The sequence below is a fragment of the Thermobia domestica genome, chromosome 11 (assembly GCF_964235325.1).
Source record: "Thermobia domestica chromosome 11, izTheDome1.hap1.1, whole genome shotgun sequence".
Taxonomy (NCBI): domain Eukaryota; kingdom Metazoa; phylum Arthropoda; class Insecta; order Zygentoma; family Lepismatidae; genus Thermobia; species Thermobia domestica.
In genome coordinates, this window is record NC_137464.1 from 1,828,964 (window position 1) to 1,973,142 (window position 144,179).

General features: G+C 36.2%; 1 protein-coding gene across 1 annotated transcript; it reads right to left on the bottom strand.

Annotated features, from left to right (window-relative positions):
* Positions 1 to 5,903: 5,903 nt before the first annotated feature.
* LOC145663817 (DNA mismatch repair protein Mlh3-like) lies at positions 5,904 to 75,708 on the bottom strand. Its single transcript, XM_081729909.1, has 11 exons — positions 75,404 to 75,708; positions 67,093 to 67,212; positions 63,793 to 63,916; positions 60,263 to 60,390; positions 48,091 to 52,709; positions 40,971 to 41,140; positions 40,042 to 40,171; positions 32,896 to 33,104; positions 29,083 to 29,224; positions 16,356 to 16,510; positions 5,904 to 12,654 (listed from the first exon to the last, which is right to left on the bottom strand). Exons 3-11 carry the CDS (start codon positions 63,895 to 63,897, stop codon positions 12,607 to 12,609), a joined length of 5,706 nt encoding a protein of 1,901 aa, XP_081586035.1. The 5' UTR covers positions 63,898 to 63,916; positions 67,093 to 67,212; positions 75,404 to 75,708; the 3' UTR covers positions 5,904 to 12,606.
* Between the last annotated feature and the right edge of the window lie 68,471 nt (positions 75,709 to 144,179).

The window sequence follows — 144,179 nt, forward strand, 5'->3', positions numbered from 1 at the left end:
GTATCTCGGACGATACTAAGACCCTCAAGAGTTGTCTCTGCATTCTTTGTAAACAAATAATAATAATAATAATAATAATAATAATAATAATAATAATAATAATAATAATAATAATAATAATAATAATAATAATAATAATATAGGCCTAGTTCACCAGAATCGTTACAAGCACCCTACCTTTCCCACAAAATCGACTCTTAGTACCTTCAATCGTATTTTATATGCAACGTTAAAAGTCCTTGGTGCATGTTTAGTTAAGAACAGCATAAGAATTAGGACTATGAATACAGGTATTCTGGACAAAGTTCAGCCCAATGTAACTAAAAACAATGTTACCCATCTTATATTAGGATGCTTGCAGGAGATGATTTGTTTCATGATTCAGAAGGAATTGGTACACGTGAGTACTACACAAGGTTAGGTCGTCCAAGGCACTGAGACGGGCGCTGTTTTACACTGAAACTGTATGCATTAATAGTTATCTTTTAAGTGAACATCATTGAGTCTATGTATTTTGTTTTCTGCTAGTAGTTTTTGCTTCAAGATATGAGTTGCGATCTGTTAAAAAAAATGATCACAACTCGAGTATATCTCTTGACGCGGGGAAGTGAATTGCTCATTCTTGAAATACTACCACGGATTTCATGTGTTCCATACGGTTTATGTCAAATTATAAGTAATGGATCTTTCGAAAATCATTTATAATGAGTGACCCAGACCTTGCAGTAAAATTTCTAGGACTAGATAGAGGAACATGACAGCGATATACTGTATATATGAATGCTATTACTTTCATATGCGAACACATTAATCCTACAAAAAACATATGTTCTGACCATTCTAATAACTATGGTATAAATATAACTACTTGCAATTTATATTGTCAGATAAAATCGAAAGAATTACATTGCATCACATATGTCGCATTTTCTTTCACGTCCACATTCAAAATTTTTGATATAATCTTCTATATAGGCTAGATCTACTGCATATATTGTGAAAACAGTTTAGAAATGTTATATGGAACATAAACATGCAAAATGTTACTATTACCTTCCCCACGATAATTCCTTGCTTATACTGAAGCTCGATAACTGTGCAAATGCCATCAAACTACACCACCTAAAGCCATAAACATTAATGAATATTTATTTATTGATTGATGACATCTTTTACATGGCGAAATTACGGCTCTGTAGCCTTCTTCGAGCACTTAACCACGTGCTAGGATTGCCAAACGTCCGGTAACGTTCAGTTTTTGACCTTGTTGTCTGCTATGAACTCAAAACCGGACGATAAATGTCCGGTAAAATACCGGACGTTTGATGATCCTTATACGTTTTCGTCTTACTAGTCCCATTCTCTGTTCTATTCGGATTATTTTGGAATGAAGAATGGAATCGTTTGTCGATGAACATGGTCAAAGCAGAGCTTATAATTCGCTTCGATATCGATCTGTCGTGCACGGAATTTGCTAAAGAGTTGAAGGCAGAAAAATTATTGAACTTATCAAAACTGCTAAAGTTCAACAAAAGAATATTTTCAAGAGCGTGGCTAGCACCGTTTTTATCTTCAGCTACAGCTTCCAATTAAATAATGCATCCAGATCCACTGAAAGTATGTACGCATTATAAGACATGACCAGTCCTAGCGAAACTGGTAAGACTTATTTTTCAAGTATATTTTGTGCATGCCGTAATTATATTGTTAATTATATTTGCTTTTCTGTTTTAAATACAATGCATTATTGATGGTAGACTACAAAAACTACATGTGTCGACTCAACCAAAACTGAAATAAAGATGTTTAATATATGTTTCAAAAGAAACTAAAGTTATTAAATTCAAACTCCGAATCGCCCAATTTTATGTGAGGTAACCACTTTCAGTTTGTTCGTACATTTATGACAAGCGATGATGTCACAATCTTAAGAGTATACGTACTCCAGGAAAGTGTTCGGTATTTCTATTTCTAAAAGTTGGCAATCTTACCACGTGCATATATTTTTTAAAACAAAGTTTTAAAAAAGTAGATAAAAACTACAAAACAAAAATGAAATAAAATGCAAGAGGAGAAACAGAAAAGTACGTTTATAGGGAAGAGTACAATCCAAAATAAAAATAACATGGAGATACATAAATTAAATATTGTATGCAGGGTGGCCCAAAAGTAGCTATATACCCCTGCATTGATCAAGTGCAACATTCTAGCTTATCGGCTGTTCCAAGCTTAAGATTAAGACATTAAGAACAAATAATAAAGTAACTAAGTCTACCTGATGGATAACAATAAAAAATTATTTAAAAAGCAACGAGTTTAGCACTACGGGGCTGTATACCTACTTTTGTGTACTAATAGAGATGCGCACGACACGAGTCGAGACAGGATTTTCCTGACAAAATTCGAGTCGAGACACGGCTCTTCCAATAGAGAAATATACAGTTTTCGAGTCGAGACATCTCTTTTACAGCACATTTTCGAGACGAGACAGCCATAAATCTTGTCTCGTGCGCATCCCTATATACTAACACTACCCTGTATAGCGATACTACAATATAAGGTGTAGAAATTAACAAGGGTTATTAATTGGGTGTGTGTTCATACATACAGTAGGTAATTAATGATATGGAACGACGATGATGCTTCACGTGCTACTCATACCTTTGCTTAAGAGAAGGAAATTCACTTTTTTGTTTGTTTGTTTGTTTAATTTCGCAACTGTTGAAACATTATGGTAAACTGTTCGAGAGGCGTGTAGTACTTATTGTAAAGAATTTGGAGTATAAAACCGAATTATGACTGAGTATGGAGATCAAGAAATTATCTCGTGATCTTATTCTATTGTGAAAGTCTAAAAATATAAAAATCTATGTGCTAGATACGATGATTTTGACGTAATATCTTGTACAAAAGGGTAAGATTATGTGATGAAAAAAGAAAGCAAAACAGAAATCTATCACTTTCAACTTGTGATTCAGCAATTTCTGGTTCTACCTATGATTGTATTAGCTTGGTGCGAATGAAATTTTCGAATTGATGTCTGGTGGGAAACACGCCTCAGCAAAAAACAAAGAATGGACTAAGGGCATGTCTCTAAGATTACAAACTTAGTACATGTTCAGGAAACAGGCTGGAGTACTCAGATAGTCAGGAGGTAGAGTCGTATGAAAGCGAATCATCGAGAACACACAATTGCCAGGGATTTTTCTGCGAGTTCAGACTGAAACATTCTCCATAGGAAGCTGAAAAAAACATCAACAGTGTATTTGGGAAAGGAATGACCAATGAACGCACCATATGCCGTTCATTTGTGAAATTTTGTTCCGGTGAAAAGACATAAATTACCCCGTCGGCACCGACCAACATGTATGAATGAGTTTCTCAGCAACACATTGGAAACAGACCCTTGAAAAAGTGTTCGTGCCATTACAAACAACTTAGGCATACATTATATATTACTGTCGTTCGGCAGCTCCATGTAATTGGTAAGGGAAAAGTTGGACTCATGGGTACCATTATTCGGTTTCGTTCTGTGCAGATGGTAAGGAAAAACGTTAGACTCATGGGTACCATTCGGCGGCTCCGTGCAGTTGGTAAGGGAAAACGTTGGACTCATAGATACCATATGAGATGTCGCCGTCCAAGAATAATCATCGTCTGGAGATGTGCAATTCTCTAAGCTTAAGGAATAACCGGGAAGTCTCCTTCATCAGGTTGTTACTTCAGATGATAAATGGATCTGCTATGACAATGGTTGGATTGTGATTAACATATCCAGGATGGTTTCCTAAACCGCCTCTCCACTCACATAAGATGTTGCTTGGGAGTGATACATCATGTCATTCTCACGCGAGATGAAACCATCAATGCATATTGTTACAATGTTGAACTCCATGAAAGGCACCGCACACTTGTCCGCAAGCATCCACCAATGGCTAGCAGAAATGGTGTTCTTACGTTGGACGACAATTCTCGCCCGCATGTTGCGCAAAGGGCGGTCTAGGTTCTCTGAAACCCTTTCTCACGTACCGTACTTTATTTCATTAAATTTTTTATACAAAATTCCTTCAGTCCCCTTCAAACTACTCTTCATTAGATACAATGCACTTCTCTAGTCTTCTTTTCCACTGTTTGAATCACCTCTGGTACCCTTCAACTTTACTCTCTGCGAAGCCCTTTTTACAGCCTCCACACCATCAAAACGCTTTTCTTTTAAATCTTTTTTACTCTCGGTCACCTGTAATGACTTTGGGCAGAAAATTTGGGTCATTTTCAATCTGATTTTTCCAAGTCCTGGCTCAAATTCAGACGATTTTTTATTCTATGTGAGCAGACGAGAACAAATTTACCGGTAGCACGTTTTGTTCCAAATCCTCAGGCAAAATCCGTTGGAACGAACTCCAACTCACTTTGCTCTGTTCTGAAATTTCATCGATCGCGAAACAACGATCCTTATTGATTTTTGACGGTTTTTTCAATGTTTTCAAGATGATGAAGGACGCCTAGTACGAGTATGATCTTCAAACTCATCTCACCAACTTCGTCTCAAAACGCCCAAACCACTCGAAAACTTCTGTGCTACTCATAACATCCTTCTTGACAGCCTGTTAAACAAGCAGGAAGCAAAATTTCACACTCTGTTCGTTTAAATGTTCCATAATGATTTCGCAGGCGGCAAACGAGAACCGTTGAGAAAAACAACACTACGATCAAACGTTGATCTCCTACGCAGACGTCACTTAGGCAGCTAATTTGACAAGGTTTCTACTAGACCCACCTAGCGGGAAAACTCTCTACTACACCTAAGAACAGTTGCGTGCTTTCAATCCGGTTTCTTTTGCCACCCCTCGTATATTTATCCTGATGCAAGATAAGAGATAATTTTAAGAGTAGTTAGATACATTTGAATATAATATTGTGACAAACATTACCCTTTGTAATCTCTTAGGAATATGTCTTGCATGAAAGGAAAAGAACAAAGACAGAAATCGCTAGTTTTTCGATCTCCTATTTGTTGCTTCTGATACATCCCAGTTCACTCCACAGTAGCTGGTGGTCAATTCTTAATATGTACAAGATTTAGTATCTGGCTTCAAGACTGTTTCAAGGTTGATTGGTGCTTTGTAACTTTTTGAAAAAAAATGTTTATTTGTCAAATGGGACTATCGCTATGACATTTTTGTTTTCCAGGCCACGTAAAGGTTTAGTACAGAGAGCACATGTGCCCTTCTAAACATCGGTAATCGAAGACATCCTGGTTTCCACTATCATATATTCTTACATGGAACAAAGGACGAACATTGTTTTACCGTAAGCTGGGTAAATCAGCAACAGAAACTTACAAATGGTTCAGAGCCTGCAGTCAGACTGTCGCATGATGGAGATTTGTGCCTCATTTTGTCCTTCAAAAATGAATTCATTATTTTTGGAGCGGATGTTAATTACCAGTATACTTATATTTTAAAAATAGTATTTAATTAAAAATATTCTTAATTTTATATTGTTATTAAGAGCCTGACATACTAAAAATAATACAAAATTTATCATTTTTATTTTGCTTGTTTTTCGTAAGTGAAAGGAGATAATGAAATGCAACTTACCACAATCGTAGATAATGTTATAAATCAGAAAATATAAACCTGAATAATTTTCAGTGTTGCCAGCCATAGGAATTACAGTGTTGCCAGAACAACAGTTCCCCAAAATCTAAGTTAAGGCAGCGACTAGATAAACGAATTTAACTGCATTTCATTACGTATCATGTTGTCTTGGAATCCTGTGAACTACTTTTTAACTAATAGTTGTATTTAGTTCGTAATAAACAAAATAGTTTTAAGTTACAGTTATTAAAATTAAATAATAATATTATCAGAAGATCAACTTCACAAATAAAACACATGAAATAACAATGGAACTTTTGTTTATTTATAAAAATAAATTAAAAATTTTATTAATAATAATAATAATGGTCAAATTCTCTCGACTCTTACCCAGGAAGTGAAAAACTTCTTTTCTCGTACAAAAACTAAATAAATTACTTACAGTGTAACAAAATAAATTTATACACAGATCACTTCATAAATATGATTAAATTACATTATGGTTCTTTATTAACCAACAACCATGTCAAAATTCTATTTATTACATTTCGCGCACACTAGCGGGCTTCTTCATACGTTATAGCATAAGGAACGGAATTTACAAAGATAATGAAACGAAAAAGCGTATTAATGCGGATGGCATACATAAAGGAGAACTTTAAAAAAAATCGATTTTCGGAAATAGCGGGATTTCTTCTCTGCAAATATAGATTCCTTCAAATTGAACACTGGTCGGTGTTAAAAAAAAAAAAATGTTATTAAATTTGAGTTTCCCATCTTTCGGGATAAAACTAAAATATCATATATTATAAATAATTTAAGATACACGAGAGAGTGAGTGAGTGGTTGAATCTTAATATGTATGTCAATGTACAGGGTTAGCATAAATGATTCATTCACTTTGAAAAGGGTATATTTTCAAAATTATTATACGTACACACATGAAATATATATATATGAAAAGAACCATAAACTCACCAACTTTGTATTGTGTATTCCAGGTGGCAGCACCAGTTTATTATCTTTCCGATTGAGTGTGGCAGTACGAAATTAGTACCTGTCGAAAATGGCGAGAAAGCAAGAAAAAAGACGTCGTCTGGCCGTATGTTGTGTCACCAAAGGGTGTAAAGTTTATATACCCTTTACAAATGTTCAATATGTGCCCTTTTGGTGACACGACACACATCCAGACGACGTCTTTTCTTGCTTTCCCTCCATTTTCGACAGGTACTAACCTCGTACTGCCACACCCAATCGGAAAGATAATGGAGTCGTGGTGCCACCTGGAATACACAATACAAAGTTGGTGAGTTTGAGATTCTTTTCATATACCTTTCATGTGTGTACATATAATACTTTAGAAAATATAGCCTTTTTAAAACGAATGAATCATTTATAATAACCCTGCATTGATAAAATTGGCTTCTAAGAATTCTGTTTGTGTGTATATATTGCGTATAAGAAACATAATTTTAGTTTCTCAGATTGCAGAAGTTGGCAAATAAACAGACAAAAGGAAAAAGTCCACTTCTTTACCACACACATATACACGTGAAAAATTATTGTCATAAAAAATTTTAAAAAGCTAGACCTTCAAAAAGAATAAACATACCAACGTGACTAAACACCAAAAGAATGCAGCCTATTTAGAGTAAAGTGTTCATCAATGTATCAATCTATTTTGAACTACAACTGATCTCTGAACGTCCTCAACAAGAAAATGGCAAGAGAGTATCAACAAGATATTCACCTCTCAGCATCCACAAGCTGACAAAATCTCACGTCTCAAGTTGCTAAACGAGGCATTTCTCACTCCATATCTATTACAATTAGTTTCTTATGATATAAACTAAAAAGAATTATTCTGATGTTTGCACACATAGTTCACAACTTACAGAGTAACTATTCTTATTACTGCTGTAGGTATTTCATTATATTCATACATCACACGGTTCGAAAGTGAATTATTTCAATTATTTATAACATTTACAGCGGATATTTTCACACTCAATGTACAGTCATAAAAAAAAATTAATACTTTCTTTTAAAAGGTCCCCACTTCCATTCTAAGTGGTATATTTTAATACGAGGAGAAGTCAGAAAGTAAAGGGACTTCTACAACTTCTCGCACTAGATTTGGTAACACTGCTACAACTTCTCGCACTAGGGTTTGGTAACACTGCTAGTATCCAGCGCTGAATTAGTGTCGTCTGCAACACTTCTATGCAACAAGTCATTCTTATTCCCGCGTTAGTCGTTGGAGTGTAGCAGACTGTTAAACATGGCAGCTCCATTGGCGATCTGCACCAATCGCGAAGCAAGATCTACAAATGAATAGAGCGTTTCACGGAGGGAAGAACTTCTTTATGTGACGAGGAAAGATCGGACAGATTATCGACATCCATGACTAAGGACAATTTGAAAGTCGTTGAGGCTATGGTGATGGAAAACAGACGAATCACAATGGATGAAATCGCTGATACTTTACATATAGTCATGGTTCAGCGTATTCCACTGAAGGAAGCGCTTAGCTGAAGATTTGCAACCGATGCAGAAGTCATTGATGCGGTGCAAAATTGGTTACAAGTGCAACCAAAAATCTTTTTTTTTTTTTTTTTTTTTTTTCGACGGAATAAAAAATAATGTGAAACGTTGAGAAAAGTGCGTTGAACTGCAGGGAGATTACGTAGAAAAATAATGTATGTTTCAGTTTTCTATATTTAGAATAAATGTACATTTTCTCTGGTACCTTTACCTTTTGACTTCCCGTCGTATATAGATTTCTAAGGAAGATTTTACAGAGACGAAAAATATTGTTTGTTTCAATCAGAATTAAAAATATGGTCCTTTTGAGAGAGAAATGTTCAAAGCATTTCTGAATACGACTGTACACACAAAACAAACCAATGTGAACACTTTTGAACTCAGCACAGAGTTCATACAAAAGAAAAAAATGACCAAAAAAACTTATCAAATTTAATATATCTAACTTACATGATGTTTACCTCAAAATCTAGATTTGAATTTTTACCTACGATATGTATTCTTTCTATACTTATAAAATTTATATTAATACTTACTAATTCTTATATATTAATACTTATAAAATTTAAATTCTTTTAAAAGATTTCTTGGATTTTATCAAATTACGCACACAAAACAGAAAATTCTGAAATAACCATCGAAACCTTACACATATTTCATAATTTCAGCTACATAAATTATACAGGGCGTTTCTAAACAACACTGACGACGTTTGGGAGGTGATTCCTGACACCAAGATAAGACAAAAAGTATAGACGAATCTGTGTGCACAAATGCTTCCTTTCGGAGTTATAGGCTGCCGAAAACATGAAAAAATGAGCTTTAAAGGTCCGTAGCTCCAAAACTATGGGACCTACCGTAGTCGGGTTAAGACTTCTCTTAGGAATAAGTATGTGCGCTATCCAAATATCCAAGTTTCAGAGTCCTGCGGTAAGTCCGCAACCATTTCTATAGAGAGTTGGGAAGTACTTCAAATTTTATGCCCATAGCCAAACTCCCTCCATAAATATTGTTGCGTGAGTACCGCACGATTCAGAAACATGTATTTTTGGATAGCGCACATATTAGTTCCTAAGTGAAGTCTGGACCCGACTACGGTAGGTCCCATAGTTTTGAAGCTATGGACCTTTAAAGCTCATTTTTCCATGTTTTCGGCAGCCTATAACTCCGAAAGGAAGCATTTGTGCACCCAGGTTGGTCTATACTTTTTGTCTTATCTTAGTGTCAGGAACCATCCCCCAAACGTTGTTGGTGTTGTTTTGAAACACAATGTACTCTCTAAATTTTACACACTCAATTTAATACTTAATATTACAAATTACATAAAATAAATAAACTTTAGATATAAATATTTAATAAAATCTTTCAGTCTTTCAGTACTGGGTATAAACTATATACAATAATAAATCAAATATACATGGAGCATTTGTAACTGTTCGCAAGAAACAGTGTATCATGAAGTCAACACTCACTTTAAGCTTTCTTTGCAACCTAATTTTTAGTCATCAGCGACGACGTTTAACTGGATTACGCTCGTAGAAAGGTTGAAGATGTGGTAGATTAGTTATAAATTAGATAAGATTGGATATCTAATGTTTTTAAATATGAGATCATCTTAATTACGAAGTCATCTGCAAATCTATTTCACACTAGAATTACTATTGTTGATATTAGTGTTGTCAGTTGTAAAATTAAACTCGCACAACTTCAGTGCAAAAGAAACTAAATATGAGAAAGATTTTATTGGTGACTGTAAAATTTTATAATACCATGTTTTGCTTAAGAACCTGTCATACTTAAAATAATACAAAATTTACCATTTTTCTTTTGGTTGTTTTTCATAAATGAAAGGAGATAATGAAATGCAACTTATCACAATCATACATAATGTTATTCTACAACGGGAAGTATGAACCTGAAGAATTTTCAGTGTTGCCATCCATAGAAATTACAGTGTTACCAGAATAACAATTACCCAAAAAATAAGTTAAGGCAGCGGCTAGAGGAACGAACTCAACTGCATTTGATTACGTATTATGTTGTTTTGGTATCCTGTGAACTACTTTTTAAGTAACAATATTATTTAATTATAATAACTGTACGTTAAAATTACTTTGTTTATTACAAACTATATACAACTATTATTTAAAAAGTAGTTCACAGGATTCCAAGACAACATGATATGTAATGAAATGCAGTTGAGTTCGTTCCTCTAGTCGCTGCCTTAATTTAGATTTTGGGGGAAATGTTATTTTGGCAACAATGTAATTTCTATGGGTGACAACACTGAAAATTCTTCAGGTTTATATTTTCTGTTGTAGAATAACATTATCTATGATTGTGATAAGTTGTATTTCATTATCTCCTTTCACTTATGAATGAACAAGCAAAAGAAAAATGGTAAATTTTGTATTATTTTTAATATGACAGGCTCTTAAGTTACCGTGTTTTGCTTGGATTACCGGACTCCAAATGCGATGTAAGATCTTTGGTTAAAACGAAAAATGATTCATAAGTAGTTTCTTTGAATCTAAATTTTGTAATTGCACATTTTTTCCCCCTGTACTGATTTTCTATTTGCTGTTAAATAAAGACTACAACAAAGTGGAAACTGAGTCTTTACCATTTCTGGACTCCATTATATGCTCCTCAATTCTAATTTTACATCCTTTTTCTCATTCCTCGTGTCATAGCACAAAATGAGGCAAAAGACAATCTCAATTATATTCAAACTCCTTCAATTAATATTTAAAGAATATTTAATTCGAAAGTTACTGTACAGGCAAAGAAATAGCAGGAGGAACCAATGAGTTCAGCTGTGAATATCAGAACAAAGATACATAAGAATGACAAAAAAAAAAAAAAAAACTATGAGTTAATATTAATGAGCATATAAAGATACCAAAACATAGCAAAAACACACTTTCGGTTTGACAAAGTACTTATCTGAAAGCAAACACAAAACTAGTACAGCAAGATATCACTGTGTATTGCAAGCGATGATTATATTTCGAAAGAAATATAAGTAAAGAGCTAGTAGGCCTACTCACCGCAGACCAAAGTATTTCTTTGAGTAGTATTTTCAGAAATCCCGGTTTCCCAGCTTAAAGCAATTCGAAGTGAATTTAAAACATTGAAAAGAAATATGAATGGGTAAAAAAGGTTAAAAAGGAATAAAAAAAATATGACGCACACAACTTCTTGTCAAATAAGGGTCAACACATGATCCAAGGAACAGTGATCAGTGAGTGTATAAGTAGCATTCTTGATCTTTATCTTTGCTTCATATTTCTTATTTCTTTCTAACCTTTTTTTTTTAACTATCTATATTTCTTTTCCATGTTTTAAATTTATTTCGAATTGTTTTAAGCTGATAATGGAAACCAGGATTTCCGAAAGCGCTTAAAGGGACTTTGGTCTGCGGTGAGTACTAGTTCTTTACTTATATTTCTTTCTAGTATAGTAAGAATTTTGCAAGACTCTCAGACACAAATTGAACAAAAGAAATGCTTACGAAACCAGAAATCATACATCGAATCCGGACAGCAGTAACTTAAGCAAATCATGGTAGAAATTCCTGATATTTTGCAAAAACCACCAACAGAATCTTTCTCACACTTAGTTTCTCATGCACCAAAATTATATCAATTTACTTTTAGACTTCGCAACATTATCACCGAAATTAAACTAAATTAATGGTAGTAACAAACAAACTGATTTAACGTGAAAGACAGACTTAATAATAATAATAATGTGCACGTATATGGTGCATATATTAAGAGATATCTTATATAACTTGTAACTAATCTACCACTTCCTTACCATTCCTATAAAATTAACCTACTTGAAGGTCATAGCTAAAGACTGAAAATTAGGTCGCAAATTTTTTACAAAAGAAACTTAAAAGTGAGTGCTACTTAATACATCGAGTATTTACAAATAATTTTCTATCAGAATCTCATAATATGTTGGCAATAGAAATAGTTCATTAAATAATTTATAAATTATTGTGTTAGGCTCTTTCAGCTTTAAACATAATATCAGACATACAGACTTCGTGGTCTCCCTCCAGAACCGAAAAGAAACCAATATTTTCGCCGGGCTTATTTCTCAGCGCAGGTCTGCGGGACAATACTTAAATACAATATAAACAACATTATGTATCTTACAAGTATTCAGAATTTGAAAAATAAGGTACGAGTGTATTTCTAACGTATTCCTATGCTAAACACAATAGATTTTGAAACTAAAAAAATTCTCAAAATTTCATGATTACAGCAAAACAACAAAAGAAAACTCATCACCATAGTTAACTAACTTCATTTACATATTTAAAAGTGAATTTAAGCCACACTTTAACTCTCTCCACTTGAAATTTGGAAGAAAAGTATGGGTTATGTACGAGTCAATAGGGTAATATTCTTTTCAAATATATATACAAAATATGTGACAATACATTATATTATTGACGTTCTTTTCTTTTCAGCTTCCAAAGCTTGGGTTTCTCCACCTATGGATAAGAAAACAAAATACATGATTAATTTTCATGTTCAACTAACTCTTAAATAAGGAAATCACAGTTTTGATATGTAGGTTAATGACAGGCTGTAATTTCAATAACAACTTAAGCTTATGTACAGTACACCAAACAGAAACATGTTAAACATTCAAATAGCAATTTTCTTTTTTAAAAAAATCGTGAAAATAATGACTAAATGGAAAAAATAGCACAGGCACATTTAAGAATAGAGCAAGCTGAACAAGCATTCAATAGGGAAAGAGGACTGCTAACATCAAGAAATGTGTCGTTGGACGTTCGAAAACGATTTATTAAGACTCTGGTATGGAGCGTAGCGATTTACGGATCAGAGAGTGAACATTGAGAAAAGCTGAAATATCCAAGCTGGAAGCATTTGAAATGTGTTGTTGGCGCAGAATGCTGTGCATATCATGGACCGAAAGGAAAAGGAATGAAGACGTACTAAAGGAAGGACGACAGGTCATGAAGATAATAGGAAAAAGAAGAAACAGCATGCTTGGCCATCTTATTCGGCAATCCGATTGGATCACCGTGTTGATAGAGGGAAAAACAGAAGGAAAACCAGGAAGAGGAAGACCAAGGATAGAATATCTAGATATAGTTACGAAGAAGAGACCTTATCTAAGTATAAAAAAGCTCTCTCAAGGCACAGAAGAGTTTTAAAATTTCCATGTTGCCCAACAATCTACGGTTGAGGTAAGAAGAAGAAGAAATGAAAAAAAGAAAAAACTTTAAAATCGTTGTTGGCATTTATTGAGACTCAAGACACTTTAATGGCCATAAGAAATTTATCTCTTAAAATATTACGTATTAGGTGGTATATGAATTGATTCGCGTACAATGTAATATGAATAAAAACTGAAAACGAAGTGCTAACGAGTCTGAAGAAGAATGACCAAAAAAAAAAAAAAAAAAAATATGTGAAGTGTCAATGAATGAAATTAATACAGTTTTATAAATACCAAAAGTGGCTGGCACTAAAGACAGATGCAAATACAATTTTCTCTGAATATGGATAAATACTAAATAAGACAAGAAGACTGAGCTTTTAATATAATATTTACAATTATCATTTCGATGACCAATATTGGTGAAAACAGTTGTTGTTTATTGAAAATTATTAGATGTCTAAAGTTGTACCGTTTCAATTTTAACTTTGGACAATGACAGTTTATTTCTTTCTGCATTAGTTTCATTATGTTTTTGTCATATTGTTATACAGGGTGGACATAAAGTCTCTCACTGAAAACAAACATTAAAAACAAGAAAACAAAGATTGATAAGAAGCATGCGGTCTGAAAACATCGCTTGTATGATACTTCAAGATTTTGTCACAGTCTGTGCTGCCATCTATTGCAGCTGACCACAGCGCGACAGTCATTTCTTTAAAAATGGTGTCAGCACAGCAGAAAGCGAAGTGTGTGTTGTGGTATCATGAAACAATATCTCCCGCCACAGTTCAACGAACATTCAGGAGAGTATGGACAGCAGCCACTAGATGTTCAGAGCATAATGGAATGATATAGCAAGTTTAATGCAAGAAGTGTTTTAGATCGTGATAGAAGCGGTAGACCGAGTGTCAGTGAGGAACGTGTGGAAGCTGTTCGAGTTCTTTAATTCGAAACCCACGTAGAGCGAACTTCTTTCTCATGTGGGTCATGTTAAAACAGGGTTTACGTAACACCTGTCCGTGATATCGCAACACTCAAAAACCCGATAATGGTCGCAATAGACACAGTGTCTCCTGAAATGTTGAGTATTACGTGGATATCGCATGGCTGTCTTGAGGGCAAATAATGGAGTACATGTGGAAATTCTCTAAATCGGGTAAAAAACTTTTTGAGTTTTCCTATTATTTGCCGTAAACCGCATGCTTCTATCATTATTATTATTAATGTTTGTTATTAGAGAGAGACATTATGTCTACCCTATAAATATTTTCTATGTCATCAAATTGAAATTTTCAGAGCAAAAGATTTGTTGTACCGCTTGATATAGCGTTCATTCACAGCTCCTAGTCCACCAAATGCACTGGTAATGTTTCTTATAGCTAGGTGTGCAGAATACGCAAGTTTGAACTTGTCAAGGAAAATCACTCATAATTGTGTGTTATTCGAGATGCACTTTCAAAATGACCCTGTTCAACAGCACATTGCGTAATAAATGAATGAGGACCCAAGCCTGTTTTCTGAACATGTGCGATGTTTACGATGTCGCAGGAGGGACCGGGTCATCCATTCGCTGCTTTACAGAGGATGATTTCCCAATATTCGTAAAGTCAGATATTTCAATCGCACAAACCCAATATGAGGTGAAAAATAACAATAACAACGGAACATATTATAAACACACACACTATAGTTCATAGGGAGAGGAAAGTTCTTTTTTGTGTGAATTACATTTACGAAAGTAATCTTCAGGGGCAGCTAATTGAAATAATAGAAGCCAATATTAAATAAAGGAGAATGATGAGAATAAAGGAGAATATGAAAGACATGAACAAAAGCGAGAAAAAATATAAAAGAGTCCACCGTACCTCTACCTACGACTTTGTATTTCTAAAAGGACACCAAATTCAAGGAAAAATTTTGCAATTCCTCTGCGTTATTCTGAAGCACAACAAAATGTTGTTTACCTGGGCGTCTATTAAATGCATATTTTACAATTCCATGTTTTCCTCAGGTTTTTCACGTAACTTTTCGATCTTTTAAAGAAAGTTTATTCAACTCAGCGAGTACAATTACTACATGGTAATGATCGTTTATATCCTTTCATTCAAACAAGATGAGGTGATTTCTCGTAGGACCCATAAGAGATTAAAGGCGACCTGAGTAAGTTAAACCAGAAGTTTGTTTTCGATTTTGTATCATCAGCTTGCAGGTGAAGAACAAGTGACACGATCATGACTACCTATAATCAGTGTTACCAAATGTTCTTTTTTTTTAATTCCTGGAAAATGTGTCCGGGCGGCTTTTTAAAATATAGTATTAAAAAAAATAATCAGAACAAAGTTATTTACTACAAGTAATATTATAAATGACCTTGCAAAAGGTGAAAAAGAGTCAACTGCGTGCATAAACGACTAATGGCCATGTGTTTCGAGGTTAATACCCCACATGACGTCACGCAAATTCACTTCTTTATTTACTCTATCATATTAATGCTTGTAAAGATTTTGAGGTGAATGACGACGGTAATGGTGTCGAAGATGTTATCCCAACTTTTGTGCAGAATGCCAATAGCAAAATTTTATTTTGATTCCTTCGTTCGACTATAAAAGAAGGGCAGGCACACAATACCTTTGACGTTCTGAGAACAAAAACTGTTTGAAATGTAGCCAATAAAATTAAATGAAATGGAATCTTTAAGTTTTACGTCCCACGGTTATGCCGGTTAGGCTAAAGGAGACGGTGATGATGAGAAATGAGTAAAATGGTGGAATGAAGAAAGTGGGAGGAAACGGGAGAACCCCGAGAAAACCCACGAGCACGGTGTTTGTCTACCACAAAGTCCACACGGCGCAAGCTGAGATAGAACCAGGGACCCCAAGCACAGGACATGAACGCTCTACCACTGAGCCACCGCGCCCCCGTGTAGCCAATAAAGTATTATTTGCGAATGAAGACAGGAATGCAAATGAAAACTTCCGTATTATAATCAAAGCAACTTACTTTATTTTCTGTTGATGTCACACGTTTGAGGTCAGCCACCGGTACAAGTGATGGTCTTCCGTGTGCACACTGGAAGGCAGCCGAACAAAACGCCAGATTGTTCAGCAAAAATTGGCAGTCTTCTATAGTTAAAGGGTCTCCAAATTTCACTGCGCCTGAAACAAAATCAGTACTATTGAGAATTAAAAATATATCAAAATTCAGATCTCAATCAAAGTTCGGAACCTAAAAACTATAATTATGAATAAAGTTCCATATATTTATTCAATGTTTCTTCAGTATCTGGTTCTTTGAAAACAAAGGGACTCGATATGTTTTCTCAAAATTTCATCCGATTGTGAACTTCTTCAACTTATCTTTAACTTTTCGTATCAAGTACTGTAAATAAGTAAAGAAATGAGACGAAAAAATAAGTAAATAAGTACGACTTAAAACTTGTTGACCTGACGAGCGCAGAGGACAATATAAACATAGGAGCTGAATCCTGTCTAAGTTGAGAGCTGTCAAAGTTTCAAGATCTCATCATTCTAATAATATACATAAACGTCTAAGTCTGAGAGTCATGCAATTTCTAATAATGAACAGTTCTAATAAACAGATATTGCTACCTGCCCACACAGGGTATTTGTCATTGTGAAAAAACTACTTTGACGCGGCTTTCAGGAAAAGTTTTTCATTTTCACAACGCTCGTCAAAGAGTACTCTTGCTCTTCTCATCCTGGTGCTACGAAATTCATCCTTAATACCCGATTTTGTTCTTATTTCAGAGGCTTCTGATACTAATTCTTCAGCGCAGCAATTTCTAACAGAAGGAAGGAATTTCTGGAGAAGATCAAATGCTATTATCATGAAAATGAAATGAAAGCTTTAAATTTTACGTCCCACAGTTATGCCGGCTAGGCTAAAGGAGACAGTGATGATGAGAAATGAAGGAAATGGTGGAATAAAGAAAGTGGGAGGAAATGGGGGAGCCCCGAGAAAACTCACGCACACCATGTTTGTTCATCACAAAGCTCATTTGGCGCGAGCTGGGATCGAACTAAGGACTCTATGCACCAGAGGTGAACGCTCTACCACTGAACCACCGCGGCCCCTGCTGTGATCAAGTGAATTATCTCCGACTGTAATGGCTTTTAAGTAATGTTAACTACCTGCTAGTAATACAGTGCCTTTGAGACTTGGCACTTCTGTGTACTGTGTGTAGTCTGCTTCTGTGTAATAAGTTTCATCTCGAGCAGCTTCTGAGTATATTTTGCTGAAGCGAAATGCACTTGTTATATTCGTTATTCCTTGGGAAGATTCTCCTCGCAGTTGAATCAATAAAATAATAATAATAATAATAAAAAAAATGCACCAAATTACTGTTACTTGATCGAGTAACGATAATGCATTTTTTTTTTAACTCTGAGGACCCCCAAAGTCGATTTCCTTGCCACTTTTCCTCTGACGTAGAAATAGAGAGGACTGCAGAATCCATGACAACGTGATTCAGACTACAACACTAAATTCTTTAATTTCTTACGTATTATCCTTTATTGTTCTCACAGCAGAAATGACAGTAAATGCAGCTCAGTATTCAGGGCCCTAATTACGGCACTGCCCACACCACTGGAAAAATATCAGAAACCCAGATGTAAAAACTACCCTATATTCATCCAATATTCGATACACCACCACAAGGGTAACACAAACTTTCTACCTTTCCGGTAGTTGCGATTTAAGACCTTTAAATGCACCCACTGTCCATCTTTTTATACGAGTAATTAGGCAAAACTCTAACCCCTCTTTTGATTGGCAAACAACGATCATCAGTAATCCTAGTGCTCAAATTCCAAATCGACCTTCTCAGAATACCTAATCAATCACAACAGTCTATTTTACTACACTTTTCCCACAAGTCAAAGATTCTTCCCCTAGACTCTTCCATGTCCCTCAGAAAGAGATAAGAAAACACATTATTAATATGTCCGCGAACCGTATCTCTGGTCTCAATCGTTTGTAACAGCCCATCTCGTTACACTCATTATGTTTCTTAGGCATTCCTTTTAATGTGTGCCAATTTCTTTATATTATTCTTATTCTACAATAGTTTTCCCATACATTTTTCAGTCTGTCTTACCTCGCAATTTTATATATTTACTTTTAATAATAACTATTATTATTATTATTATTATTATTATTATTAACTGCCTCACTAATTTTTCTTTTTCAATCCCTTTTCTCTGTATATATTTATCTCTTCATTAGTTATTAATTCTTTTCGACCAAGCCATCTTATTACTTTTATTTTCCTCTACTACACTTCAGCTACTTTTAACTTAAGATTATAACGTGACCACGTGGCCCTGCATTCCAACATAGAATCTACCTAAGTGCTTCACAGTCTTTTCTGTGTTTTTAAATTTCTCTTTTTTTCTCTCTTTATTGGCTTCTGTCCTTATCTGATGAGGCGTTTCAGCGAAAGGGTTATGGGATAGGATTTTAGTGTGAGTGATTTTGTCTTGACTAGCTTTTAGTACGTAATTAATTTTATATTCTTGTATTCTTGCTTCGAGATTTATTTGTCCCCATATATATATATCTATGCACAAGAGTGTATCAAAAAGGACTTTACAACTGCGGAAACTCATATTGATTTATTTATTTATTTAGCTTACAGACATGGTTTTGGTGTCATTTTGTAGCAAAATACATCAAGTGTTTTACCTTATACCTAAAGAGGCTTAATGTGACTTCCATTGGTGATGTGATATACATCCCATCTGAAGTTGATTTCCACACAAAATTCCTTACGAGCAATTCTATCAGTGCTTTTTAATTCTTGCACCATTTGTAATTTGTATGATTTGAAGTTTGGAACAACACACGCCAAACTGTCAGCTGTGATGTTAGCTGTGAGAAGCACGCCGGGTTGATTTTGTAGGACTGTTCACAAAGCTTTGTCTCACTTGCTGTACAACGTCTTCAGACGTACGGGGACGACCTGAAAATTTATTGTGTCGTACCGAACATCCAGTTTCAATAAAATACTTATGCCACTGATAAATAATAGACCTACTGGGAGGATCTTTACCATACTTTGTACGAAAATTACGTTGCACAGTTGTCGCAGACTTAGTTTCTTCAAACCAAAACACATAGCTAGCACGCTCGGGACTAGTAAAAACAGCCATTTTGCTGCAACTGCCGCTAGCGCATGCGGTGGCTTGTTTTTGAACAAGTGTACTACGTGAGTGAAAACTTGATGTATTTTACTACAAAATAACAACAAAACCATGTCTGTAAAATAAATCAATAAATCAATGTGAGTTTTCAAAGTTGTAAAGTTTGTTTTGATACTGCAAGGATCCCCACATCACAACAGACGCACGTGTCAGGTTAACACGTGCTAATGATTACAAACAACCTAGCAGACAACAGGCCAATACTGAAGACACCGAGGAACACCAAAAGCAGACGGACCTCACGGAAGGACCCGAGGAGGACAAATAAAAGGAGGACCACCGAGGGACCCAGCATCAGTCGACCAACTGATTGCTTAACCTTTACCTTTTTATGTCGCTGTGGACTAGGAGCACCTTTTTTTTACCCTATGTCGCACTGGGCTAGGAATCCATCTTAAACTTATAATCCAAGTCTAATCTACAACCTGCCAAAGTGTTCTAAAAACTGCCATAAGTGAAAGGGGAACCCGGCAAAACATTTAGTATTCCTTCACTTGGTCATTGAAAAAAAAAAAAAAAAACATTAAATTAGAAACATTTATATTTATTATATTATATTTTGTAATAAAAATTGGTAAAGAAAAAAAAACACTCGGTCTATCATTTGACTCTACCAAACACTACAATACACACTAAGGCTCGGGGCAATATAGTGGTATGTCACACTGGCCAAAAGCAAACTAAGAATTGTTAGTGGGTCTTCGTCTATAGTACTGTTAACTGCTGGAAATAAGCTACAAGAAATATTCAAGTTAAAAGTTGCAAGTTAAAAGAAATGGTAGCACAAATGGTATAAATCCGTATTGCTCCCATAAGTAAATAAAGTGTCGTCGATAAATAAATAAATAAATAAGTATGATCGTTTCAGCACGAGCATCCTTTGCTACGTATCGAAATAACACGGCGGAAGTTAGTTCAAGTAGTATCAAAAAGTGTGCGAGAAAAAGTGTGTTGTGCAGATAAAGAGAGTGATGTTGAAGACTTATTTCACAGCAGTGAAGAGGAATATGTTCCTCATGCTAGTGAAAAACATTCGTTGGAAGAAAACGAATTTGAGGTAAGTGGAACATGAATTTCCACTTGTGCTTCAAATTCAACGTACGCTCCTTGAAGCGGTACTATGTTAAAAATTAGCAATACTATTGGAACAAAGGAGTAAATTCTTCATTGGATGATTCCTTTCAAGATTACTAAGGCTATTTTCGCAACTCAAGAACGACACGTTAATTACGACAAGTGTTTCACGAATGTATTATGGTTTGGTGAAATATAGTAATGGCTTAGAACTATGTTGCTCAAAGCAATAAATGTACAAGATCTGTTTTACACTGCATTGATGTTCAAATCTCTATTACATATGAGCGGCTGAGAAAATACGATTTAGAGATTATGGCATCAGTAATGTTTTCATCAACAGGGTACTCATTTCGACATGTACTTTTATCACGTTAATCTTTTTCATTAGAAAAACACACAGTGGACTCAATTTATTAAGTATGAAAATCTGATGTTTGTGTGCGATTGTAATGTCACAACAAGATGTTCAAAATTTCCAGATAGCCCTTTTAAGTTCATTTCCTTCAATCTAGCTTAAACTTTGTGTAAGGAATACTCAGTTCAAGTCATTAAAATAACACATTTCAAAGTTAAACTTACAGGTTTCTGCAATTCCTGAATATCATTTGCACTTCCGAGCTTTCCACTCACCCCTGGCGTCTTGCTCACAGAGGAGAACAACAAAAGGAAAAATAAAAGGAACGGACTTATTTGGGTAAAGCAATGCAGGAGGCCTTATCAAAACTAAAAATCATGTGTCAAATGATGGGAATGCCGGTTGCAATATGACGGTTTTTTTTTTTTTTTAATGAATACATACATTTTCAAAAACAAGCCTCTCTACTTCATTTTTAGCTTTCAATATGATTTTTGGATTTAATAACTTCTGTTGAGTTTCTTTTAAATGTTTCGATGAACCTGATACCAGACTAACCGGAATTAATCCTCAAAAAGTATTGCAGGAAAGTTTTGTTAAGATCTTAAAATATTAGCATCTATAAGTACTGTGAATGAACAATGTTGTTTAAACATCAAAAGTGCTTTTAAAAAAACTGTACCCAAATGAAATACTCTACTTATCACAAAGATTATTTCGCTCGTGTTTTAGAAACTTTTTCGTATGTATTAGTTTCATGTATGTTTCGGTACTATTAAGACTTATTTTCCTATTTCGAATATAATAATAATAGGAAAGTATATTAATGACAACGAAATAGAATAAGATATTCAGGGATTCAATTTGGGTAAATTAGGAGTTATGTAGTTATTTTTGGTGGAATAAAAAAAAGTTATACAATCCACATATTTTTGCTTTCTTTATCATCAGTGGAATATACTGAGTGATAATGTGTTACAAAGTTCGTAACAGTGTAGCGTTTGTGAAAATTCGTTTATTATGTGTTAGTTGATAAATATAACCTCTATTGGCGATAGCTAAGCGCCGCGAAGATTGCATGGAGTTATCAGCTGAACATTGAATTTTATGCAAGTGTACGATATTTTTTGTATCAGGTTCACGATGTAACTTTGTACCGTGTCATGTTATAGTTTCCCGAGGCTATACACTATATGGACACGATCGGGAATCAAAGTGGGTAATTATTGGTACTATTTTACATACGGTTTCTCCCTCATTTCCTTTTTCCTTTCCTTTAGATCGTCAGTAATATGGTGAAAGGAACGAATTGGCAATTAATCACTGGTAATTTTCACAGAGTTGTATTGCGTACAGAACCACGGGTAATGGTATAATTAATGCTTCTGTATTTGGAATCGAATCCTGTACCACTCGAATTAAAGTTTCCTCATAGGTATTTATGAGTTCGAATCCCTGGACATAAGTATTATCCCCCTTGTACCACTAGAACTGGCAACGAACTTATTATTGTCTCCTTATATTAAGAACGAAATAAGTGAGTAGAAATCAGGTATCTATGAAATAAAACGCAATTGCCATGAGAATTACATACACAAAACAAAAATAAACCTCAAGGTCCGTGTGAATGAACCAATAGGAGGTGCTAAATCGGAAAGTCTGGTGTCGGGTCTATCAAAACATTAAAAAACACAACACGGGATAATAGACTCAAAAATTTTATTGGAGGTTAAAAATGAAGTAGAGAGACTCATTTTTTTTTTTTTTTTTGAAAATTTGTTTATTCATTAAAAAAAATAAATAAATAAAACTTAGACAAGGACTAGTTAAGTGAATGGGAAGTAGTAATTACAAAATGTGCATGGCATAGTACTGGCATAACAATAAAAACACAAACACGAAAATTTTTAAGTTTTACGTTTCATGTTATGCTAGCTAGGTTAAAGGAGACAGTAATGATGAGAAATGAATGAAATGGTGGAACGAAGGAGGGAGGAAATGGGAGAATCCCGAGAAAACTCAAAGACACGGTGTTTGTCCACCACAAAGGTAACTTGGCGCGAGCTGGGATCGAACCACGGACCCCATGCACTAAAGGTGAACGCTCTACCACTGAGCCACCGCGTCCCAACACAAATACGAATTAGCAACCTTCCACTAATAAACGAAAGAATTCCTAAATTAACCGCGCCATACTGAAAAACGAGTTTCCATCATTTGATGAATGGTCTTTAGTTCTGACACGGTCTCCTGCATTGCTCTAAACTCATACGTCCGTTCCTTTTATTTTTCTCGATGTTTTTATTGTTTCCCTCTCCTGTTATTTTCCTCCGTGATCAAGATTTCAGGGGAGAGTCGAAAGCTAGGAAATACAAGTGGTATTCAGGAATTGCATAAACTTATAAGTAGAATAATAATTACAATTCCTGAGCGTGTCATTAGGATGTCTGAGTTACTGTTATTTGAATGTTCTTAGACTCTTAATACTGAGGAATACTAAGTGTGTTTCACGGAAGGCGGGCGCGGTGGCTCAGTGGTAGAGCGTTCACCTCCGGTGCTTGGGGTCCCTAGTTCGATCCCAGCTCGCGCCCTGTGGACTTTGTGGAGGACAAAGACCGTGCTCATTGGTTTTCTCGGGGTTCTCCCGTTTCCTCCCACTTTCTTCATTCCACCATTTTATTCATTTCTCATCATCACCGTCTCCTTTAGCCTAACCGGCATAACCGTGGGATGTAAAACTCAAAGATTTCATTTCATTTCATTTTTGTTTCACGGAAGCCTCTTATTATACCTTGAAAATATTGGTATAAGTTGTTTAACAATTCATTTCAACTACGCAGAACAAATTCGATATTACATTAAACCTACATTAGGAAGTTTGATATGAACAAGCTAATAATATATCCATATATCATTAAATACAGAAGTTAAGATTATGTGAAACAATAACTCTTTTGTGTTCAGTAAAAACATTATTTTACTTTGAATACGTTGCTGGATTCCTGATAATTTCATCAAAATTCTCCCTCAAGAAATAGTACTCAGTCCATGCTGACCGAAAAATTTGGAGCAAAATTTTGAAAAGTAGAGGAAAATCGGACTGAGAAAGATTGAGAGGATACAGGAACCAAAAGGGAAAAAAGAAATGTTTACGAGCTGGAACAGACGTTTCACAATCTGGCACATTCAGAGAGATATTTTTGCTTTAAAAGAATAAAAGCGCACATCTGAAAATCCTAACTCTAATAATAAAGTTGTAACCCCTAGTAATTTCAATGCTTCAAAAATCAAATCATTGTGTCGGCCAATATGTTTTTCTTTCTTTTTGTAAAGTTTTTCGAACTTTATTTGAAGTTTAGTGAGGGAAATTCTCTGTATTCTCATTATATATTCTGAACTATGGACTTAGTCCAGAATGACAAGCGTGCTCTTTCTTCTAACAATTACTTTTCATCTGATGCAAATTTTTAAAGAACTCCTTCAATAGACATTTAACAAACCATTATGCAAATTTACTTTTTAATAAAGGTATTTTTATAAACTAATCTGTTACTAAGATACTTAGAGTGGGTTGCAGAAGAAACGTTTAAAGGTATATAACCATCGGTACTATTACATAAAAAAGAATATAAATGACTCACTCACTGAATATAGGCAGAACTGTGAATCTTGGATAGAATACTCTCTTTTGTCACAGAAGCAAGAGATTAGGAAGTTTTTTTCTTTCTTTCTTTAAACACATATTCTAATGTGCTGGGAGACGTGGAAAGTTCAAATTTTCTGCCAACAGTTGAGTATCTTACGAATACATGAAGTAAGAGAGATGAAACACTTCATACAAACTCTTCCATTAAAATAAGCAAAGATGTATTTTAGCGTTTTCGGTAACTTCGCTCCAAAAAGGGATACAGATACATTTTTGTAACAGTCAAATTCCCATTTCTTTATTCAGACAGCGCCGAATATGAGGATTTACAAAGTTGGAGGTGTGAATTTTTGTATATAAATTCTTAATAAAAATCTTAGCGTTTTCAAAATTTCCGTTTCTAAGAGGAGTGGGGAACTTCTGCTCAACGTGTGGATTCACTTAAGTTGACGGTGTGAAGCTCGGTACACAACCATTTCACTATAATAAAAATGGGCCAACACTTGTTTCAGCGTTTTCAAAAAAAGCCACTTCTGAAGAGGAAAAAGGGGACAATTTCTACAACATTCGGATTTCCGGTTTTATGTTCATTACACCTTATCCTTCCCACGTAAAGAGCGGACACTTCTGCCAGTGCATAAATAAGCGAGTTGACAAATTGCTGAATTAGAAAAGCACACACATTATAACAGTGGCGGATCCAGAGGAGGGTGATCGGGGCGATTGCCCCCTCAGAAGACAAAGGTTTTTATTTTACATATAAATAATATCCATCCCAGAGTTTGGAGCTCTTAAAAGTAGCTCTAAGTAGCAGTATTACAACCCCTTCCTTCCCCAGAAGTCCGTCCTGGATCCGCCCCTGTATTATAAGTTTAGACATCGCTTCTGCAACCTACTCTTGCAGTCTCCCCACACACACTTACAGTCGGATACTTCACCTAAATGTACATCATCTTAATGCATCGTTAGAGACGAAACTTTTTCGTTAATGCGGTAAGTGCGAAACGTTAAAAAAAAATGCGTATATGTTTCAGGAAACCTCAAACTTTTCGTTGCAGGGCCAGGAATCACGTTTATATTATCGCGAATTTTTGCGAAATTCGGCATTACTTGCGATAAATGCAAATGAAAACAAAAAAGTGGAGTTCTTGTGAATTATCGCTAATAATAGCTAAAAAGTGTATTTCCAATATTATCTAACGTTAAAATCGTTCCAATTTACCGAAAACACTATTAAAGATAGAAGACTAACAAAACATAAAGTTACTACTTGGTAATGCATCAAAGAACCCTCGACGTCTCTCCGCATGGCAGAAACAAAAATAATTTATTCATAAACTAGGACTGAAGCACCCCTTGTATAGGAAGATCGAAAGACTTACTATCTTACCCAGATGGCAACTTTTTCCAACCTGATGGGGAACTGTGGCTCAGCAGTAGACCGTTCACTTCTAGTGTGCCGGGTTCCTGGTACGATCCCAACTCGTGCCAAGTGGGTTTTGTGGTGGACAAACACCGTGTTCGGGGTTTTCTCGGAGTTCTCCCGTTTCCTTCCACTTTATTCATTCCACCAATACATTTATTTCTCATCATCACCGTCTCCTTTAGCCTAGCCGGCATAACAGTGAGACGTCACACTGAAAAATTTCATTTCATTTTTATTCTTCCAGCCTGGTGCCTTTAATTTTCCTTTCTTCAATATGAAGAACGGGGTTCATCTAGCGTTTTGGTACGAGTGGAGGTAAATCTATTGTTTAAAAATCATATTATAAGCATTCCTGTACATATCAGGTTGTCTAAAAAGAAGTAAGTCTTTTGTGCGAAAGATGGCGTTAGTGTTTTAAATCTCAGGGTATATGAGTCACAGCGGGTCAGACAGACTAACGTTATTCGCAAGATGTTCAGGCAGACTAACGTATAAAGTGGACCAGATTCTGAGAACAATCGACCAAGAGTGTCAGGTAAACAACCAAGACATAGCGAATGACCTAAATATTCATAATCAAACAGTGTTAAACTATTTGGAGAAAGTTGGCTACAAAACGAAGCTCGATGTTTGGGTGCCATATGAGTAGATTCAAAGAACATTTACAACATCCAATTTCAATCTGCGAATCTCTGCTGAAACGTAACGAACAGCCAATTCTCAAGCGGTTGATAAAAAGTGGATAACCTAGAACGACAATGTGCGAGACAGATCGTAGTGGAAGCACGGAGAAGCTCCACAGTCTGTACCAAAGCCCAACCTGATGCTCAGGAATGTCGTTCTGTGCATTTGGTGAGATTGGAAGGGCATCGTGCATCACGAACTGCTGCTGCCTGGCAGAATGATAGACTAGAACCCATACTGTCGACAATTAGCACGAGTGCGCCTAACAATTCAAAAGAAACGACCGTAATTGGTCAACAGAAAGGATGTAGTATACCACCCTGACAACACCAGATCGCATACATACTTAACGACCCATCAGAAATTGAGAGAAATCGATAGAAGGTTTTAATGCAGCCAGCGTATAAACCGAATGTGGCTATGTCAGACTATCATTTGTTTTCGTCTCTGCAGTACTCCCTGAATGATGTTAAGTTAGATTCAAAACATACTTGTATAAACTATGTATTACATATTTTTGACCACTGCAAGTGCACACATGCATGCACACAAACACACACACACACACTATATATATATATATATATATATATATATATATATATATATATATATATTATATATACTGTGTATAAAATTTAAATAGTCTTATCCTATTAGTATATGAAAGCTGTTTATGGTATACGTGGGGAAACTGGCCAGATCTGATTCATATTATTTATCTATCTTAGTTTTAATGCCATACGTTAACAGCACTTATAATTTGTTATATTTATTATATTTACATATCGTATGTATAATATTTTGTATCTAATTTAGTATGTTTCATATATTCTTTAAAATCATTTTTACCTCTATAATTTTTAGTTAGCTAGTTGGAAACACTTTTCGCTATCAACGTCTTTTTTTCAAATGCTTTCTTTTGGGGAGTAGTCCTTCTTCTGTCATAGTCTTTTGTACTTCTTTTTCATTTCTTTTTAATGTCTCGACCGTATATAAGAGCGACAGAAACTGGTTTGAAAGAGGGAATACTGCGGAGGTCTTGTTAGGACTAAGTCAGATCCTGCAAGTCTAAAGTGTTCCTCGAGAGAAAGGCGTGGACTATGTCAGATCGTCTGCTTTTCTAGTAGGTTTTCTAAGGACCTCTTACTTGGATGAAATTAGGTCCTGTGAGAAGAGGGATAGAGAGAGTAATTCATGTATAGTTTCAAGAACTAAGAGTTTTGGTAGCAAATTAGGCTCTGTAGAATAGGAAAAGGACATTTTTGTTCCTTGAAATGCTACATTCAAGCTACAATGTATACGTCTATATAGCCCTTAATTTAGAAATTCCCTGATAATAGGATCTTAAAAAGTGTATTAAAATGAAGCAGTATACGGCTTTGGTTGGTTATAAAGTACTTTTGTTCCTCTTACAGGGACACATTAAGTTTTTGTGAATACTCTGAACTCAGATTCCTGGGTTCGATCCCTCGAAGTAAACTCGTGAGGGGCTACTGATAGAGTTTTGGATATATATATATGTATATATATATATTTAACTACACGTCCTATATTCAGGAGTAGGGTTCTTACCTAACCTCTACCAGTCAGATCTATTTATGGATCTTTCGCTACTATAAGGCGAATTCATTTTACCCTTCCTACCTATCCTTATTAAATAACTAGATAGTTATGCATCTCCTAATTCAGGGAGTACACAAAGTAGGCCAAGGCTTTTGATGTAATGAGTCAATGCCCTTTACAGGGTTAAGGAAGCAGAGAGCGCTTTGAGTGAGGGCTAGCCCTTCTATTAGAGAAATATAATATCCAGCTGGTATCTCTCTTTTATTTTTTACTAAGAAAACCTTCATAACCAATTTTTAATATTTTTGAATAAAAGATTATCAGAGGTAAATCGAGTTGTTATGATTTCATAGGTAGATAATAACCTGAATTCTTAATCTGTTTTCTAAGTAATTTTACTCCTAGACATTACTTACTTTTTAAGACACGAGCCTAAATATATAATTTTATATATTCTAGTATTTGTCGAAAGTTTTGTCCATATAGAGACGGAATATTGATTATATAGTCTATTTTTATTTATTTATTTATTGCCGGAAAAATGGAAGAAGGTCACATCGAACAAAATGGTGTGTATGTGGGATTTTAAAATGTTGGTCTTAAATCACAATAAATGTATTCTCAATTTAAACCTCCGAAGTGTCAATACTTTTTAGACCACCTGGTAACAGTATTATTAGTGAAACAAACAAAATAGGAAAAAAAAGTTACGGAAAGGAACTCCATAAAAGGTCACTGAATCCACTTACCTCGACAAGCCTCAGAAGCTAGAACATTGTGAATAGTACGCGGTATCTTGGAACCTACTCCTCTGGTCCTCAGCAAATTATCAACGTGTTCTCGGATCATTGACTCCAACAGAGATTGCAACACAGAATTACGACGTTTCAACTTAAAAATAAATAAATAAAAATAATCACAATATCATAGAATATTTAATGACACATTCAAATGATTTTATCGTCATCAATGAAATAATTGAATAATCTTATTGCACATAGCAAAAAATGAGATGCTAAAATAACACAAAATGACTACCACTTTAGCGTGTTACTTGTGTGTTAACAGTTACATGAGTAGCAGTGCTGCCATCTATTGCTCCTGTCTGTTTTATGTGCTACGCTATAAGAACAACAGATTGCAGCACTGCTGCTTATATAACTGTTAACACACAAGTAACACGCTAAAGTGGTAGTCATTTTGTGTTAATTTAACACCTCATTTTTTGCTATGTATACACACGTAATTTTTTTTTTTTTTTTTTTTTTTTTTTTTTTTTTTTTTTTTTTTTTTTTTACAGAATTACCCCTATGGATAATATAACGTATGGTTGCCAAAATATAGCATTCTACAGAAAGGTGGGTGGTCAAGATTTATTGTACAAGACTGTACCTATGTTCGTTGGAACCTTGAAACATTAAATCAATGTCTCCTCACAAGACCACTTCTAATAAACTTCCAAAAAGATATTTTGTACAGCCGTCTTAAGTAAATCTAGTCAGACTATTAATAATAATTTTAAAAAATCTGTACTCTTATCGAAACACTATTAAAGTAAATCACATACAATGTAAATTTAATTTTCTTTGGTTGTTTAAACTTTGATTTCAAATTTAAGTAACCATCCTACGCAACATTATGGGAATAAAGATTTTTAAAGAATATGGGCTTCCTTTCTTCTTTAAGTACTGCTATATCTAACAGAAATCTTGAGCTTCCTTGTGGCTAAGTGGTTGGCGTACTCACCTTTGGTGTGGCAGATCTGTATTCGATTCCTGGTGGGAGCTCATGTGGTTCGGATTCCACGTTAAACTGTAAGTCCACGTCTCATATAGAATCGCTGCTGAAAGAGACGCTAAACTAAAAATCAAATCAAATCAAACTAAACTCTTGAATTGGAAACAGAAAACATGCTACTGGGCCGAGAATCGAATCCAGTTCTCCGGATTACGTTGCCAGCATGTTAACTACTATGTTGCCCAGTTAGAAGTTCCCATAAGCCAGTTACATGTTTACTCTCTTGAGTGTAGGTTTTACGTCTGTGAGGGGAACTACATAAAGTAATTATAAACGAACTGGCACGGCAATCCGGAAGCCTTTGTTCGATTCGCGGCCCACACACACCTTTTAGCTCTTTTAAATTTAACTTAATTTTAGTAAAAAATTACAAGTTGAAAAACAAATGGGAATAAAAAGAAAATTATCCTTTTATATGTTTAGATGCAAGGTGCCATGATGTAATAAAAAGGAAAATATCCTCTGAGCCTGTCTTTTACATGGCTAGATGTTATAAGGCGGCATGATATAAAAAGAAAGTATCTTCAGATCCTGCCTTTTACATGGTTAGACGTAAGGCGGCATGATCTAATAAAAAGAAAATTATCCTATGAGCCTGTCATTTACATGATGAGATGTAAAGCGTCATGATGTAGTGAAAAATATCCTCTGAGCCTGCCTTTTATACATGGTTAGACATAAGGCGGCATGATGTAATAAAAATAAAATATCTTCTGAGCCCACCTTTTATATGGCTAGATATTATAAGGCGGTATGATATAAAAAGAAAGTATCTTCAGATCCTGCCTTTTACCTGGTTAGACGTAAGGCGGCATGATGTAATAAAAAAGAAAATATCCTCTGAGCCTGCCTTTTACATGGCTAGATGTTATAAAGTGGCATGGTACAAAAAGAAAGTATCTTCTGATCCTGTCTTTTACATGGTTAGATGCAAAGCGGCATTATGAAATAAAAAAAAATCTTACAAGCTCTCTTTTTACATGGTTAGACGTAAGGCGGCATGATGTAATAAAAAGGAAAATATCCTTTTAGCCTGACTTTTACATGGTTAGATGGAATAAGACGGTGCTGTGTTATAAAAAAGAAAATATCTTCTGATCCTGCCTTTCACACGGTTAGATGTTATAAGGCGCAATGATGTCTGCCTTTTACATAGATGTAAGGCAGCATGATGTAATAAAAAGGAACATATCCTCTGAGTCCTTGTTTTAGATGGCTAGATGTTATAAGGCGGCATGTTATAAAAAAGAAAACATCTGATCCTTTTTTACACGGTTAGACGTAAGCAGTATGATGTAATAAAGACGAAACTATCCTCTGAGCCTGTCATTTACATGATGAAATGTAAGGCGGCATGGTATAATAAAAAGGAAAATATCTCTGAGGCTGCCTTTTACATGGCTAGATGTTATAAAGCGGCATGATGTTATAAAAAATATCATCTGAGCCTGCCTTTTACACGGTTAAACGTAAAGCGGCATGATGTAACAAAAAAGGAAATTATTCTTTTACATGTTTAGATGCAAGGCGGCATGACATAATAAAAATTAAAATATCCTCTTAGCCTGCCTTTTACATGACTAAATGTTATAAGGCGGTATGATATAAAAAGAAAATATCTTATAATCCTGCCTTTTACACGGTTAGACGTACGACGGTATAATACAATAAAAAAGAAACTATTGTCTGAGCCTGTCATTTACATGATGAGGTGTAAGGCGGCATGGTTACATTCAAGGCTGCATGATGTAATAAAAAGGAAATTATCCTCTAAGCCTACCTTTTGCATAATTAGATATTATAAGGCGGCATGATGTAATAAAAAAATATTTTCTGAGCCTGCCTTTTACAAGGTTAGATGTTATAAAGCGGCATGTCCATCACCTTTCAATTTCAAGGAATGTTCATAGTGCTTCCACTTGTAACCGTTCGAATACAGTTCCCACCGCCTCGAATGCCACAGCTCATCTTGTAACTATCAGATAAGGCAGGGCATTATCACCAAACGCATCCCATAGTCCTGTTTTGGATCTGACGTACATTTCGCCTCTGTGCCACTTAAATCTTGATTTAAAGCACAACTGAACATTGTTTTGCGTAGTATGTCATACGTGTCTCACTTTAACAATGTTCACTGATCACTCAAGCCGTAATATGAGAATATGAACACGTCGACACGAGAGCTACACGTGCTAGGTACACACTATGTCTTCCGAACAAACGACAATTATATTACAACAGTGTTTCCACTTCAATCTAAATAACCCTCGTATAAAAACCGCAATTAGAAATGTATCCAAGCGTGAGAACTTTTACCATTGCCACAAGGGTAGTTATTTGTTTATTCTTCTAAAACATTCTAAGATTATCGTTGATAAAGGTGGTTAAGCAAAGAATAGAATACAGTAGATAAAAAATATAATCAGTATTGGAAGTATTAAAAGAACAGCAACAAAAGTATCAACATGAGTTGGCAACTTTCCTTTTTTGAACAAAACAATTGAAAACTTGAGTTCGTTACTTCACGCCACTACTTGACAAGTAACAGGCAACAATTTACAAGATGTATTTCACTACTCTTGTCCAGTGAGTTCATTCCTAATTTTTTATTCTCTGCCATTTTTATTCTCCGTGAACAAGGATCCAAGAGATATCCAAAAGCCTACAAGTGCACGGAATTTTCAGGTATTAAAATTTAAAGTACATGAGATGATTATCTGATTTAGTTTTATTACAAAATTCTAGTAATAATCCATATGTCCTACCTCTCTTTCTTCCTTTGCTAGGAAACAAGCTGGAACACTATCTACTTGAACTGTTGTATCATCCACAGCACAAAATTTTAGCCCTAATCTCTCAAATTCTTCTTCAAAGCTGGTCATAATACGAACTTCGCTTCCACTCAGTTGAACTGCTAAAGGAGTATTCAGCTCCGTTGATAACACCTGGGCATCGCCACTACTTATATGGCTCTCTGAAAATGTCAAGTTACAATGAGGTAAAAACGATTTCTGGATTCTGCTCAACTTTAATTGAAATTCTTAATATTAGAGCTTTGCTTATACATTACTTCATAGCTACAATAAAATGTTTTCTAGTAATCGAGAGCGGTTAGCGTTATTAGTTCTCACCTTGGTGTGTACAAGAAATGGTCATATGGTCATGGAGGTTGTACCTTCCTTCCAAAAATGTGGCGTAGCACTGAACTTTAATAATCTAAGAAAGGTTATCTTTCAGGTTTCCATACGTGATTTCAAGTCACTTGATGTAGTACCACCGGACACCACTAGAAGGACAAATCGAACATGGACTCACACGCGCAGAAAAATCCATCAGCGTATGAGGTAATCGTAAAGTAAGTGGGACGCTTCAAATATGAACAAATACGCGTCGAGGGCGAACAGGAAAGTGGTAAACTGTTATTCAGTACAAGACCTAATGCTGCCGCGCAAGTGAAGACCTTAGTGCTTGCAGACGAAGAGTACAAAATCGTGAAGAGTATACAATCCCCACATCGCGACGTTCATAAGCATACTTGGACTTCACCAGACGAAGAAACAATGAAAAAATGAAATGAAATTTTTGAGTTTTACATCCCACGGTTATGTCGGTTAGGCTAAAGGAGACGGTGATTATGAGAAATGAATGAAATCGTGGAATGAAGAAAGTGGGTGGAAACAGGAGAACCCCGAGGAAACCCACGCACACGGTGTTTGTCCACCACAAAGCTTACTTGGCAGACGAAGAAACATGTAATCAAATTGATCACGTTTAAGTAGATAAAAGAAAACAGTTTAGCGTAATGGATGTTCAGTCGTTTAGAAGAGCTGACTGATACTGATCACTACCTGGTAGCAGCAATAATAAGAGAGAGATTATCGTTGAATAAATAGGTATAACCAAGTTAAAAGGGATTTACATTACGATAGACCTGAAACCGACACGAATGAAATAAAATAGGTGGGATTGTCTATTCTTCCAAGATTGGCAACTGCATTGAATAAGATCTACACAGAATACGGTTTCCGTACAGCTTTGAAACTATCTAAAACCTTAGAAAAGAATATTACCAAATTTTAAATGTTATTATACGGATCCCAACAAAACAATCGGGTATTTATGAAATAAAATGTAATTTTGATGAGAATTACATAGACAAAATCGAAAGAAATCTGAAGGTTAGTGTCAAGGAACATATTAGCGATTCAAAAGCAGAAAGCCCGGTGTTAGAACTGTCAAAACATTTGAAAGAAACTGAATACAAGGTGGAAGATTTAAAAATTATTGGGGGCCAACAATGAATTAGAGAGACTCGTATTTAAAAATTTATTTACTCATTTAAGACAACCAAAATTAAATTTAGACAAGGGATGGTTAAGTAAAGGATGGGAAGCAGTAATTACAAAATTCGCACAACATTCGCATAACAATAAAAATATCAGCAGGAGCTTGCAACCTTCCACTAAGGAACAAAAGAACGCACAAATAGACTTTGTCATATTGCAGCTTACATTACCATCATTTGACATATGGTCGTAGAATGTGACAAAGTGTGTTCCAGCAACCCTCTTCTCTTTGTAAATCCGTTTCAGTTTATTCCCTGATGTTTTTATTTTTCTTCCTGTTTTTATCCTCTGTGACCAAGACTCCAGGAGGGAGTCGAAAGCTTGGAAGTACATGGGTGCGGCAGAACCAACTACGCAGTTTTAAGGAGCAATAAAAAGTAAATCTGGATATATATAGAAAAAAAAATGTTTTTATTTTCTAAATTAGTACAATATACCCTTTTACATTCATTTAGTTTTGAAAATAATGTCCTCAAGATGGCGGTCGTTAGCATCAATACATTGTTGTAGACGATCCCTGAAGTTTCGAGCAGCTCTTGCACACATATTGCGAGGTATGGCATTCACTTCATCAATAATCCGGTGTTTTAACTCTGGTAGGGTGTGAGGACGGCTTTTGAAAACCTTTTCCTTCAGATATCCCCAAAGAAAGTAGTCACAAATGCTCAAATCTGGTGACCGCGCAGGTCGCTCGACATCACCCCTCAAAGATCGATGTGTAGCGATCACAGATCTGTTGTTTTCATAATAAGCGCGAACGGCAAAACCACGATGTGCACCGGCCCAGACCATATTAGCTACTGAAATGGGGTTAACGACTGAACAAAGGCAGACCACGTGCAACTGCCTACCCCCACCACAGCTCTCGCGGTAATCGATAGAAACTGCTTAGTCGGTTCTGCCGCACCCTGTACAAGTTATATTCAATAATTAGGGAAACATGTAAGTTGACGGCTTCAGCCAATAGAATTTAAGACTTTTTCATAAGAATAACTATATATATGTCTGTATCTTCATTTATGTTCTATAATGTCTAATGAAGGAAATGGTAGATATCCGAAACTGCGATACACTATAGTTTAAAATACAGTGTGTGTTGAAGCTTTGGGCAGTATTTCTTTCGTTACAATATCCAATCAAAAGCCACGGATAGTGTTGTTATAAAGTAGAATGTTATTTAGAATTCCTGAGTGCAGGCTTTAAATTGTCTGTAGTTTTACTAGTTATGGTGTAGTGTGATCAAAGTATATGCCAACCATTCATTATAACTACAAGGTGGTCGATAAGTCTTAGTACAGTGGATTATTTTGGAAACAAACATGATTAAAGCAGAGGGTAGCGGAGGGTAGACTTGGTAAAGGAGCTACCGATTGATGCATGGGTGTGAAGATGGCCGCCATCTTGGATCCAGTTATTTTTTTTTCAAATAGGAAGGTAGGCACGTGACACATCAATTAACACTATTGTTTGCAGGGGAATGCATTCCCGCAAGCAGAAATGCGTTATCGTGTCTCGTTCCAAAAATAAGACGCCCCAAAGTTAACGGTTTTCTGTTTCTTTGCAGGGAGAGCGACATGACACTAACAGTGCAAGAAAGACGTGACGCCCCAAATTTGACAGGTTTTCTTTTCGCTGCAGGTAGAGCGAAATGGTACTGACGAAGAAGGAAAGAATTGAGATCATCCTAATGTCTAGAGAAAGAAGCATCGTGTGATTGTCCAGGACTCCAACGTGAGCCACCAAGAAAGACCTGCAATAAGCCACAACACCGCTAGCTACCTCACTAGGAAATTCAATGTAACTGGTAATGTTGCCGACAGACCACGGTCATGTCCCCCACGAGCCGCAACAGATGAGGAGACATCCACAATGGTACTTGCTGCGAGTGTGAAAAGTCAGAAGCGCAGCACAAGACAACTATCAGCGATAACAGGCGTACCATGTGCTTCCGTTATGAGGATTCTCCATACGAACAAGTGGCACCCTTTCAAGCTACAACTTGTCCACAACCTTTCAGAGGATGATCTAGACCGGCGCATGGAATTCGCCAATTGGGCTTTGTCACAATATGACCGATATCCGCATTTCCCAGCCAGCATTCTCTTCATAGACGAGGCAAACTTTTATTTGGATGGGGAAATGAATCGCCAGAACATGCGATATTGGTCGCATGCAAACCCACATGAGATCAATCCCTGTTAGAGGGTTACCCTTGCTCATATCATGGTGTGGTGTGGCATATGGAACACGTCGATTATAGGACCCTTATTCATTCCTGGTACCCTAAATGGTGTCCGATATCTGGACATGTTACAGGAGTTGGTGTTTCCGTTGGTTCTCCGCCCTGATACCACCTTGCCGCGATATTTTCAGCAAGATGGTGCCTCACGGCACTATGCGCCGCCTGTGCGGGAATGCTTGAATCTGTATTTTTCTGGACGCTGGATCGGTCGCCGAGGCCCTGTGGAGTGGCCAGCCCGGTCGCCGGAGTTCACTCCCTTGGATTTTTTTTTTATGTGGACACTTAAAACACCTGATGTATCAGGAGAAGATTCGGGATGTTGAATATCCACAGGGACGTATTTAGGACGCCTTTGATAGCATCACCCGCGATGTGTTGTTACGGGTTCAGGAGGACTGGATTAAGAGACTCCGGTTGTGTATTGCAATGGACGGGCAACGTGTGGAGCACATCCTGCAAGTGGGACTTTGGGGCGTCATAACTTTAGAACGGGGCATGATAACGCATTTCTGCTTGCGGAACTGCATTCCTCTGCAAAACAACAGTGTTAATTGATGTGTCACATGCCTACTTCCCATTTGAAAACATTAACCTGGATTCAAGATGGCGGCCATCACCACGCATGCATCAATCGGTAGCTCCTTTACCCAAATCGGTCCTCCACTAGTCAGATTTGCTTTAATCATGTTTGTTTCCAAAATAATCCACTGTACTAAGACTTATGGACCACCCTGTAGAACAAGATTCCTGAATGAACTATCATACAAGTGAACAATTGAACTGTGTATATGTGAGTAAAGAACAGTTGGTGTGCCATTTAATGAACCTTGTGACTGTTTGTGATGCAGCTGATCAAAACAACCTTACAGGTGGATATCAACTTTAATAACCGATGGTGTCGTGGATAGGGGGTGTACACAATGATCTTAGTGAAGCATTCTTCCATATAATATTCTGTTCAGTCTTCATTTGAGCTAGGCGAAGTTATTCAGAATCTTTTTCAAAATTCTCGATGCTCAATTGCTTCTGTCACAAGCGGTGAAACTGATAAATATCCATTTCGCACAAACTCTACTATACAATGCTAGACTAGTTCTCATGTTAAATTCAAATTATGACTACTACTTTTACTTGTTCTACCAAATCTTAAAAATTACCTCTACCAAACTCGATCAATAAAAAAATCCAGAATACGATAATCTCAGACTTTGACAGTTGGTTTTAGACGGTCGTGGACGTGCTAATTACACAAAAGACTGCTGCAAGTACGTGTTACACAATAAAACTGTAATAATAATCACAGTCAGATGCTTCTGCTTATGTGGTGGGATGAGTTCAGTGCTAACATAATAAAGTTTTTCCTTTCGGAGGTGTGGTTCCCCTGTGACAATAATGGAACTTTTCTAAATACCTATAAATTTAAAATACTTTTTTCTCTTAGTTTTGCTAACTTCCTTAATTCTTGCATTACCATTATGAAGAAAATTTAGAAACCCCATTAATTCCATGTTTATATTTAAATTTAAAAACATACTTTAGTATAAACATATATTTTAGTGACAACCTATCTTTAAAAATATTGTAACGCTAAAAATGATAGTTTTATGCTCCAGGAAAACTAAATTTTAACAACTTTTCCGTCCTAATGCTCAAGATGAATAATGAATTTACAAACCCTTTTGTGTTAATGAGAGGCACGAATGAAGAAAATCTTTCAGTTTAACATTCCGTAATTATGTCCATTAAGATAAGGGAGACGATGATTAAGACAAGTGAATGATAATGGAAAAGCTCGTGGAGTTGGAATGTGGGAGGAAACGGGAGTACTCCAAGAAAACCCCACGGATACGATGTTTTCCACCACAAACTTACTTGGGCGGCGATCGGACCACAGACACCACGTACCAAAGATAACCACTCTACCACTGAGCCAATATGAATGAAGAAATTGAGAGAAACCATTAACATCATATTTCAATCAAAATATTCATCTACTAAAATAATAATATATCATCATTGTCACAGGTATTCTGCCATTACTGACAGGACACTTCACACAACTGAGAAGCTTCAATGTTCTACGGTCTTCCACTAACCTCTTCGTCTTCACGTACGATTTTTCTGTTTTGATATTGTCCATTAATTGTAGTCTTCTTCCACCCCTCCCTCTCTTTCCTGCCACCATACCCTCTAGCACGTGCCTCATGATACAGTTCTTTCTTACAGTTCTTCCTCCTCTTAATAATATCTAACATTGTTTTTTTCTCTTCCCCCATTTTTAACACCGTCTCATTCGCTATTCGCTCGACCCACTTAATTCTCTCCATTCTTCTCCATACCCACATTTCGAAAGCTTCCAGTCGTTTTTCATTTTTGCGTAATGTCCATGTTTCTGACCCATACAGTACAATACTCCATACGAAGCATTTTATATGTCTTTTTCTAAACTCTTTATTCAAGGTCTCACAAAATAGCATTTTTCTTCCTCCTAAAGGCTTCTTTCGACCTTTCTATCCTTGCTTTTATTTCACGTTCACACTTCATATTATCACTAATAATAGTACCCAGGTATCGAAAACTTGTCACCTGTTCTATTTTCTCCTCTCCTACTTATATTCCAATCACCATGGCTTTTCTCCTTCTAACATTTATTTTCATCCCATATCCTTCATAGCCCATCTTCAAGCTTTCTAACATCTTACTGATTTTCTCTTCAGATTCTGCAATAAGCGTCATATCATCTGCAAACTGTATACAACTAATCATTTTACCTCCTACTGAAATGCCGTCTTCATTTTATAGGTTCTTTTTCACTCTCTCTTCTAAATAGATATGTAGGCGAGAGACAGCTTCCTTGTCGAACTCCCATTCCAACTGCAATCTCCTGTCATTTTCTTCCCTACTCTAACACTTATTTGTTGGTTCATATATAAGTTTTTTATGAGTCTTCGATCCTTCCATTCCAACCAATAATAATAAATAAATTAAATTAAATTAAGAAATGGAAGTGTAATAAAACGTGTTAAATTTGTTTTATCAAAGTAATTTAGTCGCTTTGAATATGGGTAACTGAGCTCTCGTCCGTGTTTCTATATTTTCAATCTTTCCTTACTTTAGCAATCTATTTTATCAGACAAGAAGTATTCATTTTATCACAGTTTAAAAGAACATTAAAATATTTTTTTTCTATTTTGATCATAGCGTAAGTTCTTTCTTTAAAAGGAAACAAAATTTCTTGGAAGATGGGTGAATAAAGACAAAGACACATGTTCGTACTTAGTATTGAAAGTAAAAATAAGAATTATCTAAAGGTTTACACTTACCTGTTATCTTTTCTAATCTTATTCTCTCGTGAACTGCATGCTGATCAAACAACACTATTAGATGTGGTTTTCTATCCGGCTTCAAACTTACTAACGCCACTATAAATTTATCATCCAACTGACCTAAAACCTAAGAAATAAAGATCATACGATAAAGTTATAACTACAGAAATTAGAATTAAAGATTTATTCCATTATTTAAAATATAGAGTAAGTGCGCGCATAAGAGGACTTCAATTACAGTTTCACATATAAGTACAAAAATAACGTACAGATGTTGGTTTAAATAACTGGGTACGGTATTGTGGATAATTAAGCCAATGTGCATGAAGTTTGAAACATAACCAACCAGACAGACTGAGCAATGTGCTATATATGGGGAGTATATGGCTTGAAGGCTTGGGCATTTTAGAAATTAGGCAAGAAATATTTAGCAATCTTTGAAATGTGGTGTTGAAGGAAAATTAATAAAATAGATGAAGAGCTAACAAACGAAGATATTTCAAAACGAGTAAGAGAGAAAATCCTTCGTAGGAAGACCAATTGGATTGGTCATATCTTGCAAAGAAATTGTCTTCTTCATACCGGCATGGAGGAAAAATTGGAAAGAAAACGATGAGTAGGAAAAAAACAAGTGGTCGGTAATTTGATAAACAAGAAAATACTGGGAATTAAAAGAGAAAGCTGAAGATCGAGAAACGTGGAAAAAATATTTCCAGACCAAATCTAAAAGTTGAAAATGATATGTTCTATTATTTTCAGGAGGTGCAGACAGGCAGAAAACTTAATAATAATAATAATAATAATAATAATAATAATAATAATAATAATAATAATAATAATAATAATAATAATAATAATAATAATAATAATAACAATGACGAGACGTCGTTGTCGTCGTCGTCGTTTAGGTATATAGATAAAATTACCTCGCAGTTTATGAAGACATCCTTTGTGAATTTATAAGGATGGATAACATTGTACACTTTAACAGCTGTCTTGGAAGCATCTTGGACACATCCATTCGAGATCTCTTTGTCACAAAAGACTGTCCGATCTTCAGGTTCGGCGTTTAATGCTTCCACTAACTTTTGGCAATCTGAAAATAATACACATTACAAAAATCTAGTGAAAAACTTTACAAAACACCAAAGCACTTAAATTAAGATCCTTCTTGGTACATAGAATGAACAAGTACACGACTGGACCAAAAATCGAACCCGGTCTCCAGTTTATAGTGCCGATGTGTTAACAAGTACGCTACCCAGTCTATTCAAATCCTACAGCATTAGAACGTAATGTTAAGAAGAAAGTGTACGACATTTTAATCTACTTTTTAATTTCTACAGACTTAGGATAAAACATTATCGTCGAAGAAAAATATGAAAGTACGTGATTCAAATAGCAGTTTGGGATTTCTTCTGAAACAATTACTCCAGACGAAGACTTGATCACCATTGGAGGTTGGAATACTGGTTAAGAAATAAATACAACGTACTAAGGTTTTATATACAGATACTTATCAATTTGATGGAAACACCGGAAAAAGTGCAATCTACTAGATTAATATGGTGTTGAACCACCTTTCGTCCTTAGGACAGCTCTGACGCGACGTGGAATGGAGTCATAGACGCCGTGAATGATACCAAGTGAAATATTCCACCACTTCGCGAGCACGAATCGGCCAAAAATAAATCTTATCCCACAAATGTTCAAAGCTTCAGAATGAATTGGTCAATTACAGTATTATTTTCTTTTAAAGCTAACAAGACATATCTTAAAAATAGTTTATGTATTCTGAGATTGTTGACAAAAGAAAATTATGTGCGGTTAGTGCTCACTTTTACAGGTGACCGTACATGACGTTAAATTTCTGTATTTCATCCATAAGAAACGGTTACAATGAAAACTCTATGAAATTAGTGAAACAACAGAGATAACACGAGTTGTTTGCCTAATAACTAAATATGAAAAGGAGCATATCTGCTTACCTAATATTCGTAAGTAAGAGGGGTATTATTAAAGTAAGATCTCTTTGTGAATATCATTAATTCCACATGTTCCTGACTACAATCTGAGGCAATTTGCACGCTTCGTTGGTGAGGTTAGCATAGTTAAAAAACCCGAGAAGCCTGCCGACTGTGCAATACGGTCATTCTGTTCCTAACAATAAAGAAAAATGACAGCTACGAATATTCATTGCCCGATAAATTAGCTATACAGTGACAACGCAAAGTGTACCAGTAAAGTATGGAGACATGTCATATTGTTTAACGAAGGTAGGGAAAATATTCTATTATGAATCAACTCTGGTCCGTCATCTGTAACGATTATTTAGTGCAGGCTATTGAAACCAAAATTCAAAAAACGTGATAAACTAATTATCACAGGCGGCAGAGTTCTATGAAGAAAACTTAAAAAAACAAAAAACAAAAAAATATAGTTGTTCGTTACGATGTTTAAATGAGCAAGGAAATTACGTAGTGAAATAGAGATTCGTATATAAATTTAGTAAATAATTTATATTGCTTTCAGCAATTTTACTTGTTTCGATTTTCTTGCAAAACGGATCTTAAAAAATAACCCTCATGTATATATGAGAAGAAACAAATCCGATTAAGGTGGCCCCACGTAGTGTAGTTGCTAACGCTTTTGCCTTTGGTGCGAGAGGTCCCACGTTCGATTCTTGGTGAGGCCACTTGGTCGGAAAAGCTATAAAAACATTTTCGGGCCAGCCCAGTTTTTCTCATTCACACCAGGTGAATGTCGGGATGGTTCCTAACATAAAAATACCATGTATTTTCCTTCCTTTCCCACTTCCCCGAAGGAACGTCAAGCCTGATACGTGATGGGCATAAAAGGGCACAGATGTCAAATGCCAAAATACATAATTATTTATTTATAAATATACGGCTCCTGAACGGGACATGTTATCATCTGCATGATCTTCAAATACACTCTCAATAATTAGTCAGGTTTCTAGTCTCAGCAAGCCATTATCGCACTTCACATCTCTCAACAACTGGTGTTTCATGGTTGAATGAACTTTCTCTTTTTCCTGAAATCAGTATTGCAACCTTCTGTCTTAAGATAAAAAATTTTAAATCTAAATATTTAACAGAATAAGGAGATATCACTAATAAATTTAATTTCGAGAGTACACTAAGTAATACGAAGTACATCGCACATAATCTTATTATTAACTTCCTAGTAATGATAGGAGACAAGACTTGAAACTTAAGGCTTTTATAAGATTCAGGAGTAGTAGTTAACTCTTGCGAGTGACATCTTTCTGGACTATCTTCTGAAACGTAAATCAGTTTTATCAAAAACGTCTCAGGAGATTCTGCTTATATTTCATAAATAAATATTTAAATCCAATAACCCAAGAATAATGTGTAAAACAAATTCTTATATAAAAATATGCAGGAAAAGTAATTTCCTGTTAGGGCTTTTTTTTTTTTTTTTTCTAATACGGCATGCGATTTTATTGATACTTCCTTCAACTTGCAGAAATAACTGTTTGGGATTGCAATACATCAAGTTTACGTGAGGTAAAAGGAGTAAATTCTACCCGATGTTGCACGTTTGAACATACTCATACAAAATAATTTTCTAGTGAAACCTACCGAATAAATTATTCAATTTATTTAAAATATGTGTACATTTATCTTTTTTATCGCATTCATACAATCCTCACTTGTTGCGATTGAAAATAGTAGGGTAAACGGGAATAAACACCCCAGACTTTGAGATTTCCATATTTTAAATAATATAATAAGAAAATAATTTCTGTGAAGACGTTCGCCAAAATTGCTTGATTTTGACGTAATAAAGAGTATAGTTTGTTTATGGCTTAACAAACATCCCAATGTATGTAGTTAAAATAGATCAAGGCCCCCTTATTCTCCCGATATTCTGAAAGTTATTTCCGTGATAACTTTCGTGAAAAGTATTCGCTTTTGAACAACGTAGTATATATATATTGCTTGCGATTTAAATTAGTGAAGAATGGGGATAATCCTAAGTAGGTCATCCCACTGGCAATTGAAAGTCTCTTCAATGGTAACTTTCGTAAAAAATAATAATAATAATAATAATAAAATAAAATAAAATAGAAATAAAATAAAAATAAAAAAAAAGTAATATGTGCATTGTAGTATATTATTTCTGATGCCTCAAATTTGCCACAATTTCCTTGAGTTTAAAATCAATCAAGAATGAAGAAGTTATTCTTTTGAACATGACTTTAAAATATATTTTGTGATGATAAATTATATTTTAAAAAAGTCAAAACATCGGAATCACAAATAAGAATACAAAATCATATTCGATATTACGCCACTAAGGGGGAGGTCGAGCTGGGTGAGCCTCCCTCTCTATGCCACTGCCTCGAAGCATAATCATGGAACATTAAACTAAACTAAAAAAAAAAAAAAAAAAGACCGTGTCAGAAGAAAATCGGCGATGCTTATAATAATAATAATAATAATAATAATAATAATAATAATAATAATAATAATAATAATAATAATAATAATAATAATAATAATAATAATAATAATAATAATAGTATTAGAAGTAGTAGTATGAAAAATATTTCCTACTGTTTGCTAGATTAATATTCGAGTGTAATTTTAACATTTTAAAACGGTGGGGTGCTGACTGCCACAGCCAATTATTGGTGTTCATTGCCACGACTGGCGCTGATTACCAATATCAAGGTGCTGACTGCCACGATGGCGTGCTGACTGCCACGAGCCTGAGGGAAAGTTGCTAGACGTAACATTACCGGACGCCAAGAAGCATCAAAGAAACTAGATGATCCTTACGATCGTGTTGTTCAGACCAACAACTAACAAAGGTAAACAGGTCTTTGTATGTACACTCATGTCCAAAATTATTGTCACATGATTATAAATATGTTGTTCTAGTAATATAATTTGATAACGAATTCGCCCGGTATTTCTTATAATGTTAATATGTGTATAATCGGCAAAGACAAGTATGTGGTAAATTTCATGTCAAAAGAGCAGTAAATAAGAACAATAAAACGAAAATAAAATTTTCTTGTCCATTTAGTTACATTTTATTTTACTCATTATGATTTTCGTATTTATAATTCTTTTCCTATGAAATTTATCACAAATAAATTCCCTGATTATACACATAATATAAGTATTAAAAGTACTCTGCAAAATTATCAAATTATATTCTTACAAGAAGACATTTATAGATATGCGACAATAATTTTTGGACATGAGTGTACTTTCAGTTTTGTCAGGGAGTGGTGCGTACAAAATTGGTACGATTTATGTATTCTCACTTGAACTCCCTATGTCAGCATGAACTGTGTACAGCTGTGCAAATTGTTTCGAGCAGCTCTTGAAAGTTCCATCAAAAAAGCACTGCTGGCTTTACCTCACAAGGGAAGTTCAGGAGAAAGCACTCGCCTGCAGAGAAACTAAGCATGCCATTTGAAGTCCCAATTCATGCTGATTATAACAAGCTAATAAAATTCCTGTACGGATGAGAACGGTTCGAGATATTCAAGTTGGAAGTTTATATGAGAAAATGAGGATATACGCATTTATACGCGTTAAGTACAACATAATTAGTGACGAATATTGACATACGAATTGAAAGCTATCGGAAGTAACAGAGAAAAAGTGTTTCGCAATAACTAACGGGTTTGTTAGATACAATTAGTCATTACATTGTTCACAATAATCATAGGTTAGAGATGAAAATTGATCACTGTTGTTCTTCTGTTTTATGAAGAAATGACGCAGACAAAATACTTCCTTGCACCATGAACATTTTATATGTGCAATTGTGTTGCATCGGTCAAGAGAACAGTTCGCAGAACCAAAGCAAAAAGCAAATTCGACAAGTGATTCAAAAGTTATAGGCCTATAATTTGTTCGTAACCTGCCTTGCAGAACGCAAACTGAAACAATCCAATGTATTGCGGTGATCGGAAGTGATTCGTATGGACACAAACTTTATTTGATTGCTTCGTTGATATATTATAACGTCCAGATGAAGAAGTTTCATACTATGTACAAATCTCCTGCCATAATCTTTGATTGATCGGAATCAAAGCACATCAAATGGTTGCACAAATCGTGTGCAATTCTTTGGTATCTTCTCAACCATTAGGTCTTTGCTATCCGTCATGCAACTTGTAATGGACAATTTGTCTGTGAATGAACCCCAGTAATAAAGCAATAGCAAGTTCAAACCACAGGCTTCACCATGGGTGAGAATACTTAATGTATTGAAACGTGCATCCACTCATTTTCTCATATAAATTTCCAAGCTGAATATCTCGAACAGTTCTCAACGTACAGGAGTTTTATTACCTGTTGTAATCAGCATGAATTGGTCCTTCAAATAACATGCTTATTTCTCTGCAGGCGAATGCTTCTCCCAAACTTCCCTTGTCAGCTGGCTTCAGACCATCATATCCATTAAATAATACAATAAAACAATTAATATAAACAATGAAATGTGCAAATTGTACATATAACAGAAAAGACAATCCCTTTATGAACATCCAAGTGTATGTTGTTCCACTTAGTGAGCAACTTTGTAAGTTATAGGATGCCACATAGATTTGCTGTGATGATTACTAAATTAATCCCTATTAAATTAATTAATAATCATAAATTTAGTATGAGGGATTAATTCCTCTCTTTCCAAATACAGTTTCTCCCAGGCTCATGGCAGTCAGCACGTCGTCGTGGCAGTCAGCACCTTCATATTTGCAATCAGCGACAGTCGTGGCAGTCAGCACCAATAATTGGCTGTGGCAGTCAGCACCCGTGCAAATCAGCACCTATCCTTTAAAACAGTCTTTTTTTTGGGGGGGGGGGGACGATTTCCAGGTGTTGGCGCCTTAAATTTGGATGTTTTTTTCAAGAGATTATTCAGTGTGTTAGCACATCTTAGGCAAAATACTGCTGGTTAGAATATCCATATGAATTTATAACATGCGATATTGTCATTTAACTACATGCATTGGGATGTTTATTAAGCCATAAACAAACTATACACTTTATTATGTCAAAATCAAGCAATTTTGGCGAACGTCTTCACAGAAAATTATTTTCTTATTATATTATTTAAAATATGGAAATCCCAAAGTCTGGGGAGTTTGTTCCTGTTTATCCTACTATTTTCAATCGCAACAAGTGAGGATTGTATGAATGCGATAAAAAAGATAAATGTACACATATTTTAAATAAATTGAATAATTTATTCGGTAGGTTTCACTGGAAAATAATTTTGTGTGAGTATGTTCAAACGTGCAACATCGGGTAGAATTTACTCCTTTTACCTCACGTAAACTTGATGTATTGCAATTCCAAACAGTTATTTCTGCAAGTTGAAGGAAGTATCAATAAAATCGCATGCCGTATTAAAAAAAAAAAAAAAAAAAAAAAAAAAAAACTACACATTATTCTTGGGTTATTGGATTTATTTATATTTATTTATGAAATATAAGCAAAATCTCCTGAGTCGTTTTTGATAAAACTGATTTACGTTTCAGAAGATAGTCCAGAAAGATGTCACTCGCAAGAGTTAACTACTACTCCTGAATCTTATAAAAGCCTTAAGTTTCAAGTCTTGTCTCCTATCATTACTAGGAAGTTAATAATAAGATTATGTGCGATGTACTTCGTATTACTTAGTGTACTCTCGAAATTAAATTTATTAGTGATATCTCCTTATTCTGTTAAATATTTAGATTTAAAATTTTTTATCTTAAGACAGAAGGTTGCAATGCTGATTTCAGGAAAAAGAGAAAGTTCATTCAACCATGAAACACCAGTTGTTGAGAGATGTGAAGTGCGATAATGGCTTGCTGAGACTAGAAACCTGACTAATTATTGAGAGTGTATTTGAAGATCATGCAGATGATAACATGTCCCGTTCAGGAGCCGTTTACCCTATATATATATATAAAAAGTATGATTGCCTAGCATACCTAAGTGAATAAAGTACTATAATACAAGAAATAAAAAAGAAATCCAAAAAGCCTACCTTCTTGTAATTGCTTCCTTTCGTTTCTCCATTTAATCAACAATGTTTCCTCTTGACCATTATTGTTATCAGCAACAATATCTCCCAAGGTTTGACGTGATTCTTGATTTATGAACTCGTCCTGGTGATTATTCGTTTGCATAATGGGACTCATCCCTTTCGGAAGATGCGAACTTCGTTTCGACATTGTAAACAAGTCCTGTTGACTAGCAAATACAGGAGTATTAAACATTATGCTCCCAGTTCGACTATGAACGTAATATTTACGGCCAGCGTAATCTACACTTTCTTTCCATTCAGCTGAGTTTTCTTCTGTTATTGCATTTTCTACTATATCCTGACACGCAGCATTATCATTTATATTATCGTTCACATTTTCTCCTATTTCTAGATCATTTGTTTTAGAATCAATATTAATTTCTTGATTTTGGTCAATTGACGTGACTGAACCAGAAGACAAATTACATTTCTTTCTAGACGTGTCCTCTTCTACATCATGTGATCTCTTTAAATTAGTTCTATTACTACCAGAGTGATGACTGGAACTGTCACTGTTTCCATCACTATTTTTATCACACAAATCGACACCGATCTCCGGAATATCGTAAAAAATGTCTTCATCTTTGCGCAACAGTGAAGAGTTACTTGAATGTTTGCCAGTAGATTTTTCTCCAGTATCTAATAATGAAGTCAAAACAGACTCTGCAGGTAACAATTCACCACTAAAGTCGAACGATAACGTTTCAGTTCGTTCAGAAGTCACGTTCTTTGTTCCCGGAAACGGTTCATCAGCCACGCTCTGAATACGTTCTTCAGGAGACTCACTAACTGCACGTTTCTGTTGTTCGGTACTATAATTGTTTGTTTCATTTTCACCTTCAGCAATTTCAGAAGAAAATTCAAATGTAGAACTTAAAGTGGTGATGAAATCAGTAGATAGTGTTGGCCTATTGCGATGTGAAGTACTGTTTGAGCTTGTACTGTGTTTAGTGTTTACGGAATCGCAATCAGTAGCCAGTTTCTGTGTATTACTTGAAGACTTTTGGCCTCCTTCCTGATCACTTGTTGGTGAATTATCATCTCTGGCTTTATATTCACTACCAATTGACTGGTCTGCGCATATCTCGTTCTCTATTTCGTTAACTTGGTTGCGTGAATGGCTGTTATTTTGTTCATGAATTGGGTCTTTAAAACTGTCGCAAGGTATACTACCCAAATTTAGTGTATCCACTGAATGTTCACCAGAAAACATTGTCGCACTTGAATCTGAATCACGCTGCAAAACCTTTCTTTGCTGATGATAATCTTGAGCTTCTACTACAGTGATTTCGTTTTCACAGCTATCGTTTTTTGTTACAGCTTCTCCCGAATACCTTTTTCTTTTCGGAGGATGTTCTTCATAAGACGTACTGTCATTGTATCTCGACATTTGATCATTTGACATTGCTATTTTTAATGAGCTTTGTTCTTTGTGTGATCTGATATCTTCCATTTCACGCACGTTATCTGCACAAATAGCCTCATGATTACAGTCGCTTTCCGTATTTCGGTAACTGCGTTTCTCAGTATGCGACGAGTACTTGTTATACTGAAGCAGAGACATACTTTGTTCACTGCTGTGTCCGATAACGCTTCCATTTTCAGAATCGAGGCAACTTTGATCTTCACAAACAGCAAGATTTCTGTCGCTTTCGGTATTTCGGTAACTATGTTTCTCAGTGTATGACGAATAATTATTACACTGAAGAAGCGACATACTCTGCTCACTACTGTGCTGAGTAGCGCTTGTGTTCTCAATATCAAGGCACCTTCGATCATGACTATCTTCTATCTGTTTCTGAGTATCTGGTGCACCATTTTCGTTTCTCACGCTACAAGAATTATTACTATTTCGCTCTTGTTCCGTTTCTTCACGTGTACCACCGTCCTCATTTACGGTATCTTCGTCCAAAAGCGTTGGTGTATCTGATACGTAAGGAAAACCTGTGCTCCTGTAACTGTTAACACTATCACGATCGTGTTCTTCTCCAATAGAATGTTCTGGAATATTCGCAACAGCTAAATCGCTGAAATTTATTTTGGACGATTTATGCACAGTATCGTTCACAGATTCTTGGGTACACTGACTGTCCGGTAACTTACTTAAGATATCACGATTCAGCCTTGTCTCCAACAGTTGATTGGGAACAGTTTCTACACTTACACTGTCTGATAACTCAAACTCAAAATCGCGATTAGGATGAAAGAATAAAGGTGTACCTCGAAAGCAGCGTCTTACCTTCCAGTTTGGATCTACATTTATTTTCATACATGATCTGCCTCTTTCGTTTGACGTACCATTCAAACTACTATTGACAACATGACTTTTCCCTGTATTTTGAGGAATACAATCAGGGTATCTATTAGAAATTGCCAGGCGATTTGTGGTTTGATTATTCTCATATTGACAGCAGAATTTACAATTGTTAGAAACAATTTTGTGGGCAGAATTTACAGTGGGCACTGGATACAGTTTTTTCGCGCAAGAAGTTAACTTTTGAGTTTCTAACGGTTGCAGAAAGTCGCTGGATGTCATATATGGTCTTTCTTTGATAGTTCTGGTGTTATCACAGACAGCTTCAGAACAAGTGCCTCTACCGAGGGCGATATGCCTGGAATCAGAATGTCTAAACTGTGAAATGCACCTTCCACACTTCTTGCACTGAGCTGTTGCTGTAAGATGAGTGCTGATATTTAATGTCCTGTTCTCCATTAAGTTATTGCTACTGGATTTCTCATTGAAACATGTCCTTTTCCCTAGAGCTGTTTCTTGTGATTGGATTCTACCTTGTGTGCAGTGCATAGGCTTCATAGACATCCCATTGTTGGTAACTACCTCTTTATTCTTTAATACTAACTGGTTAGAGGGCATTATTGCCTTATTGTTTGTTTTCTCGGTTGCAATGTTAACTTTGATATGGCTAGGATCTTTAAATATTCTCTCATGAACATCCTTTCGTCGACAAACATCTAACATAGTATTGTTTACGCCAAGTAACTCACGGTCTTTCGATATTTTTGAAACTTCTACATTATGATTCTCTTCTTTGCGATGTTGAACCTGTGCATTCTTTGTAAGTTTCTTCTCTGCGCCGACAGTAAATGAAAACTTCTGTAATTTTTTCGCTGCGTTCATTTGTTTTTTAAGTCGTTCTGCTTGACTTTCCAATTCTGAAGAAGAAAAATCTTTACATTTCCGAACTACAGGAGGAGGTTTATTGTTTGAAACTTTCGGAATCGCTGGTGTTTTGAAAAACGACTCACGAAATGTTGGTTTCAGTTTACCCAAAGGACCTGAAATATCATTGGATGATGATTCACTTTCAGTTGACATAGCAGCAAAGCCAACAGGAAAGCTTCTAGAATAAGGATTCTCTGTGTTAATTGTTCCTTCTGAGTCTGATTTCCCGCTATCATCTTCCGATCTATCGTGAACAGACAACACAGCTTCTTCTTCGTCAGTTAACGGTTTAATTCTTTTGGCAGGCATGCTTTGAACAACTCCTTGCATATCCGATGGATCGACGCTTCCTTGAGCATTCTTATGTGTAGCATTTCCGTCTAAATTACCTGGCTGCTTATCGAATCCCGAAATACAATGATTTAAGGCATTCTCTCTATCTAACTTTTCAATTTCTGCGATAACGGAAAATTTATCACTATTGTCAAAACAATCTCTGGAACTTGTCTGTTCGTCACTTTCGACATAAGTAAGATTCTCTCGCTCGAGAAAATGTCGCACAGCATCCTCAACGCATTGCAAAACCAAATTCCAGTTCCTGAATTCCACCAAAGTTTTCTTTGGATCCATACAGATATCATATTCATTATAAGGACACACAATATTGAGAACAAATATGCCATATTTGTCTTTCCTTGGAGGAGAAAGGGACAAGGCTTGTTGCATTCCTTTCCTCATCGGAATTTCACGCCACGGACCTCTGTTTTTTAACATAAAACTCTTACCTAACATCATGTTCACCAGTTTATGAATTTTAGTTTTTAACACCAGTCGTTTGTTTATGTACACAAACTGGAGTGACTTTTGTGAAATTACTTCCTTTCCGATGTAACCATTTACACTAAAAATATCTAAAGAATAATTCACTTCACTGAGACACTTTGCTAACTGTTGCCCAAAAAGACTAGAAAAAACTTGTACTATATTGGTGCAATGGTATGTCTGTAAGACGACATTACCAGTAGAATCGTTTCGTAAACTGAACGAAACTTCGGGATGCATTAACGCGATGCACTCTAAATGTGATTTGATTTCTTCCAAATCAATGGAATCATTGATTCTCTTTTGTCTAATAGGCATGTTGTACATGAAATCTTGAATAGTAACGGTGGTACCACAGCTCCGTCGCTCCGTATACGATTCACAAGCAGAATGAGCCTTCCCATGTGTAAACACCTTACAAAACGTATCGCTCTTCTTGTGCTTTGATTGAGGCCTGGAAGTTATGGACAACATTCCACACAGATCTCGTAAACTTGCCAACGCTTCACCTCGGAAGCCGTAACTTCTTAGAGATGTCTTCAGGTCATTCAATGAGTGACATTTGCTAGTCATGTACCTTAAACACAAACAAAATTAATTATTAATATCTTTTGCATTATCCTGTAAATTAAGAAAACAAATATGAGGCGCATCCAAAAAGTAACTTTCCTAAATGCCTTGAACAGAAACAGAAAACAAAATTGAATGGAAACATTTATTTGTATCAGACACAGGATGTATTTAGTTATTTTTCAACATATTCACCACCGGAATTCAGACATTCGTCATACCGTGGGATCAACTTGTCTATACCTGTGTCGTAGAACTCGGCCGCCTGAGATTGGAGACACTGTTTGACAACCTCCTCCGCCTCTCCATTATTCTGAAAATGCTGATGCTGACCTGACAGGAATCTCTTATGCTGACCTGACAGGAATCTCTTATGCTGACCTGACAGGAATCTCTTATGCTGACCTGACAGGAACCTCTTATGCTGACCTGACAGGAACCTCTTATGCTGACCTGACAGGAATCTCTTATGCTGACCTGACAGGAATCTCTTATGCTGACCTGACAGGAACCTCTTATGCTGACCTGACAGGAATCTCTTATGCTCACCTGACAGGAATCTCTTATGCTGACCTGACAGGAATCTCTTATGCTGACCTGACAGGAATCTCTTATGCTGACCTGACAGGAATCTCGTATGCTGACCAGACAGGAATCTCTTACCTGACCTGACAGGAACCTCTTATGCTGACCTGACAGGAATCTCTTATGCTGAACTGACAGGAATCTCTTGAGAACAGAAGGTAATCGCTCGGAACGAACAAGGACCACAAGACCGTCTGTGATGACGGTTAGCCTCCCATTGCGCTTTTCATCATGCACATTTTGGCGTCCTGCTGCAAATTATCTACACCAGCAACGCAACATCTGCTTACTCACCACGTTAGGCCCAGAGACCTGGCACAGCTGACAATGGATTTTAATCGGCGCTATATTCTATGCATTTGAAAACTTTATCATTGCTCGCACCTCACACGCGGCGGGAGCTGGAATACGAACGTCCATCTTAAACCACTGATATGACGCTACTGAGAGCACTAGAGAAGTTCCGCTGATGCACGCGCCATGCTAGGACCTTATTCTCTCACGTGCACGCAATTGCTTCGCGCACCATACGGTTTCCTACCTATGGAACGTGTGCGGAAGTTACTTTCTAGATGCGCCACGTAGAAAAATAAGCCTCGCCTTGGAAGCATTTTATTTTATCACTACTGTAATATCTCTGTCTATCTAATCAGTTATCAACAATAAAACAAAAAACAAAGAAATTGGAATGATTTTAACATTTTAACCCGTTAAAAAATTTTAAAAAGTAAAAAATAAGTAAAGTATATAGTTTTTAAAATAATAAAAACACTTAACCCTACACCACACATACATTTTCATAATAAAGTGCCATAGAGTGGTCCCATGTGTCACACGTTGCCACTTTTGTTAAGCCTAAAGCGAAAAATACTTACCGAACATGTGCAGATCGTCGGTTCCTCAGACTCAAATTTAAATATGGAACAATTTATTAAACACATATATATATTCACGAATAAAAACAGGAATGAAAATTTAAACCAAAATAGCACGAAACAGATCTCATAGCGCCAGCTTGTTGGAGGTTAGTGCAACAGAAATTACAAACCAATGAACCGGTACAAAGAACAATATCACTGGCGATCATTTCACTGCACAGTGGTCCAGGCACCCTCCAAACCTGGTCAAAACCTCAAAATTCGAAATTATCAGAAATATGAAAGACCTTACAGATTTAATTAGGAAAGAGGTAAGGTGTGCAGAAATAGGTAGGTTTTCGTGCAGCTCGTAGGGGTTGAGCCTATAGATAGTACCAATGTGAAAGATTCAAGTCGTGGGAGGAGGCCATGTATCCACCCCGGTAGCGGAAACAAAGTTCGTGATGTGAAAACAAAATAATGTTTCGTTGTTAGACATCAATAATGATCGTGCAGAACATTGTTATACATTCGTCGTTTCGTGACACATATGTATAAATCTGTGGATAAATAAATGAAATGAAATGAAATCTTTGAGTTTTACGTCCCACGGTTATGCCGGTTAGGCTAAAGGAGACGGTGATGATGAGTAATGAGTGAAATGGTGGAATGAAGAAAGCGGGAGGAAACGGGAGAGCCCCGAGAAAACCCACGCACACGGTGTTTGTCCACTACAAAGTTCACTTGGCGGGGGCAGGATCGAACCCGAGACCCCAAGCACCAGAGGTGAACGCTCTACCACTGAGCCACCGCGGCCCCCTGTGGATAAATAAAATTAGATCGAAAACTAGAATTGGTATGCTTGATATTGAATTTCATGTAGAATTTTATTTTGAGTCCAGCCAAGTCCAGTTCTGTGATAGTAGGGGATATTATCTGTTAGAGAAAAAGACCAAGTGTTGCCCGTTTTTGCCCGATCTGGTTTGAAAGGCATATTGGTATGTGAGTAGGATAATATTGTTGCGAGTAGTATTTAGGCTAATGACTGTTTTTCCTTGTCATTCCAGAAATGTTATCCGAAACAACACGAAGAAGGCTTCTACAAGTCCTGCACAATGTAGAAGGAGACAACACACTGGTACTAACTGTAGGCCCAACCTTTACGAGGTGCACGGAAACCTACCTATTTCTGCACACCTTACATCTTTCCTTATTAAATCTGTAAGGTCTTTCATATTTCTGATAATTTCGAATTTTGAGGTTTTGGCCAGGTTTAGAGGGTCTCTGGACTACTGTGCACTGCTGCCAATAAAACCGTATCGATCGACATCTGAGTAGTCACAGATAAATATCGTGGGTCGAAATTTACGAATGTCACTCGAATATTTTGTAAATGTTTTGGGTAATTCGGCATCCCGTCGTATTATGTGTCCCTCTTAGGTGTAATTTGGGACACTGAAAATTTTCTTAAAAGTCGGGACAGGTGGCAATCCTATGCGTGTCATCCTTAAAAAAATAAATAAATAAATAAATAAATAAATAAAAAACCTTACTTCAAACTAACACAATGTTTCTGATTTCCAAATCCCTATTTCGCCCTGGATATACTGAGTAGCTCTTGTACAAATTATACATTTCTTTAAACGAACTTTTAGTTTTCCTAACCGCCTCCCCCCACACACCATCCTAAAATATCAATAATGCACTTGCATCTGGAACTCCTTTTTTAAGCACTCCAAAAAGGCCAAAGAAGCAGAATTATTGAAAAGTGAAACTTACCTTTACACCTTCCAAATATTCAAATACACCTTGACACAATTGCTTAAAGAACGTAGAATTAACTGAACAATCTATATATTAAAATGCTACATTATGTCTGTGGTCAAGAAAAGTTTATATGTTTGTGACCAATCCTTTCGACAGTGAGTTCTCGGGAAACATAAGCTCTAGAAAGATGCCGTTTTCACTGATCGACAGCAGATTTTGTGTAGTTCTAATTGAATATTTACAAAAATGACCGTTATTCCTTTATTACATTTTTAGAGATACATTGAAAGCGTTGAAATTTTAAAAAGTATCGTATCCTAAGGGTTATACATTCCAACACCACATAATTGATAACGGGGTTAGTATATCTCTACGGCGTTTGTTTCATGGCCAAATGATAATGAAAAACGAAGGATAACCATTTCTCCAGGCTAAGCTATATCTATATTGTTTGGAGTGTTTTGCCCAGTGAATACTATATATCAGTGACATTATAATTAATTGTGTGTGTAATGTATTTGCTTATTACATACTACATGCAAGAAGAAAGAAAACTCTTATCATATATGAATTAGAAACTCCAACCGGAAGTAGGCTCAAATCTTACAAACGATGCGAGATATTGAAAAAAATAATCGAAAAAAATTTCCCTTTATGATATCCCCTTGCCGATTTTTATCAAAACACCTTTGACTTGTGTCTGTAAAGGGACTTGAACAAGTGTTGTGAGGAATCATAAGGAGATAAATGCTTGAATGTGAATGATGCGCTGTGTAGAGAGCACACGAACAGCTAGTTGTTTCTAAATATTTCGGACATCTACCTGGATATTCATCATCAGTAGAACAGGTTTATTCAGACATGTGAAGGCTGTAGTCATATTATTTTCTTGCTTCAACATCATTTAGAATTTGTTAACTAGACAAATATTAATAATGTAATATGTTTGAGATCTTCGATTCTTCAGCGTCGTAGTCGGAATGTTTCAATTCTTAAAGAGTCATCATTTAGCGACAAACAGAAATAAAAGTTAATGGAAAGATCATGTGGGTTGAAAGGCGACAATAAAAATCAAAGACAAGCACTGGTTTAAAAACTGTGAATTGTAAGACTCATGTTGATGTTTACATTAAATTTATTCGGCATACGCCCATAGTTTGCGAAATTTAAACCAAAGCCTGTCTCTGTGATTTTTAGAATTACTGTTTTTGGATCAAAAGATCCAATATATTTCATTCAATCAAAAATTTTCTTGTAGTACGCCTTATATCTGGAGAACTATATATAGTGTGGCCGAACCCAAACTATCACTTAACTCAGTATGATGTGCTTATTCCGTAGAAAATAGGAAAAATTGATTTGGGGTCCGTTCAAAAATTTTGTGGCCCTAATCTAAAAACTAATTATTGGCCAAAATCGCAATTTTTTGATCCATTGTTTGGATCATTTCTAAAATTCTTGGCCAAGATCGGAATCTTTTGATCCATTTTTTTGGATCATTCCTAAAATTCTTATAGTTCGCATAATTATATATCAATCACAATTATTCTTTGTGCTTTTTCATATACAATGATGACTCGCGTTATGAGTCGAGAAATCCCAAGCTGTATTTAAATTTCTGGAAGGCGTCGAGGAGCAAGACATGTAGAACTAAAAACCAAGAAAAGTGTTTACTTAACTATTAACTTTATTACATAATCGGTTTTATTCTTTTCAGGCGGCTATATGTAGTATTCGACGGAGCGTTCCCATCTAGTGACTTTGATTACAAAATTGCACAATTATAACAGGAACTAAAGTTTACCTGGCATCCTGGTGCAAATAACTGTGCTTGGTATACATCAACTACGTGATATATTCGTTGTTCAATGTTTCCGGAAGAGATACTGTTCTTATCTTCAGGGTCAGTACATGAAAAGGACTTAGGATTTAGATTTCTGGGTTTTTGGCATCTACGCCATGTTAGCCCGACACTTTTGAGGGATGACATCCTCGGCGATCACACTATCCAGGGAAAGGAAAGGAAGCGGCCTAGGACCTATATGTTAGGCATTTGCCTGGTATGAATGAGGAAACCCAGAAATATATATACAATATGGCGCTAAATTCGTTGTACAAAAGCAGAGGAGTGATTCCTGAGAGTAAAACAAACAAAAAAAGTTCCAATAAACATAGGGCGAAAACCCCATCGTTTAAGTGTTATAGGCTGCCGAAAACATGGAAAAATGAATTTTAAAGATCCATAGCTCCAAAACTATGGGACCTACCGTAGTCGGGTCAAGACTTCACTTAGGAACTAGTATGTGCTCTATCCAAAAATACATGTTTTAGAATCCTAAGGTACTCACGCAACAATTTTTATGGAGGTAGTTGGAGAGTACTTTATATCATAGGCCCGTAGTCAAACTCCCTCTATAAAAATTGTTGTGGAAGCCCCTCAGGATTCTGAAACACGCATTTTTGGATAACGTGCATACTAGTTCCTAAGTGAAGTCTTGACCCGACTACGTTAGGTCTCATAGTTTTGGAGCTATGGACCTTTAGAATTCATTTTTCCATGTTTTCGGCAGCCTATCACACGTAAACGTTGGAGTTTTCGCCCTATGTTTATTGGAACTTTTTTCTTTGTTTTATTCTCAGGAATCACTCCTCTGCCTTTGTACAACGAATTTAGCGCCATACCATCTAGTGTGTACATGGCTCCCTATGGTTGACTGATGGATTGTCTAATCAGTTGATGGCCCGAAGACTGGATGTGATTGGTGTGTGGTTGATGCTTTCTAATTAGAGAAATCCATGTAGGACTAATAGAAGGGGAGCTGGCTCACATTACCTCACAAAATGATACCGAAGCTGCTCTCTACTGTTCGGTGAATGAGATCATTTCATGCTTGCAAAGTGATGCAAAACCACGATGGCAGTCATATTTCAAGATGGCCGCCATGCGTACGTCTCGCTAATAATTTACTACACAAATTATGATTGTTCTGTATAATTTGAGATTTTTCAAATGCGTTCCGTTTGAGATATTTCAGGTGTAACATAGCCGATTTTCGAAAAATATCAAAATTTGTTTAAAGACTCATACTAAAAAAAAAGGCTTGGACTCCCACGTATCAAACTCTTTTAGGAAGTAGTGTATTACGAAGCCTATACATCTAGGTGAGCCTTATTTTTTTCCTTGAAATTTTTAATTTCAAAAATGATCATTTTCATTTTTCAAACTTCAACTTTCAACTTCTTTTTAGAGGTATTTGTAGTGTAGTAGCGTTAAATGTGCACCAGACATAAAATACTGTAAATTTAATTCTTTCAAATGGTTTTTGTATGAAATCAATACCTTAAATACCAGAGTTAAAGCGTTTACTGCAAACTTTTGCCAAGTGCAAAATATGCTTCTGCGCCTATACAAAATGGACGCTCAATAATAATAGTAATAATAATAATGTCTAAAAGCTGGATTCTTGTTTTACCCTCACTACATATAGTATAACTTTGTGTACAAAAATTTAAAAAACAAATTTTGTCAGCAAAAATCATTAGTCGATGGGTTTACCTAGTACTTAGTGAAACCATGTTTACTACCAATGTGTTCTGTATAAGCTCTGAGTCTCATTCTATCATCAGGATACCCAATTCCAGTGCAAGTAAACAGAGTAACTCCGGTAAAATTTTGCAAGCAAAAATTTATTAGCAAGGCGTACGTGAGGCAGCCATTTTGAAATATGGCCTCCATCTTAGTTTTGTACCACTTGCAAGCATGATATCATCTCACTCCATCATCAGAGCCCCAATCCCAATGTAAATAAACAGAACAGCTCTGGTAAAACTTTGTAAGCGAAAAATGATTAGCAAGGAATATGCGTGACGGCCATCTTGGAATATGGACTCCATCTTAGTTTTGTATCACTTGCAAGCATAAAATCATCTCATTCCATCATCAGAGCCCCAATCCCAATGTAAATAAGCACAGAACAGCTACGGTAAAATTTTGCAAGCGAAAAATTATTAGTAAGGAATACGCGTGACGGCCATCTTGGAATATGGCCTCCATCTTAGTTTTGTACCACTTGCAAGCATGAAATCATCTCATTCCATCATCTCGACACCAATTCTGGTGCAAATAAGCAGAAAACAGCTCCGGTAAAACTTTGAAAACGAAATGTAAGTGAGCTCCTGCACCATAAGTTGATAGCTAACGCCTCTGTTGAGACCAGCTAAGGGTTATTTTATTTATCTATCCCAATATCCTGAACGCTTATGTTTAAATAAGCGATTATCGCACTTATTTTCTAAAATCTTCATAGTCGACTATAAAGAATACCTTTAAAACTGACTTTTGAGTTCTCACCTATTTCCCAAGAGTTCAAGCTGCTCACACGTCATTCCGCAACCATTGTCTACAACTTGTATCTTGTAAAACGGAAGATTCACTCTAACAGCTACAGACGTTGCACCAGCATCTAGTGAGTTATGAACCTATGAGAGAAAAAACATTTCAATGACTTCCGAATTGAACCATACGGTAAAAATAAATTAAAACTTTCCTACCATCATTTTATGAAAATGATTTACTATGTTCACGAGACATACACAATTATATAGTTAAAGTAATAGATCTACCCTTCAGTATTTTTTTTTAAATCCCTTTCTACAAGGTGCGGCAGAACCGACTAAGCTGTTTCTATCGATTACCGCGAGAGCTGTGGTGGGGGTAGGCAGTTGCACGTGGTCTGCCTTTGTTCAGTCGTTAACCCCATTTCAGTAGCTAATATGGTCTGGACCGGTGCACATCGTGGTTTTGCCATTCGCGCTTATTATGAAAACAACAGATCTGTGATCGCTACACAACGATCTTTGAGGGGTAATGTCGAGTGGCATGTGCGGTCACCAGATTTGAGCATTTGTAACTACTTTCTTTGGAGATATCTGAAGGAAAAGGTTTTCAAAAGCCGCCCTCACATCCTACCGGAGTTAAAACAGCGGATTATTGGCGAAGTGAATGCCATACCCCACGATATGTGTGCAAGAGCTGCTCGAAACTTCAGGGATCGTCTACAACAATGTATTGATGCTAACGGCCGCCATCTTGAGGACATTATTTTCAAAACTAAATTAATGTAAAATGGTATATTGTACTAATTTAGAAAATAAAAACATTTTTTCTCTATATATCTAGATTTACTTTTTATTGCTCCTTAAAACTGCTTAGTTGGTTCTGCCGCACCCTGTAAAAGCTTCAACAGCGACTCATAGTTTAAGAGGAAAAACAATTTTTTTTTCTCATATATCTTGATCAACTTTTTCATTTCGGATTTTATGTTGAATATACAGAAATACCTGAAAAGTTTTTACCTTGTTGTATGATGTCCTAAATCTGTTACATTTTAACATTGAGTTTGTCGTCACCATTAAAGAGCAACACAGTCAATTGTTGCGAATTCCCAATTCTGTTTAGATACTTTTGATCTTCGATGAATTCCCTATTTTGAATCTTGCAGTGAATTTATATGAGGTGTTTCCGATAGTAATGGCAAAATAAACTCTAAACAATCAAAATAATCCTGCATTTATTTTGAAGCTGTATTTTCTAAAGGAAACAGGAACGACTTCCACAAACTCTGCATATAGGCAGAGAACTGGTTGCCACACAGTAGATTCGTATTGATACTCAAACTTCTTAAATGTGATTTTCAAGTGTTCAGATTGTACGTAACTTTTGTTGAGATCGTCCATACTACCCGGAACGTCGCATACGTTTTGTGTCCAATAGTTTAGACTGTAGTCCCATTCTTTGTTCAGAGTTCCTCTATCTTGGTATAATTTACATTCCTTAGTTCTAATAAAATATCCTATGTAGGATAATACCTTATTTATCGTGTGCTTAGTTTCCATAAGATGTTTAGATAATCCTGGCGCTCCTGTTTTATGAACTTTCAAGTTCTCTTTCTAGTTGCAACATTTCTTTTTGTCATATCAATATGTGATTTCTCAGTGCCAGCTAACTTAATAAATTTCGGAATGAACTTTTTAATTGATGTAGTAACTTTTATACTCTGTTAAGTATTTTTCTAAATTCGTAGGAGGTTTTAAAGCTATTCTGAAACCATTTTTTGTAATATGTACGATAGCCTAGGCTACAATGATACAGCTATTCAATTATCAGGAGTTTCAATAACTTTGTTTTCTACATTATTCTTCTGACCTTTCTTGTAAATAGTACAACCTTTTTTGTGAAGATTTAGAGTATCTATTCATAAAACCTAAATTATATTCTAATCATAATTGTTTCTTCTTTTCCTCTTCTCGTGAAACTATCTTATTCTATTTTACTCTGAATGAGTGCAGAAAGACTCGAATTATTCCTGGCGACGCGACTTTAGCAACTCTTCTCGTGCTGTCAGCTAGGTGAAAATATTGACATTCGATGTTTCAAATGCAGACATCGCATTCATCTTTAGGGCCTGTAATAAAGAGACCGGAGATATGGGCATGTATATATGGTGACTACTTAGGGGCAGAGCTATGAATGAGGGCTTGTGATTGGCTGAGGGTAGTGCTGGCTCCCGATTGGCAGTGTTTGTGGCTACGAGAAATGACTGTTGAATCTGTTTTTGTTCCTGAAATGGGTCGATTAGATAGGGTTGAGTTAAAACCATTGTCCCTATTGAGACTGTTCCTTTCCTGTGAGACAGCCATGGCTTCCTTATTGTTCTGTCCCAAAAATTGCTGCAATGGTTACTGTGGCAGTATTTGTAAAATCAATTCTGTGTCCAAGCATTAGGCTATGCTCTGCTAGTCCTGACTTTTCGGGTTGCTGAAGTCTTGTGTAGTTGTGTTCTTCGCATCGTTGTTCTATTGTACGTCCAGTCTGTCCTATGTATGCTCTCCCACATTAACATGGTATACAATATACACCAAGAATGGACAGGTGAAGGTCGTATTTCGCTGGTTTGAATAATGATATGATATTGGCTAGAGGTTTATGAATCACACTTATACCAAGTCTGGCAAGTAATCTGTTGAATTTCCCGGAGGCGCGGCCGATGAAAGACAGAGTTACTGAATGAGTTGATTTTTTGTTAACGTAAAAATTACAGGAATTTATTCCCATTCTACTAGTTGTTAGGTCTAAGAAATTTGACAGTTTTCTCTAATTCCACTGAACTTAATTTTTGGATGTATTCTACTAGATCTATAAATAATGTATTAAAATTCTCTTAGTCCCTGTAGATGGAAATTAGTGAAATTGAAATTGATCCGAAAAAGAAAGAAAGAGAAAAGAAGAAGAGAGACATTAAAAGGTAATTCTATTAATTTTATTGTATTATACAAACATTTTTTTTTCTCATTAAAGTATGTGCACAATGGGACCTTTAACTTATAACATTAAACAAACAAGCAATTTAAAGGTTGCTTCGCTGAAAGCTTCAACTTATGAGTCTGAGTGGGCGAAATCCAAATGTCTTTCATTTGAAAGATACAGAACGAAAATGACATGAAATTCAAGTATTGAACGCAATAACATAAAAGTAACAAAAGAAAAAAAAAATGAAATGAAATCTTTAAGTTTTACCTCCCACGGTTATGCCGACTGAGCTAAAGGAGACGGTGATGATGAGAGATGAGTGAAATGGTAGAATGAAGAAAGTGGGAGGAAACGGAAGAACCCCAAGAAAACCCAGGCACACGGTGTTTGTCCACTACAAAGAGAAGTAACGAAAAGTATACATCTACAAACGTACAATAAATTACGGTGTCCCCTGGTCAGGAAAAGCCATTATTGTGTCAGAGAGAAGAGAAAACTCAATCATTTCATTCTATCATCACTTACTTACTTTATCGGCAAGACAGACATTATGATTTCCATAATTGACTTACCAACTCTGTTACGCATTGAGCCGGTGTGGATATTGTTATCCCTGACCTCAGAGAGTTTCGAACTTCTAGGGGAAGCTGTCGAATTTGTCTCGAAGAAGGAACCATAGTGAGTGGGCTAAAACAACTGAAAAAAAATAAATAAATACTTTGAGTTAGGAGCTGATCAAATTATTAAAGATCAGTATTAAAATTTTACTTACAATAGTCGGTACACTTATGTTCACAATTACTCATACCAGATTCCAAATTGACATTGTCTAGGGAACATGGAAGATATCGTCGCTGCGCCTCGAAGAACCGCTATGTGACATTTTTGTCAAAAATTAGTTATGACGTGAAAATAAACCAGAAAGCTGTCAGGGAGCGTCCCTTATAATGTCATAAGTTAATATTGAATTCTTTCGCCACAACAATGAAAAATTATAGATTGAAATTATAGACTTCTGGTTCTTATCACGTACGCATTGATTAATGTATACAAATCCTCTATGTGCTTATAAAGGCGCAAAAGGTACTACATAAACACAAAAATAGTAATATAATACTGTTGAAGCAAGCTACAACAATGTGCAGTGCATAATATATACAGAACCAATTATTATTACATTTTTCAAGTATTTCCGTGTGTTTGGAAAAATTTTAAGAGTTCGAAAGCTTTTTGCTTCTCCTGAAAAGTTATGGTTTTAAAACATAGCGGTTCTTCGAGGAGCAGCGACGATATTCAAATGTCGTAAAATAGTCTCAGTATAAAGGAGACTAACTAAATGGGAACAGAAAGGCAGGAAAGAACGATTCGTTAACTATGTTGCTTAAATAACCTAAAGGTTCATTATCTTAGAAACAAAGCAACACCACCAAGTCCTATTCTGTCTATTTTCATAAGGCAGTGTTTTATATTATTTTCCATCTTCTAGGCCATTTCAAAAGTCTCTCTCTCTCTCTCTCTCTCTCTCTCTCTATATATATATATATATATATATATATATATAAATCCTACTACCACTTTATACACCCCGAGCGAATTGCCCATATAGGCTACATGTTTCGCTTATAGTAAGTGTCTTCATCTAAGAACTCACATAAATAACCGGTGACGATTACACATTGTAGAGTTTCGCGTTGTGGAGATAAGTAAAATAAGGAGAAAAGAAATAGGCAGAAAAAACTGGATACTGAGACCTAATGAAAACTACGAAGCAAGAGAAAAGAGGGAGGACAAGAACAAGACCGGTTGATGGACAATAAAAAAATAGCGGATGACTACTATGTCAAGACGAAGAAGTTACTGACGACTATTAAAGCCGGTAACCCCTATGTCAAGAGCTAGAAGCTATGAAAACTATGACAGTGGGTAATTCCTCTGTCAATACGCAGAGGCTACTGAGTACTATTACAGCCTGTAGCTCTTGTCATGAAGTAGAGACTATAAGGACTATTAAAACGGGTAATAAGGCTCCTATGTCAAGATGCACAGGCTACTCGTATTAAAACTAAGTTTTATGTCAAGAGGCAGAGGATACTGCGGAAGAATAAACATGGTAGCTTCTATATGAAGACGAAGAGGCTACTTAGTACTATTAAAGCCAGTAAGTCTTATGTCAAGACGCAGAGTGTACTGGGGACTAATAAACCTGGTAACTTCTATGTCAAGACGCACATATTACTGGTACTAATAAACCCGGTAACTCCTATGTCAAGGCGCAGAGACTACTGAGGATTATTAAAGCTAGTTAACTCCTATGTGAGGCAGAGGCTACTGCAAAATATTAAAATCGATAACTTCCATGTCAATACACAGATGCTACTGAGAATTATTATAAAGTCTGGCCGCATATTGATCAAAGAAAGGCCAGCCAAACTGAGATAGGACAGGATGACAAATGACAGTCTTGAGTGAACTGACTGTGTGTTTCAGTAATAATGTTAGCAGGTCCTTGTATAGCACGAGCTTTGCTGCATTGCTCACAAAAATGAACCTCGGCTCGTGTGTCCTGTCCGCTGGTCAATATACGGCCGGTCTCAAATGGATAACTTCTGTGAAGACGCAGAGGCTACTGAGGACTATTAAGTAATATCTTTGTCAAGACGCAGAGGCTACTGAGGACTAATAAGTAATATCTTTGTCAAGACGCAGAGGCTACTGAGGACTAATAAGTAATATCTTTGTCAAGACGCAGAGGCTACTGAGGACTATTAAGTAATATCTTTGTCAAGACGCAGAGGCTACTGAGGACTATTAAGTAATATCTTTGTCAAGACGCAGAGGCTACTGAGGACTATTAAGTAATATCTTTGTCAAGACGCAGAGGCTACTGAGGACTATTAAGTAATATCTTTGTCAAGACGCAGAGGCTACTGAGGACTATTAAGTAATATCTTTGTCAAGACGCAGAGGCTACTGAGGACTATTAAGTAATATCTTTGTCAAGACGCAGAGGCTACTGAGGACTATTAAGTAATATCTTTGTCAAGACGCAGAGGCTACTGAGGACTATTAAGTAATATCTTTGTCAAGAAGCAGAGGCTACTGAGGACTATTAAAACCAGTAACTTCGTTGACATGCAAAGACTATGAGGATTATTAAAGCCGGTAACCCCTATGTCAAGAGGTAGAGGCTATGAGGACTATTAAAGCGGATAACTCCTCTGTCAAGATGCAGTGGCTACTATGAGAAGTATTAAACCTGGTAAGTCTTATGATAGATGTAGAGGCTACTGAAAACTATTAAAGCAGGTAGCAGATATCAAGACGTAGGGGCTTCTGAGGACTATTAAAGCAGGTTACTACAATGTCACTATGCAGAGGGTACTGAGGACTATTTAAGCTGATAACTCCTATGTGTATACGCTAGGCTACTGAAAACTATTAAAGCCGGTAATTCATATGTCAAGACGGAGGGGTTTCTGAGAACTTATAAAGCAGGTAACTCCTATGTCAATACGCAGACGCTACTGGGGACTATCGCAAAATGAAGTTTGAGCTTCTTGTATTTTATGTCATTATCCAATAAGGATGTTATGAAGTACAAAAGCCACTTCACGTGCAGTTGCCAAGTGCACAGAGCATCATGCACAAAAAAACCCTCACAGTACAAACAGTTCCGCAGCATACTATCTAGCCTTCAAGAGAAGTGACATATCACTGGTCCCAAATCAAACAGAAGTTTCTCAATTTGCCCTCAATGATGAAATTAGCGATGACAGACACTTACAATGATAATTATGACGCACTCAGACATTTGTGCAACTCTTCTAGCCAATACCCAAAAAAAAAAAAAAAAAATTTAATGGTAAACTTACCTATCAAATGGGAGGCTCTCTCATGGATACATGATTAGGGTTCTGTCTGTGGCTGGGAGACTTTAATAACTCTATTTCCAACAGGGAATATATGTAGTTCGCATTTTTGTAGCCTCGCTTCTGAAAAGAGACAATTAAAAAATCCTTAAAAAATCTAAATTAAGAAAGATAAGTACAAAATATCTATCCACAAGAAGTCAGTTGATAGAACAAAACAACAGTGTGGTGAAGATATTTCAGCTTTTCTGGTCTTACAGTTAAAAAATACATACCGTGAAATACATTCAATAAAAATGTTAAATAATAATAAAACACAAAATAAAGTTTTCAAAATATTTTTGCAACGGAATAGAGTACATAAAGTATGTTTTGTTTTTGTTGAAACAAAACGTGTATCAAACTAGCAAATGGCCCGCGTGTTATGTGAACAATATTTTGCGTTCTTCCTCCTTTCACACAGAATTCCTATGAAGTCAAAGTTTCACACAAAATAAGAATGCCTCATATGGACATCGTAGTGGATCACCCAACCCCTTTATCTTGTATTCTAGGTGGGGGGCCATGGTGGCTCAGTGGTAGAGCGCTCACCTCTGGTGCGTGGGGTCCCTGGTTCGGTCCCGGCCAAGTAAGTTTGTGGTGGACAAGATTGTGTCCGTGGGTTTTGTCGGGGTACTTCCGTTTCCTCTCACTTTATCATTCCACCAACTCTTCCATTATTATTCATTAACCTTAAACATTCGTCTCCCTTAGCCTAATGGGCATAAAAGTGGGTCATTAAACTCAAAGATTTTATTTCATTTCTATTCTATTCTAGATCAAGTATCAAAAACTGCTGAATCACATGTTTAACTATATATCAATGTGCTTACTTTTGCGTGTTCCTCTTTATTTCAATTGTAAAACCATAGTGATGGACATCGATTTGTTTTTCTAAGAAAAGAAAATGGACATTTGTCTTAATTTGTAAATAGGTTCATGTGGAAATTTAGCACTGGAAGACTCATCTATTGCAATACAAACAAGAACACTGTTACAGGAAATTTGATCAAGTGCAAATGAAGTTTCAAGGTTGTGCGAGGCGCTTGCTGTAGTGTAACATTTTCGTCCGTTTCTTCGTAGTATGTGAATGGATTTTGGTTGAGTATGGTTAGTCGTAATCAGTCGGAGAAACAGTGGAGTGATTTTTGGTATTACAGTTATTAATTATTTCTACTTGTCCAACTTAACTGATTTGTATTTAAATCTTTATTGACTGTATATTGTTGTATTCAAAAACTATAATACAAGACATTCTTAATCTTTATCAATTATATTTAAAAAAAATATGTAAACTATTAAATAATGTAAAAAAAATCAATTTATGTTGATATTTTGAATCGCGTGGGAGTCATGATCGCAACCGTTTTATACCTCTTGCAGGCTGGAACTCCTATATATTCATCATTAACTGTCCTATAAAGAGAAAAGGATAAGCCCAAAGAATTCCGGGACTGAACTAGTTTTACAGCTTACTTATTATAGTTTTACCACTTCAGTTTCGAGACAGTACAGAAAATAGGTATTTAAAAAAAAAAAAAAAAAAAAAAAAAAAAAAAAAAAAAAAAAGCTCCGACCACGACTCCCAAGAGAGTCGAAATACCAACATACACACTGAAACGAAAAGAGGCAAGGGTGCAAAGGTACGTGCTATTACATATCTGGTAGTCTAGAAAGTATTGAGCCTTTTGCGCACGAGATGGCGTTAGAGTCTCAAACTTCGAAGTATATGAGTTGCAACAGGTCAAGCCTAACGTCATTTAACAGCTAAGAGTTGAAGCTCGTAGATGTGCAAAAAGTACTGGAATTCTTATAATCAGACGTAAGGTATTCTGCTGTGAAGATAAGTGAACTTCCCGCAAAACTCCATTACCTCTTACAATTTTATATCGATAAAGGCAGAATATTGTGCAGGCCCATGAAGAAATTTGTTCTCTTCCGGAAATTATTATCTACCTACAATACACACTGAAAATACATTGGAGTACAGACAAATATACATATAAGGCAATCGAAATGCGTGAAAATGACACATTGAATGCCATAATTACAGTAGTCTTGCATAATACACAGTATCAAAACTCTCCCTATTTCTGGTATTACCTTCAAAGGAAGTATTTCGGGACAAATTTTCACTAGCATCGGAATCTGATATCGTGGGCAAGATACGTTATCAAAAGCAATAGGCAAAAAGAAGGTGAAGTCACTTTTGTTCTGGAGACTGTGATGTCCAAAATGCAGTAGGAGACCAATCATGGCAAATGTGGATGATATTCTGGTAAAAGTTGATCAGAACCGCCATGTAAATAGTCATGACATCGCCAATGTCGTAAATAACGATCACTAAACACTGTTAAACAATTTAGAGAAAGCTCGCTACAAAAAGAAGCTCAACATTTGGGCGTCATATGATCTCACTCAAAGACATTTGCTTGATCTAATTTCTACCTGTGAATCTCTACTGAAACGTAACGAACTCGAACCATTTTTCAAGCAATTACTCACGAGTGAGGCGAAGTGGATAACCCTATAACAACCATGTGTGAAAAAGATCGTGGTCGAAGCAAGAAGACGCTCCACAGTCTGTGGAAGGTTATGTTGTGCGTTTGGTTGAGTGCATCACGGACAGCTGCCGCCGGGGAGGGCGACAGACTCGGACCTGTACTGTCGTCTATTAGCGCAAGTGCACCTAGCAATTCAAAAGAAAAGGTCGGAACTGGTCAACAGAAAGAGTCTCATATACCCATATACCAACGCAAGACCGCATACATCTTTAATGATCTGTCAGAAATTAAGGAAGTTTGGCTGAGAGATTAATATCTACAATATGTTGTACTGTATGGGGCGGAAACGTGGACATTACGTAAAGGTGATGAAAATCGACTGGAAGCCTTCGAAATGTGGGTGTGGAGAAGAATGGAAAGAATTAGTTGGGTCGAGCGGAAAACGAATGAGAGAGTGTTAGAAGTGGTGGGTGAGAAAAGAACACTTTTAGATATTATTAGGAAGAGGAAGAGAAACTGGTTGGGACATTGCCTAAGAAGAGATTGTATCATGAGGGACGTCCTAGAGGGTATGGTGGCGGGAAAGAGAGGGAGGGGGCAAAGGAGACTACAATTAATGGATGATATAAAAACAGAAAGATCATACGCGAAGACGAAGAAGTTAGCGGAGGACCGTGGAGCATGGAAGCTTCTCAGCTGCGGCAAGTGACCTGCCAATGAAGGCAGAATACCTATGATGATGATGATATAGCCCGGCGTCAGATTATCATTTGTTTCAATCTCTGCAGAACTCAGTGAATGGTATTGTTAGTTTCAAAACATGCCTGTGCAAACAAGGTGTCACAATTTCTTGACAAGAAATCACAGAAGTTCGATAGCGACAGGATTATAAAAAGTGTTGCCGGGGAAAAATGGTAGAGAGGGTCACCAAACAAAACAGTGTATATGAGCTTTCACAATATATTTGAAAATCACAATAAATGCATTCTCAATTTTGACCTCTAAAGGCTTTTTTTTTTTCTTTCTTCGAGAACCTGATATTAAGATATAGCCTACAACATCCATCAGTAACCATACGTTATTAACTATTTTAAATGTTATTAAATTTTCCTTTCGTGTGATTTGTCGGCAAATTTTTACTTTGACTCCAACTGTGACTTCAACCGATTCATGTGATCCGGTTCCCGGAGCAGTTTAGGAATCATTCCTAAACTGCTCCCGGAACCGGATCACATGAATCAATTACAATTACTAACACAGTGAAAGTAATGTACGATGTTAAGAATTATACTATAAGTACAAGGGCCACAATGTTACTATACGAAGTTAAGAATTATACTATAAGTACAAGGGCCACAATGTTACTAAACATCAATTCAGGTGAAGCGGTGACTATGAATTTTGAGATCTAAATGGGGGGCTACCGCCCCCCAACCCCCCGCTCAAGTACCATAAAAACATCCAAAATAATAATAAATAATCACACCACTACTATAAAGCTAAGATAAGAAGGGAAAAAAAAAAACACTCGTCTCTAATCATAAATCAGTGCATGACAAAGAAAAAAAAAATTACATCTCAACAAGACAATAGGACAAGCAGCAGCAAACCAAATACTTTGCCTAATACTCAAATGCAAAACAAATCAAGAATAAAAATAATATGAATTAAAAAAAGAAAACACTCACCATTTCGCCATAGGAGAAATCTCATGAATAATGAACTCATAACTGCTGATTCCACACACGAAAAAATAAGATACCAAGAACACATGCACAATACTCAACATTACTGAAAAATGTTCCTTTCCGCACACACGTCGTTTTATTAAACCGAGCACACTTCCTATTATTACAAACAAGAAACCAATAAACGTCCACTTTTAGAATACGTCGAAAATATCTTCAGTTTAGACCACAACTATGATAGGTTTTCTCTAACTCAATTCAACCAATTCAATTACGCGCTCCCGCATGCCACAAACAGCAGCACACACATACATGCACACAGAACATGTGACTACTAACCAACTACCGTATGACTACACAGACACCTAGTGGGAAAAATATGAACTAAGCCGTCACACCAAAGGCACGAACAGTTCTAACAAGGGACTCACGCACAAACAGTTCCAGGAAGTAACTGAACCTATAAGAACCGATTAAAGTCACAGTTGGAGTCAAACTAAAGACTTACCGATTTGTCTTATATAAACTTCAAGGCACGGTGTTCAGAGAATCACTTTTTAGCTTTTGCTTCGCAAAGTTTAATTCATCAATTAGCTTCGGAATAATACATTAGCGAATAGCTGAAAATAGTTTAAGCACTTAACGATTGCAAAAGAAAGCGATTAGAATAATTTTCAGATTACCCTTAAAGTTATCATGTCAAAAAGTTCTCATAGAAGCAAGAATTTTAACTTTCCAGCTTATACATTTATAAATCTATTCTTTTTACTATGAAAAACAGGCATACTTTCACCTTTAACAAAAATGTTCATAGTCATAATACAAGACAAGGCAGTGACATATTTGTAATGCATCAAAAATATGCTAAAATAAGCCAAACTGTGAATATGAACTTCCTATATACTTAAAGAATATGACTAAAGTTTCCGTTTTTCGTAAGAAGTTATTTAACCTACTTGCTGTAAAGTGATATTATACTATTTATATCTAAATGATTCATTAAATAAAGAACTGGTAACAGATATTACTCCTTCGTACATGCTAGATTTGGCGGACTTTATTACAGAGAAGAAAACACTTTATTAAAGGAAAAGCCATTTTATTATCATTATGCACCCATACTGTAAAACTGTGCAAAGTTATTTGTAACAAATGTACATATATATATGCCAATAAAATAATGGTATTTTCCTGTCTTAGGTCGGTCCAGATTTGCAAAATTTACAGAAGGAGTACGTGCTTTAATATGATATACTGATTAAACAATAGAAATATATTGCGATTTCTCTCGTACGTAAGTAGGTTTGTTTTGACATATTGGTTTACACGCAGTGGTTGAAGTGAGATTGTATGCGGTGGTATGCCATACCGCTTCTGGTTTTTCAGTGATGAAGGCATACCGTCTCTGGTTTTCCAATGATTAAAACATACCGTCACTGGGAAGTAGATGCTAAATACCTTTAATAAATCCATTTTTATACACAGTAATTGACGAACAGCTCTGCACGTAAAAGGTTTTATTTCTTATGTAGAAATAATTTCTAAGTTGACAACACCGACATTTTCCTTCCCTTTCCCTACCTTTCGTTTTTAAAATGAGGTATCTGCAAAGAAGTTCACTTAGTTTATATTTTGATGTGCCTTATTCAATTGTTTCTTTGTTATGTATGTTTGTATATTTGTGTCTTCTCTTAATGCATATAAATGCCATGTTTTGAGCATGAGCGGGTTTAGGAATTGTCTGCTGTGGAAGCGGACCATGGTGTGTTTGGAATATCCCACAGTTGAGTGGGGGCTCAGGGGTTTTCCCGCAGGAAATTATTAATATACTCATTCGGTTTTTGAGCATTTTCGTGTATAATTCTCTATAATATAACATAAGGGGATATTTTTTCAGAAAGTTGGAGGGGATCAAAGTCTCTCCATGATGGAAGAATAAACTAAACTATGAACTCAAGCATGCAAATCTAAAATAGGAAAGCACGACATAACCGTGATTATGAAATTAATCACATTTTTGATGTTCTTCCATTTTATATAGCAGTTTTGTAAAATTTACGGAAGAGATATGAATTCCGACTTCGATCAGAATAAATAGGATCTTATCTGTTGTGTGTGTATGTATATGAAAAAGCGTCGGAATGACGGAACTGAGTGAAATGGTATTCAAATATCAGAGAAAATTGGGATAAATTCTACTTTTAAGGATAGTCTTTTTTCTAAAAATTGACAATTTTCTTGCTAAATATAACTTAATTTGGTTAGTTCAACTTAGTTTTAGTTAGGTTAGGCGTTTCACTGCAAGTTTAACTTTGTTACGGGGGCACATTTTTTTCTAAAAAATTATAGCTTTTTGCTAAATGAAGTCTAATTTTGGTTAGTTTGTTAGTTTCAGTAAGGTTAGGTTAGGTGTTTCACGGGAAGTTTAGTATAAATACGGAGTCCGGATGTATGGCATAAAAACTACACTACAAAAAAAAACACACCAACTTGTGCTAGGTGGTCACTAAAAAGTACGAATTCTAACCGATCCAGAGAAAGGTGAAGCAGTGGGTCCGGGGGGCGTGCATCCGAAGAGAACAGGCGCGCAGTGACGGTGAGTACACGTTTAAGCGACGATAGTGAAAACAAGTGATTTTTTATTTCAATGACGAATTTCAATAGCACCTGTCACGGTTTCATACTAGTAGCGCTCCACTTGTAAACCGAATTACATTACATTTGTTCACATACACTGCATTTCCTTCATATTTACCTGACACATTAATTATTCTTTCGTAACAATAAGACGTTTCTCCTGTAAATATTGTTTTTACCTCGTTTTGGCACCTCGAATACAGAATGAACCCGAAAATTGAAGAAGTTTGAATTACCGGACGTTGGAAAAGATAAAACATTAGAATTTCAATGAGTTTCTTACATGTATAATACAGTACAAATACAAGGTGGTAAATATGCCCTTTTAACACTTAATGTTCCATAAGAAAGAAATAACGAAGTAAAGTGCTATTTGAAGACTGTACATAAGGATCATGCGAACCATAGAAGTGTACTAATGCTGTGGCACTCGTAAACATGTTTTTATGCCATATAAAGTGTTTTTTTTTTTTACTATTATCGTTTATATATACTCACCATCTCGTCGCGCCTGCAACCTACGGACGCACCCTCTCGATTCCGCGCAAGGCCCCCCTGCCCTGATTTGGTTAAACACACTCGTGCTTTTCATGGCCCCTTAGCACCAAGTTAGTTTGTATTTTAACATTAATTCGTGTTTTAGACACTACAGCTTTTATGCAATATGTGCGCACGCTGTATTCATACTCTGTCCTTCCAAAATGAATTTGCACCCATTAACGCAACTCATCCCTTAAGAAAGACTATCTAAGGCAGTAGGAGTGCATTCCCTGCTAAGAGAAATTCGTACCCCGTGAATAACAGGACATTTATTCCGAAGTTGGTCATCCGCCTGGTTTTCGATAAAAAGCATAATACCAGCTACAAACGCCAGAACGAATTGATTAAAACTCATCAATTTTCAGGATCCCTTTAGAAGGGTATTATAGAATACGATAGGATAGGGTCGGGTTAGCTTAGGGTTAAGGAACTTTGGACCCATTTTGTTACCGTAAAATTAATAGTGTAATTTCTCGTTTTTGCGTAAGGATGCCAACTGAAGCGTATCTGTAAACCTGCAGCCATGTTCAGAATACAAATGCTCGTTACTTTCCCATAATCCAATCTTGCGCGAAGTAGTTCCCTTCGCTTGCCAAACAGTTCCGTGTTTATAACCGCATATGAAAAAAAATAAAAATAAATAAACACAACTTCCGCTCTCTTTACATATTATCAAGCACACAAACGAGGAAGTTATCCATTTCTTCCCGGAAAATTCTCAAAATTTTGCTAGAAAGGGATGACCAACTTTGGAACTTGACCCAATGTAAATATGCCTACAAAATGGGATAGTACGATACTTTTTAACTAAACGAAATATAGATTCAGCTTCGTAAAGTTTCACGATTAAATTATAATTTATATTATCCCCGTTTACACAACCTGCATTTTCCTATTTTATATTACCTTACGTTAAGTATCACATTTTGTAAGAAACACTGAACAGCAGCAGAAGGATTTTGCTCGCTGCCCGCTCTTCATCTTTTTCAACTTCATAACAGTATATTATCTGAAGCTATAAAGACTGGTACGGATGTAGAAAGTAACAATTCTTTTCTTGATAATTAAAAAAAAAATCAACTCAATTTAAAAATTATAAAATTTAACTCAATTTTACATCGTCGATTAAATATTATTAGAAGCTTTGAGGAACACATTAGTAACTCGAAATTTTGAACTATAAAATATTATGATTCGGGAACGAACAAGTCACATTCCATACATGATTCTGGAGAATCGATTCTTTACAATGAATCTTTTTCACCCTCTGACTATTTGTTTTTTCTGCCACCTATTGAGCTCCTGATAAACTACTTGAAGTTGATAGCTACTGTCATCTTCCGAGTAAAATTTCAACTAAAGGTACGTGGCAATGCTAGAAAAGACGGTGTGTAAAAAATGTCTAAATATATGACTTTTAATTAATTTGTTAATTATTAGAACCACAAACCTGTTATAATGCACACTTACGTTTCAGTAGCACTTGTCGATATTTCAATATGACTGTTCATTTCCAGTAAAGTTCGTAAAATCTACCTCATTTGTCTAGGGTTGCCAACTCGAAAATTTAAAAAAAATCGACACCCCTCAAAATTCCCTATGATATATGTCTAACTGTGAAGTATCTATGTTCGGACCCATACACGGGAAGGAAACATGCTGCCGTGAACAAAAATGCATTAGCACCTGTATTCTACATATCCTTAGTACATTCACTAATAAGCTTAATAGATACATTGTGTTATAATTGAGAAACTGAAATCGGCATTGACCATTTTATTGTGTTTAGCAGTATCTGCCACTTCTTTAAAATTATCGAAACACATGAGCAAAAGTAATAATCTTTACGTAACAATTTTGGATTTGGAAAATGAAATTTATTCTTTAAACTTGCACTTCAACTACAGGAAATTCAGTGGTGCTCACCCCCCCCCCTCATATCCATGACACACTCCCCTCAATTGTATATCCGTAGGTGTTCTTTCATGAAAAAAAAAAAAATCTTTTCGATTAATTTTTACACCCCCTCAAACATATTGATATAGATTTTTACCTCCCCAAATATTTCAATGATGCAGTTTGCGTCATAGCCCCCTTTGTGGGCACCCCTGGGAATTACTTTAAGAAGTCATTTTTCACTCTCAATAAATGTATAAAATTTTGTTACAAGTAAATTTCAAATTTTCCAAGATTCAGTCCCTGTCATCTCTTTAAAATCATCTAAACAGATGAACAAAATATAATAATCGTTGATAGATAGTAAAAGGTGGCAGTTTTGGATTTACAGAATGAAGGTTACTTTTTAAATCTATACTTCAACCTTGATAAGATTGCTTCGAAGTACATACGAATTTGAAAAAAAAATCCGGTAATAAAGGGGTTGGTAGGAAGTTAGTACCTGTCACCAGCTTTAAACAAAATAACAGCAATATTTCTGGCCAAACCAGTGAAAAACCTGCCAGTTGGCAACCCTATTTGTAAGATCCACTGACATCGCGGACGAAATATACAGAAAACCGATACGAAGCGTAATTTCCAAGTTTTTACGAAATGTCCATCACTCATTTGAAGTATCTCTATTGTGCTGGTGCAGCATCAGTTCTATTAGCTCAGATTTTAGATACTAATTTAAAATTACAACGGTAATTTATCATAAAATAACTCAAAGGGGTGAAAAGTGGATGAGAACTGATGTCTTACATGAAACTTATTAAAGAGGAGATTATGTTTAGCATAAATTAAACTCAACAGATTTCGATTGACTATACAAGGACTAGTTAGGTAGAAGGTAAAAGAGGGAGGAAAGATAAGATTTACAACCCTTGTCAGAAAAGTTCCAGGACAAGGGTTATAAAAAAAAAATAGAACATTGCATTTACCAAGTAATGATCCTAGCTCCTATCAAAGTAGTCGCCTTTGCTATCTATCAACGTTTCTGGAGGTCTTGGAAGCAAGCAGGGAAATCTTCATGTGCGATGCTTGTAAGCCCATTTGTCACAGCCCATTGCATGTCTGCGATATCTTGATGAAGCTTTCCCTTCAGTCGCCTTTTCACTCGCGGAAACAAAAAATCACAAGGTGAGACGTCGGGCAAATATGGCGGATGTGAAATGGCAATAATAGAATGTCTGCTTAGTTAGTCTTGTTTTAGACGGAAGCATTTATTGTAGCATTTCTCGTACCAAAAATCGTATCATCGATATCCTACCGTGTAAAGTAGCAAATGCTATAGCATTTCCCATGCCATGCCATTTTTTGTCGATAGAACCTGCTCTATTTTGTAGCATTTTCCCCAGCATTTCTGGTCCGATTGCAGCGCCATGGAGTGTTAAAAGGAAGAGAAAAATGTTGTGCCAAATATCCAAAATCTTTGTTTTGTGTGGGAAATTGAACTCTAGTAAAGAAAAATGAGTTGGAGTAGGGATGCTCTTTGCCACACTTCTTTGTGGTTTTCGTTTTTTAATATAACCTTCGAGAACTGTTGTTACAACCGCTATAGCTTTAGCTACCTCATGCTTTAGTTTCGGAGCCATAATTGCGCTCTTCTCCAGTGATTTCTTTGCTACGTCACAAGATGCTTATGAAAACACTACCATGTAAAAAGCACTATATACTTTTGATGCCATAGAATATTATACGAGATTTTTGGCAGCTCATCTGCTACGATAAATGCTTCCGTCTAAAAATAGCCATACTCGTTAACAGATAAAGCATGGGGTCTTGCATCGTTATGCAGTAAGAACCAGTCCTGAGAATGTCACAAATCAGGGCGGCAACGTCCAATTGCTTGTCGCGAGTTTGGTTCACTGTTTAACCTGGAGGAATATGGGCCTATTCATGATGAACCAATGCTTTACTATCAAAGAATATGCGATCAACATTGCCTTTGTTCTCGAAGGTTGTCGTTTGACTTTTTCGAGGCTCATGATCCATGACTCCGCTATTCAGCACTTTGACGCTTCGCGTGAGGGTCATACTGGTAGCACCAACTTTCATTTCCTGCAATAATCTTTGACACAAATGTTGGATCAGTTTGGCTCTATCCAATACTTCAGGAGAAATTCTTGGTCTTTCCTCTTTCTACACGTCTGTTAGTGAGTGAGGGACGATTTTTGCATATTTTACGTTTCCCTAAATCTTTGCGTAAAACCTTATGACACACATCGCGATTGAAATTCAGTTTTTCTGATATCGTACGCACAGTTATACGACGGTCTTCTTGCAATAATTGCCTTACACGCTCCATGTTTGCATCGGTATGTGTTGCATCGGAGACGAGCGAGCAGCTCTGGGATCATCTTGCACTGAATCTCTGCTTTCACGAAACCTTTTGTGCCACTCGAAAACACGACTTCTTGAAAGTGCCTCGCCTGCATATGCTTGCTTAATCATGTCCCACGTTTCACTAGGGTTTTCCCGAGCTTAACGCAGAACTTAATGTTCACCCTTTGCTCACAATCAGCATCCATTGTGTCACCTTAACCAATGCGACAACAAATCGAATAGTGTGTTGCTAAACACAGCCCTGGCACCTACTGAATTTGCGTGGAGGCATGGCCAAGATCATGTTAACACATACCAGGTAACAGAAACAACATTTTTTCCTTTTAAGTATTGCTAACTCACTTTTCTGACAAAGGTTGTAACTGAAAGAGTAGGAATGAGCACTAGCCTCAATATTCCTCGTTTCTGCAGATGTTATCACCCTCTAGGATGACGAATGAATTCTTCCCCGTCTTCCTACTTCCTGGCTGGAAATTGATGAAAACAGATGAAATTGACGTCTGGATTGGAATCCCGTCAAAACTACCAAGGCCGATGAATAGAATTGCCAAATGAGTTGCTCTCAATCTCTGGATGATGGTCAGGACACTTATTGTGGATTGTTTCTGCAGCGTTGAACATTTTCGCCTAAGATCCAAATGTCTGGGAGGAAGTTGTCTCCAATTGGGTTGCAAAGTATCTCCTGTGGCTTTTGTACAAAGGGAACGTTCACGCCAGCGTTTATTCAACTATTAAGCATTTGCAATGCGGAAACAAATGTGATGCGAAAAGAAAAGAACACTAGTATTATTTTTATTAGTTAATTTACAATGACGAAGTTAATATGATGATTTACCAAGTTCGTCTGAAAATGTACACTCAAGATTTAAAAAAAAAAAATGTTTTGTATAACTGAATTAATCATTCGAATGAATTTAAAGTAATTTGATTTCAAAAATGAATCAAACTGCCCAATTGTTTTCTTTCCAGTTTTAAACACAATATAGCAGTAACGTATATGATTTCAGGTTACTGCACACTATGTTATGCGGTCATATACATTCTTTCAATGTTACCCGAAGTTTTATGCGCCCACCTCCCAGCAAAGTCCAAGCCAAGAACTACTCCAATTTTTGTAATCTCGTGGCTAACGTCAGCTCGCTTTTCGAGAAAGTTCCGTCCCATTATCCAAGGTATCATCACTTAAAAGAAAATATTTACTACTCTTAAAATATCAAACGTTTTGGGATAAAATTTTTACGTTTCCCAACAACTTATGATATTGCACTAATTTTTAGTACACTATTTAATGAAATGAAATCTTTAAGTTTTACGTCCCACGAGTATGCCTGCTAAGCTAAAGGAGACGGTGCTAATGAGAAAAAATGAAATGGTGGAATGAAACGGCAGAACCCCGAAGAAACGCACGCACAAGTATACTATTTAAGTAGATTGAAATACATTTGAGCCGAATTTAGTGTGTAGGTAACACCCTACTTCTTCCTGCCCGACTTTGTAGTCTCTTCCACTTCCAGAACAATCGTTCACCAATACAAACACACTAGCGAGGAGCTTCATTGTTCTCCTTTCTTTTTCTCTTTTCTAATGTTAAGTCCCAACGCCATGATATGGCAAACCCATACGAAACTGAACACTAACTTGAAGCAACACGTCCAAAAACATTAAAAAGAAGCAATTAATATTTACAAAATCACTGTTCCACAATCTAAAGAGACTTGTACGAAAAGCAGACCAGTTACGTTGGAGTTTTGCGTACTGGAATGTGCATAAATTATTTTGGTTAAACGTAAAAGAACCCTGTATATATTTTTAATTACACTGTACTAGAATAGTAAATTATTCATTGTAGCTTTGGAAAATTCAAGATTGCTGATAGAAGTCCAACTGACCAAAGCAGTATATATATATTTTAAGATTATATATTTGTGTTACAGTTTCGGCCATGTAGCATAACCTTTCTCAGATACATTATGAGAGAAATATCCAATTTTGACAGCTTATATACAATCTAAATACAAGACATGCCCACATTCTCTTTAATTGGCTCTAAAAAGTAAATTTTTAATTAGAGTAGTCAACTTCTCTATTTGCGCACCAGTTATGAAACTCTTAATTAGGTGTTTGTCACTTACACTTTCTATTCGCTATTACCCATCTGCTATTCTCCATTGTACACCTGTTGATTCTTTTAATTCTTTCTTTCTATTTTGTCTATCATCTTTTCCCATAATTCATGGGAAACAGGAAAGAGATTAGAACAAAGGATAAAACAACATAAGGACGATGCCAGACTAAAAAGAGACAACAACGCAATATATAAACACATTTAAGAAACAGGACATGAGATAGATTGGGGAGGAATAAAAGGATTAGAAAGGGAGAAAAGGAGTGATAAGAAAATGGAAAGAAGCCCAGTGGATTAAGAAATACGGGAAGGAGAAGCTGATGAATTGGTCTAGTGGACTTGTAATACATAAACTATGGGAAAAGATGATAGACAAAATAGATAGAAAGAATTAAAAGAATCAACATGAACTGTTGGAGCAGGTGTAATACGGAGAACAGCAGATGGGTAATAGCGAATAGAAAGTGTAAGTGACAAACACCTAATTGAGAGTTTCATAACAGGTGGGCAAAAAGAGAAAGTGGCTACATCTAATTAAAAATTTACTTTTTAGAGCAATTAAAAGTTTACTTTTTGTAAAGAGAAAGTGGGCGTGTCTTGTATTCAGATTGTGAATAAGCTGTGAAAATAGGATATTTCTTTCATAATATGTCTGAGGAAGGCTATGTTAAATAGCCGAAACTATAATACAAATATATAATCTTAAAATATTTATACTGCTTTGGTGAGTTAAAATTTTATTTCCACTAGAATAATAAAATGTTCCAAAGGATAATCACTTTGCTTAAGTGGAAAAAATAAATTCAGTATTTATTGGATTAGTTCTATAAAAGATTTTAAACGTAATTGAATCATTTGTTCAAGAGTTTATGAGCCATTAGTTGTAACTTCACACAAGAACACAACATTATCGACAAATTCCATGGACAAAGTTCATTCAGTACTTTCGCCAGATCACTGCATCATCAGATGCGAAAGAAACGGAAAAGAAAAGGTAGGACTATTTCAACGATAAACTATACGGACGAAAGGAATAACTCTGTATAAATTCTTTACATATTCTGTGGTAATAAACACATTTTAAGTTATATTATAGTTGATTTCACGGTGCAATTTTACTATACGGATCCTTAGATTATAAAAGGTACACAAAAAATTGGGCCAGTCTTTAATTTGCCCATTTTATGTCGACAACACGACCCAACCAACTCCTACGGAACTTTTAATCCGTTCCTACTACTACTACTACTACTACTACTACTACTGCTACTACTACTTATACTATGGATCCGTATGCTAAAACTGCACGGATATCACTCTTTCATAACTAAACTTCTTCACAAAGGATTACAAAATAAACTCAAATAAAATTAACAATAAAAATATGCATGGATTTCACCTTCCATGATATACAGTACTATCACTATTTTAGTATTATGTTACGTGCGTACCTCTACACATAGACATATCGAATTCTTTACAAGCAAAGAACTATAAAATAAAAATACAATGGAATTAAGCTGAAAAATTCGCTTTGAAACAACTTCCGAAATATAATATCTTTTCTGCTTTTTTAAACGAATAAAATATCAATGGTTCAAAATAAAGGTAATTAAAACTATTAAACCTTTATCATATACAAAAGAAATTACTTTAAAATTCGTTACGAGGCGGTTAAAATATAAAATATTAAAATAATGTTAGCTTGTTCTAAACTACATAATATTTACTTGATACAAACAGCAATATTTCCAAATATATTCAGAGAACATTTCAAACACATCTAAACATAAATAAATTATAGTTAATAACAAAATATTCTTGTAAAGAAAATCTTTACACAAGAATTGTTATATCATATTAATTGTGAAACGAAAACTGCAATAAACAAGTTGAGAAATAAAGTAAACAAATATATTGAAATCATTTTCAATATTTACGATTAAACATTAATTGTTCTAAGACAAATTAAGTACTAACATTACAATATAATACATAGAAATAAAATATCTAATTTTAAAATTTTCAACACATGCAGAATATCTCAAAAGATCTCTTTCGTACTCTGAATGACTCTTTGGTTACTAAGTAATTCTCGAACAGACATTTTAAAAACAATATGGTATGTGACAAGGCATCACTAGCCTGATAATCTTTTGTTTTGATGTAAACAATTTTTTAAATCCCTGAATTTCAAGGTTTAAACTAGCTAATCTGGAGTTTCATTGTCTCATCTTGTGAAGACCTACAAGAGAATAGTGACCAGTATAGATTTTAATATATTTCCCATACAATAACTGAGACCAACACTTAAGAGCAACTACAGTTGATAACGCATTCCGTTCTGTTACAGTGTATTTTTTTTCAGTTGTTTTCAAAGTTCCACTATGAAATCCTAAAATATGTCGCTTTCCATCAATTTCCTGAAAAAATACTGCGAATTCTTCAAAGCTACAGAACTACAGTCAGTTTTTAAACAAAAATCGTGGTCTAGTTGAGGAGGTATAAAGCATAATTTCTTTAACTAAATCAATTTTCAATCGATTAAAACTATTCTCACAAAACTGATCCTAAATCCACTTTCTGCTCCCTTTAGACAACAAAATAAAGTTTTTAACTTTTGAGGAAAATTTTCGAGAAATTTAGAACACCGCTGAAATAATCTTTAAGCTCTTCGTAATGCTTTCAAATTTCTTGGTCTGTTAAATCTATGAGACATTGAACATAAGAAGGACTTTTTGTAATACCTTGGGAAATATCATCAACCCCACCCAAGAACTAAATTTCATATTACAGAAAGTACATTTTTGCAAATTTAAAGCCATACTTGTTTCTTAAAATATTTCCATCTTAGAATTGTAACTGTTCTTCAAAAGTCATGTAAGTTACGGATACACAAGGCCGTAACTTGTGGAGATGCAGGGGGAGGCAACTGGCACCAGGGAAGCTCCCCGCTGATCGAGGGGAGCCCATTTTAAGAAAAAATTCTTACTCCATATACGATACGAACATGAAATTATAGATGAAGCATCAAACAAGTTCGTACATAATCAAAACAGCACACAAAAGGCTCATAAAACACAAATGAGTTCTGGGCTTATTTCAGAGAAAAAAAAGTCTACTATTAGGGGCCCTAGAAATTATATTTAGGTTCCTACTCGTATAGCTTTGAGATTCGTCAATATTGTTCCCTTAATTAATTTGTCATGTATGGAACGGGCCCATGGGGTAACTAACGGCCCCGCAGACCTTGTGGAGCGGGAATGCCCACAGGCTCCGGGCGGCCATAAAGAGTAAGAGAAAATTGGAAAAAGGGGCCCAATAAATAGAAAAGCAATTTTTCTAGGGGGCCCAAATAAGCGTATTAATACTTTCCCCCCAGAAAAAATCAAAGTTACGGGGCTGCGGATGCATCATCTATATATCAACTTTTCGTACAACTTGGTTTCGTAGAACGATTTGCAAACACATCGTGAAAGCTGCATGTAACTGGAATGAAATAAATGTTTGTTAACTATATGGACCACGATGATAACGAAAACGACAATGGAAAACTCGAATTAGCTCTCGTTTCCAAGTTAAAGGAGGGTGCATTTAATTACAAGTATTATATTCTATTAACATTCATTTTCAATCCTTTCCCATTAGGCTTCGAAATTCCGCTGATAGTAGACAGAATGATTAAGTTTTTTAAGGCAACAATAACTGTGTGTATTTTGTCGCTATTTTTAGCCCGGCCTCATAGCATAGGGGGAGAGGAAGGGGAAGAAGGCAGGAGCGGAGCATGTTTCATTTAAGCATAGTTTCAGCCTGTTACAAATTGTGTTCTGTTCGTGTTCTGGAAAAAGGTGTTACTGAAGTGTAGTTAGTGCGTATGGTCACTAATTTCTGTGATTCATTATGCCTCACAAATGGGTAAACAGTGCTGACAAATTTTGCTACAGTTGCGGACAGGCTACATTGAAATCGCAAAGGATACCAATAACGCGTAGTATATTACGGAGGCGTACAGACCGTACTTTGGCTGTGAAATTGGGGAACACAACAAGCCCTGGGTTCCTCACATATGTTGCAATTTTGTATCTCGAGTCTTCATTCTTGGTTGTACCGTAAAAGATCATTCATGGGCTTTGCTATACCCATGATCTGGCGAGAACCATCAAACCATGTGCATGATTGTTACTTTTGTATGACAACTCCATTAACACATGGTATTTCCAAGAAGAAAAAGTCTTCCTTGACATATCCTAACGTACTGTCGGCCATGTGACCACTGCCTCACGCAGACGGACTGCCTGTTCCTGTTCCACCTGCCTTTGTTCAAGTGTCAACAAACTATCTAGAAAATAAGAGGGCAGAAAACTGTAAGGAACTTGGGGCAAATCTTCTGCACTGCTACGATAGATTGAGGTGCAACATCTCAAAGTCACATTTCTTAGATTCCTACTTGGACTTCTTTCCTAACAACTATGGTGCTGTAAGCGACGAGCACGACGAACGTTTCCACCAGCAAATTTTGGACATGGAAATAAAATATCATGGAAGTGAAATGCATCAATGTTAGCCGATTACTGCTGGACACAAATCAGGGACGCCAGCAGAAAACTACAAATGCCAGGCAAGGCGGTTGCGCCTTCAGTAACCTTTCTCCGAGGGATAACAACAAGGTAAATACATGCATAAGCTTATATAGGCAATAACGTAAAGTTATCATATCTTCAAATCGAAAGCTAATCTTGTATTTTCATTAACATTTTCGCTATCAGCACACCCGAAAATACAAAGATTAGCTGTGTTCATGCCAGTTACAGGAAAAAGGTGAAATTTTGTTGGCTAGTGTAATCGACATTTTTTTTCCACACATGAAAAACTTAAGCTAGCACATGTCCATGAATCACACAAAGCGAAAAAAAATGAAAGGAAATGAAATCTGTAAGTTTTATGTCCCACGGTTATGCCGGCTAGGCTAAAGGAGACGGTGATAATGAGAAATGAATGAACAAAGTGGGAGGAAATGGAAGAACCTGAGAAAACCTACGCATATGGTGTTTATGTACCGTAAAGCTCACTTGGGGCTAGCTGGGACCTTGCACTAGAGGTGAACGGTCTAACACTGGGCCACTGCGTCCCCACAAAGCGAAAAACTCTTAATTCAGAACTTATATACTAATTTCAAAAGTAGAATCAAGCAATACAGTACTCTTACTAAGCTCTTTCGTTTCTTCTTCATCAGGTGAAACATCGCTATCCCAGTGGACTACATTTATTAGATCCTTATGTAATCTGACAAAAACAGTCTGACATTCTGGATTGAGTACATTACTAGGATTGATACAACCCTGTTTTTGTACCCTGCCACCCGTACGCTCAGGCAGCGCAGAGCAAATGTAGTTTGGGAAAGGAAACCTGTATAGTAAATTCGTATTTGTACATGGAACTTTCAGAAAAGTAAGTCGTAGGTGCCTGACACCAGTAGAATTGCTAAAACTTTGATGGTTTACAAAATTTTGATTCATCTGACAGTTATGTGGTGGAACACTAACATTTGAATCATTGTTCATAGGTCTACTACTAATATTCGTTTCATGATATATCTGATTGTCACTAGTATTGATACCATTAATACCTGTTTAATGGCTACAATTACATATTATTTCCTCCTGCCTATCAGAATAGTTATCATTGTTCCAATTTTTCTCTTGTTCCTACGTGACAGATTTTTCCTTTCTCTATTAACTCTACCATTTGAATTCCCTCGAGATTGATTTTGCGAAAAGTCATCAGTATTGTTGCCATTGTTTCGTTGTTTTCTTAGAGGTAGCTTTCTCAGAAGAAACATGATTGTTTTACAGCTGATACCTTTGGTTGTAATTGTTACGATTATTAAAAGTAGGTATAGCTTCTAACTTTTGGATCGCAGCCAAAACAGATGATAAATTGAGGGAGACAACCTGATCAACTGACGCCTATAGTATAAGGGGGATAATATTTTGAAGCATACTAGTAGCTAAGAACTCTTTAATATCTGAGTTTATCTCTTGGATTTTATTACACCTGTAAGACACAAGTGGGGTCCCTAGTTCGATCCCAGCTCGCGCCAAGTAGGCTTTGTGGTGGACAAACATCGTGTTCGTCTGTTTTCTCGGGGCTCTCCCGTTTCCAATCTACCATTGCATTAATTTCTCATCATCGTCGTCCCCTTTAGCCTACCCGGCATAATCGTGGGACGTAAAACTTAAAGACTTCTTTCATTTTCATTTTTTGTAAGACACAAAGTTGTAGATACTTCTATCTACTTTTGGATCGTAAGGTTTCTACTGCAGTAGCATCAATTTATTAACTTAAAACTGTTCTTTCTCAAATATAGATTTAAACATTACTACAAACTCATCTTATATGTTGAAAGATATACAGTTATTGAACCAATTCTGAGCTGACTCCGTTAAAAAAAATCGTATAATATCCAAATACTGATGGCTAGGTATGGACATGAGCGAGGTATCACTTTCAAATTTATTACGAAAGCTGTTGCCGTGAACTAACCCTCATTGCCGGAAAACTTTTTGAAATAATCTAAATCACATAACTTCACTGTTACTCTTGTTTCTTGTTGTTTTTTCCTTTCTTTTCGCTGACTTCAAAATAGATGGTTCATCATCACTCTGGGAACTCGTTAACTCATTATCATTCGCATTAGAAGCAACTTTGTAATCGAGGAAAGAATTCGTAGATCTATTATCACCAACATCTACTTTTTCGTTTTTAATTTCATTTTTTGGATTAATATATCCTTCATAACGAAAAGTCCTAACTTGACTTTTTTTACAACTTCACGTAAGCTCCTGACTTCCTGAGTGACGTCAATAATTTCATCTTCAACATCATCATCTATATTTTCGATCACTTTTTGGGATTGACTGGCAATTTCGCATTGCACTCATTTCTTAAGTTTCACGTACACTTCTGTCTAATCTGCCTCCACTAGCTTCTTTTAATTTTAACTTATCTTCATCAAAGGTAACATTTTATTTACCGAATCAACATAAAAATGTAATTCTTTTATGTTAGTTCCAATAAAGGTACAACCTACATTGACATCTCGCACATAACTTTCAATGTATCAAAGTTTTAAATCAACAGCATGGCTTTTGATTATATTACGATCCACAATATTTTTTACATTATTTAATTCTTTCTCTTTTAAGTTGAGTTTTACTTGAAACTGTACTGAGAATATTTCAAAGTTTTCTGAACAAATATGACTAACTTATCTACCTCACTATGAATTTTCTTCGAGCTCCAAACGCAAATTTCTTAACTCGCTCTCAAATTTTCAACTTAATTCCATTGTTAGTTTTTTCAAACTTTCATGAAATTTGGCAGAAATTATATTTAAGCCTTCTTGGAACTCAATGGAAGTTTTTCCGACTCTTCTAACTTAACTCGAAACCTCCTTAAAAGACTTCTAATTTTGCTGTATGGTGAAATTTTTAGATTTGTCAATATCAAACAAAGTTTGCAAGGTTCAATTCTCCTCTTCGGTCATGACTGCACACCAAAATACACAACAACACAATAAAATACTACAATATATGGTACTCCTTATTATCAGTGCATATAAACATATCATGAACCAAAATCACAATTCTAAGTGTTGTATCAATAGACTAGTTTTTAATTACACCATCCACAAGGAACCTTAATAATAATACATTATTATGTATTGGTCCCTGTTCGGGCGCCATGTTATTACGGTATTGGGACCATGTCTCCCAGGATTGAGGATCTACCACAGTCAAAATACCGGGAAGACGCACTAATCTCAGCCCTGTACCGCACCCTCAATATAGTCCGTCGTAAATCGTATTAAAGAGAAGGAACGTAAGGCCACATAACAGGTCGTCCAAATGTGGTGTCCAACAGGGTGGATAAAGGTCCAGAGTTCAGAATGAAATAACTGAAAACTAGTCTGTTGACTGATAGGCTAGTGGAGAGAATCGCACACCCATTAATTTGATTTGTTTAGAACACTCAGAGCCGGATTTGATAGAAAGCTTACTAGGCCTGGACTGAGGGGGGGCGCACCTTGTACTAAAACTGAATAAGGAAAATTAAAAGTTGCTAATAATAATTATTATTATAAGCATGATTAAAGCGAATGTAAACATGCTGCAAGTAATAATTCCTTTAGTGATTATTAGCTTCAATCATTTGTGGTTAAACCTTAGCTTTTACTTGTTGTAGATGCTTGTGCAGGGGCGAGTGCGTAATGGTATTGTGCTGGCGCGCGGAGAGCCTTGCGCATGTGTCCCTTGTAGCGTCTTATCACCACACTAAAATTCACGAAAATTTATATTAAAATGTTGAAACAAAGGTAAGTATAAATTAAGCTTACTTTTTAATTTCCTATTATATTAAAATTTTGTACTTCGGGATAGACGCGTCAAACGCCTATCGGCTTAGAAGCGGCAAAACATTAAATCTGGCCTGAGTACTTCGATATTATTCAGTCTTTATCTGCAAGTTTCGCTCGTAATTTTATTTGTTGATAATGTCATACAAGTATAACAATTACTATGTTTATCTAAAACATATACTTGTTCTAAACGTTTACAACGGTCTTCATGCGAAAAGAATAAATACTTAATTTTATTTAGTGATTAAAATCATCAATTTATGGGGAGACATTCTTTAGTATTCGTAATAATATCGCGTCCCGTCCCAAATGGATTAAAGTCGCAAACAGGAATGATCACAAACCGTACGGAATCCACGTTTACTTCTTGCACATCAATTTGGGAAACTTATTTCTGTATACCTCCACTAGTAGTAGTAATAAGCAAACTTACTATACTAGTAAGTACACTTACTATACTACAGTACTGATTGTTAAATGATTTGAACTATTAAAACATACTATATCGCACATTTCATCACCGAAAAAATAATGTAACCGTTTCGGGAAACAACGGAAAAGTAGTACTATGTACTGCATGCAAAAAGTAGTATTTTCTGAAGTACTTACAAGCAGGGATGAATTCAGGGGGTAGCCCGGGGGGAATCTCCCCCCGAAGAAAATTATGTCCCCCCGGGGAAACTCCCAGAATTTCAGTCACAAAATGTAGAAATTACTTCACCCAATTATTTGCTTTCTTTCCGTGCACGTGCAGATGAAATCCTATCTCTCAATATACATATAAATGACGCAGACCCAGTCTATATAAATATTAAACATGTAACATCTAAGATAGAATACCAAATAGTCAATAAAACCTGTGTTTCTCAACGCTATGAGCGAGTTTGGCAGAACATGAAATTGTCAACTGTTGAAGAAAGGTTTGTATTTTAGTAGGTACTATACCCTTGCTCTATATTATATATTAGTAGGTAGCACTAGCACAGATTGAGATAGGAAAGCAAAGATAGGGAAGATCTTTCCATATGATCTCTGATGTCAGCAGACTTCAGTTCTTGAAAATGTACAGTTCTTGCATTATTTGAAATTGAGCGCCTAAATCCCATTTCTCGCATCGGAAGTAACAGACGTAAATGTGTTTTACGATTATTAAAGTAAATACACCTTTCTTTAATTAAAAATAATTCAGTTAAAGGGTGAGATTCAGAGGGCGTCATTCAGACGGATCAGGGAGGAACAGTTATCCCTCCTGGGTCAGAGATTTATATAGAATTTATCAATATAATAGTAGTATATAAGTGAAAGATTGCTATTGTAGGTGATGTAGATCCTGCTCAGTCCCCTGCCATGAGGGAGGGGCAAGCGGAGCAACGGCCCCGAAGGCCAAAGTAAGGGGCGCAAAATTCGGGAGGGAAAAAGAAAAGAAAAAAGGGAAGAAAAAGAGAGGAATGAAACACATGTGGGTATGTGCACATATCTAAAATGAAAGGAAAAAATAATAAAAAGTGCTCAAAATCAAGGAAAAGCAGGGTTTACTTTTTAAAATTTTCTCACCTTTCGCAGGTGTCTGTCGACCTCACTCATATGTACGGGGGTTCCGTCGTATACGCTCGCCCCAAGCGCTCATTTTTTACGACACGGCACTAATCCTACTGAAGATTTCGTAAACTAAACTATTGATGTGTATGCAGTGAAGAAACCAAGGCTAATATGCTTGATTTAGAATCAGAAGTGTGAGAAAGAAATTTTTGATTTAGAATCAGAAGTTTTTAAAAACATTTAAATTAACTCAAAAAATATTTGAGTTAATTTAAATCTTTTTAAAAACTTCTACATTAGTAACAAACAGTAACTACTGAATATAGGAAATAATAACAAAAGTAGCTACTGTAAATAGCAGCTAAAGTTTAGTCTAAAATATTTTTTGCCAGCCTTTATTTAATGTTTTAGATAAAATTAAACGATTGTTTTTTTTTTTAAATGATAATCTCACATTGAATATTTATCAGCAATTAGTCTCAATATTAGGTAAGATGTGTATGTGAATGGACTTGTTAAATGTGCTGCTTTCTTGCAAAAATACAGAAAAACAACCCTCCCCCCGTGGAGTTCACATTCCCCCCCCCCGGGCGAAAATGTCTGAATTCAACACTGCTTACAAGGGACGTATGCGAACCGTGATAGCTAGATATTTATGAAAATTGGTACCCTGACTAATTGTGGATCGCTAATCATCGTGGTGATAGTCACTCGGTGCGGAAATGTCTTGTTTACCATCTATAATATTATATATATACACCACGCAGTGACTGAGTGAGGCTGTGCTGAGTTATACCCTTAAAACACCAGAAAAATCCAGAAAATGAAAAATGTGTGCAGGTATAACCGTCACCAGGTTATAGAAGTATTTTTGTGGACGCTCTGTATATTTCGTACAGACAGTGATCATTTTTCGATTTGTATTTTATTCTGCTACGCAAATAAGTTCTTTCTTTGATGGGAAATGTTTTTCTTCTCACGCAACAGAACAAAGAAGTCTTTATCGTTTATATACATATATATATATATATATATATATATATATATATATATATATATATATATATATATATATATATATATATATATATATATATATATATAACGTTACTTTGTGGTGAGAACATTTTAGCGAGAGACGAAGCTTCTCAGTGTTTCTCCCTGACTTATTAATATGTAGAGAGTATATTCTATGATTATTTGGAACTGAATTAAGTGTATCTTCCAATCATTTATGGAAATACTGGGATCTAAAGCAAACCAGATGTTCAAACGCCAGAACGACGCCAACCACATCACTTTACCAGTTCGTTATCTAAACGTTCCCAGACCCAAGTTATCGCAATGTCTCGTGCGTCATGGCCAGTGGACTAAAATTGACATTAATTATTTTTTATATTCGATTTACATGTGCCTACAGGTGATTTAACCTGAGTGTTTTTGAGAATGAACTGCCAACATTGATCAGGCAATCAGTGCAGCTCGTATCTCGAACCTCTGAGTTCGAGGAGTGTTACTCCCTAAATCGAGCAGCAACTACATTCGTTGCGTTAGGCATTGCGTTATATTCAGGGGCACAAGTTATTAGCCCGTGAAGGACTTAGTCATGGCTAGCCCCAATCAGTGAAGTTCGAGGTTCACATACCTTGTGCATCAAAGTTATAAACGCGCCCTCCAACATTCTCATTCCATTTTGGTGATCGTCTACCTATTTTTACAGAGGATTAACGTCGACATTTGAGGATTGTTTGGAACAGCAACTATATTACTTCGTGGGATTATCCCGGCGACATTTTCACAGTGCTAATCCCCCAAGTGCATTAATGGTGTGAGAAAAGTATCTTTAGTGGTATCATAATCATAATCTTTTCTACCGATATATAAAGGTGATTAAGGGGTATAGTGTAATGAAAAAGCAAAGTGTGATTTTATTAATGAAAATAATTATACCTATTCAGTGTTGAGTGTTGTGATTGTTTCTCTCCGTTATTTTTTATTTATAGTATTTTTATAAACATAGTGTCATTTAATCCAGTGTGTTTTTGTTGTGTGTATGAGTAGTGTTTGTGTGTGTTGTGGTCTGATCGTCCGTGAGGTTTCCGAGACGTAATATCCGAACCTCTCGGCGCCTAATGCTCATCTTATTATTGAGACCAGCGGGCAATTCGGAAACGATTTAGTAATCCCTTTTTGGAGATGTCCTTCAACGTCTTACCCAGGTAAGTCCAGGTCTCCGGAAAATACTCATTGGCAGGACAACGGAGGACAGACTACGGAAAGCTGTTACACAGGTAACCTTATACCTATGGGAAGGGAACACGTGACCAAGATCACAACAGTAATGTCAAACAAGCAGTGTTGCCACCCAACAGAAACTTATAGTTTTTCAAATAGAACGTATACTATTTTATGGCATTAAAACAATTGGTATAAAACGTGAAAGAAAATAAACAAAGGGTGGGTTATCAGTGTTGCTAAGTAAGGGAGATACGAAGCTCTAAATTTGAGAGATTATGAGGTTCATACAGAGAACCGAACAAATGTGCAACAACGAAAAGACTGCAGAAGGAACAAATGTATAGCAGGTAGTAAACCACAGCATGCACAGCATCCAGTGACTAACGGGCTTGATGCTTCATATCGAGTGTGCGGCTAAGGTGAGAAATGTATGTATTTTGCTATAATATCTATGTTTTTCTGTTGCGTGTATTGCTATATTATGTTAAATTATTTTACGCCTGTATATTAATGTTAACCAGGGGTAAAAGTGGATTTGAAAAGGTAAAGGAGCGCATGACGTCACGCCTTCCCCCATGCCTATCTTTGCCCATTGGATTTTTTTAGAAAGTAGGGGGACGCCACATATATTTTCAGGAAATGGGAGGACGACGTCTCCCCGCGTTCCCCCTCACTTTTAGCTCTGCTGTTAGCATGAATGCAATGTGTTTTGTCTTAATCATTGTTTCACATGGTAACATTTCCTATACTCTTTACTGACACCTATCTCAGATCATTAATGTTTGCGAATAGATTCTGACGTACTTTCTTACCTTCCGAGCCACAACTTTTCTGTAATCTTTTCGGGTGCTGCGCCGTCGTTTCTGTGCTTTGGAAGGCATGCAGGATTATATGCAGTGTTTCAACCCCAAGACAGTTCGTTTTATAGCTCTTGGGAACGGCTTGAGATATCGATTCCTCACAAACGCCATTGGAATTTGTACAAGAAGACTCTCTGTTTACATTTCTGTATTATGTCACATGGGACTTCTCCTTTCTACGGCTATTCTAACATGTGCTTTTTGGGGGAGGGTAGGGGTGATTCCTGTATCAAGTCACTGGATGCTGTGTATGCTGTGGTTTACTCCTACTGTACATTTATTCCTTCTGCACTCTTGTTGTTGTACATTTGTTCGTTTATCTGTACGGACCCATAATTTCTCAAATATAGAGCCTCATATTTCCCTTATTTGACAATACTGATAAACCACCGTTAGCTATTTTCTTTCACCTTTTATGCCAATTGCTTTAATGCCATGAAATGGTATATGTTCTATTTGAAAAGCTATAAGTTTGTGTTGGGATGGCAACACTTCTTCTGTGACAGTACTGCCATGTGTCCCCCTCCCGTAGGTATCTGGTTACTTGCATACATTTTTCATTTTCTGCCTTTTTCTGGCGTTTTTGAGGTAGAACTTGGCACACAGCCTCACCCGCTCACTGCGTGGTATATATATATATATATATATATATATATATATATATATATATATATATATATATGTAGTGGGTAAACAAGACATTTCCGCACCGAGTGACTATCACCACGATGATTAGCGATCCACAATTAGTCAGGGTACTAATTTTCATAAATATCTAACACTCACGGTTCGCATACATCCCTGATCCCTTGTTAGTACGAGCCGAACTTTTACGAATCCCTTCCACATAGTCTTTTATTCAATTTTCTGGAGTTTTACTTAAATATTTATTGTAATTTTAATCACATTTTAAATACATTTACCGTGATTATGCAAAGGTCACTGCAAAAGTTATGGCAACATTTCGTTTCTTTACGAAAATGGTAACGAACCAATAAATTCTGAAATATGAAAATGAAAGGTTACATGCACTATGTGAACAAAATTATCCGGACACTCCCAAAAATACACGTTTTTCATATTATGTGCATTGTGCTGCCACCTACTACCAGGTACTCATTATCAGCGACCTCAGTAGTCATTAAACATCGTGAGAAAGCAGAATGGGGCGCTCCACGGAACTCACGGACTTCGAACGTGGTCGGGTGATTGGGTGTCACTTGTGTCAGAAGTCTGTATGCGAGATTTCCAACAATCCTAAACATCGCTAGGTCCACTGTGTCTGATGGGATAGTGAAGTGGAAACGTGAAGGGACACGTACAGCACAAAAGCGTACAGCCGACCTTGACTGTTGACGGTTGAGTGACAGAGACCGCCGATTGTTGAAGAGTGTCGTAAAGTGTAATAGGCAGACATCTATCCAGACTATCACACAGAAATTCCAAACGCATCAGGATCCACTCCAAGTATTATGACAGTTAGGCGTGAGATGAGAAAACTAGAATTTCATGATCAAGCGGCTGCTCATAAGCCATACATCACGCAGGTAAATTCCAAATGACGCCTCGCTTGGTGTAAGGAGCGTAAACATTGGACGATCGAACAGTGGATAAACGTTGCGTGGAGTGATGAATCACGGTAAACAATGTGGAGATCCGATGGCAAAGTGTGAGTTTGGCAAATGCCCGCTGAACGTCATCTATCAGCGTGTGTAGTGCCAACAGTAAAATTTGGAGGTGTTATGGTGTGGTCGTGTTTTTCTTGGAGGGGGCTTGCACCCCTTGTTGTTTTCCGTGGCACTCTCACAGCGCAGGACTACATTGATGTTTTAAGCACCTTCTTGCTTCCCACTGTTGAAGAGCAATTCGGGGATAGCGATTGCATCTTTTAACACGATCGAGCACCTATTCATACTGCACGGCCTATGGCGAAGTGGGTACACAACCATAACATCCCTGTAATGGACTGGCTTGCACAGAGTCCTGACTTGAATCCTATAGAACACCTTTGAGATGTTTTGGAACGCCGACTTCGTGCCAGGCCTCATCGACCTGCACCGATACCTCTCCTCAGTTCAGCACTCCGTGAAGAATGGGCTGCCATTCCCCAAGAAACCTTCCAGCACCTGATTGAAAGTATGCCTGTGAGAGTGGAAGCTGTCATCAAGGCTAAGGGTGGGCCAAGACCATATTGAATTCCAGCAGTACCGATGGAAGGTGCCACGAACTTGTAAGTCATTTTTAGCCAGGTGTCCGGATACTTTTGATCACATAGTGTATTTAATTATACATATAGGTAGTTGGATGAACATATATATCTCCATCAGGATATAGCACGAGAAAAATAGTACAAATGCATCGTTCGTTCAGGGGCGGATCCAGGACGGACTTCTGGGAAGGGGGGCGGTGGGTTTTAAAACTGCTACTTAGAGCTACTTTTACGAGCTCCAAACTCTGGGTTTTTATTTATATATATAAAATAAGAAAGTTTCCTCTTGCTAGGGGGGGCGATCACCCCCTCTTCGATCCGTCACTGAGTTCGTTTCATACGTGTTTTACGTGCAATTGCATAAACTGTTAAAAGCACAATTTGTTTGTAGAGACCAGAAGGACGTAAGTGGCATCTTCGAAGTAGTCTTCCAAAGAGTCCACTTCACACTGCAACGATATGGAAGACGCCGAACACTTTTAGCCTCACTGTTAGACAATCTTCTGATTTCACGGCTCACTGCTCTGGCAATATATTCACGTGTTCGGACGCGTATTCCATACAATGATTTCTTTCAGTTTTGTTATGAAGTCGAAATCGCAATAACTTCCCATCCCAATCCGGTGAGAACATCCCGAATACATACGCTAGAATGGTCATTAATTTGACAGAGGATGGAAGCAACTAAATTTGTGTCTGCGTGGCGAGCCTAGATGATACCACTCAGCTGACTGGCGTTTTAGTATTGTCTCATAGGCTCTTGTCCTGTACCATCACTCTGGCGTCAAGATCCTACTATCTAGTGGACCTTTAGGATACTGCTTCGTAGGACTAGATGCCACTGGTGCGTGTTTTTGGGCTTTACGCACAATTGTAATTGTACTTTCCATGATCTGTAATTTTGTAATTTGAGATAATAAAGCATGAAACGAACAACTCGTTGTGTTCATATTTCTTGTTCTATTTTCTGAAGAGGATATACATGTTTATTAAACTCCTGTATGACGTTTATATATGTACTAATCTTCCAGTTTCAGATTTCAGATTTCTTGCTTCGTTCTCATTTTCATTAAAGAAATGACATGACTTTCGCGATGACCCTCGTATATAGAGTGGTCCAAATGTGTTGCCACTACTTGTCATAGTATTGGAAATGCATATGAGTAAGTTGTAATCCTGTACATTTTGTAGCAGTTATGTTTTAATAACAAATTCTCTCTTTCTATTTCAGACGGCTGATATGAGGTCCTACAGTTAGAAAGAGACACTGATTGCAAGTGTAAGAGAGCATGCTTGTGTGTATTCTGACAATGAATTGGTTTGTTCCACACTCCAGAGGTTGAATGTCGATCTGAATGATTATTGGTTACAACAAGATGGTGCACCACCCCATTCTACCATTAATGTTAGAAAATACATGAATGAAGTTTTTATATATAACATTTATTGAGGTTGCTAAAATTCCAGGGCAGAACGTTTAAAACACTTGTAACGATATAAAAGTAACGGAAAAAGGGATTTTATAAATAATGACTGTAAACTGACAACATACTGAAACAGCCATTTATGGTTTTAATTCTGTATAGTTAAATCCCTGAAGTTCAGGATATAATGTTTCTCGAGAGGCCCTAAACAAGATATTATATCGAAATAATTTTTTAACTGTTTCTTGGTTCATGATGTGTTTTTCTTGCCTGCCACATTGCATTTAGGTGACCAGTAAAAACAAATATAATGTATAATTTCTAGACAATGATAAAATATTTAGGCAACCAAAGTGACACTAGGGATATGTGGGTTGCATAACTTACTCCTACAGGTAGAAACTGCCATGTCAGTTTGGAAACCAATCAAGACAACCAGCTAACGATTGAACATAGGCCTCACAAATACTGGATGTTAGAAATCAACTTTCTTAATTGCTAAATCCACTATAGAATCGGAGCTTAAACAAGAAAGAAAAATCAAAAAGCTAAAATTTCCTATTCTTTTCAAAAAAAGTAGGCTTTTTTGTACAAAAATGTCCGTCCAAAAAGAAAAAGTCGGCTTTTCTTTCTTTCTTTTCTTTTTTCTTTTTCTTTTTCTTTTCTTTTTTTTCATTTCCAGCAAAGATCTTATCCCCACCAGTATCCATGAAATACACTATGTGACCAGTATCCGGACACCTGGCTGAAAATGACTTACAAGTTCGTGGCACCCTCCATCGGTACTGCTGGAATTCAATATGGTGTTGGCCCACCCTTAGCCTTGATGACAGCTTCACTCTTGCAGGCATACTTTCAATCAGGTGCTGCAAGGTTTCTTGGGGAATGGCAGCCCATTCTTCACGGAGTGCTGAACTGAGGAGAGGTATCGATGTAGGTCGGTGAGGCCTGGCACGAAGTCGGCGTTCCAAAACATCTCAAAGGTGTTCTATAGGATTCATGTCAGGACTCTGTGCAGGCCAGTCCATTACAGGGATGTTATAGTCGTCTAACCACTCCGCCACAGGCCGTGCAGTACGTGACGGGCTAAATGACATTAGATGTCGAAAGCCCAGAAATCTAATTCCTAATCTTAATCCTAGTAAGTCTTACGTTCAATCCTTTCTTCCTTCTCTTTCATCGGATAGTGTGATCGCCGAGAGATGTCATCCTTCATATACGTGAAAGGCTAAATGACATTAGATGTCGAAAGCCCAGAAATCTAATTCCTAATCTTAATCCTAGTAAGTCTTACGTTCAATCCTTTTTTCCTTCCCTTTCATCGGATAGTGTGATCGCCGAGGGTCGCCATCCCTCATCATCCCTCAGTTGAAGAGAGTCGTAAAGTGTAATAGGCAGATATCTATCCAGACCATCACACAGAAATTCCAAACTGTATCAAGATCCACTCCAAGTACTATGACAGTTAGGCGTGAGGTAAGGAAACTTGGATTTTATGGTTGAGAGGCTGGTCATAAGCCACACATCACGCAGGTAAATGCCAAACGACGCCTAGCTTGGTGTAAGTAGCGTAACATTGAACGATTGAATAGTGGAAAAACGTTGTGTGAAGTAACGAATCATGGTACACAATGTGGCGATCCGATGCCAGGGTGTGGGTATGGCGAAGTCAGCACGTGTAGTGCTAACAGTAAAATTCGGAGGTGGTGGTGTTATGGTGTGGTCGTTTTTTCCTTAGAGGGGTTTGCACCCCTTGTTGTTTTGCGTGGCACTCTCACAGCGCAGGCCTACATTGATGTTTTAAGCACCTTCTTGTTTCCCACTGTTGAAGAGCAATTCGGGGATGGTGATTGCATCTTTCAACACGATTGAGCATCTGTTCATACTGCACGGCCTGTGGCGGAGTGGCCTGCGCAGAGTCCTGACTTGAATCCTATAGAACACCTTTGAGATGTTTTGGAACGCCGACTTCGTGCCAGGCCTCACCGACCTACATCGATACCTCTCCTCAGTTCAGCACTCCGTGAAGAATGGGCTGCCATTCCCCAAGAGACCTTCCAGGACCTGATTGAAAGTATGCCTGTGAGGGTGGAAGCTGTCATCAAGGCTAAGGGTGGGTCAACACCATATTGAATTCCAGCAGTACCGATGGAGGGCGCCACGAACCTATAAGATATTTTCAGCCAGGTGTCCGGATACTTTTGATCACATAGTGTAAATGTCCTTGTGATGAGATGAGAGCCTTAAGCCTCGTTTCCTGCGCACCTCTGCCATCTTCCATTGCCTTTACCCATTTAAAGAATTTCAAACCGTACCCTATTATTGCAACCATGACGAGCACCCAGGGATATACCAAGTGCACTTACAAACAACGATATCATAGTCCACAACGTTAGTTGTGGATATTAATAAACTGTAATGTCTCGCTTATTTTGGAAGGTAGAAAATTGAGTGCAAACGTTGAATAAAACATAGACTTCTACTGTATTTTGTATTGATATAATCTAAAACTAATGCAATATAATTTTGTTCTAATGTTTAAAAAATAAATACTTCAATTTTAACTATTAATATGAAACAAAGTACCTCGTAGAGAGCTTGTATTAAGCACACAAAAATGAAACAAAAATTTAAGGTTTCGATAATAAATAAATGTGCAATCTTGTGGTGTTCTTTGATGTCTTTGCCATCCCCCCCCAAGTCTTCATTTCTTTCCCCCTAATAAATCAGGCTGGCTACTAGCCTGTTCGTACATCATGTCTAACTGTAATTGGTGAAAGGAATGATTAATTTTGTATTCGTAGTTTCTGTTAACGAAATGCGTAAACGTATTTCAAACTAAATGTTTTGCGTAAACTCATGACTTACCTGGGTTCTGGTTGCCTTCCTCGCCCATTTTTTATCTTTAAGATCCGCCACTGACCTTAAATGTAAGTTTTATTCTTCTCAACACCCTCTAATGTTTTAATGATGCATTTTGCTTCACAATCCCCTTTTTAGCATTCATGGTTCGAATAAACAAAGAGCTCATTTGTGGCTAAGTGGTAAGCGTACACGCCTTTGCCGTGGGATACCCCAGTTCTATTCCGACCGGGAGCTCATGTGATTCGGATTTCACATTAATCAGTAGTTCCAAGTCTCATATAGCCTCGCTGCTGAAAGCGACGCTAAAATGAAAATCAACTCAACTCCAACAAACAAAATTTTAAGAAAATTCAGGGATAGCGCGCTGAAGAATACAGCTGAAAATCCTCAGCCTATCCTGACTGAAATTCTGAGTGGCTTCTGCCTGAGTTACATAAGACAAATATGCATATAGTCAAGGGCGCCGATTTCTCTGTAAATTTGGGGGGGGGGCTTCAGATGCAGAAGGTATATATATATGAGGATTTTAAGACAACTTCCATTCAAATTATGCCAAGTATTGTATACTCATAAATACAATAGGGGGCCCACATGAGGTTTGGGGGGCCCGGCCCCCCAGGATCGGCGCCCTTGCATATAGTGCTTTGACAAACACACTTATTATTTCAAAGAAACACATTAAGAAGCCTTAGACTGGGGTCCGCGTTCGTTCAGTGCTTCATGGGTTCCTTGGTTCGATCCCAGTTTGTGCCAAATGAAGTTCACGACACCGTGCTCGTGGGTTTTCTCGGGATTCTCCTGTTTCCTCCCACTTTTTCATCCCATCATTTCATTCGTTATCATCATCATCATCGCCGTCTCCGTTAGCTTCGGAGCATGAACACGAAACATTAAACTAGAATTTTCATTTCATTTCAAGAAGCTTTAAGCACTAGCATGAAATAAATCAATAAATACACCCATGTATAGTAATTAAAGAAGATGATATTTTTTTAAAAAAGAAGGAACATAAAGACGGCAACGTTGCCCCCTCCGCCCCCACCTGGAGGCAGCGGGTTGGGTGGGAGGCTGTAAGATCCGATTGACTACACACCGCAGCGAGCATAACTGCTTGGTTGGAGGCAGAGGTAGTCAGTGTTTCCGTAACCGTCACACAACCACGCTGCTGTTTTGCGGGAGTGATAAAAAGTGTTTCAGTTTTATATTGTCGGCTTTGGAACAAAGAAAAGAAAAAACTAACGAAGTTTTAACAATAATACACCTCAACGGAGATTAGTGTGCTTGTGTGAGTATAAGTGACTATTAGTGTTTCTCAACCTTAGTATTCTAATATCCTACAATTATATAGTAGAAGAAATATTAATTATTTTGTGCCAACGAATAATATTGTGCCCCGATTACAATAAATTGTAAATTTATTGATTAGTGTAGACAACATTTTAAATTTTAGAAGTGAATCATCAGTGTTCATTTGGTAAACCTGTTATGCTACGATAAGAATGTTTAAAATAGCAAAATTTGCTTTTTAAAAAAATCCGTAAAGAAAACGAGAAGGAGAATTTTTCACTGTTTGAACACCTGTTGTCTTATACACGGCGCGTGCCATCTGCTGGTAGAAGTGCATTTTCCTTGCAGCTTTTTAATAAGGGTGTGTATGCTATGCTCAGACGTTGACCTCACAGCTGGAGTATTTTCTCAAAAAAAAAAAAAAAAAAAAAAGAAACTTGTAATACTATACCGGGTGCTCTGACCGCAAGTCTTCCTAATTAAAATCAGGTAAGTATATGCTGTAACTTCACAGAAAAATGAAAAATGGTCATCGTAAAAGCAAGAAAATAGGTATTCCATATTCCTCATCCATTTTTCATACAGATTTTTTTTTTTTTCAAATGAAGACAGGCATTTTATTTCATACTATAGGCCAGCGAAGAAGTATTGCTGTATAAATAATTAATTTTTCTCGTGACTTCCTTGGTTTGGTTGGATGAAGTGGGGGAAGAAAGCGGAGAATTTTCCGCTTCTGAGGTTTTATTAGTTGTAAGTTCTTGACCTCCACTTGTGATGCGTTTCCACTTCAAAAATAATTTATTTCAATATTGCCTATATTGAACTGCTAATACCCGCTTGTACCAGGCTCGTATCCAGGGGGGGTTTAACCCCCCTAAATTATTCCTACCCCCCCTAAAATTTTCACGGTAGACTTGGAAATGAACTATAATATGGTGATGAACTATAACAAGGTTGGATCGGGCACCCCTAACTTCAACCAGGCCCCCTACATTTTTGGGCTGGTTACGGGCCTGGCTTGCACTAGATCGCAATTTAAAATTTCAATTTAAAAAGAAAACAAAATAAAAAGTAGATAAAAAGAAAACCTTAGCATTCTTGCTTCGAGAAAGATTCGAGTTCGAATTAGGGTTGCCAACTTTAAAAAATGGAAATACCGGACACTTTTTAAAAATGGAAATAATGGACACTAAGAAATGGAAATACTGGACACTTTAAAAAATGGAAATACTGGACACTTTAAAAAATGGAAATATTGGACACTTTAAAAAATGGAAATACTGGACACTTTAAAAAATGGAAATACTGGACACTTTAAAAAATGGAAATACTGGACACTTTAAAAAATGGAAATACTGGATACTTTAAAAATTAAAATACTGAACACTTTAAAAAATGGAAATACTGAACACTTTAAAAAATGGAAATACTGAACACTTTAAAAAATGGAAATACTGAACACTTTAAAAAATGGAAATACTGGACACTTTAAAAAATGGAAATACTGGACACCCTCCTTGGGTACGTATATTCTTAAGATTGTGACATCATTGCTCGTCTAAAACGTGAACAACATGAAACTTGTTATTCAACATAAAATTGAGCGATTCGGAGTTCGAATTTAATAACTTTAGTTACTTTTGAAGCATTATTAAACTTATTTATTCCATTTTTGTTTCAGTCGGCAAATAATTTTTGTACCTACCATCAATAATACATCATATTTAAAACAGAAAAGCAAATATAATTGGCAATTTAATTATGGTATGCACAAAATAGCTATATTTGAAAAATGTCTTACCAGTATTGCTGGGGTTAATCATGTCTCATTAATGCCTACATACTTTTGCTGGATCTGGATTCATTATTTAGTTGGAAGATGTAGCTGATGAGCAGTGCTAGCTGCGCTCTTAAAAATATACTTTTGTTGACTTTTAGCAGTTTTGATAAGTCCAGTAATTTTTTCTGCCTTCAACTCTTCAACAAATTCCGCGCAAGACAGATCGATAACAAAGCGAATTATAAGCTCTGCTTTAACCGTATTCATTGACAAACGATTGCTTTCGTCATTCCAACATAATCTGCATGATCTGAATAGAACAGAGTATAGGACTAGTAAGAGGAAAAAGTACCGTAGAGACGAATCTAGAAGGCGAAAACTAGGGGCTGGGGCGAGAACCCAGACTATGATAGGTATATAATGAGTTTACTATAAACTTTCAAAAATATATAAATAATAGCTTAAATTAATTTTGTCATTCAAAAAACTGGAGGGTCTAGTCCCTTCAGGGACGGCGCCAGGAACGCTTGATGGGGTGGGCGGAAAGAGGCAGACCTAGTTGCTGGGTGGGCGGACAACGAAAATGAGAACTGGGCAATGTAGACATTTTTTGACAATAATTAAATTTTAATTTTTATACTCTTTAGTTAGCTAAGGCTCAGACCGAAATAGGGGAGAAACAAGGATGTGGAAAACAGCTGTATTGGCCTTATAGAAGGTGCCATTTCAGCATTCACCTGGTAAAACTGAAGAAATGCAGGACTTAGGATGGGCTGCGGGAGTTCGTGGCAATATGCTCGACCTACCGAATTCCGCGTGGCACACACACTACCTCTACTTTCAGCTTTTTAAACAATAATAACGGTGTGTTCTGTGTAGTCGAAGAAGTTCAAAACTGCTTTACCTCCTCTCCCTCCAAGAATGCACATGAATGCATAGAAATAAAAGAAGGTTCAAACAACGCAGACTAACAGATAATACTCTACTTTTCGTTAATAACATAAAATACACAATAAGTAGGTAAAGTAAAACAAGGATAAAATAGGCTGCTGCAAACATTTTTATCTTTGAAGTATTTATTAAAAGAAAGCAAGAGACAAAAAATATAAATGAGTAACTTCAGAAGCAATGCTGTCGTCTTCGCTCTCTCCAACATCTAGTTCATTTTCACTTTCCTCGAAATCGAACACTTCAAATTGCGAATCCTGGTTGTCACATGTATTTGTATTTTTTGTCTTTTTTTCCCATTGAACAAGAAGGATTATCACTAACATCAACGGATTGAAAATCGCGCTTCTTTGAACACGATAAAGACACCGAGCCTCAGAAGAAATCGCTAAATTTTTTCGACATATTAGCTGAACAAGCACCGACCGCCAAGACTTCTGAACGCAACAGAGATCAACACAACAATGCTATAATAAGAGCTTTTACAAATCTGTTTAATGCCACACGGGTAAGACATGTGGTACATTGCTGTAAACAATTGCAAGTTGGAACCCTATTATAAGAAGCTATCGCGCCAACACAAAGCAAGGGCGCCGATTTCTCTGTAAATTTGGAGGGGGGGGGAGCATTCAGATGCAGAAGGCATGCATGAGGATTTTAAGACAAATTGAATCCAAATTATGCCAAATATTGTATATTCATAAATAAAATGCGGGGGCGCATATGGGCTTTGGGGGAGCCCGGGCCCCCTTGGGCCCCCAGGATCGGCGCCCTTCACACAAAGCACTACTCTCCTCCCTCTCTTTCTCAAAATGAGACAATAGATAATACTGGCCAGCTCTGTCCATTATTTAGTTGGCTTTTCAGAAAGCACTTTTTTTTTTTTTTCAGTGCAGCACATACAAACACTGGCGTTTCAATAGCACGATTGTGCGTGTGTGTTAAACTTCAATTCATTAATCACGACTTTTGGCATCATTATATTACTACAAGTATCTGTCTTAAAATCATTGTCCATTGCAGAGTTAAACAGAGTCATAGAACCTATTACATTGCAATCGAAAGTAATACCTATTGCTTGTGAAGTACAGGATGTCACCTTCAGTGCCGGATTTGCGTATAAGCTAAACAAGCTATAGCTCTCTTGGGGGCCCCAAAAATTTTAAAGAAAAAGTGGCTGTAATGTCATTTCCAAATAATAAGAAAAAGCAAATAAGATAAAACGCACATACAACAACGGTGTTCTGTACTGTTATGTACGAGCAAGTAATAGGGCCCTGTTTTCCAACCCGCCTGCAATGGGATTTCTGTTGCCCAGCCCCGCTTATAATGGAACCCTCGTTTCCCAGCTCCGCTTGTAATGGGGATTTTGTTTCAGAGCCCCATTTGTAATCGTGACCCTGTTTTCCAGCCATTACACTTAGCTACTTTAATAAGACTTTACAGCATAAGTGATACAGTATCTTGTATGCGGATAGAAATCTAGTGCTACCCTTTCTTGTACTATTTGGAATTCGACAAGAAATTGAATGCTTAAGAAGAAGGCATGAAACGACAAGCTCGCGAAATAATAGTAAAATATAAAGGAATTACAGCCCTAAGCGGCAATAATCTTTACATCGCGAAATTATAGCTATTTTATTTCGCTGTACGTAAGTATGAAAAGTAGTTTGCACAAGTATTTTCATAACTTTCAGAACTTGGCACTGATTTTCATAGTGATCTATAGAGTTGAGTTGATTTTGAGTTTAACGTCCCTTTCAGCAGCGAGGCTACATGAGACGGGACCTACTGATTAACGTGGAATCCGAACCATATGAGCTCCCACCGGGAATCGAACCCGGGTCTCCCACGCCAAAGGTGCGTACGCTAACCGCTTAGCCACGGAGGAGCTCATATAGAGATCTATAGAGTGCAATAATGGATCACTAAAGGCAGGGGCGAATCCAGGGGGCGATCGCCCCCCAGAATTGAATATGTTTTTATTTAAAAAATAAAACATATCCGAAGAATTTTCACCTTTGTATTATAAACGTAAAATAAAACCTATTGACTTCGAACGACTGCCCACCCCCCTAAACATTCAGAATGGATCCGTCCCTGACTAAAGGAAAGAATAGGGGCACGAATCGTAGTGATTTCATTCATTCGTTCTAGGCATATGAGTCGTTCGTTTGTATATATTAACAGTATTTTATGTATTGTTACGTTCAGAACTGCCCGAATTTACCTTGTGTAAGTTAGTATGCAACAGGCTGAATCCATTAGGTTATCGGCACTAGTTACTACCAGTGGCGTATTTACGATTTTGTTTCGGGAGGGGCTTTGCTAACTTTCGGGGGGGCTTTGCCTGGAAATGTGAACATTCTGCAAGATATTTCATTTACTTTACTATACTAAGTGATTTCGGGGGGGGGGGGTTAGCCCGGAAGCCACCCCCCTAAATACGCCACTGGTTACTACATAGCAAGGCAAGGTACCAACATCTTTTCACGTCGCAGTAAAAAGATGCTATATAATAATTTTAGTGCAACAGTTAGGTTTTTTAACGATGTTTTTATGATTTTCAGCCAGAGACGTATCTAGCCAGGGGCCGGAGAGATCTACGATCCCAGTTTTTTGAGTAACAAAAATAATTGAAGCCATTACTTACATATTTTTGAAAGTTTAGAGTAAACTCACGATATATCTATCATAATCTGGGGTTTTAGTTGCCCCTTCTCCAGTTTTAACCTTCTAAGTTCGCCTCTGGTTCCAGCGAATTTGTGTCGTATTACACCTTGTGTAATCTTCGAGGGTTGCATTCCATTTTGAGTTACTCCAGTAACCTGACCTGGAAAAAGCTCACACGATTAGTTGAGCTTCAGACAGTAATAACCAACCCTGGATGATATTTAGACTGTATTTACTTACACGGATCCCTGGAAACGTTTCAAACTTTACCCAACTGAATAGAAACAACTTGAAATGAGAAATGATGCGGTCTCCACATATTGTAGAAGCATGGCGTGGAGCGTTGATCATAGTTGGTGCAAAAAGATCGGCAAGGGACTTTATTGGTACCAAATTAAACTACCGCTAATTTTACAAATTTTACAGTTTTTCTGTAATGTATTCAAAACAGTAAGTTAAGTTAACGAAATATACACGAAAACGTATTTACTTAATAGATATGTATTAGGTCCATAAATTACCATATAGCATATATTCAAACAGAAAAGGCGAAATTTTGTCGCTGAAAAAGAATGCTAGAAATAAATTGGCCCCATTATCTTCAATAGCTTAGGGCCCCATCAAACTTAAATCCGGCACTGGTCACCTTCATTATTCTACTTCTGTTGCAGGGGTGTCATTTCAGACTTCGCTTGAGGGGGCAAGAACACCAACAACATAAGACTTTCACAGTTTGCACTAGTATATTAGTAGACAATCGATAAAGTATATGTATTCCTCAAAATCTTGCGGGGGCAATTGCCCCCTCCTATCCCCCCTTAATGACACCCCTGTTCTGTTGGGGTGGGCGGATGGGTGGGCGAGGCCATCCATCGGGTGGGCAACCCCGCCCACCCTTAGCGCCGTCCCTGAGTCCCTTGGCCCCGGGGTAGATCCACCACTGTATTCAAGTCCGGTTTCAAGATCGTACGGGGCAAGGAGGTCAAAAACCGAACTGTCCGGTAAAATACCGGAAGGTTGGCAACCCTAGTTCTAATCAACAGCGGAGAGATTTTTCGATGTTTTCCCTCAGTACTATCAGGCAAATGCTGAAATAGAACCTTTACCGTACATATCAGTACAGCTACAGTACAGTACGTATCTGCCGTTTAAACTGAACTAATGTGCTATTTTTTTTTCGAAACAACTTTAAACACTTATAACGAAATGTGTTTATGGTACACTCATGTCCAAAATTATTGTCGCATGTCTATAAATATGTTGTTGTAGGAATATAATTTGATAACAAATTCACTCGGTAGTTCTTATAATGTTAGTATGTGTATAATCGGCAATGACATGTATGTGGCATATTTCATGTCAAAATAGCAGTAAATAAGAACAATAAAACGAAAATAAAACTTTCTTGTCCATTTAACAACATTTTGTTTTACTCATTCTAATGTTCGTATTTATAATTTTTTTTCCTATGAAATTTACCACAAATATACATTTCCCTATTGTACACACAGTATCTATATTAATAGTACTCTGCAAAATCATTATCAAATTATATTCTTACAAGAAGACAGTTATAGATATGCGACAATCATTTTGGACATGAGTGTACATGTTAAATCCAAGCTCTTAATTCATACTAGCTGTACCCACTATCAGGGACGCCAGGAGGATTTTTTTTACCAAAGGTGAGCAAAAGACTAATTCCATGGGGGGACAAAAGACCGATACACAAATAGAGTCGCAAATACACACACACACATTTTCACGCATGTCTGTATATAATAGATCTTATAAAAAAAGAATTACTTACGCACGTATTCTTATAAATTACAGTAAATAAACTATAGTTAGTACTATAGTGCTGATTACGAACTATAGTATTCATAGGGTTGCCATATTTCAAAAATGAAAATGCTACTAAATTACGAGAATCTTTGAAATACTTAAAATGAAAACAAGTGTTCTATACTAATTTACTTTCGTCCATTAGGTAGAGTTGTTCAAGTATTACGTACACTGGCGTCTCTGTCATATAAAATTGGGGGGGGGGGAGGCATCAAAGAAAGTGATTTAAATGGTACTACCTAACCCAACCTGTTTATTATCTTCGATTCCATTTATGTTATGCGAAATTATGTTGGTAGTACTGACAAGAAATGACACAAATTTTTTGTATTAGTTTCTAAATTGAACGAAATATATATATATTTAAAAAGTACATATCAAAATATTCTAAGTACAATTAATGTATAGGACTAGATAGCAAATGTTTGGCAGCCTAATATGACGATGTTACATGAAGTTACAAAATGTACTACGGAAAATATAAAATGAAGTAACATAAATTATACGAGAATTTGCACAAATCATAAAATAAAAGTAAACAAAGCACCAAGAATCAGCATAAGACTGAAAACGTCCAATCACAGCGTGAGAATAGTTTCAAGAGGAAATGTTAATTTTCAATTAAGTTCAAGCTTTTTATGTAGGGGTCTGACCAGGAAAAATTAGTAACTTAAGAGTCTTCATTCCGGCGAAATTAAAATACCGCTAATTTTACAGTAATTCTTCAAATAGATAAAAGATAATCGAAACGTGGAACAAGAGCGCCCTAGACAATATTATTTTACATGAGAAACCGTTATCACGACTCACTTATCTACTTTCGATTTCGAGCCATTTTGAAAATCGGCATTTATTTTCGCGTTTCTAAGCAGCTGAAAACGGAAAGCCATTAGGTGACTTGTGATAACGGTACCTCACGCAAAATAATATTGTCTAGGACGCTCTAGTTCCATATTTCAATTCTTTTATCTATTTGAAGATGTCACATAGTTACTGTAAAATTAGCGGTATTTTAATTTCGCCGGGATGAAGACTCTTAATGAAACTTGCAGAACAGCTTCCACCTTAAGCTTCACCCAATATGGATGCCATATCTAATTCCTAGAAGTTTCTTCTTTCTGTTTTCCTTTTAGTTTTTCATAGTAATAGGTACCTTTCCTGTTCTGAAAGAAGCAGAGTTTATTATATGAACCTTTAATACGTGTGTCAAGTTAGCATACACACATTTAGCCAACACGGCCCAAAGTATACAATCGTTAGTGCTACGTTAGTGCTGGTTAGTGCTAGCTTCCCAACGTTAGTGCTGCTATACATAAAAAAATAGAGCAACTTTTTTGTTGTATGCCAACTTGACATCAAGTTAGCATACGCATATACACAAATTAAAGCACTAACGAAAGTAACTATACCAATCGTTAGTGCTACGTTAGTGCTGGTTAGTGCTAGCTTCTCAACGTTAGTGCTGCTATACTTAAAAAAATAGAGCAACTTTTTTGTTGTATGCCAACTTGACGTCAAGTTAGCATACGCATACACACAAATTAAAGCACTAACGAAAGTAACTATACCAATCGTTAGTGCTACGTTAGTGCTGGTTAGTGCTAGCTTCCCAACGTTAGTGCTGCTATACTTAAAAAAATACAGCCACTTTTTTGTTGTATGCCAACTTGACGTCAAGTTAGCATACACATACACAAAAATTAAAGCACTAACGAAAGTAACTATACCAATCGTTAGTGCTACGTTAGTGCTGGTTAGTGCTAGCTTCCCAACGTTAGTGCTGCTATACTTAAAAAAAATACAGCGACTTTTTTGTTGTATGCCAACTTGACGTCAAGTTAGCATACACATACACAAAAATTAAAGCACTAACGAAAGTAACTATACCAATCGTTAGTGCTACGTTAGTGCTAGTTAGTGCTAGCTTCCCAACGTTAGTGTTGCTATACTTAAAAAGTATAGCGACTTTTTGTTGTATGCTAACTTGACGTCAAGTTAGCATACACATATACAAAAATTATAGCACTAATGAAAGTAACTATACCAATCGTTAGTGCTACGTTAGTGCTGGTTAGTGCTAGCTTCCCAACGTTTTGTTGCTATACTTAAAAATATGGGGCGACTTTTTTGTTATATGCCAACATGACGTCAAGTTAGCATACACATATACAAAAATTAAAGCACTAACGAAAGTAACTATACCAATCGCTAGTGCTACGTTGGTGCTGGTTAGTGCTAGCTTCCCAACGTTAGTGCTGCTATACTTTAAAAAACATAGAGCGACTTTTTTGTTGTATGCCAACTTGACGTCAAGTTAGCATACGCATACACAAAAATTAAAGCACTAAGGAAAGTAACTATACCAATCGTTAGTACTACGTTAGTGCTGGTTAGTGCTAGCTTCCCAACGTTAGTGCTACTATACTTAAAAAAATAGAGCGACTTTTTTGTTGTATGCCAACTTGACGTCAAGTTAGCATACGCATACACAAAAATTAAAGCACTAAGGAAAGTAACTATACCAATCGTTAGTACTACGTTAGTGCTGGTTAGTGCTAGCTTCCCAACGTTAGTGCTACTATACTTAAAAAAATAGAGCGACTTATTTTTGTATGCCAACTTGACGTCAAGTTAGCATACGCATATAGAAAAATTAAAGCACTAACGAAATTAACAATACCAATCGTTACTGCTACGTTAGTACTTGTTAGTCAGGGGCGTAAATAAGGGACTCGCAGACCCCGCATTGCGGGAGGGCAGGCCATCTGGTTCCCCCAAATAGTGAAGTTGGACGTAGAGAAGAGGCCCGACTACACGCTGTCCGTGGGGGAGCCCCTTACGCCACTGTGGTTTGTGCTAGCTTTCCGACGTTAGTGCTGCTATACTTAATAAATAAAATCGACTTTTTTGTTGTATTCAAACTTGACGTCAAGAAGTTAGCATACGCATGTACAAAAATCAAAGCACTAACAAAAGTAACTATACCAATCGTTAGTGCTGGCTTTCCAACGTTAGTGCTGCTATACTTAAAAAATAAAGCGACTTTTTACCAACCGTAAGTGCGAATCCTAATCTTGTATTTTCTAACTTGAGTAGAAAGATACTTTTTGGTAAAGGATTTTTTTTTAAATAACATATTGTTAGTTTGTTACAAATTATTATTTATTTTATTAAATCTAATTGTTGAAACAATGGTTTTATAATATCCCTTTTGTGAAATTTCTAATGTTAATTAAATTTGAATGTTAGAAATTTGAATGAGGTCGTGGGTTATAACAATATTTGATTGTTTAATTTGAAATGTAAAATAATTAGGCAAAAATCCGTTTGTTTGTGATTATAATCAAATGGTAATTAAATATATTTTAATTGTGACAGTTATATCAAAGCTGACAGTAATAGTATCTATCATAACATAAATAAATTAAGGTGGCCCAGACAAAGGCGATAGTTTTAGCTTAAAATAATTATTTTTAAGAAATAAAAAATTCTTTTTTTTTCTTTATTCGTGGTGGACAGATTTACCACACACATCTAAGATAAAATTTGCATAATGGTTTAGTATTGGTGTAAACGGAACATTTTATGGAGATTGAAACAGCCTGATGCAATAATGTGGAGAACGATCATCACGAATCCAAAACGTATTTTTCTACATCTGTGAACTTGGCCCTCACTTAGGGCACTAACGATAAAATGACACTTGTTAGTGCTTCTTAGTGCACCAATCCAAAATGTTAGTGCTTCGTTAGTGTAGGTGATACAAGTAAAAAGGAGGTATCTCAATTAAAATTTATCGAATTTTACACTAATTGGGTAAAAGTTGAAACACCTGAAGTTAGCCCCGCCGAGTTATTTATTACCAACAACACACTGACCGCTAGTGATTATCTTATTTCTGTCTGACAATTAGTGTAAAATTGCAGAAAATTTGAAAGATCTCAAGTTAGCTCCGCACCAGTTATTCATCAAAATCTCCCAAACTACGATAGACTGACGTTAGAGTTTAGATAGCACTAACGTTAGAGCTTTTTGGAGTGCTAACGAAGTACTAGCCTTTGACGTTTATTCCAACTTTGTGTGAAAATTATTGTAAAATTCAATATATATTTGAATTTAGCCCCGAGTGAGTTATTCACTTATAACTCCTAAACTATGACAACACTAACCTTAGAGCTTAGTGTTTCATAGAGCTCTAGCAATGCACTAACCGCTGGTGTTAGTCTCACTTTTGTACCACAATTATGTAAAATTGTATAAAAGTTTAAATATCAAAAGTTAGCCCCGTCCGAGTTATTCACTAATAACTTCTAAAGTATCATAACACTAACGTTAGTGTTTAGTGCACTAATGTGCACTAACGAAGCATTAAACATGTAAAAAATAGCATTTAAGAAGCGTGCGGGGCTAACTTGAAACACATAGCATTTTTCATTTTGTACAATTCACGCCAAATTTAAAAGCACTAATGACCATATATAGTAAAATGGTTACTACTTCGTTAGTAGGTTTTATTGCAGAACTCCCATCATTAATGCTTCAATACTATGGACGCTAAAAAATAAAACTTAGGGGAAGCTAACTATACGCTTGCCCCTCCCCACAAAAGCATTCACAATGAGAAGCAATAATGTTCGAAGTTGATGCACTAGCAAGTACTAACGATTGCACTAGAATAGATCATTACTAGTTTTGAATTTGGCGAGAATTTGACCCAAAGAAAAATTTCCCATGTTTTTCTTACGGGAGTCTCGTGGCATATAATTGGCAATATCTGAAACACTAACTGATCTATTAGTGTTTTCTAGACGAAGCACTATCGATTGCACTAGGTTTCATCGTCAGTGCTTTCTTGGTGGCTAAAGTTTTTTGCTTCTAGCGTCTAACCTATTAAAACACCAATATTGGGAGTTGGAGCTCTAGGAAGCACTAACAAAGCGCTAACGATTGCACTAGAAGAAATTATTAGTGCTTTTGAATTTGGCGGGAATTTGACCCAATGAAAAATTTCCTAGGTATTTATTACAGGAGTTTCGTGACATAAATGTCTATATCTACACTAATAGTGAATGTCTAACGAAACTATTAGTGTTTTCTAGAAGCACTGACGATGCACTAACGACTAGCACAAATTTATTCGTTGTTGCTTGAAGTTGGGGCCAGCGCGTAAAATTGTTTTGGCCCTAGAGCCTACACAAATGAAGTAATAACGTTAGGGGTTGGTGCACTAAGAGGCACTAACGATACGCTAACGAATGGCACTAAATTTTTCGTTACTGCTTGAAGTAGGGGGCCAGCGTGAACTTGGCCGCCCAAAGGTTTGTTACTTGTAGCACGTACACTAGTGAAGCACTAACGTTAGGGGTTGGTGCACTAACAATAAGTAGCGATTCACTAATGATTGCACTAGAAGAGGTCATTAGTACTTTTGAATTTAGCGGGGATTTGACACAATGATAACTACCCCATGTATCTCTTATGCGTGTCTCGTGACGTGTAACTTGCCATAACTACACCAATACTGAAGCACTAATGAAACTATCAGTGATTTCTAGAAGCATTGACAATGCATAATGAACGGCGCTAATTTTTTCGTTAGTGCTTAACCCTTTTACTGTGGAAGGCGTCGGAAAGAAAATTTCCCTAACCTGCGAATGTCGATTATAGTCGACGTGTTAAAATTTGTCTGTATCTTGGTTTTGCCGATTGTAGTCGCCAAAGGTTTTCTGTGTGATGTCTATTGTATATCGAAAACAATAGAACACAAAAAATTGAACGGTACAACTTTGGCGAGTACTCTCGACAAAGCCAAGATACGGACAAACAAATTTTAACACGTCGACTATAGTCGACATTCGCATGTTAAGGAATTTTTTTTCTGTCGACAAAAGTCGACTTCCTCTGTGAAAGGGTTAAGATGGAGGTTTAAGTTCACGCTGGCTTCCCAAAGCTATTTAATTGTACCAGCTACATTAATGAAGCCAAACAATCATTAGAGGCTGGTGCACTAAGAAGTACTAAAGATACACTAACGACTGGCACTAAATTTTCCGTTAATGCATGAAGTGGGTGGCAGCGTGAACGTGCCTTCACAAAGATTTTTTACTTGTACCCCCTACACTAATGAAGTACTAACGTTAGAGATTGGTGCACTAAGAAGCAGTAACGATTGACACTAATTTGATCATTAGTGTGGCATGTGGAGATCAAGTTCACGTGAGTACAGAAATAAGCTTTAGATTAGTGATGATCGTTCTCCAAATTATCGCACGAGACTGTTTCAATCTCCATAAAATGATCCGTTCACAGTAATACTAAATCATTATGCAAACTTTATGTTAGATGTGTGTGGTAAATCTATCCACCAGGAATAAAGAAACCAAAAATGGATAATTTATATTTTTACAATACTGATTTTACGCTAAAACTATCGCCTTGGTCTGGGCCAACTTAACTTATTTACGTTATGATATTTATTATTAGTGTCAGCTTCGATATATAACTGTCATAATTAAAATACATTTAATTACCATTCATTTGTTTATAATCACAACAAAGCGATTTTTGCTTAATTACACTAAAAATTTAACAATCAAATATTGTTATAACCCAGGGAATCATTCAAATTTCTAACATTCAAATTTAATTAGCATTAGAAATTTGACAAAAATAAGATATTATAAAACCATTCTTTCAACAATTAGATTTAATAAATGAAATAATCATTTCTAACAAACTAACAAAATGTTATTTTTTAAAATTTCACCTATCAAAAAGTAACTTTCTATTAAAGTTAGAGAATATCAGATTCGTATTCGCACTTATGGTTGGTATAGTTAATTTTGCTTAAAAGTTGCTATATTTTTAAAGTATAGTAGCACTAACGTTGGGAAGCTAACACTTATCAGCACTAACGTGTCACTAACGACTGGTATAGTTAATTTTGTCAGTGCTTTAATTTTTGTACATGCGTATTCTAACTTGACGTCAAGTTGGCATACAACAAAAAAGTTGCTCTATCTTTCTAAGTATAGTAGCACTAACGTTGGGAAGCTAGCACTAACCAGCACTAACGTAGCACTAACGATTGGTATAGTTACTTTTGTTAGTGATTTAATTTTCGTGTATGCGTATGCTAACTTGACGCCAAGTTGGCATACAACAAAAAACTCGGTCTATTTTTTAAGTATAGCAGCACTAACGTTGGGAAGCTAGCACTAACCAGCACTAACGATTGGTATAGTTACTTTTGTTAGTGCTTTAATTTTCGTGTATGCGTATGCTAACTTGACGCCAAGTTGGCATACAACAAAAAACTCGGTCTATTTTTTAAGTATAGCAGCACTAACGTTGGGAAGCTAGCACTAACCAGAACTAACGTATCACTAGCGATTGGTATAGTTAATTTCGTTAGTGCTTTAATTTTTGTATATGCGTATGCTAACTTGACGCCAAGTTGGCATACAACAAAAAACTCGGTCTATTTTTTTAAGTATAGCAACACTAACGTTAGGAAGCTAGCACTAACCAGCACTAACGTAGCACTAACGATTGGTATAGTTACTTTCGTTAGTTATTTAATTTTCGTGTATGCGTATGCTAACTTGACGTCAAGTTGGCATACAACAAAAAAGTCGCTCTATTTTTTTAAGTATAGCAGCACTAACGTTGGGAAGCTAGCACTAACTAGCACTAACGTAGCACTAACGATTGGTATAGTTACTTTCGTTAGTGCTTTAATTTTCGTGTATGCGTATGCTAACTTGACGTCAAGTTGGCATACAACAAAAAAGTCGCTCTATTTTTTTAAGTATAGCAGCACTAACGTTGGGAAGCTAGCACTAACTAGCACTAACGTAGCACTAACGATTGGTATAGTTACTTTCGTTAGTGCTTTAATTTTCGTGTATGCGTATGCTAACTTGACGTCAAGTTGGCATACAACAAAAAAGTCGCTCTATTTTTTTAAGTATAGCAGCACTAACGTTGGGAAGCTAGCACTAACCAGCACTAACGTAGCACTAACGATTGGTATAGCTACTTTCGTTAGTGCATTAATTTTTGTGTATGCGTATGCTAACTTGACGTCAAGTTGGCATACAACAAAAAAGTTGCTCTATTTTTTTATGTATAGCAGCACTAACGTTGGGAAGCTAGCACTAACCAGCACTAACGTAGCACTAACGATTGTATACTTTTGGTCGTGTTGGCTAAATGTGTGTATGCTAACTTGACACACGTACCTTTAATTACTAAAATATAAACGCTTTCCTTAAAACTCGTTGTTTCAACGACTTTCTTTTCTTTTTTCATCTACAGCAGCAGTGGGTCAGATCCAACCTAACCGTATCGTTTGTGTCCCAACAGTGAACCGTGTCAGGGATCGGTTAATTTTTGTGTCTTTTATGAACTATAAATTATTTCTATCGTTTATTAAAAAAAAACTGAATTTTGCTTAACGGACTGTTTTGGTAAATAAGTTTACAGAAACAATCGTATAATGCCTCATTATTCTCAAATGTGTCATATTTTGTATATATCATTTATAATGATGGCATGATGACATATTTTCTTTAATTTATAATTTAAATATTTTATGTATAAAAAACAAGGAAATCAGAAAAATACGCTTGAAAGAAACACAAGTACAACATTAAGAGATGCAATCCTACTCTTTCATATCTAACTTTATATCTAACTGGGGCCGCGGTGGCTCAGTAGTAGAGCGTTCACCTCTGGTGTTTGGGGTCCCGGGTTCAATCCCAGCCCCCGCCAAGTGAACTTTGTGGTGGGCAAACACCGTGTGCGTGGGTTTCCTCGGGGTTTCCTCCAGTTTCCTCCCACTTTTTTCATTCCATCATTTCACCACCGTCTCCTTTAGCCTAACCGGAATAACCATGGGACGTAAAACTTGAAGATTTTATATCTAACTGACGTACAAAGATGAATTATATATCAAACAAAGGGAATTTTATTTACAGAATATTTTGTTACAAGTTCCAAGACCGTAGATTTGAACCTAAGGTAAAAAAAAAATCAAGGAAAGATGATTATTCGATAGACGGTGGTGGCCAAATTGGACATGGCAGTCACATTGGATGAAATTCAAGAGAGATATTGGAGAACTTTTGGGATATTACTATATTTAATGAAAGAAAACTAACCTGCAAGTTTCATTAAGCTACTAATTTTTGCTGGGTTTGTGAAAATTTTTCCCTATATACTGGACTTATTAATAAGAGTGCGAAAATAGTTTCAAGAGGAAATGTTCACTACTGATGAGATGCAGGACTACCAACGTATGCAAGATAAACCAAGTTCTTTAAAAAAGTTCAACATTCGCCTAATAAGAAAATCAACTGTGTGTCATCGGTTTAATTGACGTTTGCATAGCTAGAAGGTATTGGGCAAATCTTGAATAGGCGAAACTTGAAGCCCCGCAGTGACTAGCAACCGCGCCTTTAGTGCACATGGTCGTGGATTCGATTACCAGGGTGAGCTTTGAATGCATTACAATAATTCGGATTTCACCCTCAACTGTAAGTCGACATCACATACATATGGCATCGGCATTAAAAAAGGACGCTAAAACAACAACCAATGTATATGGCCCAGAGTCGAACTAGTGACTCCTCGTAGGAAAGGTGAGCTTCTTACCGTGAATTACTTGCTTTTTTCCAATACGCATTATATTTTGATCCTGAACCTAGCTTTAATACTTTATCTGTGTACTATTATTGTTCACAGAATTCGAACTGTATCGATCAACAACGAAAATGGCTGTTCCAGATTAAAAAAAAAAAAAAAAAAAATCATCTTGCATGTTTCTGGTCTCAAAGAATCTTCTTTTAACCTTCAAAATATGTGAATAACCTTTCTTCCATGTTGGATCAATATGATAACAAATAAACGTGCTCCGTAGAGTACGAAATAAGAATTATTGATGGTCAGTTTGCAGAAAGATGTTTCTTTAATGCGACTAAAAAAGTAAATACCTCATTAGATGTTTATAATATTCAAGAGAAACTAGTTTATCGACAGATATCAAGGTTATTGGTGTTGCGTTACGTAAGGCAATTGAATCAGGGATAAGCTACTTTCTTCCATTCGATTCAACTTGTATTTGTATGTCTTATCCTTCTCCACTGGTATAGTTGCTAGCGGCCCCGGTGAGCCTTTGGTACATGGAGTCCTAGATTCGATTCTCGTGGAAGAGCACTGAACTTCGAACACATTACGGTGGTTCAGATTCAACCTAAGAGAAGAAAGCTTCATACAGCTTCAAAAGGCTGTAGATAAGAATTATTACATTTAGTAAGCTTTCTCTTCTTAGCTCTTGTAGTGTTAAAAAAAAAAAAAAAAAAAACAACTATATGACCCAGTCTTCATCCCGGCGAAATTAAAATATCGCTAATTTTACAATAATTATGTGATATCTTCAAATAGATAAAATATAATTGAAATATGGAACAAGAGCGCCCTAGACAATATTATTTTGCGTGAGGTACCGTTATCACAAGTCACCTAACGACTTTCCGTTTTCAGCTGTTTAGAAACGCGAAAATAAATGCCGATTTTCAAAATGGCTCGAAATCGAAAGCAGATAACGGTAACGGTTTTGATAACGGTATCTCATGTAAAATAATATTGTCTAGGGAGCTCTTGTTCCACATTTCGATTATCTTTTATCTATTTGAAGATATCACATAATTACTATAAAATTAGCGGTATTTTAATTTCGCCGGGATGAAGACTCTTAAGAGCCTGCCATACTAAAAATAATACAAAATTTACCATTTTTCTTTTGCTTGTTTATTCATAAATGAAAGGAAATAATGAAATGCAACTTACCACTTCGATATTGTTATTCTACAACCACTGGCGCAAATCCCGGGGGGATGAGTGGGACATGTCCCTCCAATCTTTGAACTGAGGGGGACTGTCCTCCCAATAATCAGATTTGAAATATGTTTTATGGGGAGAAATGTGATGATTTGTGTCCGATTGCCACAACGGGAAGTGAGATGAAAGTGGTGTCCCCACAGAATAAGCCTGAAATCTGCCAGCTTCCCAATGCTGAAGGCAAATCTACTCCTCTGGTCCTTCACAACATTGTCTTTCAACTTCATAAATATTTTGAACATCGCGAAAAAAAAGGAACGGTCTTAACCCTCCCCCTCAATGTTCAAGACAGATTTGCGCCGTTGTCTACAACAGAAAATACGAATCTGAAAATTTTTCAGTGTTGCCATCCGTAGAAATTACAGTGTTGCCAGAATAAAATTTCCTCCAAAATCTAAGTTAAGGCAGTGACCAGAGGAACGAACTCAACTGCATTTGATTACGTATCATGCTGTTTTGGTATCCTCTGAATACTTTTTTAAATAACATTATTATTATTTTTAATAATTGTATGTTAAAACTAATTGCTTATTACAAACTAAATACAACTATTATTTAAAAACTAGTTCACAGCATACCAAGACAATATGATACGTAATCAAATGTAATTGAGTTCGTTCCTGTAGTCTCTGCCTCAACTTAGATTTGGGTGAATTATTATTCTGGTAACACTGTAATATCTATGGATCGTAACACTGAAAATTCTTGATGTTCATATTTTCTGTTGTAGAATAACATTATCTATGATTGTGGTAAGTTGCATTTCATTATCTACTTTCACTTATGAATAAACAAGCAAAGAAAAATTGTAAATTTTGTATTATTTTTAGTATGCGAGGCTCTTAAGGGTCGGCACTGCTAGAAATTATATTTTCATGAAACATCATGAAACACCTTCTTTAGTTCCTCACCGCTTGAGGTTGACACGAGTCCGGGGCAAGTGGGGAGATGAATTCAACCCCTACCTTCAACAAATATATCGTAGAGAAAGAGATCTGACTTTCGTGAAACATGGAATGCTTTTCTCGGGAGCTAAAGGATTATTCTTACTTTTTGTGTTAAAATTGGTCGAGGATGAGATATGAAAAGCTACAATTTAACAAATTGCATACCATCATTATTTAAAAAAAAAAAGTCAAGTACATAAGTATGTGAACTGTCAAGTATATATTAACAGCGTTAAAGAATTTCTCCGTGGCTATCTGGTTAGTATATAACCTTTGGCACGGAGGTACATTTATGATCTCTTTGTTGATCGATTAATTGATTAGTTTGAAGTTTAACATCTGTTTTCAGCATGGCGACTACATGAGACATGTCCATACAAGATAACGTGAAATCCGAATCACGTGAATGCCTTTTCGTGCCCGAGTGTCTTTTTGTGTGTGTGGTTCTTGGTTCAATTCCCGGTAGACATAGTTGTATTAGATACAAGCCCAAATACTGGTTCGAATCCTACTTTAATCAGTTAGTTCCGTCTCATATAGCCTCTCTGCTATATATATTACATTCAGTGGCGTACACAAGTGGGGGTTTCAGAGTCTTAACTCTCTTTGAGCAAGATATTAGGTAAGAATAAACATTTTTCATACTAAGATATGTATACAAGCACCTGAAATTATATGAACTTGGAAACTTGAACCCCTTCCTCTTGACGAACTTCTGCGTACGCCACTGGTTACGACCCTTTCAGTATCAATGACACAGGGTTCAAGTTTCCCTGATGTATATGATGTTTGACTGTAGTATTTGTAATTCTGGACAAAAAGTTTCGATATGGCAACACTGTGTAGCCTGAAAGTGGGGATAGCGGTCACTGAATGGAGCACCGCCAGATTATGTCATACCAATGCGAGAGTGCCTAAACGAAACATATTTCCAAACCGCCGAATCGGTCTACGCGGAGCTGTGGAGTGGCCAGTTCAATCTCCCGATTCGAAACAACCAGACTCTTTCTTATGGGATGTCTTAAAGGACAAAGTACATGTCAACATCAATACGCATCTTCGGCGAACTACGGGAAGCTATCATAGAAGAGTTCCACAAGGTACTAGTATGGGTCTGTCAAGGTGCTTGTGACAACGTTGCTCTTTCGTCTCCAGGTATGCATGCCATGGAGAACAGAGATTAGAATTCTTGTAAGGAAAAGTATGAGAGAAATGTGTTTATGGTCAAGTTATGGTGATAGCTTCTTTACGGCAGTCTTTGATACGGCATAATTATGGGTCACTCTGTATTTAGGCGTATGATACGAACTCCTACCGTGAGTCGAGTCCCAGTACTCCACACTGAGGCAAGAAAACTGATCATATAGCTATGACGGGTCCCTTCCCTTAAGAGAACGTCATAGAATCCTCTCCAGGTTTGCATACGCACTCTAGCGCCTGCTGACAACAGGGTTCAGTTCCTAGGAGGAACGCATGTCATTCGAATTGGGTTGAATTCACTTGAGTTACGATGTAATATGTATTGATAAATAGGCTGATTTATTTATTTACCATATTCAGGGGCGGATCCAAGACCGACTTCTGGGGTGGCGGTGGGCTGTCATACTGCTACTTTTAAGGGCTCCAAACTTTGGAATGGGTTTTATTTATATATATAAAAAATAAGAAAGTTTCCTGTTCTGGGGGGGGGCAATCGCCCCGATCACCCCCCTGGATCCGCCCCTGAGCATATTCTTAGCTCACAGTAGACAGAATTCAATCCTTCTATGTTGTACATCATCCTGTACTTGAGAACACACACACACACGGAGGAACGTGTGTTTTTTGAAGAGAAGAAAGTATAGCTGCATTCCCATTTGTCACTGCTTTATTAGTGTACTTTCTCAAAGAATGCATAGTAAATCCAAAGGGTCAACGAACTAGGCATAATCCATTCGCCTAATGGAGACTTTTGACAGTGGAAAGAACCCATTCAACATTCTGACGAAATCACTAAGGAATCCTGTCTGCCAACAGAAATATTCTCTTGCTGACCCGAGCTTACTAAAAGTGATGTAGTAATATTCAGATCTTTTTCTTTTTCTTTTATCTTGTTATTTTTCTCGTAAAAGTGACCCATAAGGTAGTCAATATGAATTATTCTTTGGATAACCTGTTTTGGGTTCTAGAATTTTATATATTATCTGTTAAGCTTCATTCCGATAATTACAATGCTTTTTCCATTAGAAGACTTGAACGATGCAACGTGCTCATATCATATCTGTACTTTATTTTCGTTCGCTCAGTGGTAGAGCTCTCACATCTAACACGAAAAGTCTAGTGAACAATACCTTACCGATAAGGTTTCTCAGAGTTCTACTATTGGTTCCCGTTATTCATTTAACCTGTTAACTGGGAAATTTCGAATTAGAAAGTTGCATCTGAATGAGGAATAAATTTGTTAAAAATACGTACTATGAAATGAAATGAAATCTTTTGAGTTTTACGTCCCACGGAAAATACGTATTAATTCGTCCCGCCCAATACGAATCTTATTATGACGAACATAGTCGTCATATTGCAAATGCAAACGAAATTCTCGTGACGAGTTGAGTCGTCGTTGGCGGTTAAAAGGTCAGGATTCATTTAAGCAAATCTCCCATACTCATGGGATCACGGTGGTTCAGTGGTAGAGCGCTTACCTCTGGTATATGGAGTCCGTGGTACGATCCCCGAGCAAGTAAGTTTGTGGTGGACAACGGGGTACTCCCGTTTCCTCTCACCTATCAATTCTTCCATCATCATTTACTTACCTTAATGTGTCTCCTTTGCCTAACAGGTATAATCGTGGGACGTTAAACTGAAAAATCCCATTTCATTTTCCTTATAGTAATGTCAGTTCAACTGAGCGTTTTCGCTCAAATAGAGCGAAAGTAGTTTCCTGCCACAATAATTCTTATTATTCAATAGTTTTGATTTTTATTTATCTATTAAGAGTCTTCACCCCGGCGAAATTAAAATACCGCTAATTTTACAGTAATTATGTGATATCTTCAAATAGATAAAAGATAATCGAAATGTGGAACAAGAGCGCCCTAGACAATATTATTTTACATGAGAAACCGTTATCACGACTCACTTATCTGCTTTCGATTTCGAGCCATTTTGAAAATCGGCATTTATTTTCGCGTTTCTAAACAGCTGAAAACGGAAAGTCGTTAGGTGACTTGTGATAACGGTACCTCACGCAAAATAATATTGTCTAGGGCGCTCTTGTTCCATATTTCAATTATCTTTTATCTGTTTGAAGATATCACATAATTACTGTAAAATTAGCGGTATTTTAATTTCGCCGAGATAAAGACTCTTAACTATATGGATATTTATCTACTAACTATCTATTAAGTTAATTCTAATAAGGAAAGGGCATGAACCTGTCAACGGGGCTTCCTAATCAAACCTAATCCATTCGATAAACAAAGATATGTTCATGCACAAAAAATTAGGTGCCTTGGATAACGGAGTAAGTCCTTGGGGCCCATTAACCCTGTTAGTATAAGAAAATCGTAGACTCGCAGTGAAATAGTTATTGCATCAACATTGTTCATTGGGAAGTTATGGTTTATAGCTCATTCTCTTCAGCATGAAACAAGCTTTCCAGAGGTGCTATGTATTGGTGCCTATGATGTGCTTGAACAGGGAAAATTTGGAGAATGTCTGGAAAATTCCCTCCAGAAATTCCTACCATCAACTTTGGATCCATCTGGGGTGGCCCCGAGTAAAAGCACACAATCCAAATGTAATCCAAATGTATCTCACAAAATAGTATAGGGAATAAGAAATGTGTATACCAAGTTTTGTATTGATAGACGGAATAGATATGAGGGGAAATCGCATATTGGTATACAAGCTTTTCCCTCATATCTATTCCGTTCATCAAAAAGATACTTGGTGCACACATTTCTTATCCCCCTATAGTATTTTTCGATATACATTTCTCATCCCATATTCTAAACGTAAGTTACAAGGAGGATTTTTATCTTGCCTTTATGGTAATTATTTTATATTGTCAACTTACGTTGTCGTTTCAAAATAACGTTTCTTAAAAAGAAATATATTGAAGTAAACTCGTTCCACCTTAAGAACAAGTTAATTGGCAGCTAATGTCTTCGGCATCTGATCATGGACCTTCTCAACAGGAAAAATGACGGAAACAATTCACGATTCAAGAGTAATATAGGGCAACCACCCGGTGAAGAAATGTTTTAACAACTTACTCTTATATCCAAGAGAAAAATAATTTAACAATAAATTTTATTTATAGTGCTAGGTACAGAGATCAGCCAAATATAGTTCTTTGTCAAAACCATACATTAATTACATTCAGAAGTATAAACAATTAAAGAAATAAAGAAAGGAAAAGATGAAAAAGTGTTCGCTTACATCTTAGAATAGAATCAAAAGTAATTAACAGCTTGACCTACTATCACATATACAATTGTAGGATACAGGAGAAAAACACGCTAAGTCACACTTTGTAAATTTTTCAGGAGAGCGGATTTAAATCATAGACAGAGCAGGTTCTTCCTTATATGAGATTTCTTCAATCGTTTAGAAAATGGAATCAAGATGTTACTTTCCCGTGTTATTATATTATTAGTAAGATACCGCCTTTAGCTGTCTCAAGGGATAAATATATCACAATCATGTAACTTGGACTTAGAATGTTTATCCCCTGTACCCTTCAATTGTTTTGTTTAAATTCAAAGAAGTACAATTATTGTGACATTGTTTTTGTTAATTTTCTTGAGATTACATTCTTTTTTAATTATATTTTCTTAGTAATCTACCTAACATAGACTTACTGTACCTATTAATGCACGTTATTACTTTCCTTGTTCTATTATTAATAACTTCTGATATTCTTTTTGAACTCTACAAGCGGTTGACACACACACACACACACACACACACACACACACACTATATATATATATATATATATATATACAGTGTAGTATTTACGATTTTGTTTCGGGAGGGGCTTTGCTAACTTTCGGGGAGGCTTTGCCTGAAAATGTGAAAATTCTGCAAGATATTTCATATACTTGACTATTGTAAGTAAGATTTCGGGGGGGCTTAAGCCCGGAAGCCCCCTAAATACGCCACTGTATATATATATATATATATATATATATATATATATATATATATATATATATATATATATATATATATATATATATATATATATATATTAGCGTTTGTTCAAATTCACAACTATTACGTCCTATATTTTTTTTCATAAGAACAACCCTACTGCCCCCTCGTAAATTAAACAATTTTCAGCACCGGAATTTCCCCCATCCTACTGAGAATCGAACACGGAATTAAAGGACGGAAAATATGTGTGTTAGTCACCAAGCTACTTGGCAGTTTTCAAATTCTTAATCAAGACAACTATCCAGTATATGGTTTATCAAATTTTCCTTAGAATTACAAACAAGCGCCCAGATAAAACTGTAAACATCGTCTAATGTCCTGCTTCATTAATAGGTAGTTCAACTAACAAGGAGAAGGCAGACCTTTGGTAAGTGAACTTCGGGGCCATTTTTGCGAGGTGCTAGTGCACATTTAAAGAGTTAATATTACAAACTGAGAGGGCGCAATGGTCAAAAATAACCGAGAAAACCCTTCTTAAAGTTTTCTACTCGCCGCATATATCGTAAGACGCACACAATTCTCATGTGACGGCGTGGCAGAGTGAGAAGAACCTGAGACTCAAGTGCAAAGGGTCCCGGGTTCGATTCCTGATCGAGTCGAACTCTTACTTTCGTTTTGTGCTTCAGCCAATAAAGTAACCATTTGTAACTATAAGTAAAACATTAATTCACATATGTTTATAATGTATTAAAACAATAGAAATTTTCAATCACTTGTAAAATCTTTCAATATTCTATGTTAACTAGCATCTATTCCGTAAATATACTGATATCACGAGTTATATTATGGTTACAACAGTCGTTGTGTAATAAATGTTCTTGACGCTTCTTGCCTACATCTGTTGTCAGTGTGCAAATTACAAAGAAGTTCAGGGGGAAATCCCCTCTGCTAATACTGGATGTTGCTATAACCAAAGATTTCCCCCTCATTCCCCTTGTAATTTGCACACTGTCAACAAGTGTAGACACGAAGCTTCCAGAACATTTTTACATAACGACTGTGGTAACAATAATATTTACGGAAGAGATTAAATTTTGTTCCTAGTTAACATGGAATATTGAAAGATTTTACAAGTGATTAAAAATTTCTATTGTTTTAATACATTATAAACATATGGTGAATTAAGGCTTGTGTAAAAAAAAAAAAAAAAAAGTTTGTCACATTGTGTGTGGGATTCTGAAAAGAATGCCACAGTCATACTGCCGCAGTGCATAGTAACATAACATTTGTTGAAAAGCTAAATTTCCCTATACTTCATCTCATATTCATAAAATATCCCTTTTTCCCCTCCTTAAAATATTATTTGCTAAATCTCCCTACGCCGCGGGAAATTTCCCTCATGTTAGCATCATTGCATGTGGCACTCATAGCTCATACCACATAGCATTTGAGCGCCACCCGTACGCGAATTTCAGTACTGTTTATTTTGCCGCATACTGTAGATTTCATGATGCTGGTAGTTAACTTTTGCAAGCTGATCTTCTATTTGAATATTGCATTCATAAATCATGTTTAGGTGGCATGGACAATGCTAAAGCAAATGGTCAAACAAATTCCAGCATGAGTTGCTTGATTGTTGTCAAATACAGTACAAGAACTCAATTCTCGAACAGTAGTGGACACTTGTTTTATTTAGTTAGTTATCACAGTTTTGATATGAAAACTAGTCTTGTCTTTCTTATCATCACAAACAAATTTCTTATCATTGAAAGTGGAAACAAATTATTTTAATTTTTAACAGATCTAGAGGGAAAATCAAGAAATAAAGATAAAAGAGCTGGTTGCACTGGAATTGCAAACTGATATATTGAGATTGAAGCTCGATATTGAATTCTGTAAAAAAAAAAAAAAAAAAAAAAAAAAAAAAAATCATCTTTCCTCTGCACGTGCGTTTGCTTTATCTTTCACTAACAAAATGGATTATTATTTAAAGAAAGAAAAAAACATACAGAACGAGATAGTATTTGTAGTGTTTAGACCGTACTGAGTGCGAGTGCTCTTTCCCTCACCTTCGTTGTTCATGGTGGGGTAGCGCACTTAAAATCGTAGGTTTTAAGATTTGTCATTTTTGGAGAAAGAAAGAAGGGCGGCAAATTATGTCATTGCATGGGGCGGAAAATTGTCTAGGGCGGACCCTGTTTACATCATTTTGCACTGGACACGGAAGAAAAAGATCTGTTCGTAGGAAGTTGGTCAGGCACCATATGAAATGTATTATCCCAGAATTTGCCAAGTAGAAACAGAAAAACATGAAAGGAACTTCAGGTGGATACAGGATGCGAACACCAAGCCTTGCGAGTGCAAAGCGAGGAAACCAGCATTCTTTATTATTGTATCTTTCTTAAATACGTTTCTCAGAAATGTCACGATTGAGGCCTCGAAGGCGGGAAAGAACAAAAAATGAAAATAAAAAGTAGTAATTAATGAATTAAATGGAAAAAATATTATTAAAGAAATGTTTTCTGTAGTTGAAGTTGGAATTTGCATATCTTTTGGAAATTACATATAATTTAGAAAATAGAAAAAAAAATCTTCAAGACAACATTAGATGAAATCATTGCTTCTTGAAAGTATTGATGTTAAGTTTTGTCTGTTTCCTTGTAATATAATGAACCCTCTTTGTTCGTGACTCATCAGCTGGGAAAGCATGAAGCTGGGTAGAATCAGGATTGGTTGTTTCGGTGTCTTCTTCTTCTTCTTCAGACATCTTTTACATGCAAAGCCAACAGCCATAATCGAACCGTTATTCTTTCTCTTTCGCTCTCTCCTGCGATGAGCTCACTGTGGGTCATCAGCCACAAAAGGTGACCACTGCTCACTCTAACTCTTCCAACAAATACTTATTTTCCCTTCACACGATATGTAAGAGTTTCTGGACTTAGATATTTGAGTATATTAGAGTTGAAGAATATATATAATACGAGGAATGTCTAAAAAGTTGGCGTTTCCCTACCTACAGAGCCAGCCCTAGGCAATTTGCCGCCCCGTACAATGAAACCATTTGACGCTCTCTTTCTGCGGAAAGAACAAATCTTAAAAGCCACGATTTTAACTATGTTATCCCATAATGAACAACGACGGGGAGGGGAAAAAGCACTCGCACTCAGAAATGGTCTAAACACTACAAATACAATCTCATTGTGTCTGTTTTTTTCTTTAAATAATAATCTATTAAGTTCTTGAAAGATAATCTAAACAAACCTGCAGAGGAAAGATGGTAGTCCAATCCTTTTCAGAAAATTCAGTATCGAGCTTCAATCTCAATTTATCAGTTTGCAAGTGCAACTAGCTATTTTTTCTTTATTTATTGATTTTCCTTCTACATCTGTTAAAAAATTAAAAAAGAAACTTGTTTCCACCTTCAATGATAAGGAACTTATTTATGACAAGTTTTCATATCAAAACTGTGATAACTATCTAATGGAACAGGTGTTTACTGCTGTTCGAGAATTAAGTTCTTGTATTTGACAACAATCAAGTAATTCATGCTGGGATTTATTTGACCATTTGCTTTAGCACTGCGCATGTGACCTTAAACTAATGCGACCTAAACATGATTTATGAATGTAGTATTCAAATAGAAGGTCAGCTTATTAATTTTAATTACCATTATCATGAAGTCTATTTTCAACAAAGAATATATTTTTTTAATAATAGAGTTATGACAGATTTTACCGCCCCTCGGAACTTGCCGCCCCTTGTAAGTGCACGTGTTGCATATAAGGCAGAGCTGGCCCTGCCTACCTACTTGCTAATGTTCTAGAGTAATTTTTCGCTGTCACTCTTCTATATGATCTCCCTGGATGTCAGCGAACTTTTGTCGTCTTTCCTGTTAACATCTATTGAGAAAGAAAAAATCTTTCTGTTAATCATATAACCGTTGGTCAACAGAATCAGTTTGCCGCGCAGAAGAATTAGTGACTCTTAAAATATTGCTTGAGTTTTGGAAAGAAATTATAGTCATTTGCGTACAAGTCATTAGTCAACTGAATACGATGGGTATTTCAATGTTTGAGATTGAGACCCTGTTTGGCAAACAACAGCTTATGTTACGTCACAAGTGTGACTGATTTAAAGCATTCTCTTAAACAAGAAAAATACTGTGTGATATTTTCTCATGTTTCCTTGAATTGATTGACAGTTTCATGTTTTCTTGATGTACGTTAAGCAGAATGGAGTAGTCTGTTAGTATGGAGCCACGTTATTGTAGTATACACCCTGAACATCCCCCCAAAACTGAAGCCAACAGCTTTCCTTCTCAACGGCTGGTGTGCAAAAAACTTTTTTGGTGTTGTTGATGATGGTAAATGCTTCCATACCATGTGTGAAGTATCTGTATATTAACAATAATGTGACTGTAAGATAACTGCGAACTATTAATTTAATTTGTTAAATTTTATTTTATTGTTTTTACAATTATCTTCAACAGTATCATGAACTCTATAAAATCCAACGGAATAAAAAAAAAAACTTTTATTAATGTACATTTCCAAACAGCTTCTGTAATCATGCATTTGTTAATTCTCGCTTTTAAAATTGTTAATAAACACGACTAGTTTCCTTCTTGATTTTCCGCATAGCCTTTACAGCCAAACAAAACCACGGACGACACATCAAAAAGGGGTATTCGCCACGAAGTTCAGGAAGATGCAGGATCATCGGAGGCAAGCACATCGCACCATTGGAGGACAACCGCCTCCATGTTCCAAAAATACCAATCTGTTGGTTCATCGCTGCAGACACATTTAAGTTTGACATCTGAGTAGTGGCATGAAGGTGAAGAAGCACATCGTAGAAGGCACATCGTCAAGAGAGAACTCGACGCCCCTAGTAAATCAACAGGATAGAGATCCAAATGTTGATTGATTCCAGCATTTCATCAATTTCATTCCCAACTTGTTGCATTTATTTAATAAGTATTTTAAAAATAATTCTAAGCTACAACTGATGGCACAGCACCGGCGCACATTGTCTCTTATTTTCCGCAGAGGCTGAAATGATGGTTCTTAAGTCGAGTAACCCTGTGAAACTTGTCCTCGCAATGATAATCGAACCCTAGACTACAGACATAAAGGCACAAATTATAACAATTCTAGACTTGAATACGTCACATTAAAAAAATACTATTATAATCTTTTAAATGATAATTGATGGCCACTATAGAGAAAGTCGCTAAACACGTTCTAGCCCATTTACCTAACTTATCTACGAGAGTGCACCAATCTAGTAGACAAGTAGGCTGCCATTATGTGTCCTTTGCATTTCAAAAATATATATGGAAGACTGGAATTTTTGGAGCTGGAGTAAATGGGCCAATTGAGAGTTGGTATTATGTTTTAACGTATACAAAAACTAAGTACGACTTGCACATGCTAATTAATGTTCCTGCGATATTGTACATTTTCCTTTTATAACGTTAAGAAATTGAATAAGTCTGAAAATCAGTTTTTAAAAAAGTTTATAGTAATCTGTAGATTACGAGGGTGAAAAAGGAGGCAAGTCAGATTTTTATAACTTTACACAATTACCCTGTTTTCCACTGACTTACCTCCTTCTCACCCTGTAGGCGAGATCTTTAACATTAAATTTCTTAGTGGTTACTCTTTTTCTTACTCTGGGATTTAGTCCATGCAAACTACACCTTTCAGGCTACATAATTTTGCTCTTAACTCATTTTTGATGGAATATGAGAATGGTGGTACAAAGTGCTTAAGAATGTGACACTGGCTGTTACTAGGTAAAATGAGAGATAACCTGTGCAAATAGAATGCATATTAGATACAGTTTTGAAGATGGTTTGATCTTGTGATTCAAGATTACTCAGAAGATTATAAATGTTAGAAATACGATAAATATTGGAATGATATGCTAAGATAATTAATTTATGAATGATGTAGAGTTGAGAGATTCAGAACATAGTCAAGGTATAGATTGAAAATAAAGAGATTTAATAAGATATTGTCTTTTGTGGTTATCGAAGAGTTTTGGTAGTGTCACGATAGTCATACACTTTTTCTAACGCAAGAGATCATAAAACTGATCTTCCTGTGTCTTTGTTTGGATAGAATTAAATAGATTAACAATTTCAGATTTCATTTCTTGACTTATCTCCCTTTTCCTCTGTGGTCTTCAATTGTTACTTTGTTAGATATAATCACTATCGGAAATGTGGATCCACGGTGACAAAGTGCTCAGTTCTGGTGGGAGAGGTTCGGTCCCAAGTCATGTGTGTTTGTAGTGATTAACATTGTGTTCCGTGGGATTTCGCGAGATTCTCTCGTTTTTCCCCCATAATATCATTCCATCGAACTTTCCGTAATCATTCAATTTAATTATAATCTGGCAGCCATCGCACTAAGTCTTGTAATTATAGTCTGCGCTTTTCCCCTTATTCATTGTACCACTTTAAGTGAGAATCCAACAGGTGCCATTTTGTCATCTTTGGGCAATCCAAAATGACAGTCATCCAATACGCTGGCTAGAGGCTAAATGTAGTCTTGATTTTGAATGCTTGTATCTCCTAAACTACCAGCCCAATATTTGTCGTCCAAACACTAAATTATATAGAAGATAACAGGATAAAATACCATGATCACTTTTTGTTATTCATACTTAAAATTAGTAACGGCGAAAAGAACATAAAATATGCAGTTTTGGATCAAAAGGTCCAAAATATTTCAATCAAGAATGTTCTTGTACGCCTTATATCCGGAGAACTGCATATAGTGTAGCCAAACCTGAACTATCGCCTAACTCAGTATGATGTGCTTATTCCGTAGAAAATACGAATACTCGATTTAGGGGCCGTTCAAAAATTTTGTGGCCCCTGATCCAAGATCCAATATATTTCGACCAAACATTTGCTTGTTCGAACAATTTTTCAGCACAAGCAAATGGCTAGAATAATCGTAAAACGTGTAGAAAACTTTTCAAAAGTCGTTTAATTTGGTTTAATTTGTCATATGTTTAAGTAGGATACATAAAGATAGTAAGGTATTGACTTGAAAGTAAAAATGGATAACATGAAAATATGCAGTGAAAGATTTATTTAAAAGACATTTCGCTAACACATAAGAAATATGGACGCCTCGATCGCCCCCCTCCCTGGATCTGCCACTGCCTTCTATATGTTCGATGAACGTCTTGGTTGCTGGCGATAGTGGCCGTAACGAAGCTGTAACCGAGATTTTCGATATTCCGACTTTTCTAATCCACATTCTAAACGTCTGTATACTGAACGTCTTACATGGGTCTTTGATTATAATTGTACACCATAAGAAGTTGAGCTGGATTTTGTTGCTTCTGTTAATACTGTATTAGTATTTGGTTCTGAATTGCGAACGTTGCTAAGTTTATAACCTAGCACGAGCATTTGCATAACTCTTTTCTTTCCAATGCCATTAATACTTTGCACTTATTACATTCGGTTAATGTTTTGGAGTAAGGAAATGCTTAACTAGGGATGGCACGAGACGGGTCAAGACAGTATTTTCCTGACAAAATTCGAGTCGAGACACAGCTTTTCCAATAGTGAAATATATATTTTTCGAGTCGAGACATCGCTTTTACAGCACATTTTCGAGACGAGACAGCCACAAATCTTGTCTCGTGCGCATCCCTATGCTTAACGATGTCCGAGTTCTTATCCGCTGACGCAGAAATATCCGTGGTTATTCTTTTCTTAGCTGGATATTTCATGGTGATTTTACTTGCATGCCACTTTCTACAAAATGATGAAGTAACGGAAGCACGTTTGTGTCGTCTGAGATGGCCTTAAATTGTTCCTTTTTCTCTCTCTCTTACTCTGACCAAACATACTTTCTTCATGCTTATTGTATAAGTCTTCACGTTGAAATGCACCATGCTGTGCCTGTGAGATTTCGAAATGAATAAATTCCTGACATCTATGAGGTGATGTATAGTTCCAAATTTTTTTATCCAATCCGTAAGATAATTACGTATATGTCATCTCACCTCAGCCAGAGCCGTGTCGTAGGGGGCCAGCGGGGCGACGGCCCCGGGCGCCGAAGTAAGGGGAGCGAAAAATTCGGGAGAAAAAAGGAAAAAATAGGAAAAATGGCTTGGAATATATGTATGGGGTCGCCGTCGTATACTCTCGCTCCGGGCGCTAATTTTCCACGGCACGGCCCTGACTTTACCTATACATTACTTCATAGTTACCTGTCAGGAAAGGTTTTGTCAAATCTATGTAAGAGAGAAGCTATTCTCTCTTATATTGAATGTTTGAATAATCGTATTGTTACACTGTGCAGTAATTTAACAACAATAATTTTTTAGGAAGTTGACAATAGTTTGTTCTAATTTTACATAAGAATGTTACAGTGGGGATTTTTTTTTTAAAACAGAAATGTGGAAGGCCGAATAAATAAACGTACAGAAATATAAATGTATGGTAAGATTTACCCACCAGATTGCTGCCAAATATGTTCCTATGGCATCAACAACATTTCATTCTTAATCTTATTTATCGATTTTTAAACATTAATCACTATTTAATATTAATTGTGTTACGCTGACATATAATTTAACAGTGTTATACTTATAGCGGAATATTTGTCAGAAATTCGTTGCAATCTAAAGAAACTTTGAACTGCAATTCAATATTTTTTAAAAAAAAAGTTTTATTGTATAGTGTTTTAGTAAGGATTTGAAATATTTATTTTTTAAAGTACAGTACACGAGGTCATGAGCTACAAATGTATGCAATAAAGGAAGGAAGCTGTATTTACAGAACATGGAGCATGAGTGAATCATGCGGATGTTTATGTTGCTCATTCAGGCACAACAACCTTGATACATGGAATAAGTTCAAGAGGCCTACTGGGAAATTCAAAATGGAGGATTCCGTTCAATTCTCCTTCCTTTCCCTTCAATTAGTATTTATTACCATTAGAATTCAAATTATATAAAAAAGGAAATCTTTAATTTAACTTTACACTATTATGCCCTTTAGTAATGTTGCTCATGAGATAACACAATTCTTCAACAGGGCCGGCTCTACCATATGTCCAACACTTGTATTTGCACGGAGCGGCGAAATCTGTCATAATTATATTATTTGAAATAAATATTTCTTGTTGGAAACAGTCTTCATGACGATGGTAGTTAAATTTACTGGGCTGACCTTCTATTTGAACACTACATTCATAAATCATGTTTAGATCGCATTACTTTAAGGTCACATAGACAGTGCTAAAGCAAATGGTCAAACAAATCCCAGCATGAATTTCTTGATTGTTGTCATACACGAACTCAATTCTCGAATAGTAGCGAACCCCTGTTCCATTTAGTTACTTATCACAGTTTTGATATGAAAAGTAGTCTTGTCTTTGTCACAAACAAGTTCCTTATCGTTGAACATTTTTTAAAAAAATTAACTGATGTAGAAGAAAAATTAGGAAATAAATACAAAAGAGCTAGTTGCACTGGAATTGCAAACTGATATACTGAGATTAAAGCACGATACTGAATTCTATGAAAAGGATTACCATCTTTTCTCTGCAGGTGTGTTTGCTTTATCTTTCACTAACATGATAGATTATATAATTTAAAGAAAGAAAGATAATAAAATTTTTGAGTTTTACGTCCCACGATTATGCCGGCTAGGCTAAAGGAGACGGTGAAAATGAGAAATGAGTGAAATGGTGGAATGAAGAAAGTGGAAGGAAATGGGAGAACCCCGACAAAACCGACGCACATGAAAGAAAGAAAGAAGACACAACGAGATTGTATTTGTAGTGTTTAGGCCTTTCTGAATGCGAGAGCTCTTTTTCTCTCCTTTGTTGTTCACGATGGTGTAGCAGACTTAAAATGGTGGCTTCTAAGATTTGCTCTTTCTGGAGAAAGAGGGCGGCAAATGTTACAATCGCATGGGGTGGCAAATTGCCTAGGGCCGGCTCTCCTCTTCAAATAGAAAGAAATGTACTTTCCGAGACGAGACAGTACTTTCAGGGCACTATTTGAGGACGAGAAAGCCCCAAATCTAGTCTCATGGGTAACACTACACTTTGCACTAATGGAGACGAATAATAATGACGAAAAAATATGAAAAATAAAATATTTCAGTTTTACGTCCCACGACTATGCCCTGTAGACTAAGAGATGGATAATCATAATGAAAGGAACTGATGTGGGAGGAAGTAGAAAAGGGAGAACTCCAGGAAAAGCTACAGCACCACAATGTCACATGACATGAGATCGATCCAGGGACCTCCTTGATTTAGAGTTGAGCGCTGTACCCTTGAGCCATCGTGCTTGTAGGAATGTCATTTTTTAATTTTTCCTATAATGTTATTTTTTTTTTACTTTATCATATTTTGTTACAAATTTCGTATATTAATAATATTTATTTAATTTTTGCAAGTTTTTATTTACGTCAATTAGTTAGTTATGTCGTCATTTAACTAGCTTATATGTGGGCTTAGTGCACTGGCGTATAGACAGGTTTATTTCGAGGGGGCTTTCTTAACTTTATATCTGCAAAATGTGAAAATTCTGCCAGATATTTAATTTACTTTGAAATAGTAAATAAAATTTCGGGAGTTTAAGCCCGGAAGACCCCATAAATACGCCACTGGCGTAGTGGTATTAATGATGAAGTTTGTTACTCCCCGAAATGCATATATTTAGGGAAATTCACCTAAATCCTGTGCATTTATATTATCTTTGTATTGTCGTATTCTAAATATTCGATTTCATTAATTATGGTAAATATTTTCAAAATTATTCACTCAAAAACTTCGATAATTATTAAAAATTGACGGATTATTTTCATAGTCTTGTATACGTTTACTTTCCCACATGTTTTAATGTAACGTTGCCATGGAACCAGGCGTGTGAACCCCTGATTTGCTGGACGTCTGGGGTTGAGACTAAATACTCGATAGTGATTTTAAATGTCAGCCGTATCTAATTTCCACTCCTGTACATATTTTACAATTTCACTTATTTTAGCAGAAGTAAGATATCATACGTTATACAGGGTATTTTTTTAAAAAACTCTCAGATTTCGTTTGGGTCTAGAATTTCTTACTAAAGTCCGATTTTCATGAGGTTTGTGGCAAATGATCAAGGAAGGATGGGAGATTTATGGAATTATGTTTACTGGTTTAAATTCGTCCGGGGTAATATCGACTACACCTCAAGAAAGACAGCAAATATTCTCCAGTGTACCTTACAATTGGAATGAGGTTACGGATTTTTATAGCGAAATTTCAGAATACAAATTAGGTATTTCTTGCTACAAACGACGGAGTCATTTCTAGGCGACCTAAGGAGTCGGTAATTGACATTAGGGGTGACCTTTTTCGAAAAATGTGTTTTTCGATTTTCGGAAATTTCATTTTTCGTTTTTCGCTTTTCGCTTTTTCGAATTTTTTTTCGTTTTTTCGAAAAAATTTCGTTTTACGAAAAATTTTTCGTTCTTCATTTTTCGTTCATTTTTCGCTATCAAGGCTCCACACTTCATTCCAGATGTAAGGTACACTGGCGAATATTTGCTGTTTTTCTTGAGGCGTGGCCGATATTACCCGGGATGAATTTAAACGAATAAACATAGTCCCACACATCTACCGTCCTTCCTTGGTCATTTGCCACAAACCGCATGAAAATCGGACTTCATTTAGAAATTCTAGACCTAAATGAAATCCGTGAGTTTTAAAATCAAAAATCACCCTGTACAACTGAAATTTAATTACTAATGTCAAAATGAAAAGTTAAACTAAAATTGTGAAAGAAAAGACAGTAAATAAAACAATTGAAGAAATATATCAAATGCAAAAATGCTACTAAATTCTTGTAAGCAGATAGACTAGGATTTTATCAGTGACATAACATGTTTCTTATGTTGTTAATTATTCAGATTATGCTGTGGTTATTCAGAAAGTAAGGGAACAAAATCTCTCATGGAGCACTTTCTTCCACAGGCAGATATAATTATACATTAGGGCGCTATTATATATTGTTTTTCACCTATAATTATACAGTAGGGCACTATTGCACATTAATTTTTCTCATAGTCACCATATTTGACTAACTATTCGTTCAATTGCACTTACGTTAAGGCATAGGACAAATTTACATCAAGTCCCTGAAACCACACCATAGCTTGTTGAACTTCTTTATCAGCTATAACATCCTCTATAACCCAGGTGTTTCTTCATTGATCCAAAGACTATTGCAGTAAGAGTCGTTGATTTTCTCCATGCTTGGCCGTTCCAGTTCGTTTCCCCTAACATTATGGAACTACCAAACTCACCCTTGTTTTCATGAGTTTACTTTATTGTCGTGCACCACAAACTAGTTGGCTAATGATTTATACTGATAAGATTTGTTTTAGACTCTTTACTTTGTTGTAATTAGGGATTTAGCTACAACGAGTTCCTGTATATGTGTATATGTTTTTTTTTTTTTTTTTTTTTTTTGTGGGGATCGTTGTGCAAAATATTTGATTAATTCCTGTGTAGTTCCTCCAAGTGTCAACTGAACGTCACTGAACGTCAAATATTCATTTTACAAGATTTTTTTTAGAAAGTTACGTTACATGTGTAATATCCGGGGTGCCCAAAATTTTGTTATTTGTGTCACAAAATGTCTAATAGAGGGCGCGGTGGCTCAGTGGTAGAGCGCTTATCCCTGATATATGGGGTCCCTGGTTCGATCCCCGACCCAGCAAGTTTATGGTGGACAACACCGTGCCCGTAGGTTTTCTCGGGATACTCCCGTTTCCTCCTACTTTCTCATTCTAAGAATTCTTCTATCATCATTAACTTTCTTTAATGATCATCTCCCCACTGGCGGATCCAGGGGGGCTATTGGGGCAATTAACCCCCCAGAAGAGGAAACTTTCTTATGATATATATATATATATATATATATATATAACCAATCCCAAAGTTTGGATCTCTTAAAAGTAGCTCTAAGTAGCAGTATTACAACTCATCGTCCCCCCCCCCCAGAAGTCCGTCCTGGATCCGCATATGCAACTCCCTTAGCCTAAATGGCATAAACGTGGGGGCGTTAAATTGGATTTTTTTTTCCTGTGCATAACAGTTGTACAGGACATAACAGGGAATTTTTATATATAACATAATTTGAAAGTCCAAAATTTGTATAAAAAATGTAGTTTTAAATAAGAAAAATCATCTTTTAACCATGGTCTTACTCGCTGGGGAAGTATTTGATGTCGTAACTAATGAGAAAGTTTAGAAGTACGCAGTTTTTAATAACAGGAGAATATACTAATAGGAGAATTAAAAAGAAAATAAGGGAGATGGTCGGCAAGACATTGTGTTCTAAGAAACATATATGATACGGTGGAAGGAAAACGAAGAAGGGAAAGAGAAGACTCCAATTGTTGAATGGTATTAAAGCAGGAAATTGTTATGTCAAGACAAAAAGGTTAGCTGAGAACCTTAGTGTATGTGGTGTTTTCAGTTTTAGGCTACGCTATTAGACAGTTTTACAGAAAATTGTGCATTTACGTGGTTTAAGATGTGAAACCTTGTAGAACTATACATGCCTTCTAACAAGTGTGCTTTCCTTTAAACAACAAACGCCGACAAAGCTGTTTTCATCATAACACAAATGGCTAGAATACACTGCCATACGAGGTTATCACTTGAAATTTCCAACAATCAACATGCAAGCCAACACTATAATCGATTGTTTCTCAGCAATTGATTTCTTGTGAGGATTTACAATGTGAATTATTCAACAAAAATCGAGACAAGTTTATGGAACAAATTGTTAAATATTTTCATTCAATACCAGTCAATATCAATTTACTTTTAACAACCATAAATCAAGAGTTTTTTACAAGTTTTGTTCAGTTCCTAGAATCAAAACAATTTAAATATTTAATAATAATAATAATAATAATAATAATAATAATAATAATAATAATAATAATAATAATAATAATAAATTCCTCAAATACAGGACAGGATACAAAGAATACTGGATTTCAAATTTTCTCGAAAAAAAAAAACAATTATCATATATAATCTTTACGTTTGACCTTGTGTTTCTTATTTTCAATTTTCAGTTATAAGAAGAATCCAGTGTTCGAACCCAATGTATGCAACTTAGGACTTGACAGCAGAAATCATTAAACACAATAGCAGGACATAGGCAAAGTGGGATGAGATAAAATCTGTGCCTAAACCTAAAACTCCTCAAAAGAGGATAAGAAAAAGTTTTTTTTCATGAGGTTTATGCCAAAATCTCAAAATCGCAAAAATTGTAAATACGAGCTGTCACACCTTAAACTACGTTTATTGACTTTTTCTCCAAATGAGATAGGAGTGAGGTTTTTTTTTAATTTTTAGGATTAGGAATTAGATTTTTTTGGGCTTTCACTATCTGTGGCCATGTTACCCATCACGTATGAGAGATGACGTCCCTTGGCGATTACACTATTCGAGGAAAGGGAAGGAAGTAGCCTAAAACCTGTATGTTAAATACTATCCCGGCATTTGCCTGGTATGAATGAAGAAAAACCAGGAAAACCTCACTCAAGGTAGTTGGCCTGACAAAGCTTTTACACTTTTTTCTAGACCGAGTGTCCCCACCAGGAATCGAACCCGGAACCGCTCGAATGAAAGACAAGAGCTTTAGCGACTGCGCTACACGGGGCCACTTTATTTATTTATTTATTTATTTATTTTATGTTTTTTAAGAATTCTCGTCAATATTAGCTTACGAATCTTGAATAGATTCTTCAAATATAAAATACCATAACCGACTTCCATTTTTAGTATTTTCAGTGAAAAATTATGGATGTAGGTCTCTTGCAATTAACAGTAACGCATGTAGGCCTACCTATGTGTGCACATATTTAACCTCCTTTAATATGAGTGCAAATTTCCGGGTTTTTCAGGAAATTAACAACCTAACATGTGCAGCCAGAAATATGAATTCTGCCCCGTATGTATTACTACTCTATGACAGGTAATACATATTGACCACACGAGTAGACAGCACGGAAGAAGTTTAAATTTAGCTCCTCCATACCTAATTCCTAGATTAGTCTATTTTTTTTTTTAAGTCTTAAATTAGAGCATGCATAAAATAAAGTTTAAAATATTTCAAAATTTATTGACCGATCCGTTCTTTATAAATACTCCATTTTTTCTTTTTAATTCTTTTTTTAATAGGAAGAATAGTTTCAAAATGCAAACGAATTTTACATTCTTATAGAAATTCTTTCTCCACAAATAACGATAGAATGAAATTCGTATATTTTTGTATTTGCATTTCCTACTTAACAGAAATAAAGCCGGTGATTAAATATTCTGGTGAAGTGGGACACTGGACTCTCGTTAACTTCCTGCTGTATGAATAATTCAAGAATTACTTTTAGAACAACAGGATATGTTTTCATCTCTTCCACTGCAATCCATCGTGTTACTTCTACTTTTCATTCTTTGCTTTTCTTGCAAATTAGTTTTGAAATATGAACAATTAAATCTGGTGCATGGGTGCATTCTAATGAATTGTTAAGGACTTAAAGAATGAGGTCTCTGAAAACAATTTAGCATATTTCATCTCCATGAGCATACAGGGTGTATAATTTACTTGGACGTTAAATTGATTGGTAAACCGGAATTTAATGTCCATGTTCAGTATTGAGGCTATATAAGGCGAAGCGTGCTGTTTCAAGTGGGGTCTGACCAATGACTTGGCTTTGCATTCTACTGAGAAACAAACCCGGGATTACTGCGCACAAGGAGCATGTACGTTTCCCGCTTGACAAAGAAGGAACACATCTTTGGAGTTAAATATTTTAAGCGTATTTCACAATTGTATTTATATATTTTAAGCTTCAAATACCTCGACACAATTCATAACGAGAAAACATTTTGGACTGAAAAATAAAATGAAATCTGAGTTTTACGTCCCACGGTTATGCCGGTTAGGCTAAAGGAGACGGTGATGATGAGAGATTAATGAAATGAAGAAAGTGGGGGAAACGGGAGAACCTCGAGGAAACCCGTGCACACGGTGTTTGTCCAACACAAAGTGCTCTTGGCGGGGATCGAACCCGGGATCCCAAGCACCAGAGGTGAACGCTCTACCACTGAGCCACCGCAGCCCCTACATTTTGAACTGAATAACAACACGAATTAACTTTTAGTAAACATTTAATTTATTCGTAGATATGTTTTTGGTATGTGAATATTAATCCTAGATATTTGAAAGTATCCACTTTGTCTAGAGTATTACTTGATACTTTGACGTATCCATAATTTGCATAGTATTACAAATCCGGCGAATTTCCATGTATTTAATTTGCTCTCCATTTACTTCTAAACCCATGTTCCTTCAAGCGTTTAATAAGACCTCTCCATTTCTTTCTACTGTTCTCCGATCATCCCCTATCAAATTTACATCAGCATACGCCATAACCCGGTGAATACCATCCAGTTCTAGGCCCTTCCAGTTTTCCAGAACCATCCAGTTTTCCTTACTGCGTACTCCAGGACAGAGTTGAATAATAACACATTTCCTTGTTTCAGGTCATTCTTGACCTGAAATCTCGTGGACAGGAATTCTCCTATCCGGACTTTTCTTTGGGATTCATTTAAACATATCTTAATTAATCAAAATAGATTTTCCGATATTGCAAATTTTGTAAGAATATTCTACAATGTTCCCTTTCGAACCGAGTAGTAAGCATATCTAAAATCAATAAACAATTCATGTACCAGAGTATTGTATTCTTATTTATTTATTTTTCAGTAGTTGTCCAATGGTAAATATCTGGTCGACAATTGATAAATTTCGCCTAAATCCACACTCATAGCCTCCAATAATTTAATTTTCGTATGGGGTCAATCTTGCTGACAGAATGTTTGAGAGGATGTTGACAGAAGAAAGATGCATCGATAATTATTAAAGCAGTTTTGTCGCCTTTCTTGTGAATGGGACAATGATTAACTCTTTCCACTCTTGTGACAATTCCTCCTTGTTCCAGATAGGGAGAATGAATTTGTGTATGTTGTGCCACAATTTTTCTCCTCCAGATAAATTTAACTCAGCCTGAATTTCGTCTCGGAGTTTTGTGTTTCTTTAATTTCTTTAGAGCAATTTTCATTTCTGTTCGGTTAGGCTATGGCATATACGGTTCTATAATTACTTGTATGCATTTCCCTTTCTCCACGAACATTAGTTTTTGGCTACGTGTTAACAAATCATCAAAGATATCTTTCCATTTATTCAAAGTGCTATCTTTATCAGAGACAATTGTTCCGTAACAAATATATAAGCATGAGGTTGATAGCCTTTCTTAAATTTGTTGACAACCTTATACATGTCCCGAATGTTTTTGTTTTTACTGTTATCTTCAAGTTCACTGATTTTAGCTTTGAAAAGCGCATATTTCTTTGTTCTAAACGTTTTGGAAATTTCCTGTCTGATGTCTACGAAATTTTCTTGTAGTTATATCTTTCGGATTTTGTAGCCAACGCAATTTTGCCTGTTTTCTCTTCTCTGCTAGTTTAGTGTATTCCTGGTCGAACCATAGTTTGTTCCAATCCATTTCGGCGCGTACCTTTTTTTTTTTTTTTTTTGGTGAAATTTTAATACTACTCCTAATTTCAACCCAAGTGCCCTCAAAACTAGTGGATTTCTTACCTTCTAAAACCAGGAGTGTGTTCAACACTTCAACTTGGTATTCCCCTTTCCCCTGGCTGTCCTTTAATTTCTTTAAATTAAACCTCTCCGTTTTCAGATGTTGAATATTTCCTTTATTCAATGATCATCTCTCTCTTATTATCGCTGCTACCAGATAGTGATCAGTGTCACATTCACCTCCTCTAAACAACCGAACATTAATTATGCAAAATTGTCTCCTTCTATCTAATAGAACATGATCAATTTGGTTATGTGTTTTTCCATCTAGTGAAGTCTACGTATATTTATGAACGTCGCAATATGGGAATTTTGTACTTTTCACAATGAGGGTTTCGGATATTACAAAGTTCACGAGTCTCGCGCCGTTGTCATTACTTCTTTATGCAGACTTTGATCCCCTATAATCAATTTGAAGCTATATTCAGTGGAAAAATAGCTTAAGAGTATACCTTTCAAATGTACACGATTTGATTTGTTCATTCT

Coding starts and splice junctions, on each gene's coding strand:
- LOC145663817 (XM_081729909.1), bottom strand. CDS start 63,897: ATGGTTCCTTCTTCGAGACAAATTCGACAGCTTCCCCTAGAAGTTCGA. Junction 60,391..63,792: donor CTCAATGCGTAACAGAGTTG/GTAAGTCAATTA, acceptor TTTCTCTCATAG/GTTCATAACTCACTAGATGC. Junction 33,105..40,041: donor AAGATTAGAAAAGATAACAG/GTAAGTGTAAAC, acceptor TGACATTTTCAG/AGAGCCATATAAGTAGTGGC.